This window comes from Chroicocephalus ridibundus, chromosome 9 (genome assembly GCF_963924245.1).
Source record: "Chroicocephalus ridibundus chromosome 9, bChrRid1.1, whole genome shotgun sequence".
In the NCBI taxonomy this organism is placed as follows: Eukaryota; Metazoa; Chordata; class Aves; order Charadriiformes; family Laridae; genus Chroicocephalus; species Chroicocephalus ridibundus.
Window position 1 is genome coordinate 1,470,534 of NC_086292.1, and position 140,028 is coordinate 1,610,561.

The window sequence follows — 140,028 nt, forward strand, 5'->3', positions numbered from 1 at the left end:
CTGGGAGGTGCAGGCCAGGCACGTGCAGCTGGTACAAGGGCCAGAGCAAAGCCTTGTTGCTGCCTCATGGGAAAACAGGGCAACCAGGCTGGGGTGCAAGGGCCAGACGATGTTTCCTGCCTGATGCCAGCATCTTGTTAGCACCATATTCCCCCCTCATCCCTGCATAAATCTAGGTGAATTCACTGACTTTAGACACTCTCTCCTCCATGCAGCCATCTCATCTCTGCACTTTCCCATCCCGGGTTACAGGAACCCTATGACTATTTATGCAGAGCTGAGTAGGAGGCACAGAGCTTCTGCCTCAGGAGCGCTTTCTGCGTCAGACACTGAGACCAAGTTCCCAGTTCCCAGGCAGGATTTAAACCACTGCCTTGGTGTGAGAGCCACCGGTGCTGGACAGCCTGAGTCAAGCCAAGCAGGCCAATGGAGAGGAAGGGAGACAGAAATCTTCAGCTGTGTAAATGTGACTATTAAGAGGAAAGAGGAATGACAGGTTCTTCATGTTCATAGAGGGTAGTGTAGAAATGAGGGGCTTCAACTGCAGCAAAAGGGGTGTCAGACGTTGTAGCAACAAGAGTAGTGCAGCAGCAGCAGGACGGATCTTCCAAGAAGTTCATGAAGTCTCCATTGATGGTGATTTATAAAAGTAAAATTCACACCCAGGGGTGAGAGCTGAGCAGGCTGCCTTGGGAAAGCTCCCAAGGTTCATGCAGCCCTACTTTTATGGCTGGCATTTGAGACTTGTCCTAGGTTTGCAAAATAAAAGCTTGAAGCTGAAACTGGCCATCAAAAGCCTGGCCTCTGCATCCTGTCTCCTGCTGGGACACAGAGCATGGGTTGTGGTCAGGGTTCCCCTCCATTGACTGCAGTCACCTCTGTGCTGTACCTGGAAACCTCAATCAGGTTCTCATCAGGGTCTCGAAAGTAGATGGATGTTATTGGACCCACGGCACCAGTTCTGGCCACAGGACCTTCTTCAACGATCACCCCACAGACCTGGGAATATATATAAGGGCAGGGGTTTAATGCTTACGGTAGTCTTATCAGGTCTATGTGAACTCTTCCCCCCAGCCTTGAAAACATGAGCCGTTGGATGAGACAATTCTGACATTCCCCAAGACACAGGGAGGCTCTGGCTTTGTGCCTCCCAGGGTGGCACTGCCCTGTACACGCTCTACACCTTCCTCACCTTCAGATGATCCAGCAGCTGGTCCAGGGGCACCTGTGTGATAAGGCAGATATCTGCAGAGCCGGGGACCGGGCACCGAGCCTTGGGTTCAAACTCCTTCCCAGCCTCGTGTAGGTTAAACTTCTGGTTGCCAAAACGTAAAGCTTTGCGATTCCCCTGTCCCAAGGGAAAAGAATCAAAGTGCAATGAGACTTACTGGGCTGGAAGCCTTTAGCATCCACTCGCCTGTGTAGTCCTAAAAGTCCTGGGGACCTGCTAACTCTTCGCTCTTGCTGTGGCAACCCAAGACATGAACTGGCCACTGCAAGTCTCCCATGACATCCCTGGAAATGGGGAGTGACCCAAAGAAGTCCTACAGACACATGCAGCTGCTTCCAAACCATAATGATGTACGTTTTCAGTTTGGGGCACTCTCCATCCTGCCTGTGGGACAACCACACAAATAATGAACAGGCTGACGCTGCCGTGGGAACAAAGACGAAGCAATGGGAAGAGGGTGAGGAAGGAGGTTTTGGCATCTCTTTTCCTTGCAGACCCTCAAGGAGATTTCTGCAGGCTCATGTGGCAGCTGAGTCCTGCGACCCCGTGGATATGCAGGACACTGACCTGCCATCTCTGCCCACCTGAAGAACAAACTGAGGCTCACTGTAGCCTTGAGATGTGAGTGCAATTGCTTTTAAGCCCCACTATGGGGCAGGAGAGAAGGACATAAGATCAAAATTTAAAAAGGTGCAATGTGTACATCCAAAACAGGCCATGTGGCCTGAAGCTTGGGCAGGAGAAAGTTGGGGATGTTCTGAAAACGTTATCCATCTTTTCCTCTCCTTGCCAATGGAAATATCAAAACCAGAGCCTGTCAGACATCTCTAGAGGACATGTGGGTTTGAGGGTTCGCCTCCTTCTGTCCTAGAAATTGTTTTTCAAAGAAACTCTCTTTTTCTCACTTTGACTCCTTCTGCAGCATGATTTGGATTTCCCTCTGACTCAGCTTGACTCTGTTGAAACTCAGAGCTTGATGGGCTGCCACTTATGCTGGTCGTCCCATCCCCACTCCAAGGAGATGCTCCAGAGACCCTATGAGATCCACAAGGTCCAGCCACTGTCCTAGAGCTTCAGTTCCAGATCCCCTAGACCTGAGGTGAGCCTGTCTCCCATGTTACCTTGAAAGTCACCACCTCCATGCCCAGCACTTTGGAATAAAAGGCCACAGTGTCCTCAATGCTCTTCACAGTCAACACAAGGTGGTCCAGGCGCTGGATGAAACATGGGGGTGGATTCAGACACTCCTCCTTCCAGGACATCTCAGAGCTGGGAACTAGCATGCAAAACCACAGAAGATGAAGCTTAGGAACATCCAGCTGCTCAGGGAAACAGTCCAGGCAGCTGTGAATGGAGATCAAACAGGTTTTCTTTTGGCCTGCAGGTGGCACAAGTACAGAAGCAATAAATTGTCCTCCCTGCAAGGGCCTCAGACCCCCGCTTTGCTCTGGCGGGACCCGAGCATGCCAGAGCCCCTCCCTGGGGCCAGATCTGAAGGACTACCTGGGTGACCTTGCTGAGGGCTGATGTCACCAAGATGCTGAGCTCCCAATGCACTAAAACCTGTGTGCACCAAGGATGGACCATGTGTCTGATCCTTCCCTCCAACTCCCTCTGGTGTCCTTCCAACCTTCTTCATGTCCAGGTGCGGACACTCATCCAGATGGAGCAAAGAAAGAGAGTGAATATGAGCTGCGCCCTGGCAGTGCAGTAGGAAACGTCTCTGGGGGAAGAATATATCCATGAGAAGAGGACACCAGGGCTGAAGCAGCTGCTTGGTGTCCCCAAGGAGAAGTGTTGTGTTATTGCCTTGCAGGAAGGGGACAAAATCTCTTCTGGTGGCTATATAATGTAGCAATAAAACATGGACCATAAAATAGGGACTGTGGCCCTGATGAGTGCCAAGATCATGGGAATTTGTCACCAACATGGCTGCACTGTGGGACTCAGCCCAAGGGGCAAATGGCTGAGGGCTCTGGGACTGTGACACAGTGGCTTGGCAGGGAAAAGTCGGTTTTAGGAAAATTAAGAGTGCTGTATATATTTCAGTGACATTCTTGTCACATCTCTGCCTCGCTTCAGCCCCATCCGTATCCCCATCCCTGATGGTCCTGCTCTGACAACTCCAAGGACGCTCTGGCTATCCCTGAACCCCTGATCATCAACACATTTAACGCAGGCTCCGGCTGCTTAACTCAGTGGCCGCAGATCTTCCTGCTGTTCTCCAGAGCATGGGAGCACCTTTGCAGCAAGCTGGGCAAGGGAAATGGATTTGGTGGCCTGAGTGATACTTTTGGGAGGCTGTGAAGTTTTCATTTCATTTTGGGTTTGGTCGATTTTATCTTCATTTCTGAAGGCTGTGGAAAATTTCAAGTGGCTGTGGAAACTAGGAGGGCTGTGTCGAGCCCGCCAACAACAAATGGACTCAAGTTTCCTTCAAATCAGTAACAGCTCTCTACTTAGATACCTTTACTTCTCACTCTTAAAAAGCGCCAGATCCTGATACAGATGACAACTGACTCTTCTGAGACCCTCAACAGTTTCTCCACTGATACCCCTGTGCAAGGGAAGCCCGACAGTCCTGCTGCCTCTTGGGGAAAAAAAAAACCGCAGGTGGAAAATAAACTCCTACTAATGCAGCACAAAGTGGAACAAATCAGGAAAACAGCCCAGAACACCAAGCCTTTTTTTCTTTGTCATTTGCTTTCAAACTGCCGGATGTCATCAGCAGGCAGAGGGGGAGGCTGACGCCAGAGGTTCGAGGAGATGCAGCGTGAGGTTATGGGGGACTCAACAGCCTGGGTTTACAGTGGTTCTTGGTGTTTTCTCTTATGTTGGGTTCACATCCTCTGGCATTGTCCTTCCAGTATCCAAAGGGGCCTATGAGAAAGCTTTTTACAAGGGCATGTAGTGATAGAATGAAGGTAATGATTTCAAACTGAAAGAGGGGAGATTGAGATGAGATCTCAGGCAGAAATTGTTTGCTGTGAGGGGGGTGAGCCCCTGGCCCAGGTTGCCCAGAGAAGCTGTGGCTGCCCCATCCCTGGAGGGGTTCAAGGCCAGGTTGGACGGGGCTTGGAGCAACCTGGGCTGGTGGGAGGTGTCCCTGCCCAGGGCAGGGGGTGCCACTGGGTGGCCTTTAAGGTCCCTTCCAACACAAACCCTTCTGTGATTCCATGATTCTGCAGCAGAGTTCATGGGAAATCATTGGCAAGGAGAGATCCCAAAGTCCCGCTGCCACAGGAGCAAGCTCAGCGTAAAACCTGGACTGTGCCCAGTGATTGCACCAGTTACGGAGGGAAGCCATTATCAGAGGCAGCGTAAATTCATGGCTCCTCCTTGTCGCAGATGGCGTTTGGTGTGTAACAACCTCACCTCCGAGCTGCCCGGGCTCAGTCCCTCTGCAAAGTCCTTCCCGCCCAGGAAGTTTTCCTGGGTGCTCCCAAGTTGCAGGACCCTCGTGTCGCAGCCTGCAGCTCCCACCTCCTGCCCAGCAAACCTCACCAGCACAACCCCCCCCTCCCACGCGAACCCCTCAGTGAACAAGTGCAGGGAAATTGGACGACAAAAATAGGCTGAGTACCTACGAGAGAGGACAAAGAGCTGGGCGAGCCGTTGCCGGATGGTTCCCTTATGGCCGTCCTCTTCCTGTGCCCGGAGCCGAGCTGTGCGAGCAGCAACGTCACTGGAGAATGGGGAGGGAGGGGAAGCAACGAGACTGGAAACAGGAGCTCTGCGCCCTGCGAAGATGTACCTTGACCCGAAGGACCCGCAAGTCCAACTACACAAAGTTGCTTGAAAAACCCCGGAAAACGAGCTTGGATATTTTAGCCACCCTTTGCAAAGGAAAGATGTGTTAATGTGCTCCGTTAAAGCACACGGTTGAGGTTGGCGCTCAGCCTGGGGTGACTTGTCGTTAAGAAGAAGCAAGGGTATCCCTGGCGAAGAGGAGCTCTTGCAAGCAGCCATCACAGGCTCCCCCCCTTCCCGGCAGTGGGCAACGTGCCTCTTCCCCTCTTTGCCTCCAAGGTTATTTTTCACCGCACAACAGACCGATGTCTTATTGCCCTGCGAGGCACCTGCTGCTCCTGGGAGAGCTGCAAGCTCCCGCAAGTGAAAGATGTATGAGCTGGGGGTGCCATGCTAACAGCCAACGTGTCGCAAGGAGCAAGAGGAAAGGAGGCTCAAGGGTGATGTGAGCCTCTTTGGGCACGTTTGGACGCCCCTTCCTGCAAACAGATGTGTCCAAGGGGGGTCCTCTGTGGCCTGAGGCAGATTTAGAGATTTCCTTTTGCTTCATCTTCGAAAACAAATCTGCCCAGAATAAAAGGGAGTTTTGAAAGGTGTGAAGCTCTCCGGGCAGTTGGGTCCAAAGGAGGGAGTAGTTCAGGCTGCGGAAAAGCTGCTGGGCAAGTGGTTCAAGGCACAGCACATTCTGTGTTAAAATTGTTCTGCCTAGACCTTCTCCACCCGAGCTGCCCACGCTCCACTGGGTACAGCCACACGCCAAATAAAACCAGAATCTCTGATGTGTGGAAATAGCTGAAAATGGTTTTTTACTTCATTTCAAGGGAAAGAACATCTGTGGGTTGCTGTGGGAGTGAAACGCCTGTATCCTTTTCGGATTTTCCTCCCCTGATTGTCCAAGCTGGCCCACAGAATTTCCCCCAGAGCTACTCCATGGGTTACAATCTACTGTCAACCAGCAACGGTGAGGGTGAGTAGGTTAGACAAGCTCATTCCAGCACATGCAGCACCGCTCTCGTGCCTTCCTTGTGTTGAAGTCACTGTGGGTTTACCCCCACTGGAGGAGGCAGAGCCAAGGTGGAAATCCCGCAGCCGGAGCCCAGTGAAAGGCTGTTCTGCCCTGGGTGGCGTCCCTCAGGAGTCTTCCAGTGGGGCAACTGCCACTGGTCTCAACACAAAACAACAGAAAAAGAAGAGGAGGCCAATGTTCCGAATGGGGAAAGAGGCTCATAAATCTGCCCGGAGGGTAATTACGGAAAACAGACTGCATTTATTTTCAAAAGACAGGTGACAGCCCGCTCCTGCAGGCTCTGCAGAAGACTTGTACCAGCTGGCCTGGAGTGGGGCAAGCAGGACAGAGAGCTGCTCGGCTCATGCTGCGACCTCACTTGGAGGAGGCCGTCGACACCTCTTTTATCAGCCCAATTTCCACAAGACATGCAGGAGCTGACTGTCCTGGTGATTTCTGACATCCTGTCCACTCCAGGTGAAGAGGTTCAATAGCTACACAATGGGGCTGGCAGACAGTGGGACAAGTGGCAGGTGGACCTCCCAAACCTCATTTTCATAGGAAAAATCCTAATGTCTTTTCTTTACTAAAACTCCCAAAGCTGTTCCCACAGGTGCTAGTAACAGAACCATTAACACCTGAGAAGGCTTTGAGGGCACTAATTGGCCTTAATAGCCTTGACCAACCTCACCCGGGGCTTTCACCCACACCCATGTGTCCTGGAGCATATTTAAGCTTTTCTCGAGGGCTTTCCTCCATGCCTGAGTTTTGGTGTAGGGGTGCTGGTCCCTAGTCTAGCTCCAGATGTGCCCCTACCTGACCAATGACCCTGCTGGTCTGGGTTTCAGTTTATAGACTGACATCCTGGTCCTTGGCCCTGTACCGTCAGTATGTTGTCACGATTGTTATTTTGTACTGAACCAAGAAGTTCAAGTTCTTCAGTTTTTTAGAGAGAAAGTTATAATAGTCAGTATGTTAGCCCCATGGTTATCATCATGGGATACAGAGGCCGTATTTTCAACAACAAAAATATATTAGCAAGTTGTGACACTGCTATGGGATGCTTCATAAGACAATGGCGTAAGAACAGGCGACTCCCTGAGACACCAGTTTGGATCTCTAGAACCGTAGCATTCGCTCCACTCCACTTTGCATGTAAGTAAAGCCTTTCTCAGCTAAAAGCAATAAAACTTTTCACATCAATATCTCTGAACTTTCATCTGTCTCTACTGAAGAGCTGGTAGAGCAACGGTGCACATTCTGACACCTGGAAATAGTAACACCGCACACATCCAGGTGTCTCAGTGTGTTGTAATATTCTTGTTTAGCACGGGTTTGCTGTGAAATTTGAGAGTAGAAAAACAGGAGAGAGTTCCTGGAGAAAAGATGTCTTTCGCTACTTAGCTGCTCTGGGAAGCGGTCTACTGAAGAGGTACAGCACTCGCGTGAGGTTTGGCAGAAATCAGAGGTTTGGAAGGCTTTTTTTTTTTTTTTTTTTTTACTAGATGCATAATGGTTTCTTGAAGCTGTGGTTTGGGTTTGAGAACTTCACTTCCCCAAGGGAGATCTAGCCTAAGACCAATAAGTTGGAGGCACTTTGGCTCCAGTTCAGGATGGGACCGCATTATATCAAACTTCAGCTTGGGAAGGGTTTGGAGTTTAGCTCCTTAGAGGTGTAGCTGCAGGCAAGGGTTCCTGAGTGGCTCCCAGCAGACATCCAGAGAGGGTTCCCTCTACATGTGGGACAGAGTGATAGAGTTGAAGTAGCTCAGTAAGTCCTCCATGGTGAAGTCCATGGCAATCCCTGACCCTGCATAACAGCGTTGGATCAGATCCTCAAACTCCTGGTACTGACGTATGAACTCCTGCTCCATAGCATGCCACACCACCTAAGGGAAAACAGACCATCAGCACCTTCCAACAGCCCGTGACAGCTATACGTGCTTTGCAGTCCTGAATCCTGCAAAACATCATAACTTTACACCCAGATCACGCTCCAGTTACCGGCAAAAGGTTTTCCTCTGGGGAGAGGTACTTGTGGATTTTCCTGTAGAGGGTCTCAAGGGCTCTTTTTACTTCCTTGCCAGGGTATTTTTCAATGACCTTCCTCAGCTCTTGCTTGCTGTAGGCCAGCTGAAAGCTGACCTCTTCTTCTTTCACCCCTTGGGCCACACGGGCTTTCACCCCTTCAAAGAAGTGCTGGAAAGGCAAGGAGACATTCACTGATGAGCTGCCCTAAGGTGGACTCCTGCGTCAGGGCAGAAACCTGATTGCTTTCCTCAGTTCCCTTCCCATGTCTAATTAAATGGAAATGAAGTATGGAGATTTTTTTATCCTCCAGGAAAGCAGGGCATAGGGAATTTCATCAGTTCTCTTCCCTCCCTGCTTAGCAAACGGCATCTCTAAGGGTTGCAGTACCACGGAGCAATGGGACTGCTGGAAAAAATCACTCATGTTCCTTGGTGCTTCATACAGCTTTGCTACCTACAGAGGGTTTGGAGCCAGAGGTGGGCCTGGGGGATCCCAGAATCTGCAGAAGTGTAAAGCAAAACTCAAGTTTCCTCAGTTCTTCCAAGATTTTTTTTATGAAAGCAGAAAAGGCTGTTCCGTAGGGAGGAGTTTCAAAAGCACGTGTCCCACCCCGAGCATGGCTGTTGCTTGAAAGCTCAGGGCTATGCCAACCCCCAGAGATACAAACCTCAGCTGCTTTCAGAAAATTGCTTTCACTGCAATTTTGCTGTGGAGAAATATCCTAAATCCTAAAGATTTTCAGAGGGAAGGAGGTTCTTAAATGTATAAGCTGTTTTCAAAACCAGAAATGGGCTCCTACATTACTTAGGCCCCTTCGCAACTTCTCTTGATGTTAGTCAACCGTGCTCAAACCTGAAGAGCCATGTGGTCTGCTAGAGCAGGCCATGTCAGGACTCTGGAAATCCCCGAGCAGAATGCAACCCAAGTACCTTCATATGTTACTTGTTTTGCTTTGTTGTAAGCAATGAAATTATACTTTCCCTCACAGAGGAAGAGTTTGAAGCCATTAACATCGCAGGGCTGCAGGTAGCATGAGACACCGAGCTGATCTTCCAGTCAAACCTACAAGATGTTTGACAGCAAAGACTGGAAACGAATTGAAAGTAACAGGCCCTATGAATAATTCAAGCTGATCTCAGTCTGTGAGGCATTTTAGGCCAGTGAGAATAGAGAAGGAGCAGAGGGAGGAGGGGTCTTGGGAGCAGCCGTCGTCTCTGGGAGGAAGGGGGATGCCTGTTTGCGTTAGCAAAGCCAGATGCTCTTAGCTCAGTTAAGAAAGCAGCCGCTCGGGAAGCGAGAAGCTGTGTTAGACTTATGAGACCAGGCAGCCGTGCAAAAATAAGTCAGCATCTGCCAGATGCAGGCACGCAACCCAGAGCAGGGGTTGAACGGGTCCTCAGGCCGCCGGATGGATGCTGGGTTGCAGAGCTGGTACCAACATCTGATGCTACTGAGCCCAGCTCCTGCTGGGGCTGTGCTGCATGGTGAAACCCAGCAGCAAGTGACCAGAGCAGGTGTGAGGACACTGGGGATGTGACAACGCACTAATATAATCCCAGGCTGGATTTGGGGTGGGGTGATTTGAACACTAGTTAATTCATGATTTTGCCCTTTGAGACCCAGGGAAGGCTCAGTTTACCCTGTACTCACATTGAGCTTCTCCAGCGGCTGGCCCAGGTACTTGATGACATATTTCTCCATGTGCTCGCTATACCTTTGTTTGGCTTCTCTCTTCTTGCCCTCCAGGCAGTGGATCTTCTTTTGGCACAGGAAGCAGTGAATGTGGTGGAAATTTTCCATCATGACCATATCTGTGTTCACCTTCAGGTTTGCTGAGGACAGACTATTGACTTAAAAGAAAGGAACACATCAGGTGTGGAGAGAAGACCCTGCAGGCTGGGTCAGGAGGGAGATGAGACACAGACTCCGTCAGGCTCAGGTCACCAGCGGAGAGCATCATCACAGGTTGCTTAGCTCTTCAACCACCTTGCCTTGCAGAGCTTTGGGGTCATGACGTTTAATAACTGTTTACCCAAAAGGTTGCAGAGACATCCAAGTCCAGCCCTGTCCAAATCTGTTTCTGACCTGGGTGCCAGAGCAGCACATCGGCCTGGCACACGCTCAGCCTGCTGAGTGGAGGCATGGCTCACCATGCTGCCAGACACTCGCCAACTGGTCTGGAGAAGGCAAGAGCCTGAGAAGCTCGTTGGGCATGCAGAACAGAGGGGGCCCTTCTCACTCATGGCAGTAAAACATGTGATTAGGTTGTCTCATCAGCAGAGGTTTGAAACTAAATGATCTTTAAGGTCCCTTCCAACCCAAACCATTCCATGATTTGTCTGACTGATGCATCCAGCCATCAGCCTTTGTACTCACTGCTGCTGAAGACGCTGCCGGCCAGCTGGAGGTGTGCTTTGTCCAGCTCCCCTCTCCGCCGAGCTGTCCTGAACACCTCCTCCGAGAAGTCCACGAACTCTTCAAAGCGGCTCACAGAGGGCAGGATCCCGCCTTTCATCTTGCTGGGTATCTTTGCCTCCTCGATGTCTTTGCACAAGGTCCCCTGGCAACAACACACAAGACACAGCACTCTCAGACCTGATGTGGCCCCATCCTTATTTTATGTCACGCTGAGGCACAGGCCAGAAAACAAGCAACGTAATCAGTCGTGTGTACTACTTTCTTCATTTAGAGTATCTTCTATAGGAAGATGACACGTGAGCTTTCTTGTTTGAGGCTGGATGTGAAGCTGCGCTAGCTGCCCTCCTGGCATTGGCGTACCTGGTCTCCCCAGCCATGTGGTTCTTTGCTCAGACACAGTGCTGCAACCCCCCCACGCAGACCCCCGCAGCTCCTCGGGCAGAGGTCTTCACCACTGCCACGTCCTGCCCTTCTCAGGCTGGTTCGTGAGCAGACTTGCTGCTCCAGGTCTTGGCACGAACACAGTTTGATGTCAATATGTGGCTTCCCTCAACCTCAGGGGACTCAGAGCCAGGTTCCTTGGCCAATTCTGATGAGCTCTTGCTGCTGTTGCCCACTGGTCCCCTCCCTGCCGATTTGTCCCAGAGCATGTCCTGCTGTGCCAGTAGGAGAGCTTGGCTCCAACCATCTGACATGCTGCCATTGCACCCGCAGCCTCCCAGTACTCTGTATGGGGGAAACCCCTTTGGTTTGACCATCCTGGTAAGAGGAGGCACAGATGGCACTTAGGTGTATTGTATCCCACATCCCTCACACAGACGCAATTGTAGATGCAACAAGGGTCTAGTCCTCCCAAAACCAAAGAGCCAGATCCCTGCCTGAAGTAAACCATACTGCCTTCAATGAAGACCATGTTAGAAGTTTAGAAGATTCTGGAAGAGGTCAGACATCACCCAGGTCTGTTTGGGCTTACTCCTACTGACACTCACAATGTATTTGTTGAAGCTGCTCTTGGCCAGGAGCAGCATGTTGCCCAGGACAGCGTTGAGGAAGGACGGGGGGAGAGCTGAGGAAAAGCCCCACATCTCAAAGACGGAGTCATTCAAGGTAACCAGGACCTGCAAGCAGCCGAATGGGTGGACCTTATTGCAGACATCTAGAAATCCTCTCAGCTCCGGTTCCAGGCAACTGAAGATCTCACTCAGCAGCCGGGTCGTAGGTTCTTCTAGTCTTAAAAACAAAACAAAACAAGTAAGTAGTAAAATGGGGAGGGGCACTGGCCCTGTGGCCAGCTGCAGAGGCAAGCGCAAAGCTAAAGAAAGGATCAAAGCCGCCTATATCGCAGTGGAGCCTGTTTTTGCTTGGGTCATCTTTCAACTTTTCACCATCTCTGCGCGTGGGAGGGCATTGAAGTGTCCTGTTCTGCCAGCCAAATGAAAAATTTCAGTGTTTTCATGCTGACGTTTTTTGTAAGATTTCTGTTCCGTAGACATGAAACTTTATGACATTGCTCATAAGAAAATAAAACTGCTCAAAACATAGGGTTTTGCATGAAACATAAACCTTGCTTTCTGCTCCACCCTAAAGCAGGGACGCTGTGCTGGGGAGAGGCACAACCAGTAGGTTCTGCTCAGCCTCTCTGCATGCCCAGCTACGATGTCGCCTGTTTTTTTGCTGTGCAGGGTGCAAACCTGAGACCACTTAGTAGACATCAGAATGGTCAAGAGTGAATAAAAATGTCTCCATCTGTTGCTCGGGCAGTTCCTGTAGGACACTCTAGACCATGTCCCCATCAGAGCAGCCAGCTGTATCTCATCACCCACGTACTGGCTCCGAGGCTTGGTGCAAGGAGGGTCCTCTGGAGGTGCCGTACTCTCTCCTCCCCCAGTGGCAGATGCCTGCAAGAAAGAATGGGATGGAAATTATGACCTGTTTGCCCTCCCTCAGAGAAGAAAACTTGACATCTGGGTTTCATTTCTGCTGCCTCGTACTGGAGTCCTGTGTTTAATGCTTAGAGATCCAGTGATTTTGCTGGAGCTATCAATTCAATTCTCCTCTGCCACCAGGAGGTCTTGAGCTTCCCCGCCACTGCCAGCTGATAGAGGACCAGACCCCAGGAGAGCTCAGGTATCTGATAGAGGTAAGCAGCCACTCCACTGGGCCTGCTGAGGTGTGTATCAAGCTGGAAGGAGGACTGGCTAATGGGACTGGAGGGAACATAGTCCTCACACTTACCTCCAGCACCTGCAGGTTTGCAGGGTCCTGGCTTAACTGGAAGAATTTCTCAATGAATTGCTGCTCCGCGGTGCAAAGGGGCTGCAGCTCTCTCAGCACCTGCTCCAACATCTGCTTAGAAACCATCCGACATGTTAGAAAACCCTTCTAGCACATGCTGAGGACACCGGAGTAGATGTCCATGTCCACCTGAAGTGACGTCTAAGCCAGGTCAGCAGCGCAGAACATCTCTGCTTCTCCTCCAGGTACCCAGAACCAGAGGAAGGTCCACAGGATGGGTTGCAGCACTGGCACAGCCCCCCTGGGACATGTGAGCCCTTTGGGAGACCTCAGCTGCTTACCTTGATAACGTTGCCTTTGTCCGGTGTGTCCTCCTGACCTTCTCTGCTCCCAGGGAGACTCCATCGATACTGCTGCCTGCTCCCCATCGCCATCGGCTTCTCTAAGCTTTCCTGAAGACCTGCACGCACGGTATGTTGGTAGGTGGTTAGACGTCTCCATCCCACTTGTCCTCTCCAGCTCCTTTGATCATTTTAACAGATTTAAATGTCTCTTTTTACGCCTGATCTTATGTGTGAATTGGCCTTTTCCTGTTGGAGTCAGATATAGAGGGGATGCAGGGTTTGTTCTCATTTTTTTTGTCTGCCTTCTCATCCATCTCTCTCTCTTTTTCATCACCCTTTTTTTATTTCAGCGTCTGTGATGTTTACCCCTGTGCTATTTAGTGCTTAGTACTAACTCTTGAGGACTGGGGAGTGAAAAATCCTAGGTGAAAAGAGCATAAATCGGCAGAAACATTTCAGGAAAGATGTTTCTTGCTTAGTTTTGATGGTAAACAGCCATAAAACAATATCCATACAGGGGAGAGGGTTGGCTTTTTTCAAAAACTAGCCGCCTAAAATGATAAACGTTCGCCTGGAAATTAGTATACTTCTGAAACATTAGCAGTTTTTGCCACAGTGTTTTCACTGGGTGCTTGGCTTTTGTGGAAAAGTTGAAAAATTTCTTTGAAATGTGCATTGCAAAAACACTATTATACTCACTGAAAGAAACCAGTGGGGAAACATCCATATTATTTCCTAATTAATTCTAAAAGTTGGTATCATTCCATTAACCCCAGAGGCCCGGGGTGAGTCAGGACAGCTCTCCAGTTCCCATAACATCCGAAATAGTCTTATTCGAGCCACTACCTGCAGGGCTTTTACCTTTGGAAAGGATTTGTCAGATGTCCTACGCGCTGTCAGATGTCCTACACGCTGAGCAGGGATGAGAGATGACAGACAGCCCTGCTCGCAACCTCAGCCTTGCTAAAACCATGGAGAAAATTAATAAGCTGCTTCATAATCTTTTTCCCAGCCTTATGCAATGGGCGATGATAATTTCATTTGCTGGGAAGTGGCAAAACCAGGAAAAAATATCTCCCCATAGCAAGCAGGAAAGAATTTAACAAGCCTGTAAATTTTAGTGTGGAAAAGGGAACGGGAAAATGAGGAGAAAAGACTTAATTATTGGCTCACAATTAATTGTAAACCACTTGGGTTTTGCCTTCTGAACTCTCCCATAACGCTGAAACACGGCAATAAATCACCAGGTGGTATATTTAGAAGCGATCAACATAAATAATCCTTTGTGAGGGCAGGGACTCAACCCTAAAAATTCACTGCCAGGGTAATCAGTAGAAAGAAAGAGGCACGGCGAGCTAGCGCGAGCCTGCGACACTTTAAAGGCGGGATGAGGGATGTTATCAGGCAAGTGTCCTTGCAGCCTGGGCTTTCATCCACGCAGCGGCTCACGCCGGGGAGCACTGAGCGGGTGAAACATCAGGGAAGACCTTGGATGAGGCTCCCGCAGAACTTCATCAAAGCCAAACCTTCCCCGCGAAACAGCCGGAGACCAACCGATTTTGCAGAAAACATTTCAGCAGGGGTCTGCAGAGGTTCCCCGGCAGCTGGGAGAGGCCGTGCTCCCTTTCAGGGCCCATTGCTGCCAGGCTCCTTCGGCAGAAGGACCCGTGCGTGCGTTGCTGGGGTGCTGCTGACTCTGCTGAGCCAAGAGGTCACCCTCACCCCCGGAGGGACGTCATGCTCTCCCTCCTGCTTTGTCCCAGGTTCTTCAGGGGCAGGAAGGTGAATCTCAGTTGGTGGCACCCCAAGCTCCAGGGAAGGCACCTTTCTGCAGCTGGCAGAAGCTCCATGGGTACAATTTTCTAAAAATTCCCTCTATTAGTAATGGCACTCTACAGCGATGTGGTTGGTGGCTGTAATTTTAGCATCCTGCTCACCATAATGATGGGCTGAGCATCCCCAACCGAGCCTGAGGCTTCCTAACTGTCCCAGACCTCTTCTCACGCCCGGGAGCAAAGCGCGGTGCCAGCACACCTCAGCACCGGCAAAACTCATCACATCTCATCCTGGCCACGGGAGCGACACCAGCACCAGGCTGGTGGTTTATAACGGTGCAGCAACGGCCTTGTAGACATCAAGGTGTCCTTCTATTGCTGCAGTGGGTTTCACAGACACTGGATTTTCTCCTGGGATTTTAATTACTCCCATTTTATGGGACTCACATAGGCGTTAGCGACAGACAAAGTTCATTTCCAAAAGGGGATCAGGCAGACTGGCTGCAACACATGCCCTACACTATCTTTTTTTTTAAATTGTTTTATTTAACAAGTCCCTTTTCATAAAAGGCTTCTTAAATAGCCATCTCTGCCCCTGCAATGTCCCCCATTTTAATGGCTTTCTGAGACGAGCCGGCTGTTCTCTGGGAGGAGACAAAACTTGTGTGTTTTTATTTTCTATTGCCCAGCAGAATTAAAGTCCCTTGCTCAGAGCCCATCAATCACTTTGGAAATAGGAACCGGGGCCTCTTTATCCTCTACACAATCTTTGTTATTTCCTTCTGTTTAAATAAAAAGCAATCACCCGTCTTCGGGAAATGGGGCTTGATCACTTTATCTTATAAACCACAGATCAGAGTTTGCATCCCCGCCGCTAACTCCCCAGGCTTGCCTGCTGCCGGTACGTTCATTACCTCTTATCAGGAATTCCTATTTTTAAGCGAGAAAGAGCACGTTTCCCCAGGAAACGCCGTGTCCAGGCGCGGAGGAGAGCAGTGTATGAGAGGAACGTTATCCTTTTTTTAGCTGTTAGTTTTACCCGCCGCGGCAGGCGAGGGAAGCCGTGTGCCCTCTCTGCTGGGCTGGGTGCAGGAGCTGCCTGGTGAGCCGGTCCCCGGGTGAGTGAGGCATAAAACACCTGGAAGCTGGGAGCAAATTGGTCCTGACCAGAACATCTCATGACAATGACGGCTTTATGGGTGCGCACACCCCTTCTCCTAAGTAGGGTGGGCAGTGGTGGGCATCCACAAGGACGAGCCCCAGCGCCGGCTGCGTAGCAGCTCAGCGATGGCAAAAGCAAGCGAGCCCTGGAGAGACATGTGAACTGGCCGCGTCCTGTCCCAATACACCACTGCCATAATCACACGGGAGAGCTTTCCCCAGGCCCCGCATCTCTGACGAGCTGGAAAGGAGGCACAGGAGCGGTGCTCTGTTCTGCTCGGGGCCCTCCACCGGGGCCATTCCATCCTCACGAGGGGTGGTCACCAGCCCATCCCCGTCTGCTTGGTGTCCTTCCCGGTGTCCAGATGGCAGCAGTGGGGACTGCCAAAGCCTTCAAAGGGTGGATAGCCCAGATCCAACGAGCGATGCACCAAGTGCCCCGGCACTGCTGGGTCCCTGGCAGCTCCAAGGAGGGAGGAGGACATTCCGGGTGGCAACGTGTGTTGTAACAGCCCCATGGGAGAAGTGTCTTCCTTTACAGCTTTTATGAAATGCTATCCTTTTTCAGAAAGTCCATATTTCAGCATTATCCTGGGACTATTATTACCGCCTCACTTTATTTTCCTGTTATCTTCTTGCTAGAGGCCTTCCTGAGTCCTCCAGCGTCAGTGACAGCTTGTAGCAACAAGTACGACAGGTTAATGGCATTACACACAAATAATTTCCTATCATCTCTTTTCAGCATGTCCCTCTGATTTAATTGCCTGTTACCTTGTTTTTAAATTACAAGAGAGTAACAATGTCCTATGGACTTTCCCCATACAACTCAATTTTTCACCCTTTTTATCATGTCACTACTTTTTCTGCTGGAAGTAGCAGGGAGGTTCTGATCCCTGTTTTTCCCTCTCTTGGCCTCATGCTGTGGCAAATCATTCTGGCACGGAAAAATACGTTTCCGATGAAGATTTTTCCTGGAGGTGTTTGCTATCTCCATTTCTAGCAAAATTTCAAAAAGGAACATTTTAATTAAGGATTAGTATCTGAGCTTCTACTGTCTCTTTCTTTCTTCAAAGGGGATACAGTTTTGAAAATGACGAGTAGTGGGGAGAAAAAGCCTGAGTGTTTTTCCTTTTTCCCTCCTCTTCTTTCCAGTGGCAAAAGACGATTTATGTGAAATTTTCCTTCTTTCTTTTCAGGATTGTGTGCTCCGTTGCAGGTACCGGGACACTGCCAGCACTGCCCATCATGGTTTGGTCTCGTGGTCCCACGCCATTTTCCCGGTACGTGTGACTGGTGTCTGTCCCAGGGGAGCTGGCACTGGGCAGGAGGAGCTGGGAGGGGTGGTGGATGTGTTCATATGGCCGTGATGCCCACACAAAAACGGGAGCTGAGAAGTGCTTCTGTGTCCTTCTCTTCAGACACAGCCACCAGCATCTGGGCGCTGCCGTCTGCTGCTGTTGGCCCAGCCTGGACTGGGACAGACTGGGGCAGTACTGGGAGTGCAGCGACGGGGTGGGAGGACCCAGCACTGGGCTCCACTCATGCTTCTCCGTGCTGTTCCCCTTCACCTCAGCCAGGCGGGAGCTGCTGCAGCTGCCATGATGCAGAACAAAGCGATAGCGAGAGCTCCCACCCGGAGGGATGCAGGGCCAGCCCGCAGCCGCAGAGCTTGGGATGTGGAGGAACCTTCTTCTGTCACCTCCAGCAGGGGAAAAGCTGCCAGCAGAGGCACCGTCCTGCTCCCACCCTTGTGCAAGTCGCTGCCAGCACAGGCTCTCTCTGTCCCTGCTTGAGACTCCCCAGCTTCTTCACAGCTCCGCAGAGCAGGGAGGGGGTTAAAGCAAAACACCCCGATATGAGCTCTGCCCTTTATGGCCAGTTCAGAAACGGAGAGAAAGGGGCCCTGGAGGGCTACAGAAGTGGAAATCACGTGCAGTGGCCTGATCCTGCAGCCTGGTGAGCTTCAGGGTAGCTCCCTGCAGCTGCCCACGGCCCAGGCTCCCTAAGCATCCCCGGTACCCCGCAAGGATGGCATGGGCTTCACCCCAGAAGGGATGGGCAGATATCAGGGCAGCCGGGTAGGACAGGGGCTATTGCTATGATGGCTGCTGTGGGGCCAGCAGAGCCTCTGCAGGGAGGCAGAGCCCTTCGCCGGGATCCTGCAGCCACCAGACCCATTTCTTCTCCTCGGCTTCATCCTCCGGCTCCGGGATGTGGACACAAGTGATGAAGTAGGTGCAGAGCTGGAAGGAGCCGCGCTAGCATTCTGATAGACTAAACACACCATGAGAAGTGGTTTTTGACATTCAGGCAGGGCCAGGCTGGCATGGAACTTTCCATTACAGTGCTTTGTTTTGCTGAAGGAAAATGTGACTTCTGCGCAATCAAAAACTTCCAGAGGAGACAGATCAGTTTCTCTTTTTATCTTCAGAAACACCCGGCTGGAATATTTTTGAGTCAGATGCAGCGATTTCTGTTGAAATTATCACCTTGGGACAACACAGCCCCACAGTCAGCTCGCTATGAAATCATTCTGCTCTCACAAATATTGCTATGAATACGCTCGTGTCTGCAGGGACAGGCTTGGCGCCATCTCTTTACAGGGAAAAGAGTGTCTGAGGAGTCTGTCACCAGCTCTGCTTGTAGGAAATAGGGACCAAGCATCAGCCAGGCAGTCCCACGTCCCCCTCTCTTATGGCTCCTCGGGACACGATCCCAGCCACCCGTGCATCATTTCCGAGCCCTGCGAAGGGAAGGTGCACAAAAGCTACAGCTCTGAGAAGCAGCTAAACAAAACTGGATCGTACAGGGAGCCACAGCTCACGCAAACGCCGCCTGGTGTGAGGCAGAGTCAGCTTTGTCACGTACAGACGCGCGCAGCTGCAGACCCAGGCCGTGGAGGAGAAAGTAAATTCACGGCATGAAATCTGGGGAAGACGCCCGGGGAAGACACCCACTTGCAACTAAATCACTGCTCAGCAGCCCGAAAGTCATATTCGCAAATCACTCACTTCCTTTTCTTCTTCCTAACAAGGAGGTTTTGGCTTGTTCAAAAAAGGCTTTGATTTCCCGGTCATAGAGTCTGCTGAGGTTCTGGGCATAGACCTGCAAAGACAAGACAGGCACAGAAGTTCCTGGTGTATCTCATCTCTCTCTGAACTGCGCCCATTTCATAGCTTTTTCTGCAGCTGCCCACTTAAAATGAAAGTCAGTAGATGGCAACTGAAGCAGACCTATTGGTTTTGGTGTGTAAGACCTTCGGAAAGGCAAAAACCAGCATCAAAAATAGAAACCAAGCCTCAGTGATATAAAAAGAACCAGCTCGCTCACTTAACGACGTCCCTAGTAAGAGAAGAGGCCAAGGACTTTAGGATGCCCCTTCCCTAGAACCTTTTAAATAAAGCAATGTTGAATAAAGTAGATGATGAACCACATTCATTTAATGCTTATCACTCTCATTCAGTAGAGAAGTGGCCAGATGAAAGCAAAAAGACCAAATTTTAGCATTTCAGACCTTTTCCTTCAACACAATGTCCACCACCAAGCCCCAGACTGCTTATTGTCAAGTACAGAGGTTCAACATCCTGTGGCCAAGTTGGCCAGACACTCTCCGAGAAGGGCCAAAAGCTGGAAGCTCGTGGGTGGTAGGGGTGTGGTGAAACCAAGCTCTCACCACGAATTGGCCAGTTTGACTAATCTGTTCCTGGTGGATGGTTTGCAATATTTGCTCAGGATTTCAGCCGTACCTTGGGGAGATCACAGAACAGAACCGGGTTGGCGTTCCTCAGCCAGGCCATGAGCGGGGCGTAGGGTGCCAGTTCCTCATGGTGGAGTCCGTGGCTTGGTGCAGAGAGCTTGTCAACAGGCTGACCAAGAGCAGGGACCTGAGCGCTGCCCTAAAGCCACAGAAATGGCAGAAAGAGTCAAATAAAACAGTCTTGAAAAGCTCTGGAAAATAATTGCTTCATAACTGGCCTTGAATTTCCAGTTGTGAACATGTTTTGAGAAGCAAATTTAAAGGGTGAAGCAGAGCACGCGTGATCACTTTGAACTCTAGTTTTAATCCCGTGTCGTGGGAACAATTCTGAGCCCAGAGGAGTGAGCTGGCCCACCAGTAATATATGGGATGCTCCAGCTAAGCACAGCGGTGAGGAGAAGACACAGAAGAAAAGCTCATTGTTCAGGACCATGCTGGAAACTGTCCCTGCTCAGGGATGTGTCCAGCCAAGGTCTGAAATACTCCAAGGATGGAGATCCCCCAGTTCCCTCAGTTCCCTGACAGATACTTCCCTTCCCACAGCCAATGCTTGAAAGTAAATGCTAAAGATTTAAGGATTTAATGCTAAAGATTTGGGAGTCACTCCTTTTTGCTTCATGAAATGAAATCTGGAAGAGTAACGTTTTTTTTTTCAGATTTCTCCCCACAGAGATATTTCCACCGCAACTTTTAAGCTGCAAGAGGAGCGCTTGAAAATGTTAGTCAAAGGATCAAGGGATTGGCTTTTATCCTGGGATTTTGTGTTACAAACAGATGAACGACACCACTACTCCCGAAGTAAAACAAGAAAATCTAAAGCAAAAATCTTCATGGCCAGAGGATTAATGACCATTGCGGGAAGGAACCTGATAGCCTGATGGATGCTGAATTCCGCTGGATTTCTTCTGTGTGCCTGCGAGACAAGCCAGAGGGCTGGGAGGGGAACAGCGGGGTAAAGGCATGGGAAAAGACCTCTTCGGGGAGACACTTTTGGAGAATCCTCTTGCGGTGGCATCCCCTACATTGCTGGTATTATTTTACCAGAATATTCAAATCTCCCAGGATTTTGAGCTGCCGCATGAAGAGCGAAGCCCACCTGCAGCTCGAAGATGGCCGTAATGTGACTGATGAAAGAGTTCTCAAAGTTCTGCTTGAGTGTTTCAAACATGATCAGCTGCTCAGCCACAGACTGCAGTTTCCGGTAACCTGGAGGAAAAAAAGAGAGAATATCGCGGTACGGAGCGGCACGGGCTGTCGTGGCTGCAGACAAACATCACTCAGCACACTGGCAAATAAAACAGGTCTTCAAGGAGCAAGTTCTGGGATAAATGCTACCACCTAAAAGCCAACAAAGGGAGGAGGATTTGCTGCGGTACCAAGCAAATACAGAGAGGGAGGGAGTCTAAATTAAAAGAAAAAATAATTGCAAAGCATCCATGTGTCCAACGATGGCCGAGGGCAAACGCCCAGTCTCTTCACAAGGAAAGCAAGGGGTTTCATGCCAGGATCAAGTCCCTGTACGCCGGCAGGTCTCCAACAACGCCCACAGTGGATGCTGCTACAACGAATTATCTTTTTTCCATGCTCAAGTACAGGCAACTGGGTTGCCCCAAGGGACCACAATTTCCAAACTTGTCTTTCCACCAGTTCCTTTCTGAACTACGAGAGGTGCTGTACACAGATGGCAGGCAACGGTGCCTTGTGTCAGGTATCTAGAGGGATTGTATAGATACTTGCCATAAGTTTGCCTCAACTTTAATGTAAACCGGACCAGCCAGTGCCTGGTCCAGAGGGAGGTGCCTGCAGACCTGCTGGGGGAGTGTGGGTGCCTCAGCTCGGCCCTTTGCAATGGATTCGATTTCTCCAGGAACGGAGCAACCCCCCCGCCAGGCATTTTTCTCCACGGATGTTCCGAGGTAACGTTACATTGGCTTTCCCAGCCCTGCTTAACTGTGAGTCTAGGCGAAGCTGCTGAAGACTTTGAAAGCTTCAGCAATATTTCCAGAAGAAAACTGACCCTTCAAGCCTGTTTCCCCAGCTCCCAGCTCCGTGTGCGCTGCAGGGAAATAGTGTTTGTAGCTCTGCACCTTACACCCCAGCTCAGTGCTGCTGCCGCCGAGCTTCACAAAGACGTGCCTGCCTTCTATTTCTTTTCCCCTTTGCCCAGGCAGCCTTCAGGGCTGCCCAGCAAGGGTGAGAGCTAACTCCTGGGAACACCTTCAGGGGTTCGGGGGCACCTGCGGAGGCTGGACAGCACGGAATGGTGCTGGGCGAGCAGCACAGGTCATGGATGAGCCGGTGGCTCTGCTGTCTGCAGGCATAAATCTCTGCTCTCTACTCACCGGGCTGGACTTGGATGTTCATGCAGCCAGATAAAGCCTCTGCTGCAGCAATGCAGGCTTTCACTCTGCTGGGGCTGGAAAGATCCGCCCGGCTCAAGGCATCACAGTGTTCCCTGCTGAGGTCGAGGCGGGTCTGCAAACAAAGCCAGAAAAGCGCAGGTACAAGCCCGTCCAGCTTCTCATCCTTTCTCACCCCATCCAGAAGGGTGCTGGCTTGAAATAGCCAAGCGCTACCTTCAGGCTGCATGTGTCCATCAAGAGGACCATGCTGCTCTATCCCCACCATAAACAAAGGTCTGCAGAGTAACTACCGCAGCAGTCCCAGAGGAAGCCCTGGCAAACCTCGGTACGAGTTTCCAAAGGACCAGCACCTCTGGGATCACTGCTGGCAGCAAAGCGATGGAGAGGAGAAAGGAAAAGCTAAGGAAACTGCAGCTTGAGCTACTCAGAAATGAAAAGGTCAATGGCGTAGAGGTCACCATAAGCAGTGGAAGGGAGGATTAGCTGTGCTATTACAGCACAGCTCTCGCTTTTATGCTATCCTATGTTTGTAAATAATTTCCCATATTCCCAGAGCTCATCAAGAGTCTTTCCACTGGCTGTGCTGTCCCCTGCCCCGGTGTCTCTGTGGCTGTGAGGTACTGCAGAAAAAACTCCTTATTCCACCATGGATGCGGAGAGAGGCTGATATGCACAAAGCACACAGCTGATGGCAGCCACGGACATAAAAGTTAAGTTACTTTCAAGGGCGGGGAAAAAAGAATAAAAAAAAAATAAAGCAAAGGAGAGAAAATGGGGAAACTTCCATCTGTGGAAAGTAGGAAGAGAAACAAGAGATCCCCTGGACAAACAGCGTTTCCAGGACAACAGGGAGTGCCCAGAACGCTTCTCCCATGGTGGATGTGTAGTTTGCCCCAGGACCCACTCCGAGTCCCCAGCGGCTTCTCTTTGTGTCAGGTTATCAGTGCTGAGGGCAGTTGCTTTGACCAGGGGCCGGTGTTGTGTGCTCCGGCTCTAATTGCTCGTTAAGTACTGTGCTTTCGTATTCCTGGGTAATGATTATTGGCTATTGAAATGGCAATTACCTACTAATGAGAGCTGGTTTTCCCTAGTACAAAAATACAAACTGAAAGCTACCGCCTGGAGGGATGAAGAAAGCAGCTATCCTCCGTGGCAATTGCTTCTCACAAGAAATCCCACAACTCAGACATAGGGATGCCTGGAAGGCACAAGGTTGGGAGGATCTCAGTGCTCCGGGTGCAAGGGTAAAAGCACTGCCCCACCGGCCTCGGAGGGAGTAAGAAGAAGGTCCCAAAGCTGCTAGTGAAAGGCAGACCACAGCATCCCAAGGGAAAGGCGGCAGAGCTGCGTTTGGAAGGCGTTACGTTATCTGAGGCTCATCTTGCCCACGGAAAGGACCTTCGGGGACCCCTCTTACAGCCCTGGACCGCAGCGAGGGTACCGCACACCGTGGCTGCTGCTGGTCCACCAGCAGTCCATCCCAGCCATGTGGTTGTCCTTATATTATCAAGGCAACAAAGTCTCTCATTTCCAGGCCAGAAAAGCTCTGTAGCCTTTGCAGCCAGATAACAGTTTTCGGAGTGTTTGGGCTCACTGAAAGTTTTTTTTTCTGACAGATTCAACAGGCTGAAGATTTATGTCTTTGCAAATTCATGTACCGTGAGGAAGAGGATCTCATCCATCAGCCTTGTCTTGTTGGAAACAATGCGATCTAGCAAGGAGTTTTCCTGGTGGATGTGGTCCATCTGCTGCTTTATGCTTCCCAGTAACTCATCACAGATCTCCAAGGTCTCCTCCACTCTGGCCACCTCTGCTAAGGCCTCGTCAATGGAGCTCATCAGCTGTGTCATCTGCTTCTCAGAAGAGATCATGGCTCTAAGGTTGGCCTGTGAAATGGAGAAACAGGGGGTTTCAGCACTGCCGCAGGGACTGATCACCACCCTCTCAGAGTCAAATATCCTGACCTTCACCCTCCCAAGTCAAATATCCTGACCTTCACCCTTCCATGTCAAAGCAGAGCCCCTGTCATTATAACAAGCAAGATGCCATTATAATTGCAGCTGTCCTGCATGACTACGTGGTGAATGTCATATCTTTGCACTTGGCTGAACTCTGTATCAGTAACCATCTGCAAGTCGCAGGTGCCAGGGCAGAACAAACCCCTTCCCTGAGCAAGGTGTACGCTCAGACAACTTCCATTTTCCACAGCAAAGAGGTTCCTATGGGGTCGCCGGGCAAATCTGACCATGAGCAGAATACAGCCTTTGGAGAGGGTACTGAGCCCTGCTGGCTTCTGCACCGCGCTTTTCCCTCTGTGCGCTAGGAAAGTCCCGGGTGGACACTGCACAGAGCCTCCAACCCCCAGCCCCCACAACCGGTGAAGCCCCCTGAGGGCCCGGGTGTCCGTCCCACCCTATTTGTAAGGGAACACGCCGGCTTTGAGGCACTGGCCATTTCTTCCTGGCTCTAACGCATTTATGCAGACCGTGGCCATGCCAAGCGCCTGTCGCAGCACGTTTAGCAGAGCTCCGGGCACGGCCACTGCTGCCAGGGTGTCACCCAGCTGAGCTGCTCTGGCAGTGGAATCAATAACCAGTTAAATCATGCATGAGACACGCACGTATATATGGCTCTAATATGGAAACTGAAGGCACAATTTGCCCAGGGGGATCTCAGGCGTTTGTTTTGACGGGCGGTAGAGACACAACGGCATGCTAATTGCTGCCGACAAGCTCCGCTAGAGATTAACTGCTTCCAAATGTTAATTGTATCATTTTCAGGGCCTATGTACCACGCGGAATATCAAAGAAAACAATCAATAGGCACGGGCCTGGGAGGCATAAGGCTTCCAGACTGCTATTTTTCTCTCCGTTTATAAAGCTTTTAAAGAAGTTTTTCTTTGCTGATATTTCAATTATCTGAGGTCTTTTTCATTAAATGAAGAAGAACAGAAGGACCCGCACCCCCCAGGACACCCTGTGCTCTGCTCGTCGGTGGGAAACGACAGGAGGGAGAGAAGCAAAGTCTTCTCAACCCAAGTCAGGTTACGGTGGCTCGGACCTACCCCGTGGTCTGAATTAGGAATGTGTCTGAAAGCACAGCAGATGCTGGGCATCCACGGTCACTGTATTAGGGACTTTCTCTTCTCCAAGCTCCACCTGCATTGCCATTGGGATGAAGATGAGCCAGCAGCTCCACTCTAGGGGGGGTCCATGCAGGACAAGGTGCTGGAGCAACGTGGAGAAGCTCCTGAAATGTGTGAGAGCCACCCTGCAGCCCACACCCGGACACCAAGGCTTCGGTCTCCTTAAAAAAGCATGGATTGCACTCTCCTGTGACAAAGGTAGTGTTGTTCTGGGAAAGAAAGGACTGCGGGGAATGGCTTCGGATGTAGGCAGATTCACAAGGGGTGTGGAAAGGTGAGAGGGATTCTGTGGAAAAGCAAAGCGCGATGTCACAGCCAGCACAGCAAAGCATCTCTGTCAAAGGCTGGAGGTGAAGCTACCCCAGTGCAAAGTGATGCGGCTTTCCCAGGGAAGGCAGAGGTTTCACTTGGCAGCGGGATTTTGAAGCAGGGCTTGCTAATGCAGGCAGATCTGCACCTTCAAAAGCACCGACGATGCCAAGCCAGTGCTCCTTTTGCCCGTTGCCCAACCACCCTACGCAGTCCAGTGCGAGGGGGCAAACAGCCCCGCTCCCGGACTGCTGCTTTCCAGCCGCACACCGGGGACCCTGCCCGGAGCTTCGCATTTTATTCGAAGTTCCTAAATTACAGCCATAAACCTCCTGCAAGCCTGTCACCGCTGCGCCTCCGGATTGTCTGATTAGGGCTTAACAGACCCAGGGGGGTTTGCCTGGAGCAAAGCATCCCCGGTGCCAGCGGCAGGACGGAAAGGGCTCTCCGGAGAACCGCCGCTCGCTCGCTCACTCGGGTGAGGGTAATAACTCTCCCGCTGGAAGCGGCACAAAGCTGCCGGGAGCTGCCTGCCTTTCAGCGGGTGCTGGGATGCTGCGAGGACGCAGGAATACCAATGTAAAAATCAGAGCTCGCCGCCTCCCGCACGCCCCGGCCGTGCCTTCCTTCCCTCCGAAGCGGATAAGCGCGTCCTTGCTGTCGGTGCGGTGCTCCGCGATCCCCAGAAGAGACGGGTTAGCGGAGGGCGATTAGTTTTGTTAAGAGGAGGACAAGGTGTTATCGCCAGGGCGTGGGGAAAAAAACGTTTAAATATATGCATGTGCTAGTCTAACTTGCTGGTATTAATAACACTTAATGTCATAGATTAAACCTTAGAAATAGAAACATCTCATCAATTAATTTGTGTTAGCAGTAAGTGACATTTACTCATTAGAAGGCATTAAAACAATGTATTCGACGGCGCCTTTCACCTCAAAGAACTTAATAGAGATGTATTAGTTGCTCTCCCAGGGTATTTTACAGCTGGGAAACAGTCGCAAAGTGCCTGTAGGACTTGCTGAGAGCAGAGCAGACCTCAGGAGTCTGGTCTTCCAGATTAACTACTAAGTTTCCAAGTGTAATAAGTCATATATAAATACAAATTGGAAATACAGCGAATACTGGAGCTAAAGGAGGTTGGATTTAGGGTTTGTGGTTCCTCATATGTTGTAGGATATTTCCTTTGCTTATTTTTTTCCCTTTGTTCTTCAGTTACCTACCAACAAAGCCCTAGCACCAGATATACTAGCATAAAACAAATGCTCGAAGCAGCTATCTCATTATTTTGCTCCAGCTCTCAGAGAAAAAAGTTATCCTTTGCAGAAAGGCAATAAAATACAGCAACTCTAATCAAGTAAATAAAGCTCACTAGTCTGAAAATAATGTGCGCCTTATTCATTGGCCCTTTCTACTACCGTTTGTCATTTACTTTTTATCTCCTTCCAGCTCTGTTTCATTTTTTCCCCTCTTTTCTTTTTCCCTGGCTGCCACTTTTCCTTCTGTAGGGATCGTTGTTGGCCCTTTCCTTTTCTTCCAGGCGTCCCTGTCTGCCAGACCACCCTTTCTGCTCTTCATCACCCCCTGCTTTTCACATGCGCTTTCATCCTCCCCCTCCCTACTCAGCAGCCTTTATCCTTCCTACCCCGCCTTTCCCTGCTCTCCCCTTCCCAAGGTAACTAAAGCACTCAAGTTAAAAAAAAAAAAAAAAAAAAAAAACCAAAAAAACCCCAAAACAACAGACTGAAATAACAGGAATTTTTGATGTATCTGTGATAGCCCTCGTGGCAACCTGGCAGGACCCGTCCCTGTTGCTTCTGCATGTCCTGCGTGTGGATGGTGGTGCCGGCCCAGGCGCTCCATGGGCTGCAGACCTGGCTGTGGACTCGGCAGGAGCCTGGGGAGCTCTCGGTGCCCCGAGGTGCCTGGCAGGCCAACCCTCCCCGTGGGACACCCCCCCAGGGAGGGGAAGACGCACAGCGTGGGCATCATCACCACGTTTTCCCCTTGGGACAGTTCCTATAAATCATTTCCAGACGTGGTTAAGGCTGTGGGACTGCTCAAGGTGGCTGCTGCCCGCTGACCCGGCTGGAGGCAGGGCTCGTAGAGCAGTAAGGGCCAGAGGCAATGCCCCAACACAAATGCATTCTGCACCGGTGGCTACAGAAATGATGGTCCTAATTCACACTGCGTGGGACACAGAGACCTTCTGCGCAAAGTGAAGGAGATCCCGGAGATCCCCAGTCTCACCCACCTCCCTCAGCCAGCCCCAGAGCTCCCCACTTCACTTTGCCCCCAGTTAGACCCTTACCCATCCCTGCGCTGTCCCCAGGAATCATAATCCCTCACAGCTGCATGTCCACGGGCTCCACATCCTTCCCTGCCGCCGGGCCTGTGCCACTGTTCTGTTTTACTCCTCTGCAAAACTGAGGGTGGGCTTCATCGGTTGGTCCCCACACGCATCGGAGGCACACCACGCAAGCCACCATCTAAGGGCGGTTAAGCTCAGCGGAGACAGACATTTGGTGCCTGGCTGCCGGTAGAGCACACAGTGGGACAAACCCTGACCCTCCAGAAGGGAGCAGCAGCGTCCTCCTGACGTGCACCATGCCTTTTGAGCTGAAGTAGCACAACACCGAGATGATTTTCTCTCAGGCCAAGTGCCCACCGTGAACGAAAGAGCTGCCGATGCCCAGAGATTCCACTCAGGCACCTTCTTTTTGGTTGAGTCACAGCCCGTGGCCCCCTTACCTCATCCAGCACATAGAGGTCGTTGCTCAGCTGCTCTGCAAAGGCCACAGAGTTGTTCACAAGGGGCTCGTACTCCTCCATCAGCTTCAACACATCGGCAGCTTCCTTTGGTGTCATCTCCTGGTACACACTGAGCTCCTCCTGGCTCTCCGTCTCCACAGTGTCCTTCCTGTCTTCTTGGGGCCTTTGTCTCCCTGCATGGACAGGAAGAGGCGCAGAGGTGGGCAAAGCCTTCTCGTTATGTCATATTAGCTAATATTAGCCCAGGGGACCCACTGAGTCCAAGTGACAGGAGTCCAGTGGTCTCAGTCTGCTGGTGGGTCAGAATGGAGCAAAGAAAGATGTGGGTAGGATAAAGGGTCGGCTTTGTAAGAGGGACAAAATGGACTTTTGAAACTTAATTTGAGCTCGGGTTGTGTTTTTACTTGCTCGCCTCTCTAGGATTGCGTGTTGGGGCAGGTTGATATGTTTGTTATACAAAGCTGAGACAAATTTCAGAGACAAACAGGCTTCTTCTGATCAAATATACTGATAATCATGTGTTGTAGAGTAAAATATATTTTTATATCCGTATATATATCTGTATTTCTTGATATAGTGCTGGGGAATGTTCCCAGGCAGGCAGCCAGTCTCCCCTGGCCTGACATTACCAACACTTTACTGCTCACCCCCCCAACCCAGAGTGCAGATAGCATCTCTGCAGATAAGATAAACTGTCCACCTATTTTTCTTCCCAGCCGAGCACTGTGTCTCCATGGCAAGGGTCGGTGGATAAATCAGACGGCTGTGCCTCCAGATACACAAAACACGGATCCTCCTGCTCCCCTCTCGCCGGTGCCCACCTCGGCATCTCCCGTCATCCGCACTCACTCTTTGAAATTTATTCCCCTCCCGCCCCCAAAAGCGATGATAGTGATGATGCAAAACACCCAAACCACGCTGAGTGAGACAAGGAAACTAATTACCTTCCGCTGCACAGGAGGGGACATTCACAAATGTGACCGAGCTGGCGAGGAATCGGTGGTTCAGCTTCCACAAGCATCTGATAAAGGTTTTCTTCTCATCAAAGCTGCTAGCGGTCCACTTGTAAACCTTATCGAAGTGCAGATCAAAATCCAGGCTTGCCTAGATGTCGAGGGTTAATTAGCACATCAATTAGATGCCACTCCACGCAGCACAGGTTTGCAGCACGCTTTAAGGGCCGGCGCTGATGTTGTGAAAACACCTTGTGCACCGGGAGGAAAAACACCTCCTGGTTGCAGGAGGGAGGGAGACTCACCTCTGCGCGGCTGTTTCAAGCTTTGGGGTCTTCGGTGGCCCCAGGAAGCCCCATGGAGACTAGCACAGGGCTCAGATGTTGGAGGAGAGAGCTCTGTCTGCAGGGGCAGCTCAGCCCCTTCAAGCAGGGGGATGATCCTGACATCTCCCTGACACCACCTGGCAAAGCACCAGCTGGACGTGCTGAAGGTGACCCCAGGGAGACCGGTGCTACCAGCCACACCATGCCGATGACTGGACTGGTTTTGGTGGAGCTGCACAGGTATAGTCAGACTCAGATATAAAAAATGTCTAAAATGGGCTATCGTCCCCACCACCCCCACACCACCTGATGGGATGGACACCGCCTGTTCCATGCCCAGGGTTAAATGCTGTCGGAAGTTTGATTTGAAGTCTCTCAATCAATGAATTCCCTGACAGGCTCTGCATTTCCAGGCTGACAGCAGGCAATTCCTCTAGTTAACTGCAAATCCTCCTTCGTGTTTCTCTCCTGCGGATATAGACATCTTTCCCTGGACTTCTGCTGCTACCTCCGAGCAACTGGGTAGGATTCCAGTGGTGTGTTCATGCCACTTGGCAAATAATCATGGGCATGATAAAAGCACTGAAAATAAAAGGATGTAAAGCAATTCTGACCCTAGAAGTGGACACCGGGACGCTCGTACTGGGTCAGGCTAAGCAATCGACCAGTGCCAGTGCCCTGATCCAGCACGCTGATCTCTTTTCAGATTACATAAACCCCTCACCTTTTACTGCGGGCTGTGGGAGCTGATGAGAATGCTGATGAATTTTGACAGTGGCCAGTGGCAGACACTTGGGAGAAAAGGCAATCAAAGGGCAAGTCCAGAGTTATATTGCCTTCCGGATCCCCTGCCAGCCTCCAGCAGCCTGTCACCCAGCAGCTCGCTGAGCCAGAGGTTGTATCCCCAGCCCGGTGTTTAACAGCCCTTGAAGGACCTACTGTCCCTGATTTCCTCTGATGGCTTTTTGAACTTATTCATAGCGTTGACATCTACAGCATCCCATGGCAATAAGCTCTGCAGCGTGATGATGTGCTGAATGAGAAAGCTCGAATCAACCGGAGTTAGGGATTCAGGGTAAGCCCAGCACCCACCCGGCCCCCCACGGCAGATATTCCCCTCTGCAATCCCCATCCAACCTGAGATTCCAAACCTCTCCTCACTCCAGAACTGGGGACACCCAGAGAAAACCCAGAAACAGGCTTCCACAAGCGCGGTCCTGAGTTCCCCCCAGCAGCACCGTGGTATCACGCATCTTCACTCGGCATCTGCTGGCGCCCCATTTCCTGGCAGGGGAAGGTCACCCAAGACAACAGGAGCATGGACTGGAAAAGGAGCACCCTTGGCATTTCCCCAGGTTGTTTCCACCCGTATAAGTGTCAATATCTCTGCATCTATCTATGCCCGAGGATGTAGTCTCGTGGAGGGGGAACTCCAGCCACAGGAGACTTAGTATTTGCCACTAAGGGGTATACAGGTGGAGAGGATAAGGGAGGTGGCAGGACTAGGAACATCCCACAGAAAGAAACTCCTTCCTGCACCATCTCATTAGCTCTGCGGCACAGCCTGACCTCATCTTCTGGAGAGCTTAGAAGCCGCACTTCTAATTATTGATGCTAATCATCGTAACAGGCACAGAGTTTATGAGGATTGATGCAGTCCTGCGACGCTTTAAGCTTTGTTTTCTAAACACCTCGAAGCAATACATCACGCCCCCGCGTTGCTTTGCAGGCTCGGCAGCAGCCCCTGCGACGGCGCGGCGCGGTGATGGCTGGGGGAGGAATTTGCAATGCTCCTGGTTTATAGCGCGCCTTACGAGGAGCTATTAAAGCAGGGAGGCATCCGTTAATCGCTTCATAAATATTAATACTGTTTTGGTCAAGGGAGCTGTAGGTTTAAGCACCGCTGGACTCGCAGTGTCAGGACTTTGCTGGTGCCAGAGGGCTTCCCAGCACAACGGAGCAGACCTGACGACCAAAGCCCTTGCTGCGTGTACTGCACGTCGACCCATGAGCTGGGGTTTGGCTGTAGTCGATACTACCTGCTAAGAAACAGAGAGGAGCTCTTGTTTCGATTGCCGTGGACCTGCCAAGCCATGCAACAGGGAGGCACTGTGCTGACGTGAGCACTGGGCTGCACTGGGGAGCTTGCCTCTGTGGTGGGACCCTGAGAGATGTCAACACGTCCTGGCCTCAGCCTTCTGCTTCAGCCCGGGGAGCTTGTGCAGCAGCTTCACCTGGTGAGCAGATCCCATTTTTGGAATGGTACGGACAATACTGGCTGCCTGCGTTCAAGAAAGATCAATTCAGCCTGGAAGAGGCAAGGAAGAGGGGATGATAAAGGGAAGAGAGAAGTCAACGCAGAAGAGGACACTAATGGGTCAGTTTGCTCAGCCTGCCAGAAGGAAGGTTAATAGGGCAGGTGACTGCCGTCTAAAAATACTTCTGCAAAGGAAAAGAGCTGTCTAACCTAAAGGACAGCCATGGCACAAGCGCAAACAGGGATGACGTGGGCAGGAACACAGGCTGGGAGGGTTAAGAAGGCTTTAGCCATTGGGACAACCGAGTTCGCCATTTGCCTCCCAGTAGGAGGGGGTTCAAAAATATGCCAACACCTCAAGATAGAGTATGACCAGTTTTTCTCATTGGGATGGTAAATGAGAGTGACGGGACTGGAAATCCTGGAGGTATTTTGTAATCCTAATTCCTCAGGAACTAAAGCAGTTTAGAAGACTTGGTGGAGCCAGGCTCATCTGCTAGAGGAAAGCTCAGGCAGGATGAAAGCATGCGTTCCCCTTGTGCGTGGGAAAATGTAAGACAATGAGATATCAGTTCAGTTCTACCCATAGGATCAAGCTGCTCTGCAAAGCTGCAAACGTGATTTTTCCTTTCAGACACGCTGTGCAGATGTACTTTATTTGTCCTGGATGTAGAACTGGAAAGCTGTTCTTTTTCTCATTTATTTCTGTGCTTGTGAAAACCCAGGCACCTTGCCAAAGCCCCTGGAACATTCACATTAATAAAAAACTAATTATAACAACTTTAATGACGCTCTGCCAGCCCCAGCAGCAGAACGGGAATATCTTGTCCATGCTTTCTTTCCCAAAAACCTTAACATCACGCTAAAAGCACAGACTCACACTGACTCCGGCTCTCTATAGTCCTCCTTTCAGTAAATGCCTCTGTTTAATCTCTAAATACCCTACGCAAATGTCTGTCAAGAAGCTTTGTCAACGTGGATCGACAGATGGGCCTGACAGTGTGTTCTGCAAATGCTGGAGACCTGACAAGGGCAGTGCTTTGCCGTCCATCTCTCCGGCCTCTGAGGGATGCTGCAAAGAGCGTCAGGAGGTTCCTCTGCCTGAGGGATAAGGGGAGTTTGCCCACTGATCTTGATGGAAGCTGCGCCCATGCAGCGGTCACCCGCTCACTGCTCACCCTGGTCAGGTGTTTGGCCAGCCTGACGTTTCCTAACTTAGAGAGGGATGTCTCAGGAGGGAGGAAATCATTCCAGCTCAGCATCCTGGGCACAGGGAAATGAGAAGTCCAAAAGCACTGATGGAGGATGGAGGAACCATCAAGGGAGGGCCCTCAGTTCACCATACTGTAGGGAACAGCTCTGCGGGAAGGCGGAGGGCTTTTAAATTTTTTTAATGATGGTTGTTTCCTCAAAATTAGCATCATTCAGGCTGGTTCAGTCCTATGTTAGAAATCACTGCTCTTCCCACCATCTAAACACAAGGGCTGAGCTCCAGAAGACCCAAATCCCCTTATGGATCCTGGCCTGTGTCTCTCTAGATTCGTATTCATCTCTCTCCCCCATCACCAGTTCTGCCCTTTGCCACCGAAGGAAAATCAGTCCTACCTGATTGAGAGTCTTGCCGTCTACCAGCTTCAGCTCTGCTAAAGGCCACCTGTAGGCCACCTTGTACTGCTCCCCTCGCTCTACCTTGACCTTCACCAGAAACAGCTGCATCGGCCTAAAAGTGTCCACTGAGGGTGAGGGACAGGAAAAAAAAAACCAAACAAAAAAACCACAGTATTATTTTTAGCCCAGTACACAACAGTTCAGTGTGAGTGGTCAGGTACAGATGGACACACAGACACTGGTTTTGCATTGTGGCTGTATGGAGAGACACTACTCGGTTTCCACCGGTTTTTCTTTTCATTCAGTATTTAGGTATGGAAAGTGCGCTCTGGGGTCTAATCCAGTGTACTTTGAAGTCTATGGAAGGATTCCCAGTAATTTCAATGAGTTTTAAACCAGGCCATTGTGCTCTACACAAGACACAAGTAATATTTCAGCAAGACCCAAGTGTGATGGGAAAGGGGCACCCTCGTGCAATAGGATTTACGGTCGTTACGTGCCATATTGCTGGCCCTTCCCCCAACAGGGTCCAAAAGCACTGCATCGTCTGACCGATACCCACACTAATACATTCCACCAAAAATCACTTCCAGTGCCAATTAGCTTACAGGCACCTCTTGGTTCGTCTGGGAGGTGCCCACTGTACATCATTCATGCGATTATAATCCAGATCTCCCATATGAGCTAGATACCTCCAGAAAGCTGGCATGGAGGCTTCCAGGGGTAACTCATGTAATTTAGATGCTACTTTTAGGGTGGCTACAACATCCCTTGGAGACATTCTTCCTGGCCTCCCCTGACTGCAGAGCCAGTTGGAGCACATCTTTTAGGTCAAACACTATGGCTCAGGCTGTCAGAAATTCATCCTTCGGTAGGTGACTATGCTGTCTAGAAGCCCATTGGCAAGAAAGTCTCTTCCCAGTAAATTTGTCAAAAAAATCTATACTAACAATTTCTCAGGGGTGCTGGAGCAACTGGAAAAGCATAGACCAAAGGAGATGGAAAATTTCCCAAAGCATTTGCACCTTTGCATCCTAATCAGATAGTTGTGGGCTCCTGAAGTGTCTTGGTACGGTTAACACCTTCACCAAAACTATGGAGAGACACAACAAGGCTGTAACGCTGTGTTGTGTTAGAATGGGTTGTTGCTGACCTCTAATGACAGATTTGATGCAAATGGTAAAAAAAAAATAATATCTTAGATTGGTGGAGGGAGCAATCCTGCAGACCCCAGCTCCCTCTAACCAGCTAAAGATCATCCGACATTCGAGAGGGAACTTGTGCTTTTGTTGCCAGTTCTTGACATGCTACACTGACATGGCACGGCTCCTGTCTTTGGATTAAGATTTCTTTCATTTAATCTTAAAATACAGCATACCAATTCGTGGTCATATCTCTTCTCCCAGATCAGGAAAAGAGCCATCAGAGACCAAATTCTCTGACTGGACCTGCAAGAAACCTCACTGGGTTTGAAACTCAACCTGTCTCCCAGTCCCCCAGGGTTCTCACCCACAACACAGAGAATGGACATCTTCTTCTTCTTCCCCGTCTTCCAGACACGAACGGTTTCCAGCAGCCTCTTTTTCTGCGGGTTGAACACATCTTTTTCCAGCGAGCTCCAAAGAGAAGCCATGGTGATGCCCGAACAGGGCAGCAAGTGGGAGCTGCGTGTGCCTCCCGCTGACGCTCGTGGTCACCGCAGGCTGCACAGCACCTCCTGTGGAACACAAACAGGCTGTGGAGAAGCTGGGCATGGACCTGTTGGAGCGGGGCCGGAGGAGGCCTCGGAGCTGCTGGAGGGCTGGAGCCCCTCTGCTGTGGGGACAGGCTGAGAGAGCTGGGGGGGTTCAGCCTGGAGAAGAGAAGGCTCCGCGGAGACCTTCCAGCCCCTGCCAGTCCCTCAAGGGGCTCCAGGAAAGCTGGGGAGGGACTCTGGAGCAGGGAGGGGAGCCATGGGACGAGGGGGAAGGGGTTTACACTGGAAGAGGGGAGATTTATATTAGATATTGGGAAGAAATTCTTTACTGTGAGGGTGGTGAGCTGCTCCTCCTTCTTTATCAGCTGACCACTCTGGGATACCCCACTGTCTCCTCAGTCCCCTAAAATACTCGTTTTTTGGAGAAATAGCAGGTGAGGAGAAGCCTCAGGCCACCACTGCTTCCCCTTCTGTCCCCAGTTCCCCTCCCATGGATCCCCCTCTGCTCTCCTGTAGCCATGCAGACCAGGGCAGAGGCTCCCCAGGAAGGGCTGGATTGCCTTCCCGAGCCCCCTGCCTCGGTCCCTGGGCCTTGAACCCACGGCCAGCAGAGGGAAAGCACCCTGTGCAGAGCGTGAAAGTGCTCCCACGTTTCTAACCTTGATGTGCCTCATTAGCACATCAATATTAAGAGCCAACAGCTCCTAAACTCCCAAGGAGGTCCCTGCTCTCCTGCCCTTTTGAGCTTCCCTGGCTCCAAGCTAATCAGCTAATTAACCTGAAAGGAGAAGCGGGTAACGCAGGGGGAATGGGAAGCCCAAGCGTGGTCTCGGTTCCCGGGGCTGGGTCCCTCCTGGGGACACCAGGTCTGTGCTCCCCGGCTGCGTGCTCTTAGCGAGCGCGTCGGGGACGTGCGCGGGCGCCCACGCCGGGGCTCTGCAGCCAGCTGAACAAGTGCAAATTTGTTTGGTTTCACAGCCTAAGAGGAAACAAACCCCAGCTTCTTCTCCCCCTCGTTTTGCTTGCGTAGCTGAACGTGCTTCTCCACGGCCCGAGAACGGCTACGATGGGTATGACTAAAAGTCACCTAAGGAAATCGCAGCTTTAAACCATCGCAGCACCTCAGGACATTTTGCAAGGGTAACACAACCATTGCTTTACAGACCAGGGAAGTGCAGTAAGAAAGCCACCTAATCAAGAGGATCTCTCCTGGCTGCCTCCTTAACAGCAATGCTCAAAGCACCAGGGGTCTCGGGGCCGCAGGAGGGTCCCGCCTCCCAGTCCAGCCCGTGGAGAGCACGGGAGATGGAGACCGCAAGCCCTGGAGAGCTCAGGCAAGCCCGGCTCCGTGCTGCCCTGGAACCAGGCGGCTTGATTCAGCTTGAGGTATTGAAATACACTGATTCCGGTCAACCCCACGCAAGAAGGAAAAGGTTTGTTTAAATCGTCTTAGAAGAAATGTTTTTAGCAAGAACACATTGCTTGTTCGCAAACTGCTTTTTTTTTTTTTTATAATCATAGAATCGTCTAGGTGGGAAAGGACCTTTAAGATCATCGAATCCAACCATTAACCCAACACTGCCAAACCCACCACCACCCCGTGTCCCTCAGCACCACGTCTGCCTGGCTTTTAAATCCCTCCAGGGATGGCGACTCCACCACTGCCCTGGGCAGCCTGGGCCAACACTTGACAACCCTTTCAATGAAGACATTTTTCCTAATATCCATCCTAACCCTCCCCCCTCCCCAGCACAGGCCGTTTCCCTTGTGCTATCGCCTGTTCCTTGGGAGAAGGGACCCACCCCTACCTGGCTACAACCTCCTTTTTATAGTCCACAATATTAATGGAAGGTTCTCACACAACTTCCCGGTCAGAGCTAAGACTCGTGGAGATGCATTTCCATCGTAAGTCAAACCCAGCGCCGCCAGGGAGGAGCGGGCGGTTCCTGTCCTGTGTGTCACGTATGAACGCTCAGAACCCACCAGCGGTTCTTGCAGCCTTTGATCCAGGCGGTGAGGGACTGAGCAAAGCGGATGCCACTAAAAAGTTACATTCAACACAAATATTTTAGTCAGAATTAGGGATAAATAAAAATATAGACTGTAGGAAAATAATAATATTTAGATCACGCACTTTGAATGTTTTTCTAAGGGAAATTAATTGTGACTGAAATTTACGGGTTGCTCTGCAACGGACTGAAACAAGTGAAACCTTCAGCAGCTCCCTCCCCACGGTGATGGGGCTTTCAGCTCAGCCGCACGGTTAACGAGCTTGCGATCACATCCGCAGTTATTTAAGCATTTTTCCACCGTGGCTGTGACCAAAAAAAAAAATAAAAGAAAAAAAAAGAAATTTACTGCTAAAATGATTCTGTCAACATAGCATCTCTTTGAATGCAGCCCCTCGCCGGGTTATCTTGTTTCTCCATCCCTGCCAGGTTGTCGGTCTCTCCGCTGGCGTTCACCTGCCGAGGCAGGCAGGGTGGCAGGGTGGCAGCCCACAGCCCGAGCATCTGTACCCACTATTGCCTTCGAGCCCACTAATTCGTTTATAATAACACTTGAGCAACAGCTACAGGGAAACGATTGAAAGCCAAAGTAATAGAGGGCTCCCGGCTCCCTGATAAGTTAATGCAGAGAGCACAATACTTTCCACGAATGCAATGGAAAAGCTGTCTGTAGCGGAGCCGGTTAACCCCCCCCTTTTCTAGAGACGACCTGTAAGGCTTAAAGATCTCAGTGAAACCTTCCTGAATTTTTCCCAGAGGTGCCCATCGCCCGTCCAGGCCGCTGGCAGCAGGGAAGAGAGCGTTAGCGAAAGGAAGAGCGTTCAAAGACTTTACCAGCCACGTCTTGCTGAGGATCAATTGCGGGATTTCAGTCGCAAGAAGCCTTAAGAACAGGAAACGGTTTGCTGGTAAAATGAAAGCTTTAAGCGAAAAACAGGAAGCCCGAAGAACCTGAGCGAAGCCGCCGGCTTGAGGTCAGGGCAGGAAACCCCCGGTGCGAACGCGGCAGAGCCCAGGTGCGGCCGCCGCGAACACAGCCTGGAACGTGGGGGTGGAGAGGGGGGTTCGACTAAAAGCAAAGCAAGGTGAAATCGCCCTCCTCTTCCTCTCTGTTTCCTTAACGAGAGTCAAAGTGCTGAACGGGAGCAGCTGTGGTTTAACCTCTGTCTGCCTCCTCCTCCTCCTCCTCCTTTGACAAAGGGTCTCGGAAACCTCCAAGAGATTTTGGAGTCAGACAGGATGCTACTGGCCCTCATTAAGCAAGAGGTGTAATCATGATGCACAATTTAGCTTTAAGCATAAAGGAATCCTCAGTGCTGTTTCCTTGTAGCACCTTGGGATGCACTTTAGTGTTAACCAAAAGCCGGGTCCTGTTGAAGCCCAAGGACCACAGGCATTTGGGGACAGACATTGGTGTAAGTGCTGTCCCACAAGTAACTGAGGTCCGTGCTGGAGCCAAAAGCAATAATCCAGAGAGGAGCCAGGGTCAGGAGCTAGGAGTGAGGATTTGGAGGGTGGTGTGGAGAGCAGCCTCAAGGTCTAGCTGTGGGGCAACAGGGCAGCGGCTGTAATTGATGCCTTAAGGATCACTCTCATGGCCCAGGGGTGGAAGGATTGTTTCTTCCATCCATCCTTTGTGGTCCTCAGCTGGGGAGGAAGCCTGATACACTCTTTTGGTGGAAATATTTTAGGGGGAACGGGAGCTCTAAATTTGCCTAATCTCTAGAAGTTTCATGGCCATAACCCGAGGAGGGAACGCTCCGGTCCCAGCTCACGTGGGCTTCAGCCTTGGCTTCAGAAACTCTGCCAGCACAGAAATCTCAGTCTTGGATGTGTCTGGGGCTTGAACCATTGACACCTTTGAAGGGTAACGAAGGGAATCCGGCTTTCAGCTGGTGCCAGGCACTGCCTGGGAACCACAAGCCTGGAGCTGGATTGTGTGGGGTGACCTTAGCCCAGAAGAAGGCAGACAGACCCATCTCTGGTGCAGCCTGCACGTGGCCTTCATGTTTAGCTTCAGAATCGGGGTTTGCAGCCCTGAATGTGATCTGTTCCCATTGAGCAACGCTGATCACTCACTGAGAAGCTCTTTCCCAAACCTCTGCACCAGCTGACGTGTCTTGATGTCACTGACATGTACCCATGCCATCCTCTGCCTCAGCATGGATCTAAACTGGCAGAACAAGGGCTTATAAAGAAAGAATCACTGGGAAGTGGCAACGGTTTAATTGAACTATTCATTTACCAGGTAGAATCATAGATAGAATCACCTGTTCTACCATAGGTAGAATTTACAGGTAGAATCATAGAATGGTTTGGGTGGGAAGGGACCTTAAAGGCCACCCAGTGGCACCCCCTGCCCTGGGCAGGGACACCTCCCACCAGCCCAGGTTGCTCCAAGCCCCGTCCAACCTGGCCTTGAACCCCTCCAGGGATGGGGCAGCCACAGCTTCTCTGGGCAACCTGGGCCAGGGGCTCACCACCCTCACAGCAAAGAGTTTCTTCCCCAGATCTCATCTCATTCTCCCCTCTTTCAGTGGAAAACCCTTCCCCCTCGTCCCTTGGCTCCCCTCCCTGCTCCAGAGTCCCTCCCCAGCTTTCCTGGAGCCCCTTTAGGGACTGGCAGGGGCTGGAAGGTCTCCGCGGAGCCTTCTCTTCTCCAGGCTGAACCCCCCCAGCTCTCCCAGCCTGTCCCCACAGCAGAGGGGCTCCAGCCCTCCCAGCAGCTCCGGGGCCTCCTCTGGCCCCGCTCCAGCAGCTCCGTGTCCTTCAGCATACAGGGGACACTGCGAGTCGCAGCCTGCAGTGAGCTGTGGTCACTTCTCCTTCTCCAGCATGTTACAGCGGGGCCATGACCGAACACTGCTGAGGTGAGTGAGGTTGGGTAGACTCCGAGTTAATGCCCAGGTGTCGTGTCCGGGTGCCAAACATGGCCAAGCAGAGCTGGATCCACACTCCTGCTGTGTTCGGTGCCTTGGAAAAACGACCTATTCAATTTGCGAGCTTCAAGGACATTATGTGCCCTCTGGAGGGTGAATTAGATGGGGCAAGTGTTACGGAAGGGAGAAAAGCACGATGGCACCGCACAGCAGGACTGTATTAACACGGTATCATTTACTGCGAGATGGTAAAGATGCTCTGCCAGGGCTTCCATTCGTGATTTCATATTATTTTCATAAACCCAGTCTTCTTAACCTCTTCTTGCTCACGGAGGGGATTTTCTTCTCTTCCAGCCGTCTGCGCACACCTTCATTATCGTCCGTGGGAGCGCAAGGCGGGAAACGCCTCCCTTGCACAAACCGGGCTGAGGAGAATAACTCCTCTGCTGGGAGCAGAGAGGGGTTTTTAAGACCACCTTGAAAATTTTAGGTTTAAAAGAGGAAAGGAGGTGTTACTATGGGATTTCTGTCTCTACTCGGCGGGTCCCGGGAGCTGGCAGAAAGCGGCTCCGTAGCCCCGCAGTCTCAGGCACCAGCGCCCAGACAGGTCGTTCCCCGGGATTATTTCCCTGGAGTCTCGTGGCTGCTGTAGATGGTGAGGAATCAAAGTTGGGTTTTTTTGTTGTTTTTTTTTTTTTTAAGCAGACGGTGCACGTCGAGCCTTCTGAAGGCTGGGGAAGAAAAAAAACCAAACAAACCTTGAAAAAGGCAGCGGTTGCCGGCACCGCTTCCCTGCCCGCATCTGCAAACAGGATGAGGCAGCTGTAAGAGTGATGCAAACGACCAATTAGTCTCAATTGCTGCAAACTCGCAATCCTAATGAATCACTTTTAAAAATACAGCGGTGTTTGTTAACAGTTTTCATGCGAAGAGAAATTAGGAAATGGCACGTACAAACGAGCTAATTAAAAAAAAAAAGGGAAATACAAGTGTGGAAATACAGTGTGCCTTGCATTAATTTTTCCACCCAATTCCAAATGCAGTGATAACTTGATTGTTTCAACGTCCATGCTGAAGGAATCAAAACCATACACCACTTGGAGTGTCTGATTGCCGTTCCCTGACCGAGATTAGCAATCTGCAGTAGTTTGCTCTTCTCTTTCTTCCCAAAACAGGGAACAGAAAGCTGTTTTTGCCTCAGGGCGCAGCAGAGAATTTAAGCTATTTAATTTTCCGCTGCCGGGACTTGTAGTCATCATTTGTTGTCAAATTTTATTTTTGGTGCTTAAACAGCCTGCATTCCCAGAATACCCAACAGTTTCAATGTTTAATGGATGGCTTCTGCCATTGCCCCTAAAAAAGAGGTGGCAACCAGGACTTCTCAGGAAGGACTTGCTCTGGACCATCAGATGGCCAGATATGCATGGACTCTGCTGCTCCAAAAATTAACAAAGGTCCCAAATCTTCTCCTTGCTCCTACTTTGGATTCTTTTCAGCCTCCTTGCTCTGCACGTGAAGAAAACAACCCCCTTTGCCTTGCACTGGCAGCAGGGCGGGATGTATCCACTTGGCACACGGCTGCTGCCTCCTGTCAGGAGAGGCGGCTGGTGCCCAGTTACACCACAGAAGAATCGGGGATGGCTTAGGACGGGCAAATTGGAAGGGAATTGGAAGGAACCTTAAAGGCCACCCAGTGGCACCCCCTGCCCTGGGCAGGGACACCTCCCACCAGCCCAGGTTGCTCCAAGCCCCGTCCAACCTGGCCTTGAACCCCTCCAGGGATGGGGCAGCCACAGCTTCTCTGGGCAACCTGGGCCAGGGGCTCACCACCCTCACAGCAAAGAGTTTCTTCCCCAGTTCTCATCTCAATCTCCCCTCTTTCAGTGGAAAACCCTTCCCCCTCATCCCATGGCTCCCCTCCCTGCTCCAGAGTCCCTCCCCAGCTTTCCTGGAGCCCCTTTAGGGACTGGAAGGTCTCCGCGGAGCCTTCTCTTCTCCAGGCTGAACCCCCCCAGCTCTCTCAGCCTGTCCCCACAGCAGAGGGGCTCCAGCCCTCCCAGCAGCTCCGGGGCCTCCTCCGGCCCCGCTCCAACAGCTCCGTGTCCTTCTGCTGTTGGTGCCCCAGGGCTGGAGGCAGCGCTGCAGGGGGGTCTCCCAGAGCGGAGCAGAGGGGCAGAATCCCCCCCTCGCCCTGCTGCCCACGCTGCTGGGGATGAGCCCAGGCCGCGGGGGGTTTTTGGGCTGTGAGAGCACATTGCCGGCTCATGTGGAACTTCTCATCCACCAGCACCCCCAAGTCCTTCTCCTCAGGGCTGCTCTCAACCCATAAGCATTTCAAGCGATTCACATCCTTAATTTCCTCAGTAAGTCTTTCGCAGTTGTGGACGATCAGCAGTGCAGGGCTGCTCCTGTCTCCCATCAGCGCTCCAGCATGTCGTGAATGTGCCTCAGGCCATGTCTGGCTGAGGCTCTGCAAGGTGCCACGTGTCAAAGGTAAAGCACCAAACAAAGATACTCTCAAAGCCTCTGTCACAACACATACATGGGGCAGGAGGAGTTAAAATTGCAGAGGCAGCTGCAGAGCTGGACTTTCTTAGCTTTGCAGCACTCTGTAAACTCAGTGGCTGTCTTGCTTCTCTATGGATTTGGAAGTGGGAGGGAGAGGATGGGAGGAACAAATGAGCCAAAGGGTGCCCCGCAAGACCACGAAGCTTCAGCTTCCCTGGCTCCCCTCGCTGAGCCAGGAGGGACCTGCCCTGCTACGCAGGAGGGTGAACTTGGGATGTTAATATGCCCTGGACCTCCCAGGTGAATTTGGACAAGATTTTTCATTGCTTCCCTGTGCCATGAAGCCGTAACCTGCTGGGGATGGTGCGTGGATGTGTGTATGGTTTTTAGGTATATGGACGAGACCCAGCACAGGGAAATCTCCATGGCCTGAGCCGAGCTGTTGGTCACCTGCTGGCCTGCACTGCTGACCTGCCGGACTGCCGTGACTTCGGCGACCACATCGTACAGACACAGGCATGTGTCTACCCGTCGCCTTAGTAAGACGATGCTATTTAAACATAAAACAGTACGATTAATAAAACATAACGCCTTGTTTTCCCCCACAGTTTTCACCTCCTGTGCTCTCTTCTCACATTTTTGCTGGGCTGATGGTTTTTCTTACATGCCCTAGATAACTCATTGAGTTTCATCCTCAGTGCTCCTTCCACCCGCCTGCTCTTCTTTCATTTTTTATGAAGACTCTTTCTTGCTCTGCTAACATGTTCTTAATCTCACTGGTAAATCAAGGTGGCTGTTTGTCTTTAGTTCTCTATTTGCTTTCCTGAACACCAAGATAAATCTACGCACTGGGCCCGAGCTAGACCCACGAGAAAGCTGCTTTCTGCCCTCTTCCCTCCCCGTTCACCGTTGTGCACAGCTGGCAACAAGCTGCGTTTGGGATCTAAGGATGCTTCCTCTCCGTTTTCTGGGGTGAAACTGGTAAAACAAATAGAACGACTGAGAAATGACCTCTCTCAGGCTCTTCTGGGTGAAACCGGGCTGCAGAAAGCTCTGAGATAAACTGTTACTCCACGAACCCAGAACTGGGGTCAGTGCAAAGGCTCCCATTAACTTCATCCGACGGCCTCAGATTTACAAACCCTGTAACATTTCCGCAACTTTCTGCTGATCTCTCCGGCCACTGGGTCAGGACCCGGATTGTAAGGAGGCCCCCGCTCGCGGTGGCTTCCCCGCGGACGGCAGCACGCTGTGCGGTGGTAGCCTGCAGCCTGCTGGAAATGGGAAATCGGGTCATGAACCAGTTTCACACTCAGTCCAGCATCAGAAGAGGAGGAATGAGGCATGGCATGTCTCCCTCTTATTCTCTCTCTGCTCCCTGCGATGATGGGGTTGGACGCAGGTAGCAGTGCGCGAGTGGGATACGGGTGTTCAGACCCAGCTGCTCCGCAGGGACGACCCCGCAAACACGCCGCGCGCCTGGTGCAGCTTTGCCCTGCCATCTTTCCCACAGAGGAATTACATGTGGGGTTAAATTAGGAAAAAAAAAAACCCAAACCAAACACCAAACCAGCATTTTTAGCCGGGTTCAAAGCAGTTTCATATGTCTGGAAAGGATATAGCAGCATAACCACGATTCACGAAAGAAAGAAAATATTTTAGGAGAGGCCATTTGTTCTGTTCTATATCCCATAAAGTCTCCAGAAGTTATTTGTTGGTCGATGTGGCAGCAACACTCAGCACTGCGGCTTGGGAACAAAAGGCCACTCTGCGGACGAAGAGGCAAAGCATCAAAAGACACAAAGCAACATCTTTTTAGGCCACATATAATTGCCCCGGGGAACTCGCTGCCTCAGGATTCGAGTCAGACAAATGGCTCTGTGGTTTACGAAAAGCGATGTGAGGGTACCTGAAGACAACCCAGGAGGGCTGGAATCGGTGGCCGCGATCCAGGCACGGCAGCTGCTTCTCCGGGAGATCACATCAATGTACGCACTGGTCTAGCGCAGGAGAACGGAGTACTGTGGTGGCAGTAGCAGCACCCAGCATCTGCTGCCCATGGAGAAAATAAATCAGTCCCAGCGAGGCACTGGTTTGCGAGGGGGAGGAGTGGGGAGGTATTTTGCCCCATCTTCTTTAATGGGAAATTCCTGTAGGATGATTTTTGACTCCTCCAGGTCTCTCGCTTTGCAGCCAGAAAGGAAACACGCACAGGGATGGGGGGAAGCTACAGAATTTGGGACCTTCCATCCTGGAGGCAACGTGGCCAACCCCCTGCTTGGCCCGGAGGATTAGCCCGGGCCCCATTCCAGGTGCTCAGGGGGATCTTTCACCCCCAGAGCAGTCCCAGGGTGCTCTGAACTGGTCTCTGCCTCCATTTACCATCTCAGGAAGAGCAAAGGCACAGGAGGGCTGAGGGACTCGGCGGGGGCAGTGTGGGCAACTTATTACCTAAGTGTGGGCACCACTTACCTAAGAGGGGAGACTGAGATGAGATCTGGGGAAGAAACTCTTGGCTGTGAGGGGGGTGAGCCCCTGGCCCAGGTTGCCCAGAGAAGCTGTGGCTGCCCCATCCCTGGAGGGGTTCAAGGCCAGGTTGGACGGGGCTTGGAGCAACCTGGGCTGGTGGGAGGTGTCCCTGCCCAGGGCAGGGGGTGCCACTGGGTGGCCTTTAAGGTCCCTTCCAACCCAAAGCATTCTATGACCCCATGGGGTTTTTTTTTGCTCTGTGATCCACAGACCAGCCCATTTGGCATCTCCACCGCTGTCCCTCACCTCTCTGGATGAGGTCCTGATGTTGCAGGGACCTTCGCCTTCGTGCGTGAGCAGACTTTGGTGAGTTCTTGAGTGGACCCTCAAGTCACTAGTGGGTGAACATCCTCATTGTCCCTTGGCGAGAGTGTTTTTAGGGGATGCTTGTGGAGAGCCGGCCCCGGTGGAGATCCCACTAGAGGGTGCCCAACACTGCTGGGAAACACCAAAAAGCTCTGCCTGCTCCTGGGCCTCCAAACATCCCTGTTAACTCTTGGTGCCTTATTTCCCTGCAATCCCGTGCTGTCTTCCCTTTCCTCCTGATTTACCTCCAGCACAGTGAGCGCTGTATCCCTGCTATACATGGCAGCAGGACACATAAGCCCATCTGTAGTTTATGGACCCACTTTTTCGTTTTCCATTTTTTTTCCTTTCGAGTAAACACGAACAATAAACGGAGTGAGTCTGAGCAGGGAACGGAGATTACAGGGCAACCTTGTGCTCCACTCACTTTGCATCCAGCAAAACGAGAGGCAGCAGCACAGTGACAGTGAGAGGTTTCTTCCCCACCTCAGTGATGTGTAGCAGTACCAGGGAGGCATTTACCCATCCCTGGACCACCTTAGAAGACACATTCAATGCCTCCCATGACCTCCAAGACCTACATGGATGTTCTCAAGGGAACTGGGGGGACTCTGCCTTGTGTCTCTTTTCCTCCCAACCCACAGCACTTTTCTTCTCGTCCCTGAGGCAGCACCGGGCACTCGATGGCAGACGATGTCCTGACTGGGTGCCTGGGTGCATGGCCGGCCAGAGTCCAGGGTTGCACGCAGAGTGGGATGCCCACATCCGACTTGTGCAGTATCTCTTTGGAAGATTAACTGCGCAGCGGCACTAAATTTTCATCTACAGCAACAGAGAGTGAAGCATATATACCAGTCCTTTGACAGGAATGCCCTTTTAAAACCCTGTTCCAAGCAAGCTGGATTTAAAGCTGAACTTTCTATCCCTCCAGGCATCTTCTGCCTCGGGGATGCTTCCGTCAGCGGGCTTCAAGCAGGCGTCACCTTACCCACGCAGCGGCGGCCGTCTTCTGCAGGGAAAACCGGCCAGTTCTTAACCTGTCGTTAATGTAACATGGATGGAGCCAAACACGCCGCTGGGAGCCGGTGCCAGCAGTGTGGAGGTGTGACCGCTCCTCGACAGCTCCTCGCCCCACCTCTTCTGGGAGCTGCTGCCCCTTGCCTGGGTGCTCGGAGCCTGCACCGACCCCGAGTATTTTATTCAGCTCTGGAGCAGGGAGGACACACGTACCAGGCTACTGCCACGACAGCGGCAGATACGTCGCCCCACAGGAGTTTGAACTGGAGCCAGAATGGCTCGGGGATGCCAGTCCCACCATCCCATCCCAGGTGACACTCTTTTCCCTCAAAAGGCAGAGATCTCAGCTCTGAAGGAGTCTCAAAATCCCCAGCCCAGTAGCCTGTCTCCAACACGGGTCAGGGCTATGTGCCCAAAAAAAAAGGCAAAAGAACAGGGCAAGTATGTAGTGATTTCTCTACCCACCCAAAGAAAATCCCTGGTGGGCTCCAGTTTGAGGATTTCCAGAGCAGGTGACAGCCTCCTCTCCTGTCTTAGCTGTGATGGATCCTTCTCCCATGAACACCTCACGTCACTCTCCGAAAACAAATGCATTTTTAGCCTCCACCCTACCCTCTAGTAAGAGTCCCGTAGTTTGAAGACTCCCTCTCAATACCTAACCTGTTTTGTGTGGCTTGACGCTGCCACCTGCCACATTTCCTCTAGAGATGGAGTTTTTATCCTTGCCTTTGCTCTGGAGTGCCAGATGTGGTGGGGACCACACACCTGGGCTTCTCCAGGGCTTTTGGAGACAGCAGGTTGGGCCAAGGCTGTACTAGGAGACCACGCTGCCAACCTCCACTCCAAAACACGGCTGTGCTTGAAGGGACCACGGCAGTCCCTGAGTGCCTTCCTGCAATTAAAACCCCACTTCTAATCCATGCAGGTGAAGTATTCTGCAATGCCTTCATCTCAGTGGTGCCTTCAGGACCATCTCTGCATGATGGAGGACACCAGCCCCACTGACTGCCCAACTTCCCAACTCCACACGGACGTTCCTGCCCCACGCTGAGGGCTGCCTGCTCCAGCCTGATGCCACCTTAATGACAACAGCAGCGTTGTGGATCCCAGGGACCGCTCCGGACCTGCGGGACGTACATGTCCTAACACATGTCCTTCACTGCTGGCTGCTTTTTCAAACCCCCTTCATATTCCTGCTGCATTTCAGAGGCGGCTGTTTCTCTTCTTCACACGGCAAGGGGGGAGCATGGGCGTGCAGCGGCTGATGCACATACTCCAGCCGGGACCCAAGACAAGCAATCGCTCCTTTTGCGCAGCAGCTGCACTTAAAAGATAACATCTACCTTAAAACTACTTAATGGGAAAATGAGTTTCGTTGCTTACCATTTGCATGAAATATTCAGCATCTCACCCATGGAGTTTTTCTTCTGCTCATTAAGCCGGCATTAGACTTTGACAGAAGCTGGTTTGCCGCTTGCTGACAGTAGGTTCGTGCAATGCCAGAGGGCAATAAACTGTCTCACTCTGCAGCGGGATGGCCCCTCTGTCCTTGCTGTCTAAATCCAGTCGCTGCCATCGGCATTGCCGGGGGTCGGATGCGATGCCAAGCCTTTATTGGCAGCAAGGGACGAGCTTTATGAGAGAAGAGGTAATGAAGGGTAAAGGATAAGGGGAGGAGGAGAGTCCTCTGGCTCAGGTGATGGCCCCTGTCCATATTCTGAGGTGGCTGGGAGTTTTCCAAGAAAATGGAAATACTGAGTCACAGACACCAAAACTTTTTGCTCGGAGTTTTGAGGGACATGTCCCTGGTGAAGCTGTCTTGGGCTTAAAGTGGAAGAACTGCTCAAAATCAGCACCTCCCACCCTTACACAGCCGGTGCCTTGGCAGTTTGGATGTGCCAGAGGCAGGTACCCGCGGAAGGGCCAGGCACAGGTCCTTACCAGGCCCGGTTCACGTCAAGGACTGAAACGTGCCGGCTGGGGACGTCTCCTATTTTGTGCATGGAAGAACTCCAAAACGTCGTGGCTTCTGCTCAGTGCTGAGCTGCAACATTTCTGAATCCTCAGTCACAAACGTCCTTTGCAAGACGTCTTCTTCCTCGTCATTGTCACCCCTCGTGTGACCGTGGGGAAATCACTCACCCCTCTGTGACCTGGATCCCCGTTTCTAGGATGAGGACAGGGATCCTCGTGGTCCATTTCGCTCGTAGACGCCCTGTAGCAGGGTTATGGTTATGGTTATGAGGAAGGTGAGCGCCGCTTTGAGATGGGGGAGAGGAGACAAGAGTCCACCGAACGGGGACAGGGCGAGGGGACGTCAGGAGTCAGACCACTAGCAAAACGGAGGGCAAAGCCATATCATACAGCCAGATGTGTTGCAGGGCAATGACAGCGAGCTTCTTTAAATTCCTGCCTCTGATTTTATGTCTATTCAGCATCTTTTCATGCTTCCTTAGCCACAGCTTTGTGGCCTTAACAGCTGTTGTGCTTTTGGCCCCGGCGCCTGACGCGTTCCTCTGGAGGGGGATGCGATCAAGAGTGTTTCTCCTCAAACTCCCTTAAATAGTGAGAGCGTCAACTTGCTTCTGCTTCAGTGACACTTTTGATGCTCAGGAGGAGGGAAGTAATAAGAAAAAGACAAAATATTCTTTTCGGCCAGGACCATGGAGCGGGCACGTTGCAGATGCAGGAGAGATGCTGGTAGCTTTGGTGTCCACGTCCTGCGTCCTCTCCCCTGTCCTGCAGGCTGCCTGGGGGACCTTCAAGAAGTTGCTTGGTCTGCAAACGGTGACCCCACTTTCTTGTTTGCGAGGGCAAAAGAGGTCACTGACCTGTGCCTGGAAAACGCCTTGGCATTTTTCTGATGGAAAATGATGAACGCTGTCATTATTTGTCGCGGATTTTTCCAGCGCTGCCAGCATGCAGGTTGCCTAGCATTGCCATGGCACCATTTCTGGCAATAATTTAAGCTAAACACATGGCAGGGCTGACAGCTGAGCATTTCAAGCAGGTGAAGTGAGGGCAAAGTCTGAGTCACCTATTCCAGCGGCAGCAGGACCATTGCTGTCACTGCGCTCTCTATGGAAACACAATGGCAAGTAGTCAGGAGATGCCGGGGAACAAATGCTTTCATGCTTTCAGTGGATCGCTTTGGGTTTTTTTTCAGTTCTAGTGAAATCCACTTGTATAAGAGCTTTTAAATGAAGGGGGGTAAGCTGATGTTTGGATGGGAAAAGGGTGAATTAAAACAGAGATCGGGCTTGGGTGAGGTGAGGCTCTATGTTCTTTACCATCTCCTGTAGCCAGGCTTGCAGAGAGGATCCCTGCTATGGAAAACAAGGCACCTAGATTCATCCACTGAGGCATGCTATGAGGTGTCAGGGTGGAAACCACCTTTGGGACAGAGCTGTGACCCCACATCCCCCTTTGGTCTCTGCTCGTGCTCAGGGTGGGAAGGCAGGAGAGCAATCACAGCTCCTCCATGGTTCAGCTCCGCAGGGGAGGGAAGCTGATGTTTTGGCCCCGTCCTGGCTCTCTTCAGAGCTTTGCCAGTGGTGAACTGCACATCTGGAGGATTCACAGGGGACAGCATGTCTCACTCTGATGGCAGAGCCTGCGTGCATGGGCTGGTGGATGAAACATCTGGGTGGTGAGCCCCTGGCCCAGGTTGCCCAGAGAAGCTGTGGCTGCCCCATCCCTGGAGGGGTTCAAGGCCAGGTTGGACGGGGCTTGGAGCAACCTGGGCTGGTGGGAGGTGTCCCTGCCCAGGGCAGGGGGTGCCACTGGGTGGCCTTTAAGGTCCCTTCCAACCCAAACCCTTCTGTGATTCTATGATCTGCCATCAGTGGGGATGCAGGATTGTCCTGTGGGTGAGTCCTGCTGTCTTGGACACCCATCTCAATTAGAAAGAGCTGCCACTAGATTAAAAAAGGCAATAATCCCCGTCTCATTCCTTGCAATGTTTCAGTAGATAGTCACTCCAGAGATGATAAACACTCCCAAAGCGGCTGGTGAATGAAATGTCACCATCGTCCCCAGAGCCCAGCCCCTGCCCAGCCCCAGCTCCCAAAACCACGAACCACCTAAAGGCAAAACGCTGCCAAATGAGAAGCTGATGCCAGACAATACAGTGACCCTCTCGGCTGGCTCTAAATTCTGGAGAGCGCAGGGCAGGGCTCATCCACTTCTGGGGCCACCTTTGGGAGTATTTAGCCAAGCTCTGTCCGTCGTTATTTATTTCCTCATAACCACAACCCCAGTGTAACTGTGCTATGATGGACGGTGTTGTCAAAGTTGCATTAAGTTTATCCTTTTCCTTGACCTTTAGGGCACTATACGAACAGGCTCCGACTGCAGAAGGCTGTGCTATGCTGTGCTGCAAGCGGCGCCGTATCTCCAACGCTGAAGATGAAGACAACAGCCTACAGGAGGAAGCATTGTCCAGGGGTTGAAGCACAGGAGTGGAAGGGCTGGGAGATGTGAGGTTTTTCTTCTGTCTTTGGCTGTATGGTATTGGGAGAATAATTTAAAAAGGGGGGATAAAGAAGAAAATAAAGAAAAAACCCCAACCAGATTCCCACCTTGTCCTGCAATTCAGTGTTTAGTGCCCAGCAAGTGACCTCAGATATAGAATCACAGAATCACAGAATGGTTTGGGCTGGAAGGGACCTTAAAGGCCACCCAGTGCCACCCCCTGCCCTGGGCAGGGACACCTCCCACCAGCCCAGGTTGCTCCAAGCCCTGTCCAACCTGGCCTTGAACCCCTCCAGGGATGGGGCAGCCACAGCTTCTCTGGGCAACCTGGGCCAGGGGCTCACCCCGCTCACAGCCAAGAATTTCTTCCCCAGATCTCATCTAAACCTCCCCTCTTTCAGTTTAAAACTACTACCCCTTCAAAGTCAAAATCAAAAACTACAACAACCCATGTTTGTAAAAGTTCTTCCTTTCAGTGCTTCTGCTGAAGACCCTGCACGGTGCAAACAGGTTGGGCAGTCGTGGTCCCAGCTGGCTCCGGTGAGCACAGAACATCTGTCTAAAAGCTTCTCGCAAGCTGTTTATGGTCTTTTTTGTGTGTGTGTGCCCCCACCGGGATGTCATAGCGGCTGGAGCTGTGTATGACACATGCAGAGATGAGATAAAGGTTGGATCCAACATGAGTTATAAACTGGGAAGAGGGTTATCACTCTTTTCCCCTATGTTTTCATCATTCCAGCAGAGAGAGACAGCGATAAATATAATGAATACTTAAAAATATCTATTAGTTCAGCACATTTAGCTAGCTCTTAAGATTTCTTTTTCTGATAGAATGTACAGATAATCAGATTGATTAGATTAAATGATATCTAGGAGCGGGGGGAGAGAGAGAGATTTGCCGCATAGGCTAAACTGGGAATATAAGAATTGACTTTTACTGTCAGCTGGGAACCACAGCGGAACCGTGAGAGATCCCACCTACAAGGGGAGCGCGGCAGGTTCAGATCAGACAGCTGAAGCCCAGGCTGAAGTTGGAGGAAGGTGGAGGGGAATCAGCCAGAGACAGATTTTCTGCTTAAAAGCAACTCCTTGAGAGACTCCAATCAGTTCCCATCCCTCGCACTCAATCAGCAGTGCATGAACATGCTCGGAAATGGCGAGCGCTTGGAAAATGCCATTTCGTCACTCAGGGCAGGGTCTGCATGCATGGGCTTCTCCTGGCACTTGCGCTTTGAACTAGTCAAGTACAGCACTGCACGGTGATCACCGTCATCTTCAGATCCTTCCTCTGTCCTGACAACTTTTAAAAGCCAAATTGACTATTCAAAAAAGCTTCCCCCTTCTCCCGGCAGTTTCCATAGCCCTGTCCCCATGCTGCAGTCCCTTGGAGAGTCCTTGGGAGTCCTGCGTGCCATCCTCCAAGTCCCCAGCAGGGCTCTGGTCTTCAAAACCAGCCTCACGGGAAGAGCTTTCCGAACTGGAGTCGGATCTGAGGAGCTGAGCTGGAGAAGTCAGGGCTGTGCCACAAACACTCTTTTAAGCAGGAGGAAATGTCTCTTCCGAGTCTGTCTCTCTCCGCTGAGCCTTGGCACTGCCAGTGTGCTCAAAGTCATGAGGCACGCAGGGCACGCCGCCAGAGAAATAGGCCAACAAGTTTCCTCGGCATAATGCTTGACTAAGACCGTGCTTTCCAAAACTGGTCCTTGGCTCCCATAGTTGGCAAAGTCACATCGATGCTCTGGTGCCTCGGTCTCTCCATCTGCAGAACGGAGGCAGTAAATCCCCTCTGCATTGCCAAGAGGGCTGGAACTGAGCCCCCTGATGTTTCTAACACACCTGGAGCTCCTGCTTGTGCCAGCCCACGGCTGGCAGGTTGCTTTGGGTCTCAGCCCTGCCTTGCCTTTGACCTGCCACGACAGCGGTAAATCAGGTGGATCTCTCTCCCGCTCTGTGTTTCAGGCCACTGTGAAGGGGCAGAAGGGACAAGACCTGTCTGAGCTAAAGGATGATGGTGGCATGAGAAGAAGTGGAAAGAACAAGCTGTGCACCCATTTAGGCTGGAGATGGGAAAGCTCTCAGCTTGAGCTCTTTTAGTAAGAGTTGCGGCAGTAAAAATCCTGGCCACTTTCTAGGTGGAATTTGATACATTCGGGAGACGGTTTGTAGGATGAGGCTGGTGTGGTAGCACAGGTTGGGACTGGATGACCTTGGAGGCTTCATCTAACCTACATTCCTGGCAGCTTTACAACACTGCATTGCTGTTGGCATGTGAGAGACGTTGTTTCTAGCAGCAACAGACCAACGCTATGGAGTTTGGTGCTACAGCCCAGTTTCCAAGGTGCTGTAGCACATAGGTAAAGTTTTTCAGGCTCTCCCATGCGTATCTCAGAAACAGTTTGGTCACCCCTTCTCCTGAGTCAGGAGTGTCTGAGCCATTTCCTTTGCACCCCAGGTTGAAACTCCCTGAAAGGGGGCTGTGGAGAGGTGGGTGTTGGCCTCCTCTCCCAGGTGAATAATGACAGGACCAGAGGAAATGGTCTGAAGCTGCGGCAGGGGAGGTTTAGGTTAGATATTAGGAAGAATTACTTTACTGAAAGGGTGGTCAGGCACTGGAACAGCCTGCCCAGGGAGGGGGTTGAGTCACCATCCCTGGAGGCGTTTAAGAAACGTGTAGATTTGGCACTTCAGGGCATGCTCTAGTGGCAGAGATTGTAGGGGTTTTTTTGTGTGTGTGTATGGTTGGGCTCGATCATCTCAAAGGTCCTTTCCAACCATGAGGATTCTATGATTCTATGAAAGCAAGATTTCTGGTATGCTGAAAATGCTCCTCTTGTCCTTTTGTGATTTGCAGGGTGTCCTCATACCGTGTTGAGCATATAGGATTTTTTTCTCATCATTAATACAGTACCAGAAACTTGTCTAAGCTGGGAGCCATGGAAGCCTTGGAGGTGAAAAGCCCTCCCGGTTGTGGGAGAGTATGGGGAGGGCAGAGACAAGAGCTTGCTTTGGGGTACCCTGGATTTATTGCTGCAACTTGCTCAGCGCACAGGGCCAGCAGGCTTCTCCGACGGTCCAGGGGGATTCACAACAGCTCACTCCCTTCAAGGGCAACACCGGGGTGCTTCCAGACCCAAGGTTTCAGAGGGCAGATGGGCTCACGTGCCTTGTTTCACCCCATGTTTCCCCACCCTGGTTCAGCCCCAAGCCCAAGCTGGGATGCAAAGTCTGCCAGTCAGGTTGGCAGAAAGGCTGGCTTTAAAACAGGCATGTGCTGAAGCAGATCCTCCTACCCCTCTCCGCTTGCACCAGCACCGTTCCTCAGGCTGGCTGCTCTGCCGAGCCAGATGGCATCTTCACCCCGGGCCACCGCGTTGGCAGAGCCCAAGGAACAGACCGTCTGCAACCGGGCTGACATGGGTTCCTCCTGCAACCCGCCTGCTGTCTACCTCGGGTTAGGCTCGAGGTCCTCTTCTTCTTATCACCTCTCTCTGTTGTCTGATGCAAGCTTGGGTCTTACTGGAGAGCACCTAAATATATCCTCTGTGCATGAAACTCTGGGTGTACGTGGAGAGTTTTATAGCCGGGGTTGTTTCCAGCTCACCGTCTGAATGATCCGCATCCTAGAAACACAGTGGGCAGGATGTTTGCTTTTGCAGAGTGTACCCAGGTACCCAGAGGAGAGGGACATGGTGATAAGGCCAAAGCCACGGTAGCTGCTTCAGCAGAGGGTCAAACTGGCTGGGTTAGCGGCCGGTACCGCGGGCAGAATTTGGTCTGGAGAATTCACTCAGAGGTGAAAAGTCTTCAGGAGTGATCACAGTGCGTGCAAGGCAGAGAAACATTGGGAGTGCTTAGTGTACCCACGTCCCACCTGGTCTGAGGTGCTCTGCTGCCTTTCAGAAGATGCTTCTGCTACGGCCAGGCCATTCCTAACCACCCTTCCCTCTGAGAACCACAGACACGGTGAAATATTTCCCAACCTGCTCCGGCATCCTTCCCCGCTGGGCTTTGCTGTGACAGTGCTTGACTGAAGTGCAGTGGCGTTTGCGTGTCCTGCGTCACGATTTTAGTTTGCCAGCTGGAAAGAGGTCATGAAGAAAAGGCTGCGTGGGACATCTCTGCTTTAGGGATGAGTAGTTTCAAAGTGGCCATCCAGTTCCTGACTCCAGATGGTGAAATGAGATCAGTGGCTATGCATGTTCCTGTTACTGTTAGCAAATACTGCACAGGATGGAAACGGATCTCCGATACGGTACTTCCATCATCCCTGAAGTCAGTGGTGATGATGCCGGTTTCATCACTGCCCAAGAGGATCCCAGAAAACCCTCCATCCCTAGCGATGACACTGAATTTAAACTTTGATCCTCAGCAAATCCCAAGTTTTGGGAGACGTTTGCAGCCTAGTCCTCATCCTGCTACTGATTTCTAACAGCGCTTTGCTGCAGAGACATGAAAGCTTTCATAACGAAAAGCCAATTACAGCGCACCATTAGGCATAGCCTTTTTCCTCCTGTGTCCAAACCTATCTGTCACAGAAAGGACACATCACCAGTAGCGCAAGTTGGCAGATGCTGCTAAAAATGGGAAAGATAAGATGCATAAGCAAATTATTGAAGTGCCAGCCTGAGGTCTCAAAGGGGACTACGACAGTCGGGGTCAGTGGTAAAGGGGCCACTGGCCCTCTCCGTTCCCAGCAAAGCCACCTGAGCTCCTCGCCCAGCAGAAGCAGATTAACCACTTTTTATAGAAGCTGGCAGCGGCTGAAGTTTCCAGGCTGCTCCTTCGGCCACGGCAAGTCCTCAGCAGGGAGAGCAGAGCCACGAAAGGGTCGTCACTTCTATTTAACTTCAGGTGTGCGTGCGGCCTTGTGCCTGCCAGCAGACCTGTAGGGCTCCTGGAGAAGGAAGAGAGCCGGAGATATGTCCCAGTGACGCCAGGGCTGCTGATTTACGGGCATGTAGGAGCCTGCCTGGGATCGGTGGCTCAGGGGTGAGAACCCCTTTGACCCTCCACTATTCTCACTGACGCTTGAAACCCCCTTGGTGGGATTTTCATTAGCACGTAGAGAGGGAACGGCAAGAGGAGAGCGGGAAGAAACACCGCACCGAGGAAGACGAGAGGAGAAATGCAGATGGGGAAGAGGGAGACAGAGCTGCAAGTACAGGGGCGGAACAGAGACGTTGAAAAGGGTAATTTTCCCACTGTCTGAGGGTGATGCAGCCATAAGGACCCCAACGCATCAAAAATAATGCAGTGCCCCATAAGAGTCTTGCACTCAGGGCTTCTGCTGCCTTTTTAGGACTAGCTCCACTTTGTTTAAGGATGAAAGATTCCTGCGTTTAGCCCTCATTCGTGAATCATAACAGTGGCACGGTGGAATTTGAACCTCTGTGTGCTGGACCCTTTTGACGTACAAGAAATATGGGATATTTCCTCTAATAAATATTCCTCCCTCAACACGCGTTTCTCCTTGTTATCTCCAGATAAGAAACTGATCAAGCAGATGTAGCGGCATCGGCTCTCTGTGACAACATCCTTGCAACGTGATGTATCACCAGATCATCATCGGAGCAGGGTGCATAACTGATTTATTGGGTTTTTATTCTTCTTTAGCTAAGAAAAAAATCAGGCAATGGAAAAATTTGTGTCTTATTTTCAGTTTACGGTCCCTTCAGCCCTTAAAAATACATATTTAAAGACCTTTCAGAGAGTTTTGGAGCAGCGCAGTGGGGCTTTTCGCAATGCCCGCGGTGACTGGGGAGCGGGCATGACCCTCCCAGCCTGAGGATGAGGAGGTCGAGGCACTATGAGGTGAAGTGAATTGTCTCCAAGCTCAGAAAAGATGAAGAGCTGGAAATAGCAGCCAGGGAGCCATGCCAGCGCCTTCCTTGCAATCACCAGACCACACTCTGTGTAATAACAGAGCGGACACAAACAAACACACATTAAGCCCATTCCTTCCTTCCCTTGGGACGTGGATGAATCATGTTCCACTGTTGCGGTTGATAAAAGTCTTCAGAAGTCAGAGAGGGACCCAAATTCTTGTTGCCTTCTTTTTTGGAAGAACTTGTAAAGGGTGGTTTATAAAACCTCTTGGCAGCTTCTGCTGAGTTTCCAGACCCCCTCATCGCTTCTGCGGTGACAAACATCTTCCCCTGCCCTGGAGATCACGCTTCAAGTTGCCTCAAGACATGTCAGCAGTGGCCTGGATGCCTTCCATTTCAGGTCATGAAATGTTTGCACCAGCTTGAGTCTTGATAATGTGGAGGACGAAGCGCTGAAGCAGCACCGTGCATTTTCACTGGGACGGGAAGGTCTGCTGAAGACAGCGGTGTTTCGTGGCACGAGGCGAGCCCAGGGGTTGGCGTGAGAATGGCAGAGGGCTGAGCTGTTGCTCAGGTGATGGTGGCCAGGAATTTGCAGGAAAAATGAGCCTGACCCATCTGAACACCAACAGGAGTGGAAAGTGCCATCTAATATCCATCGCTCTGGCCCAAGGGAGGCTGGAGGAGATCAACTGAACTTGGTCTTCCAGGACATAGTGCCACAGAGGAAAGTGCCGTCTAGTACTTACCTCTCCAGTCCAAAGGGAGGCCAGAGGAGATCAACTGAACTCGGTGTTCCAGGACGTAGAGGCACAGACACGGGGTAAACACACACCTTGACGTATTTGCTTCATGCCTGGAGCCCTGCATGGAGCAGCTGGAGCAAAGGACGTTTTCTCCACAGCTTCCCAAGACCTCATCCTCCCCATCGTCCTCCTCTTACCATGCCTGTCCTGGGCTCCCACCCTGACTCTCTCAGCACGACAGTGCACAACCTCCAGGATAACTCTGCTGACCCCAAAATAAGGTCCCCGTCCCTCCAGCCTCCCAGCTCCTGCACCGGGCAGGGATGCCACCTTGCCGAGGGCACCGGGCAGAGGATTTTCTATGGGGACCCTCCAACTAATTCCCCTGGGGGCAGCCTTGCTTTTGTAGCCTTCCAAATGCATTATCAAATTCAGGTTATTTTTAGGCTTGTTTCCTAAGGAAACAAGATGAACACGATGGCAGCGCAGGCGCGCCTGCGAGCGTGCTGTGTGTGAGACGGTGTGCCTCTGCGTCTGCCCTCCCCCGTGTATTTTGAATTCTTTGGGCAATTTCAACTAAGTTTGATGGAGCACTATAAGGCCTCAAAGAGAGCAGTTGCTGACAGAGTTGGGGAAAATAGTGGACTGGACAGAGGAGAAACTCAGCGCAAGTGCTTCCAGCAAATAAAGGCTAATATACCCGCCAGACCGACCCTCCAGCTTGCCCTTCCCGCACATCCAGAGCCTTTGCCCTGCTTGCACCGGTGCTGGGAGGGAAACAAAAGCCACGGGGACTCCTTCAGGCAAAACCCACAGCCCCCCAGTCCTTGTGGCTTGGGGGATGTTGCGTGGGCACCGCCTCCCACTGGGCACCCCGGGGTGTTTTATGGAGCGACAGCCCATGGTGGAGGTTTTAATGCAAAGTACAGCTGCCCGCACACAGCCTGTCTGTTGGTTGCATCTGGCTGCTCCCATTTGCACGTGTCCAAACCCCTTTTTAATAAGGCTCTTCATTCCATGTCTGCCGTGTGTTGGCACCAGATAGGGTTTTGTAAGAGTGCCACCGGGATTTTGGCAGAGAGAAGCACAGACATTGGTACAGAGAGTTTTTTTCTGTGTCCTTTGCTTCTCTGCAAGTCCCTCGTGAGCCAGGATGGGTGAGAGGGGGAGGATGGTGTGAAACGCTGAGCCATTAACTTTGGATGTGGTTGGGGTCACACCATCTTCTGGAGATGGACAGTTGTATCCCGACAGAGTGGAAACTTCACTGGGAATTATTCCACGAAGCTGTAGTCACATTGGATCAGGCATCCAGAAGACAGAGACAGAAATACACTGGATTTCATCCTGACCCAACCCTGTCAATCAAACAGGCTCACGGTGACTAAATTTCCCCACAGGCTATATTCAAAGAGGATCCCTCAGCTATCTCTTGAGCAAAGCAATCTCCATCATCCATCCATCCATCCATCCATCCATCCATCCATCCATCCATCCATCCATCCATCCACCCACCCATCCACCCATCCACCCATCCACCCATCCACCCATCCATCCATCCATCCATCCATCCACCCATCCATCCATCCATCCATCCATCCATCCATCCACCCATCCCAGCCTGAATTTCGGTTAGGTCCGATACCCAGCTGTAATCACTTCACACAACAGTCTGGTGAGGAGGAATTTGGGTCTCCAAGTTTTCAGCGTCTTTTTCTCATAAGTTACAGCATTTGCAGGTGAAACAAAATTTTGAGGTAAAAAAAGAGTTACGATGTTAAAAACATTCCCTGTTTCCCCTTTCTTTCTTTTTTTCCTATTTTTTAGGTTGGGGATTTTTTTGCTGTTCATTTCGCATAATCGCAAAACGCTTTATCCCATTTTTAACTTTCCCCCATCTATAAATATATTCCACAAAATATGCACATGGGAAAGCTCCTGGTTTAATGTGTGAAAAGTCAGCCCTCGCAGCCCTGATCCATGTCGCTAATAACCACAAACCCTGGATCCGCAGGGTGCTGCCGATTTCAAGACACCTCCACTAACGCGGGATTTTTCAGGGAGCGCTCCCACCCCCTTACCTGCAAACAGAGCTGCTGGCCCCAAACCCTGCGATTCATAGAAAAATAAGCAAACAGCCCTGCCGGGACAAATGCAAAAGCTCATTTTAATACGAAGGCCGTCCCCACTTTGCATAGCCATGCCGCGTTTGCTTTTCCATGTCAGGGCACTCTTCAGGAAGCCTTTGACTCGCTACAGAAAGGCGGATACCTACGGATTTATTCTTTCAAAATACTGTCAGACCCAGGGAACAGCAGCGTTGTTCATTCACATCCCACCTCCAACCGCACTTTTGGTGACCATATCACACATCGGTGCCATGACACGGCTGGGATACAAGAAAACAGCCATGAGAAACCCAAACAGAAAAATTCCTTGGGCTAGAGTTCCCAGACTCAGTGTGGGATGCGACCCTTAGGTGGGGCAGAAATTACGTCTTCTGCCCATATAGAATTTGACAGGTACATGTAAATAAACTCATAGACAAACACAGCTAGACAGCTGCACTGTCACAGAAAGTTGGATTTTAGCCTGCCTTCATCAGACTTTTGGGAAACAGGCAAATACTGAGAGGTTGTTTGGAGTTGTTGTATTTTTCTGCCTTTACAGAAGACTGGCCTTTTGAAAAAAAAACCAAAAAAACAAACAACAAAACCACAGAAGGGAGAGGGATTCTCTCTTCTCACTCCTGGCTTTACCAGCGCTAACAAACAGGCTATCACAACAGGCCCAGCTCTTTACGATCCCACCAGGTGTTACTTGTACCTTGGGAAACATATACCTACAGAATACATACTCAAGAATTATATATATATAAAAAATTATCCCGGGAACAGCAATATGGACCAAACAAGTGAGAGTTTTCAACAGACCCTGAGCAAATTGTCTGGGGCAGAAAAGTGACCTTGTTTCCATCCCTAATTCCCTGTCTCAGCACAGCCTTGGCTCTGTGGCTACACATTGCTACATGGACCTTGAGGTGTCCCCAGGCCAGCCCTGACGCAGCTGCTAATATGGGTGAAGAAAGAGCAAAGAGGGCTCCCACAGGCTGTGGCTTTCTGGACAAGGACCTGCTGCCCTTGGGCATCCTGCCCTGCATCTTTACCCCCCCCAGGTACCTGAGCCACCAAACGAGAGGTGACACGTGCTCGTTGGAGCTGTGCTGTCCCCTCCGAGCAGAGTGGAGACGCACCTCCCCATGGCAACGGAGATTGGGATGAGTGGCATCCAACAGCAGAAGGACATGGAGCTGTTGGAGCGGGGCCAGAGGAGGCCCTGGAGCTGCTGGGAGGGCTGGAGCCCCTCTGCTGTGGGGACAGGCTGAGAGAGCTGGGGGGGTTCAGCCTGGAGAAGAGAAGGCTCCGGGGAGACCTTCCAGCCCCTGCCAGTCCCTAAAGGGGCTCCAGGAAAGCTGGGGAGGGACTCTGGAGCAGGGAGGGGAGCCATGGGACGAGGGGGAAGGGGTGTAAACTGAAAGAGGGGAGATTGAGATGAGATCTGGGGAAGAAACTCTTTGCTGTGAGGGTGGTGAGCCCCTGGCCCAGGTTGCCCAGAGAAGCTGTGGCTGCCCCATCCCTGGAGGGGTTCAAGGCCAGGTTGGATGGGGCTTGGAGCAACCTGGGCTGGTGGGAGGTGTCCCTGCCCAGGGCAGGGGGTGCCACTGGGTGGCCTTTAAGGTCCCTTCCCACCCAACCCCTTCTATGGTCCTGTGATTAGAGCCAAATCCTGCTTTGACGGGGGATGCAGGGGGACCCCTCCTGGACCCCCCCGGCCCCGGCACGGACCTTCCCGAGGGGGGCCGGGTGCGGGGCCGGGGGCGCGGCGGGGGAGGCGGGGAGCGGGGGCGGGGGCGAGGCGGGCCCGGGGCCGGCGGGGGATGGCGCTCGCCGCCTTCGCGGCCATAAAACGGCAGGGCCAGTGCCGGGCGGGCAGAGCGGAGCGGAGCGGGGCGGCGGCGCGGCGGGGACCGGCGCGGACGGGACCGGCAGCGGCGCGGAGCGGCTCGGCTCGGCCGCCTGCGGAGGTACCGGGGGCGGCGGGGTCCCAGCCCCCCGGGATGGGTCGGCATGCGGGGCAGGAGGGTCCCTCCGGGGCGGTGCGAGGCTGGGGACGGCAGGGTCGTCCCCGACCCCCGTCCGTCCGTTCCGGCCCGGGGACGGCTCCGGCTCCTGCAGCCGGGGTGTCCCCGTCGGTGGCTTTTTGCCGGGTCCGGGGATGCGGCAGGCGGGAGGAAGAAGGGGGGCGGCTGTCCTTGTGTTCCCCCCCCTCCCCAGCCCTGCGCGGTCCCAGCCCAGCTGCAGCCCTCAGCCCCCCCCAGCCCTGAAAAAGGGCTCTGGCTCCAGGCACGGGCAGCCTCCCGCCTGGTCGCCTGTAGCAGGGGAAGAGCGTATCGCCGGAGAAAGGGACCCAAAGCCAGCGCGGGAGGGGATTTGGGAAGCTGGAAGCCGGGTGAACCTCCCCGATCCTCTTCCCGATCTTTGCAGTCTCTTCCTTGGGAGGTTTGAGCCGCTCCTTGTTCCAAGCCCATTCTCCCCGGGCATCCCTGCGAGCTGGGAGGAGGTGCGGGGCCGTGAAACGCAGGCTCAGCTCTCCCCACCACCCAAAAGTGCCCCCAGAGTTTTATTTTTGCCCTTTATCTTCTCTGAAATCCGCGTTAGGATCCTTCTGTGCTGTTGATCCTTTGCTGTTGTTTCTTGGCTGCGGGACCCGTCCCCGGGGGGGGGGTGCTGTGTGTGACAGGCAGCTGGTGACAACTTCAGCGGGTCCCAGGGCTGCAGGAACATCACCCGGGGGTGGGCAGAGCTTCAGGCCAACCCTGGCAGGCAGCTGGGGACAGCGCAGGAAAACCCCTTTTCTCTCTGGTCTCCCAAATCCCTGTGGGAAGCACGGTTTGGCCAGGCTGGATCAGGAGTCTGCCTGCTGAGCCAGGTTTATGTAAGCGCTGATTTGCGGTGTCGAGAGATGCCTAAGAATCAGCTTGCCTTTGGAAAATGTATAAATACATGGCATCTGGCCCAAGGCTGTACCACTAGCCCAGTATTTGTCTTGGTCCCAGACCCTTGGAGAGATTCTGCCATCTCTCACCTGCTCTCAGCTTGGCCTCGAGTCTCTATCGAGTACTTTCCAGGAGCAGGAGTGCCAAAAGGCACTGTCACTCTGTCCTTTACAGTGGCATCTAGCGCTGCTTTTCTGCCAGACTTGTGGGCGCTCCTTGCGTGGGACGATAAAGTCCCCTCCAGCTCGGCAGGAGACACTGCGCCGTAATGCGGTCCTGCCTTGGCACGCTCGGCACCTCCTCCTGACCGGCAGGATGCTGGGCCAGGCGGGTCGCCGGCCAGAGCCAGGGTGGGACGGTTCTGTCTTTCCTGTTGTTAACATCAGCACGGCATCACTGCCTCTTCCTGGGCAAAGGTGCTGAGCCCCAGCCCCAGGACCTGACTGTCGGGAGGGCTGCAGGTGGAGGTGGCGTGTTCAGACCACGGGTAATGCTCTTGTGGCGTGGAAGGGAAGGCGGCATTAGCTAATGCTACTTATTCCAAGAGCCAGGGATTAGGGAACAGAGCTGACTTCTAGACCCCTGGAGAGACCGGGGCCTGATCCTGCACTGCTTGCTGACGCAAAGCAAGTGCGATCTGGCTTGGGATCGGTGGGACGATGAGCTGCGTTTGCTGGCAGGCTTAACATTGGCACGTTGCTGCTTTTTGTTGCAGGTGGGAAGGCAGCGGTAGCTCACTATGGCCCTGGCAGACAATGCGGGCTGTGCCAAACCCAGCGAGGACTTCCCTTTCCCTGAGATCATTGAGCTCAACGTGGGTGGGCAAGTCTACATCACCCGCCACCCCACCCTGGTCAGCGTGCCTGGCTCGCTCCTCTGGGAGATGTTCACCCAGAAGAACATCCGATCCCTGGCCCGTGACAGCAAGGGACGGTTCTTTGTGGATCGGGATGGTTTCCTCTTCCGTTACATCTTGGATTACATGAGGGACCAGCAGCTGGTGCTGCCCGACCACTTCCCGGAGAGGAGCCGGCTGCAGCGAGAGGCCGAGTACTTCATGCTGCCGGAGCTGGTGAAGATGCTGGCCCCCAAGCTCAGCAAGCAGAACTCGCTGGGAGACGACCCATGCCAAAGCGACCCGGAGGAGCTCTCCCCCAACGCGGATGCCACCCGCAACCTGACCTCTGCCAGTGCCACGCTCCCCAGCGCCGTGGCTGGTGGCCCCGGGGGAGCCGTCACCACCAGCGTGGGTGCTGCCAGCACTGACGTCCGCAGGGCAGGTTTCATCACCATCGGCTACCGAGGGTCCTACACCCTGGGCAGGGACAGCCAGACAGATGCCAAGTTCCGCAGGGTGGCACGGATCATGGTCTGCGGCAAGACGTCGCTGGCCAAGGAGGTCTTTGGTGATACCTTGAACGAGAGCAGGGACCCGGACAGGCCCCCGGAGAGGTACACCTCCAGGTACTACCTCAAATTCACCTTCCTGGAGCAAGCCTTTGATAAACTGGCCGATGCCGGCTTCCACATGGTGGCTTGCAACTCCACAGGCACCTGTGCCTTCGCCCACGACCAGACAGATGACAGGATCTGGACCTCTTACACCGAATATGTTTTCTATCGTGAGTGACACCAAAAAAAACCAAACCCAACCCCACAAACCAAACACCAACTCTCCCTTTCCTCTCCTGTGCTGGCCGTTGCCTAGAAGGTAGACCTCCAACCCCCGAATCCCAGCGTCCTCCCTTTGCCTCCTTTTGAGTTTGTTCTTGGGTTTTTTCCTCCTTCCTTCCTCCACGTTGAACCTGTTCAGCTCTTCTTTGTAGCAACCAGTGACCACCAACCTTCTTCCCTCTCTCCGACTTCTGCAGTAGCCGCCCGTAGCTCCCAACCCTCCCTGGATGTGTGGACTTGGACACTCTCGTGTACGTGTTTTGGGGTGGGAGGGAGGGGGGGGGATGCACCGGACTCTGCTCTGGGCTGGGATTCCTGCAGCTGGATGAGCTTGTCCGTGTCGGACACTGAACTCGGCTCTCACGCCCCGTACGCCGTGCAGCTCCCCGAGAACCTGCTGCATACGCTGTATTTGAGGGGTTCAAGTGGGAAAGCGTTGGTTTAAGGACATGGAGAAAGGTGGGAAGCGGAGAGGAGGGTGGGTGGGCGGGGGGGTGGAAAGATGAAGCCTCGCAGCGCGGATATATTGCCATTAGCCATGTAAGCAGCTTAGCGTTTAGACTGTCAGTGCTTGGGAAGGTTAGATAAAGACGCACCCTGTGTTTGCAGTTCTGATTCAAAGCATCGCTGCTGCTCTGGGATGCCTTGCGGGGGGGTGGGGGGGGGTTTGGGAGGGGGCAGATGCACACATGGAGGGAGGTGGGGGGGAGCGGGGAAGGCTTTACACGCTGTAGGGCGTAAAATGCTTATACATCTCTCAAACTAACTGGAGGTCTGTCAGAAAAAAAGTACCTTCATCTTTCCTTTGGAGTGTGATAGCGACGGGGGCTTCCGAGGGATGGGGCTGGGTTGCTCCGGCGAGCGGCAGTCGGGCTCTTTCACAGGTTAAAGGGAATCTTTGCCCGACATGAAAATCTTTGCCATTTCGGCAATCTCTTGCAAAGGGCTCTCCAGGGCCTGCATTCGGTCCTGGGGGTGGCTGCTGCTGCTGTGCCACGCCTGGGCCATGTGTAATAAAGGAACAAAACCCACTCGCCTCCGTCGTGGTGTGCCAGGGCGCAAAGGAGGCGGTGCTGGCTGCACCCAGAGGTGTTGCTCGAGCCGCACACAGGCAGGGAGCAACGTGCTTTAGCGTAAGGATTCAAATAAAGAGAAGGAAGGAGGACAAACTTCTTGGAGGCTTCTTGCCTCTGACCCCCCTCCTCCTCTTCGAACCCAGCTGGGACGACCTGCAGCGCATCCCTGCAGGGATGCTGATGCCGGCGGTGGGGTCCAGGATTACCCGCCCGCCTGCCGAGCATCCCCGGGTGATGCCTTCATCCCCAGCGCTCACGTGGGGGCTCGCAAGCTCCGGCAGGAGGGGTCAGCCTGCCCGTCTCGCTGCCGGCGCCTGCGGGAGCTGTCGCAGTTGTCCCCGCTGCCCTGATGTCCCCAACCCCGCCTGCTCCTCTGCCGGCTCTGGGCTCCCTTCCAGCCACCATCTGCCCCTGCTCCTCCACCTCTGGCTGCTTCTCCTGAAGCTCTTGGTGCGGGGAGATAAAGGATCGTCTCGCCAGCCAAAGGGGCGTTTCTCTTTGGGGTTCATTCGGGATAAAGGTTTGCAGCTGGTTTCCGAGGAGGCAGGAGGGCTGGAGTCTCCTGGGCGAGCAGAAGCTCTGCGGCGAGGCAGTCCCTCTCTGCTGGAGAAGGGGAAGGAGAAAATGGTATTTTTATAACGGCCCGTTCCTCATTGCAACAGCGTTTTGAAGAGGAAATGACAACCAGCTTTAAAAAAAAAAAAAAGAAAAGAAAAAGGAACTTGAGTTCTGTGTGGAGAGAGAGGCTGAAGAAGGATGAAAACCTTTTAAATAAAGGGGGAGGGGACAGGCACTCCGTGTTTGCTTGTTTGGGTTTGTTGTTTTTTTTTTTTAACTAAAGATTTTTCTAATCATTATTAATTGGGACTGATTGGGAAAAGAAATTGCTGCCTTGTGAGAAACGCTGGTGTTTTGAAGTTTGCTTTTCCCCTCTGGAACTGGGCTGAAAAATTGATCTCACAGGAGGAAGCATTTTTCCCGAGGGAGAGAGCAGAACGGCAGAGTCAACGCTGAGTTGGTTTTGATCTGCCAGGTTATGTGATCTGGGCTGTTAAAGCCAATACCCCGGGTGAAATACGATCAGAGCGGAAGAGTTTTACTTTTGAATCATTTTAGAGTCTGACGGTTTTCTTGAAAACCGATACTTTGTGAAAAAAATACGTTCGTTGACATCTAGCTCAACAAAAATCCATCAAATTTGGGTTTCTTTCTTTTCTTGGCATATATCTAGTAATAGAAAGAGTGTCCTTTTACTGCTGCCCCTGGCTGGGGGGAGAACCTGGTTCATTTGGTCATTAGGAGAGACTATTTGTGGAGAAACGGTGGCATGGAAAAACATCTATTTGAGGTCCTCATCCTCTGAACAAGCCTGGCAAGTCACTCCAGCTGGGCAAATGGAACCAGGGGATGGTTGTCAGTCTCCAGAGCTTCGAGGAGACAGTGCAGAAGGTGTTTTCCTGCTGTTATCTGTTTTGCTGGCTTTGCCTGGGAATGTGCCTGGGTTTTTCCAGATCGCGAGCTGCCTGCCAAACCACGGGGGGGGGGTCTGTCTCTGGGCTTGTTCAAAGCACCTACACCTACTTAGCTGTCCTTGAGGTCTCCCTCCAGCATCTCCCACCACCCAGGACGTCCATAGGGACTCAAGGGAAGAATCAAGCCTTGTTCAGTTTCCTTCCCTCCTGGATGTTGGGCTCGGAGGTGATGTTTTTCTTCCGAGAAGGTGGGCTGCTCTTCAGGCACTGATTTCTGCCAGTGCCCAACTGGATGAAGTTGACGTCCCCCAGCTAGCACCGGAGCACAGCACCAGATGCCGTTGGAGGCGCTGGTGGCAGCAGCCTGCTCCTATCTAGGAGATACAAACGAAGATCCTCCACATGCATTGCACATCCGGGGCTTTGGAGAGGATCTGGCTGCCCCCAGCTCTGCCGTGGGTGGCTCTGCTCCGGCGTAGGATGGCTGGTGCCTCGGAGGAAGGGCACCCGGGCTGTGCGTGGGCGGGCAGACGGCGGCGCACACCTGTAGTAAAAATGGGTTGCATGTGCCTTGGGGGATTAGCCACGTTGGCTGCAAAAGCCCAGGGCCAGGAGGGATCCCCGTGGTTATTTTAATCCAGCCTGCACTGAGCAGTCATCGGCTTTTCTGCAGGGACTCCTGCCGTGAATGAGAGGTGGGGACTGTCTAAGCTAGGGCTGGTCCATCCTCAGATGCCAGACCACCCACCACCTTGACCTTGAGGGTGGTTTTTAGGACAGCATAAGAACCCCACGCCCCCCCCCCCCCAGGGGGTCTCCATCTGGCAGCAGGTCCCTTGTGGAAGAGCGTGGACCACGGTGGGGGACGGTGTCCTTTGGGAAGGCGCCCGGTCTCACTGCAAAGCTCAGCAGCTCCTGAGCTCACCAGAAACCAAGGAATGTTTTCATAAAGGGCTTTAAGCTTTCAAAGCTTGTTTTCCCTCTGAGGGGTAAAGTAGCTCACCCTTTCATTTAGAGATCCCCAGAAAATCATCCGTCCCAAAATAATACCCCTCGCTCAAAGGAGGCAGAACACGAACTCGGGCTGGGTCTGTGTTCCCACCCTGCCCACAAATTGCGGGTTACTCGCTCGGCGCGTCATTCTGCACAAAAACTGCAGGAACATAAGGAGAAGCCAAATCCCATCTGTCTCCATCAGGCACTTCTCCCACCCCGAGAGAACATCTGAAAGCATTTTATCTCCTGGGTCTGTCTTCAGCCCCTCCGTAAGGGGACCCCCTTTGGTGGCAGAAAAGCCCTGCCCAGAAGCTGAGCTCCCCCCATCCTGCCAGTGGCCAGGAGGCAAGGAGGATGGAGCGGATCCATACTGGGGGACAAGCAGGGTCCTGTGGAGTCCAGACGACAGGAGATGCTAGAGGGGAGACACCAAAAACCCCGTCCCCAGGCTAGAAATCCCACCTGAGAAGCCCAGGCTGCTCAGCGCGCCACAAAGATCGAACCTGACTTGGTTGTTGAAATAGTGAAGCGCTTATTGATCAAGAATCACAAAAAGGGTAGAAGCAGCAGTAGCTGGAAGCTGGGACCAACCTCTTCTAATTTGAAAAATAAACCCCCCCCAAAACCGCCTTTAGCAGCACGGGTATTCGCCACTGAGAAAATCTATTGGAGAGACGGGGGTTCTCCAATTCCGGGTGCAGAAACTGCAGCCGGGACACTTTCTGTAGGAAGGGGTTTAGCAAAGCAAGCTTTTAGGCTCACTTCAGCAGCCGACGCCAGTTGGCCGCGACGTGCCGGGGGTGAGATGATATCCAGAGCATCGCTCTGCTCTGCCCAGCCCTGGAGGGGCCTCTGGGCCCCCTTCCTGGGGCGGGGGGAGAGGCGGGAGGGGGAACGCAGCCCAGGCGCCGGCGTTTGCGTGCGCTGCAAGCCCTGAGAGCCAAAAAGATGCTTTGGGTCGGGTAAGCCGCTCCGGCAGCTGGCGGGGAGCTGCGGGAGCGCTTTGCCAAATGAAGCTTGTTCAACCTGCGCTGACAGCTCGTTCTGAGCTAGAGCAGGTTAGACTTTGGGGCTTCGTGGCGTGCAGATGGCTTTCTTCAAAGGCGCGCTCGCAGTTAAAAAAGCTTTGCTCCGTTCTAGGTGGCTGGGAATTATCACCCCCCGCCCCCCCTCCTCCGGGAGAGCTGTGCGGTGTCTGACTGAAAGGTGTTCTTGCAAATAGACTAAACCAGATTTCATCTAAATCAAACCCGAGTCCACAGCGCACCACGAAGATCGAGACTGACCTGATTGTTGAAATAGTGAAGGACTTACTGACAAAGAAACACAAAAAGGGTAGAAGCAGCAGTAGCTGGAAGCTGGAATTTGGGAAGCCTGCATCCCAGATGCCTGTTCCCCCTCCCTCCTTCCCCATCTCCAGGCTCTGTGATGCAGAGTCCACTTTGCCAACAGCATCCTTAAAGTGACCCCAAAGGGTGCATTAGCCCCCGAACAGCCCAGGGCCGCGGGACAAATCTGCCGTCAGAAAGAAATTTTCTCCCTGTTCACAGAGCACGGAAAACTTAACTCGGCCCCGCGGTTTCCCAGACTCAGCCCGAAATTGGATGCTGTGGTTCAGCAGGAGGCAGGGGAGCATGCAGCAATTACAGAGGATAAACACAGCTCTTTAGAGCACGCTGTCAAGTGCCGTCCTCTCTTGCAATTCTAATCAGGGGCACAAAAAGCCTCTCCTGCCAGCAGCTCCGAGAAGAGCATTTGCATGGAAAGCACAAATCACCTGGCTGGTGTTGCCGGAGGAGCCATACAAGCCCAGCCTTCCTGGATTAATTTAGGAAATCTGGCAAAGGCTGGTCGGGGCTGGCAGACAGGGATGACCTGATGTTCCTGATCATTGGAGTGAGTGAGGAGGAGCCTGGCCGCATCGTGGTCCTCTCCCATCGTTGTTTAGAGGACCTCTGTGGGAAGGCAGGGAGGAGGAGCGCGTTGCATCCTCTTTCTCTAGACCTGAGGTCCTTGGCATGTTCATCCCCAGCTGATGCCACAGCTGAGTCCAGGCCGCCCATGGGAGGGGACCACGATGGGAGGAACCATATCAAAGCCACCACAGCAGAGAATAGAGACTGGCACAGCCTGCGCAGGCCACAGCAGCTCAGCTCAGTCCCCTGCCTTTTGGAGAGCTTGATGGTGGATACCTTGGTGCCCACCCCAGGGACCGTGGCTGGGAAGAACAGCCCCCTCCCACCACAAGGGTGCTGTAGATTTTGGGCCGTTTCACAAGTGGAAGCCAAGTTTGAGATGCCACTTGGGATGCACAGTTTGCAGGCTGCTCAGCCCTTTCTAAAGGCGCAGATCCCTTCAGCGTTGAGGAAGCTGCCCCCAGTGCCTAGATGGTTTTAGCTCAATGTCTTAAGGAGAAAAGTTTGTGTAACCTCACACAGCATGTTCCTTCCCTTTTCTTACAGGACCTGAATCTGTGGGTTACTTTCAGTCCAACCTGGCAGTGTTTCAACTACTAGGAGCCTGCCAGTCGCGTGAAAGCATGTTTTGGGGTATAGCAGATCTCCTCAAATCCCCCTCCCCCTGCCCAGAGCATGGGCTCAACCTTTAAGAAGCAAAACCACACAAAAAACCCCAGAGTTTGAGGGCTCCCTGCCCTCTGCAAGCTCCGCAGGGAAGCAGCCTGCCGAGGCCGCGCAGGAGCTGGCGAGCCCTGGAGTGCACCGGAGTCGGGATTGAGTTCAATTGACAGGTCCTCCGTGGGGGCAGCTCGAGGTACTGAGCAGAGCTGGAAGATCAAGGATGCTCAGGTGCTTAAGGCTTATGCCTTGAGCCTGTAGGGCCTTCGTCGCACCTCTGCCTTGGGTGGCAGCTTGCCTGTACCAGCTTCTCCTTCATCCCTGCACACTTTGACCAAGTCAAAGTCTCAGGGTCAAACAGCCCCCGAGATTAGAGAGGTGAAGGGCAATCCCTGGGGCCTGGCAAGGCACCTGAGCCGGAGACGCACCTGGAGACAGGCAGCGGTCTGGCAGACGTGAGCGTGTGGTGGTAACGGAGAATAGCCAGCCCGAGACCTGCAAAAGAGCTGCTTCATCCACCAAATTCTGCGGCAAGTCTCTGCCTTTCCCTTGGATCTGGGGGGAGGCAGCGGTACCTTTGACAGAAGGAAAAGTCCCTCTCTACAACTACTTGAAAGGCCATTGTAGAGAGGCTGGTGCTGGTCTCTTCTCACAGGTAATTAGTGATAGAACAAGAGGGGATGGGTTCAAGCTGCAGCAGGGTAGGTTTAGGCTGGACATTAGGAGAAAACTCTTCCCGGAAAGAGTGGCCAGACACTGGAACAGGCTGCCCAGGGAGGTGGTGGAGTCACCATCCCTGGGTGTGTTTAAGACTCGTTTAGATGTGGTGTTAAGGGATATGGCGTAGGGGAGAACTTTGTAGAGTGGGGTTGATGGTTGGACTCGATGATCCCAAGGGTTTTTTCCAACCTAAATGATTCTATGATTCTGTGATTCTAATGGAGAGGCAGCAGGGGAATTACTGGGACAAATGAGTGGGTTTCTAAAAACAAAATCTTTTTCTTTATTTGAGGAAAGGGAACATAAAATCCAGAGTAAAGCTCAATGGGAGGGCACGGGAGTCTTGCGAGCAGCCTTGGGGACTTCTGCATGTCCCATTGCTGCAGAGCCATCCCAAGAGTCATCCCCGGGGCACGCAGACGCAGAGCCACCACGCAGCCCGGCCACGAGGGCCACCAGGGTGGGAGACGAAGGAGGGATGGGCAGGAACAGCCCTGGGAGCTCCCAGCGCAGGACGAGGGAACATTGCCATATAAAGAAGCAATAAAAACAACTGGCTTGAGGCTTTGCTGTTCCCCCTCCGCACTCCCCAGCGTCAGCTCCTGGCTACAGCCCGTGCGCCGGAGCAGGACGGTGGGGGCTCGGCGTGGCTGGGCTATGGCTGAGGTCCTTCCTCCGGAGGGGCGGGGGAACATCTCTGCCACGCTTTCAGCCCCAGCGTTTTACAATTTCTCCATCCCCACTCAAAACCAGGGCTGGGCACGTGGCAGGGAGCAGTTTTGGGCGCTGCGGGGCTGGTTATAGCCTTCGGGGACAGAAGGAATGTCCCTGTCCCCGGGAAGAGCTGCCTGCCGGCACTAGCGGTGGCCACCACCACCCTCCCCTGGCTGCACCCTGCGAACAAGCACTGAGGGCAGGGAAACCACCGCCTCCCCAAAAAGTCCCTCGCAGCTGGCTTCCCCGCACCGGCACAGACTCGCACCCTCCGTTCTCCGGCTCCCAGGGCCCCTGGAGAGGGGTGGCTGCCCCTCCTCGAGGGACAGGGACAAGGCAGAGGTGGCACTGCAGGGTTCTCTTTCCCTGCCAGTGTACCAAAAGACAGAGACCCCCTAAACGGGAGATGGTGCCCGGGGGTGCCGCTCAGCCCCCTGGGGAGGTTGGGGGTGTGGGGGGGTCCTGCTTTCTAGCGTCTGCAAAGACGGCGCTGCTGCTGTGCCCCAGCCCGGGACCCCTCTGCACTGGTACAGGAGCGTTATCCCACCCCACCGCCCCCGACATGCATGCACATGTGCGCAGGTCTGCTAGAGCCGGCGCGCTGCCCACCCCTGAGGCCATGCTCGGGGACCTCCACTAGCCCCTGCGTGGCCACCTCAGCCCTCCTGGCTTTGCTGGGAGCTGCGATTTCACTAGACCTTCAGCTTTCCAGTGTGTTTGGTTTTCAGTCGGGGGCCCTTTTCCGTGACAAGGGAGGGCTCAGAACCAAAAAACCAAACAAAGGCATAAATGTTTAAGGCTCAAAGACAAAAAAAAAGTAAATAAAGGAAACGGTAAAAAAAAAAAATAATAATCTCAAGTTTTCCTTAACCTGGTCTTGTGCTTCGGGGTTGGCCAGACAGACGGTGTTTATCGGTACAAGATTAGCAGACACTTGTAGACGGAGAAGCTGATGGCTTTCATAGCTCAAAGAGACGAGGTCTAGCGAACCCAACGCAGGGCTTCTGCCAGCTCTGCACTCATCCACGGGGCATATTGCAGAGGAAAAAGCAACAGGAGCAAGGGAAAAGAGCGAGGATCCTCTTTGCATGTCCCTGCACAGCCAGGTGTGTCTGTGCTTTGCTGGATACCCCGGGCTCTGCTTCTCCGGTGCCTTAGGGACGCGGCTGAGGTGGCGATGGGTCCCTCCCAGCACGGGAGCAGCAGCGTGGTGGGTGCTGGAGGCTCATCCTGACGTGGAACGGGGATGCTGCAGGGCCGGGCACAAGCCCTGGGTCCAGCCCTACCCCGCGCTGCTGCGGCCTCACCCTGCTCACCCTGCCTCAGTTTCCCCAACCTACAGCCTGCAGCAAGCCAGTCCCTTTTGCTCCTGATGGGGAGGCTCCGCAGAGCCCAGTTCTTCTGGGGGCGATGAAATGGAAACTCCAGCACTTCCCTCCCCACTGACCCCTCACAAAACGCCTGCTCCTGTGCAAGGCAGGCACAGCCTGTCCACGGCCGCTCTCCGCCGAGGAACCCCCAGCCAGCGAGCAGGGAGAGGGCGCTTCACCCTTGTGAGCCGACCCGGTTTAAAATAGCCTCCAGGCCCCGCGGTATAAATAAGAAACCCACGGAGTTACACTGTTTTGCCCCAGCCGGGGATCACTTCCTCAGAGCTGAGGCTTTCAACCAAAAAAAAAAAAAATAATGCTCTAATCCTTCCCCTCTCCAGCAGAACAAGGGATTACAGCTCATTTAGCCAAGTCCCACTCGCCCTGCAATTACGCCCTGTGTATAGCTATTATTCCCATTATGCCCCAAGTCTTCTGGTTAATATACTATTTTAATCAATTCAAAGGATTAAATGCCATTAAGGACCCAGGAGGATGGTCTTTTCCAGCTGCGAGTGGCCGGTGCAGGGACACTGAGGGTGGGCGCGTGCGTGCCACCGTCCCCTCTCAGGGCTGGGCTGGTTCAGGGGAAGAGCAACGCGGGTAACGGGGTGCACTGCTGGTAAAAGCAACAGTCGAGTAGGTAGAGACTGTAGTTAACCGAGAAAAAAAGTAAGAGACAAGTAAACAGGAAACTGTTTCGCAACCCTGCAGTCACCAAAGCTTCCCCCGGCTCCGCTCCCCAGCCCTCTGCCACCGACGCCGCCTGGCCCCACGTCTCCCCAGGGATGGGGTGTCTGCTCCCATGGGATCTGTTTTGCATGTGCTGTTCACGCAGCAGCGAGTTTGGCACCCCAAAAAGCCCGGCGACACCTCGGCCGGCCGCCCGCTGCTGGGGGGGGGGGAGCCAGCTCACTCCCCGAGAATTCCCAGCAGGCTTCCCATGGGAACGGGGGCTGCCTAGGGCTTCCCAGGTGATCCAAAAGCTCCTGCCTTTACCAGGGATTTTGGAGTAGGCAGAGAGACAAGTCACCCTGGAACTTTTTTTTCTTTTTTTCTGTAGAACTCGCATTTTTTACATTCGCGTACAAAGCAGCCGGGTTTCCAGCTTTTCATCTGTGCAAGTGGAAACATCTCGCTTGACTTCAGTCGCTTTAATGGAGCAACTCCAAACCTGAAGAAACCGAGGGTACAGCCAATGTTTCCCGATGGGCGTTCCCAAAATATTATTGTTCTTTGCGTGCCTGGAGAGGATTTAACACAAGACCCCAGGGGAACAACAACAACAACAACAAAAAAATGTCACTGAGACGCCCCACGCTGCAGCCTCTTGACTGTCATTTTGCTGCAGGGGAACCGAAGTCCCCAGGTCCGAGCTTGGAAGGTTTCCCAGTCTTCTAGAAGTCACACTAGTAACATCGGCCAGGAAAGTACTTCTCAGCAGGCTGGAAAGCTGACCGCGTACCGAGCTCGTCGGCGTTATGATAAGGGCTTGGTGCCTTATGCCAAATGCCTCCACGCTCGTGTCCCTCCCGCCCCCCACCCCCTCAATTTGGCGTTGTTGTTAACTCCACCTTCCAGCAAACCGGGCTTTTGCAGACTCTGGGAAGCAGAGATGTTTCCTTGTGACGGGATATATTTGTATTTGCCAGGAGTGGTGAGGTCTTGGCACCAGGGACCTTGCCCGTAGGCAGTTCTCCTCCCTCCCTGCCTCCCTCCCTCTGCAGAAGCTGAGGTCATCCCTCAGTGTCATGGAAATGAAGGACAAACCGCCCTGTCTCCTGTCAAGGAGAGGGCTGGCAGGAGTCAGGAAACCTTCCCTTGGTCTTAGGTGTCCTGGCAGACACCCCAGCGGTGCTGGTTCCTCCAGGGAGAGGGCAGTTTTCTGGCTGGGCACCCCCTGCTCCCCGCGCCGGGGTCTGCTGCCCCCCGGGAGGGCTGACCCCCACCTCCCTGGCTCTTTCTGGCCCTGCTCCCCGCAGTCGCTGAGTCCTGCAGCAGCGTTGTCTTCTGCTTGGAAGCTCCTTCAGAAGTCCCCAGAGGGCTCCCGTGGTGCATGGGCACACGCAGTCTCTAACCAACGGCTGCTGTCCTGTCTCACAGGTTAAGCAGTGGGTACCGGGATCCAGAAATCCCAGCCCTGGCCCTCTGTAATGCTGGGTCTTGCTGGAAGCAAGGCTCTATGGGGGCTTCAGGTGACTCGAGGAAGCAGGCAGAGCCTGCAGCAGATGCAGAAATGCTAGAAGTCTCCATAAACTACAAAGCTTTGATCTACTTGCCATCAGCTCTAGCTAGGAATGCCCCTTCCCGCCCCTTCCCGCCCCTTCCCGCCCCTTCCCTTCCCTTTTCCCCTTCCCTTCCCTTCCCTTCCCTTCCCTTCCCTTCCCTTTTCCCCTTCCCTTCCCTTCCCTTCCCTTTTCCCCTTCCCTTCCCCTTCCCTTTTCAAGCCTGACCACTTCATTCCAAAAACTTCGGGTTTCTTTGTGTAGTCAGTCACTAAAAATCCACTAAAAATTCCACTGAAAGAAATTTTTTTTCCCCAAAAAAATTTATCTTTTGATAAAAAGGCAGGAGGGAACGTTATAACATGAAGAAAGGAGTATTTTTTGTACAAGTGCCCAGGGAGGGGCTGCAGGTTTCCTGGAGGAGGCGCACAGGGCTCCCCAGCCCACCCAGGGCAACGGAGGCTTCCCCGCGTGCTCCTGGCCAAAATCACAGCTATCCCCCGGCCAGCAGTGGTCACTGCGACCTTCTGCGCAGATGTACGTCCCGCCAACGATAAGATCAGCAGCTCTCTGTACTCTCAGATAATTATCGAGATCTCGGACGGAAAACTTGGAGGTGGCTCAGAACAGCTGTACCGTAACACGTCTGCTCAGGCTGAGCTCTTGGCCTGCCGTGCCAAAGCGTGGACCACCTCCTTGGAAGCTGGCGGCTGGCCTGGGGAGGTGGGGAAGCAGCAGGAGACAGTGTCCCCCAGGATCTCGGTCACCCCCTTCTCTGTACATCACGGCTCCAGCAGGAAGGGGACTGTCGATGCGAGGCCAGCATCGGTAGGGAGGCTGGTTACAGCTGAGGTTGCAGCTTCAACACAGACCCCTTGCCAAAAGTGATTATTCAGTTGCCTGAAGCTGGCAGTTCGTGTAATCAAGGAGATCGATCTGCTAACTTCAACGTCTTCGAGTTGGGTGTGAAAGTCTGAGCTGGTTGTCTCCAGCACCTTTGTTGGTGGTGGTGGTTGTCCAGCAGGAGAAGCAAGCAGTGCTGGAGGGTCAGACGCCTGGCTGGAGATGACACCTAGACACCTCGCAGAGGGGCACAGAGGTGCAGATGTCTCTCCACGGACTCCAACAGGAGCCCCCCGAGACGCCTAAGTTGTAGCGTCAAGGTACCCCTGCTGACACTCACCCCCATCAGGGGTACGAGCAGTGCAATAAGCCAATCAGTCCCAAAGAAGCTTCTCTGCTCGACATCCACCACTGTCCCGGACACTTCCGTACCCACCAGCTGGACCCAGACTGCGCCAGGGAAGCCTCAACAGAAAACTGACCCGGTGTTGAGAGGGCCATTGAGCAAACACACGCTCCCGGCACCAAACCAAGAGACCAAAGCTGTCCCGTGGGAGGCCTGACTACACATGGTAAAATAATGGTGTGCTGGAGCGACCCGTGTGCGAGGTTTCCCATGTAACAGTAACAGATGGTCCTTCTGGTAGCCGAACCGATTGGGAAATTCGAGTTAATGACCCGATGGATGCCTTTGTCAGCCGCTGAACGAGACAAGGCAGCGAGCAGAGCCCTGATGCTCCGTGCTGACGGCTGCTGAACGACCGTGTCAAACAGTGAGGTCTCCTCATCCTGCCCCAGCACCCGGAGCAGGCGATTATTTACTTCTAAAGCTGTTTCTGACAAGGCAATTGCTCACTGTACATTTCTAGAGACGCTCCATGTTTGACTCTTCTCCCTTTTTGGCAGCCTGGGCTGGCACCCATCAGTTCTGTGGCTGATGGGGCAAGTCCAGCCACAGCCACCCAGGGTGGCTTTTCTAAAGGACATTTGTCAAAAACAGGTGAATGCTGGGACCCTGTGATGCAGCTGGGGATGGACTGTCGGGGAAGGGTTGATGCTGAGCAGGACTGAGGCGTGGGGCAAGGGGAGGCTGCGCTGTGGGAAGCGATAGGACGAGGGGGAAGGGTTTTCCACTGAAAGAGGGGAGACTGAGATGACATCTGAGGAAGAAACTCTTTGCTGTGAGGGGGGTGAGCCCCTGGCCCAGGTTGCCCAGAGAAGCTGTGGCTGCCCCATCCCTGGAGGGGTTCAAGGCCAGGTTGGACGGGGCTTGGAGCAACCTGGGCTGGTGGGAGGTGTCCCTGCCCAGGGCAGGGGGTGCCACTGGGTGGCCTTTAACTTTCCAACCCAAACCCTTCTGTGATTCTATGATAAAATCCACAGCTTCCTGCTGTGCTGCCCCCCACCAGCAGTCCCAGCTTTAATTACCAGCACAGGCCGGCTTTTTTTGGGGGGTGGGAGGAGTTAATTCCATTCATCGGCAGTTGTGTTTGTGCTCCACGTCTGGAATAGCTCAGCACCACCTGCAAAACAGCCCCTTTTCCACTCCCCCGTGCGTAATTTGTCCAAAGCCCGACGCCGTCGTCGCGGGGGGAGGACGTGGCCTGGAGCCCAGCCCGGCACTGCATCTGCACAAACAGCGCTGGGGACGTCTCTGTGCGTCGGGAGGTTTGAAGGGGCTGAGCCGTTCACTAAAATAACATCCCTACCCTGTGTTTTAACCTTTTGGAAAACACAGCCCCGGCCCTTTCCAGCCAGCAAGGAAGAAATTGCAGACTTGGGTCTTTTTCTGTGGCTTGGGGGAGTTTATTTTCTCTCGGGCTGCGTTTTCCAGGACGGCACTTCCTGAGAAAGCCGCTTGTCTGGGAGCTTTCGGCATTAGCTCAGCCCTGGGTAATCTGGAGACCCGGGGTCAGCGGGTGAGCCACTCGTGAAATGAGTTTGTGGGGCCCGTCCCCACGGTGGAGGACACAGGGACTTTGTGTCTAACTGAGTCCGAGCCTTGCTGGCGGGGGAGCAAACCTGGGAAACACAGGGGAGACGAAGGGAAAACAAAAAATAATCCGGAATAAATGATTTTGGATTTAAGACTGGGCCTGCAGCTCTAATCTCTGTATGGCTGGGGCTGGCACTAACACTTCTGAGCTGACAGGTCTGGGTCCACCTGACGTAGCCCCATGCAGCATCCAGGGGCCGGATCCTCAACGGGCTCCGGTCCTCTATGCTGGGTGCCACCAGGGTTTGGCTACTGGGATTCATTCGGGTCTGGTTTGTAACCACAAATATCTGAGATTCATGCAACTTCATGGATTTATTAAGTTCTTTTTGTTGTGAGGACAGCAGAAGCACCCTGGGTTTGCTCCGTGCCCGTTACCAACCCTGGAACTCACATGGGAAGGTCAATCCCCGTGGCCACGTGGAGGCTTGGGGCTGGCAGCACCCTATGGGGTGAGTGTCAAGCACCCCGATGGGCGTGGGAAGCAGCTTCCTTACCCATGGCAGCCCAAACCCTGCACACCTCAAGGTTAGACTTCTTTAGGACAAGAGGAAATGGCCTCCAGTTGTGCCAGGAGAGGTTTAGGATGGGAAAAAATTCTTCACAGAAAGGTTTATCAAACATTGGAAGAGGCTGCCCAGGGCAGTGGTGGAGTGGCCATCCCTGGAGGTGTTTAAAAGCCGGGCAGACGTGGTGCTGAGGGACATGGGGTAGCGGTGGGTTTGGCAGTGTTAGGTTTGAGGTTGGACTCAATGATCTTAAAGGTCCTGTCCAACGTAGATGATTCTATGATTCTCTCCTAACCTGGAGCCTCCCAGAAGCCCTTTTTCTTTTGGAAAAGATGCTTTCCTGTTCTCTCGCCATGGGCAGGGTTGTCAGAGGGCCACCTCCTCATCCTGTCCCTCTGCCACCTCTACTGCCCCATGTCCCCTCAACACATCCAAGGGCTTGGGCAGCAGGATGGCGTGGGAGGAAAGCAGAAAGGCACAGCCACATTCCAAGCAGAAATGGGAGCAGGTGGTCTCCCCTGGACATCCCAACCCGTCTGGAGCAGGGTTGTGCTTCCCTGTGTCCCCAGCACGTGAGCTTCCTCGAGCTCAGAGCCAAGCTTGCAGAGCCATAGTGTTGCTGGTTCCTTCCTCCCCATCAAGAAGGAGGAAGGGATGGGATGGGATGGGATGGGATGGGATGGGATGGGATGGGATGGGATGGGATGGGATGGGATGGGATGGGATGGGATGGGATGGGACGGGATGGGATGGGATGGGGTGGGGGGGGATGGAGTGGGGTGGGATGGGACGGGGTGGGGTGGGATGGGATGGAATGGGACAGGATAGAGTCGGGTGGGATGGGATGGGGTGGCGTGGGGTGGGGTGGGGTGGCGTGGGGTGGGGTGGGATGGCTGCTCCAGACGTGCCGTCTGCCCAAGGTGTTTCTCATCGCACAGCGTGTGCGGTTCACAAGGCCCGGGCAGCCTGCCAGCCTGCTGCCAGCCAAACGGAATTACACAAGAGGCAAAGCAGAGCTAAATTTATACATTAAACACAAAATCTTGCGGAGAGGGGGCCGGCTCCCCAGTGCAATCTGGCAGAAGCCACCGCCACCCCCCCATCCCCGTGGCTGCCCCCGCAGCCTGGAGCCGTCCTGGACCGCACATACCAATTACAGACTGTTGGTTTGGAGCAGTGCAGATGCCCACACAACTATTTGGCAGAGAGGTTTTAAAACTTGTGACCGCTAGCTAAGTGTACGATGTGCTGCCCGGTTTGGGCAGTTTTTATTAGTAAAAATAGGGCCAGTGGCTCTTTGTCCAGCCATCCCAAGCTGCAGAGGACACAGGAGACTGTCAGTGTACAGCTCCTGCAAAATTAAAGTATTTGTTAATACCCCCCTGCTCCCCATTCACCAGAGACCTGTTGGACTCTGGTTTAACTCGGGTAAGAGGAACGCGCTGCAAGTAAGAGCATCCTCAACCCCCCCCGGCGTTGGGTGTGATTTTTAATTCCCCAAAACCCCGCGGCTGTGACAGGATGCCACCACAAGCCAGGTCCAGAGCTGGAGCGGGCTCTGCCTCTCTGAGTCCAGGGTACGGGTTTTGCCTTGTCCCTGCGCTGCTCCCTCCTCCTCCTCACCAGGGTTATCAGCCTCCGGAGCGTGCCAGCCAAAAACACAGTGTTTTCAGCCCCGCAGGTGGCATTTCAGCCAAGGCATGCCAGCGGGGAGCTGGGAACAGCCCGGGCTCGGGAGCGCATGCAGCAAATAGCTGGATAAAAACCTCAAGTGATAACAGGAGCCCATGAGCCCGAGAGCGTGACACCAGCTCTTGCAGCCTTCTTCACGCAAATATTCCCTGGCTGCTCGCTTTACACCACTTCTCCCCGGCGGCCTCCCTGCTGTTCCGAGGTTTTCTGCCCCAAAGCGCCCCTGTGATGGCTAACGGGGCTGGGTGGGCAGCCAGGGGTTCCCGCAGCGGGACAGCACGGCACAACCACACGATTTTGCAGCCTTACACTGAGAAACGTCCCTTAGATGAATTCAGGGGAAAGCAAATTGCACAGCCAGCTCCGAAAGCGGGAGCCGTGATCACCAGTTGGCTATCGGAGCAGGAAAATACAGCACGCGGGCGCCGCAGGAGCCTCTCCGCCGCGGTCGATATTCTCATTTACAGCTCTGCTGGTGGAAGAGACGGCCCCCGTGTGAAACACGCGGCTGGCTCCGAGCTGGGAAGGGCTTCTCAGGGAGCAAGTTGGAAAGGGTGGGAGCCTTGGCAAAAAGCCGTGTGTCGGGTAGCGATGTGTGTGCGGGAGCCTGAGCCGCGGGAGACGCTGGGGACATTGTTCTCCTCAGCCTGACGCCGGGATGGAACACCCTGCCCGCTTCGGGCCAGCGGGGTAAGAAAGGTATTGATGGACTGGAGGAAGTCCACAGGAGAAGCAGAAATAATAAGATGAGGTTCAGTAACCGTCGCTTATTAGGAAATGTTAAATAAGTGGGGTTTGTTTAGTCTGGAAAGCAGAAGACGTGAAAACAGTCCATCATCAGGCGAAGTCTAATTATAAAGTGGATGGTAATCAATTACACTGGAGAAAGGATGAGAACAGAACTGCTTAATGCACTGTAGCGCAGGTTGGGGTTGGACATCACTAAGAGCTTTCTATCAGCGACAGCAGTGACGTGCAGCACCAGTGAGGCAGGTCTCCGGGGGAGGACTGGTACCTCCTCCCTGGAAGATTTAAGGTTAGACAAACATCCGTCAGAGATGATCCCTGAGGATCCCGCGTCTGTGAGATGAGAAAGGGAGGATTAATACATCCGTCCTCTCCCATTGCCTGGGCAGGCCCCTGAAATCATTGGCTATAAAACTTTGTGTCCCGAGGCAAGAAGCATCACCAATATTTTAACAAGGGATGCCACCGAACCCGGCCCTAGCCTGGAATAAATATCCTGCTGTGCATAAGTCCTGACAGCAGTAGGTCCAGCAGTTTATATGCAGATGTTTTCTCCCCAGCCCCAGCGCTGACGGCTCCGCAGGGATGCTCTTTGCCCGCATCCGCCACCCTGCTGGGTGAGACCACCTTGGAGCCTCCCGAGTGTGACCGAGGAGAGGATGCTGCTCTCTCGTTTCCGTCTCAGCCTTATCTCTGATCTTGCTCTTTCGCATTACCTTCTCTTCCTCTTCTCTGCCAGCGCCTACCTGCACCCCCCCCACCGCCGCCGCTGCCTCGGAGGTCTCCTCATCAGCCCGCGCCTCCACCCACAGCCCTATCTGAACTGGCATCTCTTCTGGCTTGCTGCAGGAAACGAGCTGCTGGGGGGGCATGTGCACAGCACCTAAATTTAAACACCTTGCCGTATAATAAACAGAGGGCGGAGGACTTTAGCGAGCAACCGAGAGCCCCCAGCTGAGGCTCTTGGTGCCTGTGGGTGAACTTGCCCAACTCAGTAGCTTGCAGGGTTGCCTCTGCTCACGAGCTCGTCAAGGAGTCCCAGAGCATCCTTCCCAGCCCCCAGGACCCTCAGCCTGGTCTGGAAGCGCTGGCCTGTGTGTGACAGGGGTGGTGTCACCTCCACAAAGCATCTTCTGCAACCCCCCCCGCCGCCCACCACCAGGCAGCCGCAGCCACAGCCACATCCCATCTCTCTGCCCGTGGGATGCGGGTGGGAAAAGCAGTGAAGGAGGAGTCCTGACAGGCGCTTTCTCCTTCACGTCTTCACAAAATACTGTTGGTTTTCTCCCCCTGGACCCTTATTTCTAAGGAGAAGCTGTGGCTCACCATAGGGCCACCAAAACCAGAGCATCTGAAGGCACCCCTCTACAGCCAGCGGTGTCTTTTTGCCCTTCACCCGCCACAACAAGACTGAAATCAGCCTTGATGTGAGTTTTAACAGGGAAGAGATAGTGACAGGCTTGTCTTCCTCCCTCGTCTTTCCTCCTGGCGGTCCCACGTGTGTTTTCCAGGCTGGCTTTTCCCGGCACGCAGGGCAGTGCCTGCCCTCACCTGCCTGCGTCGCTGGCACGGAGACGTAAACCAGCAAAGCTGTGGTTTATGTTTCATGCCATTTTTACTTCTGATCTGAAACAAAATCCAGGGCTTTTTTTTTTTCTTCTGAAGACTAGAACCAAATAAAATAAAAAAATCAAGCCATTATTTAAATAATCGGTGGATGGGAGCTCAGTGACACCGATTTAAAGGGATTTAGCTCCAACCTTAAAGCCTGGTGGGCTGCAATTTTCTGATTAATTCTTCCACAAATGGCAGGGGTAAAAAGCATCCCGGCCCTGACCCTGCTCCTGCTAAAGATGCTTTGCAGAGAGTGAGCCTCCGAGGGTGGGCAGAGGCAGGAGGGGCTGGACCACGGCGTTCCAGGAGCTTTTCCGCCCATCACTCGCCCTTTCTCTTCCCCAGGCGTCTCCTCTTGCTGGTCTCCCTCCGGGCTGCGTGACCGTCATCTAATTATCACCCCTTTCTCAGAAATATGAAGTCAGCACGGAATGTATTCTGTAATCGAATCAGACCCCAGTGATGTTAAAGGAAAACCGAGAAGCTTTCTAATAATGAATAAACCGAGGGGGATTAAGTGCCCTGGCCATCTAGAAATGATACATGGGCGGACTGCAAAATGCAAACTCTTGCATTAGAAAACAAGACCAGGAGGAGAGGATTTGTCAGGCAGGAGCGGGCAGAGCGTGTGCCCGGCTCCGTGTCTGCCTTTGACAGTTCCTGGCAGAGAGACTTCGGACCAGGGTTGGAAGAAACCCCTGCTCTGGTTCGCTTTACCCCCGCTCCGGGAGAATTCCTCCCTAACCCCAGCTTGCGGGCGATGCCCAGTACCCTGCAGCATCACGGCTTCTCTCTCTTACCGTGTTCAACCTTCTCTAAACTAATTTTGGAAGGGGCGCTTACTTAGAGGGGGTTTTCCATTAAAAACATGTGGTTTTATGATTATGGCAATGCTCCCGTCAGCCTTCTCCTTCTTTCTTTCCTCTTCAGCCTTGACTATCCTGATCTCACCCTCTTCGTTGTAAAACGCCCTTCATGCCTTTTGCCATGGCCAGGACTAAACGTAGAGCCCTGCTCTACTCCCCAAAGATATTTTTTTCTATTTTCCGTGGTTTCTTATCCCCCTGCCCCACGCAGCCTCGCGCCTGCGCCGCCCCTGACTGCTGAGCCAGCGTTTCTTCCTCCGCTCATCATCACACCGGGGTCTTCTCTTTGTTTTCCCCCCTCTCTCCTGAGTCACTAAAGCTGATCGAGAACCCACCAAGGTGCGCGAAAAGTTCAAGCGACGTTCTCTCACGTGCGCTGCTTTTCACTGCTTGCCGTTTCGTTTCGCCCGCGCGCAGGCTCCGTGTCGTCGGACCTTCGCAGGGTCCCCGTGCAGCTTTTTACTGGCCTCGGCCAGCTGATGTTATTTTCTATTCCCTGCAAAACTTTTTCCGCTTGACTCTTCGCCGTTTTCCCCTCGCATCCTTAATAAAATACTTTCATCCTAAGACAGACTCTCGGGGATGTCTTGTTATTATATTATTTATATGTTGAGAATGAACTCTTGATTCCATTTCTTCTTTTCTCTGTCTTAATAAGCTTTTAATACACTGTGGAAGTTGACAATCCCCCTTTGGCTATTGAGTTTCCTTAAAAGCCTCTTTGATGGCCTTTATCAAAAAGCACTCAGGAAAATGTATTAACTGTTCTCCATTATCCACTATTTTGTTGACTTAACGTAAGACGAACGGATTTTTTTTGCCCTGGGTATTAGAAGCACACGGGCGGTTTTTAATTCTGCCTTTAATTATTATTTCAATTTGCTTGCTACGTACAGAAGCGGTTGCAGTTCCTAAATGGATCTTTGCAAACATGCTCCGGTGAACCATTCATTTGCTGAAAACCGCAGGTTTGGGGTTAATTAAGACTAGTTGCAAATTCATCGAAAAGTACAGGAAATAGTGCTGAAAACCCCTTTTTTGGCATGTGAAAAATGCGTTTCCGTCTGCAGCTTTTAAATGAAGCATTCTAATTTCCCCTTTTCAAACAATATTTCAAGATTAAGTGTAATTTTAACCTGCCTCTCCGCATTGGATTAATGGGTTTCTAGGGGAAATTTCTTTTCAGTAGCAAGCGGCTAAAACCAGAGAGGGAGAGCTGGCTTGTTTCAGCCCGCTATTCTTCCGCAACGAAACCAGATGAATTAATAAACCATTTGGGCCTGTCCTCCAGACCTTCCCCTCCTCCCCTGCAAGCAGAAAACAGGTTGGTTATACCTTTCTACAGCTCAGGCTTTCGGGGATGAAAACCAGGGGCTGTTCTGCAGGCTTTCAAGGAGCAAAAGGGCAGCTCCTTCGCTCCTCCGGGTGGAAAAAGCATGAGCAGGGCCATGGCTGTTGGGATGCCCAGGCTTGTGACCCCCCTCAAGAGTACCAAGGGAGACCTTCAGACCCAAGGGGACTCAGATGGTCTGCTCAAAAGCCTTCCTCATCCTGGGGGAAGGGCTGCACTAGCCCATTGCCTTGTCCCTGCACCTATGGGCGTCTTTGGAAAAAATCTTCCCTTCAAAAAATTGCTGGTTTCTGCTAGTGGAAGGGCTTCTCTTAAACTGAAATAGTAAGATGGGTTTGAGCTGGTGAACTTTTTCCTGGATTATGAGGGGGTGTCGGCTTACCTTCTTCAAAAAGGCATGAAATGCTCTGGAGGGGTGCAGCAGGGCACTGCCAGAGACATTTTGGAAGAAGGCCCTGTGTCCTGCACTGTAAAACCTGGCTGGGTTCATGGTGATCCATTCCCTTCATCCAAGGGAAAATCCCTGGAAATAATTTTTCATGGGACGGTACCGCGGCACTCCTTTTCCTTCCTTGTATCCCTCCCAAATGGGTGTGTTCATGTGAAGAGAGGTCACCAGAAAGGCGTCACGGTGGAGCGGAGAGCCAGACCCACACCTTCTCCTTTGTTTCTAGGTCCTGCTGTGCGAGGCCAGCTCTCCAGGCAGCTCTCCAGGCACTGCAGCCTTCCAGGTAAAAACACCGCAAGGGATGTCCTAGGGCACACCTGGGAGCGGGTGAGGGTGCCGGTGAAGATGGGGCAAGGAGGCATCTAGAGGATCTGAGATTCAGTACTGGCTTTGTGCTACTCGTGATTGCCAGGTGGTCCAATGCTTGGTCTCACTGGCCATGGGAGCCCCCTGGGCGGCTTCAGTCCCTTCACCCCGCTCTTAGGATGTTGTCTAAGCTGTTATGTTTGTTGGACAAACAGGGCTGGGGATCAGAAGTGGAGATGAACCAACACATTTCAGTGGGGACTTTGAAGTCTTCCCAAATCCTGGGTTTTAGTCTCTTCAAAAGGTGGTCGGAGCTGGGTTAGCTGGAGAGGAGGCGTGAGGGGCAGCCAGCCACCTCTCATCCAAGCCTTGAACATTTGAGTGGGGACATTTAATAACACGTTCCAGTGAGCATCTGGGTGCGTGGAGATGCTGGCCACCGGGGCGGTCTGAACGCCGCCGTACCTCACTTGAAAGCACGGCCTCCCTCTTGCACGGCTCAGCCTGCGCTTGGCTCCCGGCGCTACGCAGCGAGATTTTATTCTGCACATTCCTCAGCTTTTGGGAAAGGCCGTAGTCCAGAACCACAAATCGTCATTGCCCAAAGGACTTCACACTCCAAAAAGGAAATGGAAAGGGGGAAACTGCAGCTGTAACATGGAAGGGAGGCTTCCCAGGCCTGGATTAGACTCTGGCGGATTTTCCAATGAGTGATGTCTTGGCCTTGAACTCTGAGTAGGAAAAGACGCAAAGAGCGGGAGAGAGGTGAAGTGGGAGGAAGACTTTGCAGGCCGTAGGCTTTGTCGCTCTCTTTTTGGGGTGAGGTGGGTTTAGTTCTCTGCAAATTGCTTCATGTCTCTATGGCTCACTGCTGGAAAGAGATAATGATGCTTCTGCTGCCCGCTCTGGCTGGAGGAGTATTTGTTTGCACATGCGGGCTGGACCCCTGGCATAGGATGGGGTGCTCAGTTGGACCCAAAGGTCTACCTAGTGCATCTCTACGTACAGGGACAGGCTTCAGCTCGTGTAATTGATGCAGCGGCAGTGATTTTGTCAGACCTCAGCTCCCCAAACCGACACCAAAAGAGAAGGGATATCCATGAAGTCTGGTGTGAGTCTCCAAGAGGAAGAGGCTCACCAGGAGCACCAACACATGGAGTACACCAGGCCACGTCGCTGTGTTGTCTTGACCCCAACGTACTCACAGATCTGGGACAAGCTGGACAGAGTTTCTGCAAAATAGAACAAGAATTTCTGGAAGGAGGAGAAAGAGGCCATTTCCCCCTTTCTTCTCACCCAGAAGTTGAGACTCTGGATGAAGGAAATGTGGGTCCATGCTACATGTACAGATATCCCCTGCTCTGTAAGGTGATCCCCTTCCTGGGGAGACTCCTTGCTTTGGGGAATTTAAGCCCTTTGCTTTTCTTAACCAAATGCAAAATGCAACTATTCCTTTTGGCGTTGATCAAAAAAAACCCCTTGGTTTGGCATGAAGAAAAGATTCCAGTTTTCTGGAGTTGCAATGATTCCGACCTTTCCCTTTTGCCTTCCTGCCACTGACACCCCCAGCTTGGCCAGCAAACTGAGCAGTCTCCCAGTCCTGCCTGGGATCTCGAGGCCATTAGTTTGTGGAATTTCTGCTTGGCAAAAATAGCTAGATAGGAAGCGAGTGCAGTTACGTCTGCACGGAAACCGCTGATGAGGCTGCTTTCTGAAAGCGACTCCTGGAAAATTCAGAGAAAACCAGATTCCTCTGTAGAGAATGACAGCTGGAGCCATTTTTGTGCAGCAGACGCTGCCAAGGAGCGGTCACTGGGAACAGCATGTTCATGTGTATGGTCCTCCTGGAAATGATGACACCTTCCTGACCTTTCCTCATCGACTCCCATGTGAGTGCTGCCTTGAGGCTCTTGAAGGCTCTTCCACTTTGCGCACTGGGGATGTGGACAGGAATTAGTTGGTTTTTTGCAAACTGATGATCCCAAAGAACAAGAAGCACTTGGGTGAGGCACTGTCTTCCATGCAAAAGGGCAAAGTACGGCTGGGTTTCAGCAGAAAACAGCAAGGTCAGACAAGCTGAGCAGCTTTCCCTACAGATAGAAAGGAGCCTGGATAGGTGAAAATGTCCTTTCTGCCATCTCCTCATTGCTGTAATGGACTTATCAGGTATTATGGCTGAAGCTGTGCCTTGATGAAGGAAAACAGCTCAGGGAAGTGGCCTGTGTGGCCCCAGAAGGGTGGGATATAAAGATTTAGCTGAGGTAAAGGGATTCCCTCTCAACTCTGGACAGGTCTTGGTGTCTGCTGACCTCCGCTTCCCTGCTTGTGGGGTGGGGGAAGCATTGACCCTCTCACTGTGGGATGGACAGACCCAAGGCTTTTGGCAGCAGCAGGCACAGGTGGCCCTGCTCTGATGGCCTTGTTCCTCACATGCTGTCAGTGAAACCAGGGGGCTTCTGGTTTATTTGCTGGAGTCGTTTGCCTCCTCGTGGAAAGAGATTGGCAAGTGACCAACAAAAATCCATATTTCTTTAATAACTGCCTCCTCATGATTCAGTCCTGCAGATGGACAAGCCAGGGTCTGGATTTCCTCAAGCCCGGCTCTGGCTGACTCCAATGGAGAGTTCGTTTCCTGACTTTCTTCCCCATCCCATCCCATCCCATCCCATCCCATCCCATCCCATCCCTTCTCCTCTCCTCTCCTCTCCTCTCCTCTCCTCTCCTCTCCTCTCCTCTCCTCTCCTCTCCTCTCCTCCCCTCTCCTCTCTTGCTTTGCCCATCACCAAAGAAGGATTCAACCCAGGACTAAGACCAAGACCGCCAGCCAGTTGCAATGTCCTGAGTTTAGGAGGCAAAAGACAGCAAAAGAATTACGATGACTTTAACGACCGTTTTGTGGTTTCGAGGCCGACATGTCCAATCAAACCATCCACTGGATGTGATATACAGCCTGCCTATGCGTTGCACATATGGCACCGATTAAAGACCAAGATGAGCTAATGGCATTGAAGTCATTAATGTGAACACATGCTATCCCTCCTACGCCTGGAGCACTCCCGAGACACTGTTGTATGGTGTCTTTACAAGGTTGGGGTTTTTTTTCTATCATGAGATCTGAGTTCATTCCTAACTCTGCTTCTGCATCCCTGTGTGACCATGGGCACTATGGGCATTTAGTTCTCCCCCACCATCAATGGGTGAAGTCCTGCATGCTGCGAATTGGGCAGTAATTCCTCATCCAGGCCAACACAGCGGGGAATTCACCCCGCTGAGCTGATCCCACGGATGCTCTTGGTAGCTCCTGCTGGGCAGCTGTGGCAGGTCCTGGTGCATGCGGTCTTCAGAGTGACCGTGGAAATGAGAGAAATCCTGGAAATCAGGAGGAGGATGCAGAGAGCAGAGGAATCCCCTGAAGGACAGAGGCTGACTCCAGGGACACGGGGTTGGGGGTTTGCCAGTTATCCTCCCTGCTGACTCCTTGCAAAAAAAACCCCAACCAACCCTATTTGTGAAGAAGACGTGGAGTTTGCTAACTCACCTTTGGCTCCAGGCAATTAAGTAAAACTATTTGTACTATGTCCTTCAACATCAATTGATCGGAGTGATTCACAAACTTAATTAATTTAACCAAAGGGGAGAACGAGAGAGTGAAATATTAAGTAGAACTGGAAAGGAAAACTGGGATGAACAGGCCTCTATTGCCATAGATTAAACCTTAACTGTATCCTGAAATTGGTCTGGTTTTGCTCAAATTTAGAAGGAAATCGCACATTCAAGCAGCTTACATCATGTCAAAATGTCTTTTGAATTTTTTTTATAAGGTGCACCACTAAAAAGGAAAGTTGAAAAGCTCAAGAAGCGGTGCTGGCATGGATTTTGATTTTAGCATCTTCCTTTGCAGAGAAGGCTGAAGCTCTTTGTGTTTGTTCCAGCCTGGTCCAAATCCAGGCTTCCGATCCCATTCAAAAATGGAAACTCCAGCCATTGCCCAGCTGTAATTTTAAACAAAACAGGGATTAATGCAGTTCTTCCAGCAGAGGATGTGGAGCAGAGCACAGACCTCTCGGAGGCAGGGGGACATTTCATTTTGCCTTGGCGGAGGTGTCGGGAGGAGGCGCAGCCAGGAGACGCGGTTCCTCCTCTGTGCCTCTGCCCCCCGGCTGCACCACCTCCCCTTGCAGAGCCTGAGGGATTGACCCAAAACCCCAGAGAACCAACGAGGGATGCTGGAAGACGAGCAAACTGCTGGGAAGACCCCCCTGCAAGGTGTACCAAGCCTCTGCAAGGAAAAAACACTCACCCCCAGCTGGTTGGCATACCGCCGCTGCTCCTCCTCCTTCGGATCCTATTAGTATTAGGGAGGGATAGAGCTATAAGAGGAAAAGCACATCTTTAGCAGCGCTGCTGACAGCTTGCCTTTTAAATCTTTAATAAGCACTGGCTTGCACGGCCACTCTCATCTGCTGCACGACACCATGTGGAAGAAGAAACCCAGTGGCCTGACCCCCGCTGAGGGTCTGCTGGGTGCCGGGCGGGCGTCTGGGAGGGACCTGGCGAACCTCAGCCATTAAAATGCAGTGACGGAGCCTCAGCCTGGCAGTTCTCACTCCATCAAAAACTCTTTCCTCCTCCGCTTGTGCGCCAGGACCTCAATGCAAGACCATGTCCCCTTGTCCCCTGTGGAGGTGATGGCTGCTGGTCCCCGTGCCCTGCGGTCAAGGGTACCTGTAACCTCAGGAGAGAGGGGACAGGTCTGCCCGCGGAGGGGATCGCTCCCCAGGGCTGCCGGGTGCCTGAGTACTGCCCTCTCCATCCCACGCAGCTCCCAAAAGGAGACCCGTGGCATTGGATTTGGCTCAGGCTTCCCCCCGCCAGCTCTCAGTTTGGGGCTGCAGACAGCCCCTCTGCTTGACTGGGTGCAAAAATAGCGACTCCGGGGCATTAATTAGAAACCTTTAGAGACGCACTGACAGACGCTGACCACAAAGGCTTTGCCAGAGTCTCTGCAGGAAGATTATTGCTATGGGAAGTAGAAGGCCATGTTTACAGCTTAGGAAAGAGTCAGGAACTGACCCTGGGGAACCGACTAATGATGGTGGCAATAGGCACGGAGCGTGCTGGGGTGCTGCTGCCCTCTCCTGGATGCAGCATCTGGATGGGTGCTGGGCTGTGGAGGTCGAGCACGGCCAGGTTGTCTGCAAGGCAGGTCCCTGACGCCTTGGCTTCTGCCAACCACAAGCCATAGAAAGCTGCTCAGGTGTCGGTCTTTTGGAGGCTGGGGCACCCACTTCCACCCCTTGCTTCCCATGGGGAGGTGGAGCACGTCTTGGGTGCACACCAAACCGGGGTGACCTTGGCCAAAGGCTTCTTCCCCCTCTGCAAGAGCAGAGGTGGCTGCAGTGCAGGGTGGCTCGTGGAGGGCTTTGGGCATGAAGAGACCCAGCAGTTGTCCACTGAGGAAGGTCCACTTCGCTGCCGTGTCCGTGGGGCAAGCAGTGATCCAGCTTTTGGAAAGGGAGATTTCTAGAAAATCTGGATGGGGGGGGATTTCTAGCAGATCATCCCCACACAAGCATGTCCCGCAGAGGCAGCAGCCACTGGTGTGGGCACAGCAAGTGGAAATGAAGCAGCCTGGGTTTACTGCACCACATGCCAACGGGATGATCCAGCCCCGAGGCTCAGTCATGGAGAGGAAAATCCCTCACGTGGGGCAGGAATTGCAGTTGGGTCCAAAGCTATGTCTGTGCTATACGGCAAATTTAGGTGTCTGCATAGAAATGTCAGGAAAGAAGAAGACAGAAGAGCTGGAGCACTAATCTTAGTTTAGGACAAACACTTTGCGGTTTCCTCACTGTTTGCAAGTTCAGTGTAAATGAACCAATATCTGGGAAGTCAGTGATACAAAGGTTCAGGAAAAAGGGAGAAGAAGAGCTTCAAAGAAGGAGGAAGAACAACAGTACATGCTGGGAGCTGTGGGAGGTGGCTACAGGCACTGAACTACCACCCTAAGAAGGGGTCTGGGAGGCACTGGGGAGGACCACAGCCAATGCTGTCCAGATCACCCCCCACCCTGGCACCCAGCGTGGTGCTCTGGGAGGTGTTTTAGACTCTGCAGACAACCAGATGTGGAGCATGGCCACCACACACACCACCCTGGCCCCTTCTCACACTCCCTGTGCATCACTTGCCTTCTAAGATTTTCTTCTCTGGGTCTTGATTTTTTCAGGTAGCTCCTGGCTTAGCCTGCCTATTCCCCAGCCTTCAGAAATGGAGCAAAGCCCCAAAAAACACATGTCGTCTTCTGAGCCCATCCTGGATCTCAAGACAGACACGGCAGAAGCACTTCCAGGTGAGAAACTTGTCAGTTTGCTGCCCCTGGTCAACTTGATGGACCTGCACTTAGCAACAGGCCCTCGACAGGGATGCGTGTTCCCGCCAGCCCTGTGTCACGGTCTCTCACTCTTCCTGCTGTAACCCGTTCCTTCACCTTAAATGGCCCGATTTTCTCCCGATTCCAGTTATGCCAATGCCGAGTTGGGCTCAGGCTTGGAGTCAAAGGCACGTTGGCTTGCACTCGGTTCAGGGAGGACACCCCAGACTGGAGAACTGGTTGGTGAGAGGCAGATGGCACAGTAAGGGCTGTCTCTTCTGGGGAGGAACTCGTTGCACTAGATGATCTTTAAGGTCCCTTCCAACCCAAACCATTCCATGATTCTAGGACAAATTCCGGCCAAGAAATAGGCAGGTCTTACCCAACTTGATCGGCTTGACAAGAGGTGCCCAGTGAAAGCTGCTTTTGCTTCACATGGTAATGAAAGCCCTACCCTGGGCCAGATGTTTTGCTGATGTAAATGAGTGTGGCTCCACTGGCTCCAGTTACAGCAGTTTACAGCATCTGAAGGCCTGGCTCTGCACCGTCAACGGAATTTGACCTCTCGTGTCTGAATCCGTCCTGCTTTGCCAAAACAAAATGTGTTATAATTCCCGACCCTGCCATAAAGCTGGAGTCATTGCACTCAAAAAGCATGATCAAATGAAGCAATCATGTCCTGGTCCAGCAGAACTGCTGTCCATCACGTACGTAGCCACCACTCCTCAGCTGGCCGTACTTTCGGAGGCATTTCACAGCTGCTCCAAAGCAGCTCCTCCAGCAGATTGCGTGCGTACGCCATTCTCAGAAAGGACTGAAGCACAAGGACACAGAGCTGTTGGAGCGGGGCCGGAGGAGGCCCCAGAGCTGCTGGGAGGGCTGGAGCCCCTCTGCTGTGGGGACAGGCTGAGAGAGCTGGGGGGGTTCAGCCTGGAGAAGAGAAGGCTCCGCGGAGACCTTCCAGCCCCTGCCAGTCCCTAAAGGGGCTCCAGGAAAGCTGGGGAGGGACTCTGGAGCAGGGAGGGGAGCCATGGGACGAGGGGGAAGGGGTTTAAACTGAAACTGAAAGAGGGGAGATTGAGATGAGATCTCAGGCAGAAATTGTTTGCTGTGAGGGTGGTGAGCCCCTGGCCCAGGTTGCCCAGAGAAGCTGTGGCTGCCCCATCCCTGGAGGGGTTCAAGGCCAGGTTGGACGGGGCTTGGAGCAACCTGGGCTGGTGGGAGGTGTCCCTGCCCAGGGCAGGGGGTGCCACTGGGTGGCCTTTAAGGTCCCTTCCAACCCAAAGCATTCCATGATTCTATGATTCCATGACTTTGCGAGTACCTGGGACATCCCAGCATCGGGGAAAGCACAACTTCTGCCTCCCCGCACCAGAGAAGGCAGCGAGGGTTGGGAGACAAGTGCGGGAGGTTGGAATTTGCTTCTTCTTCCCCCCACCCTTCTCCGGGAGTGCCAGAACCGAGGCAGATTAGCACAGATGCTAAATTTACCAGTGACATTATCACTTGGGCAAATATCCACTGCTTATGAGTAAGGGGGAAAGAATATTTGGACTGCACAGATCCACACTGAGCAGGAAACCGAGTCTAAAACTGACAGCAGAGTTTGTACCCTTCCAGAACAACAACAAAAAAAGATGCGTTTGGGAAAGATAAATGATTTCACAGGGCTGGGTGTGAATCGTGGCAATAAGCCGTGTGATGAAGGCGGCCCAGGAGCACACGGTGACGGCCACGGGCTGCGGGCAGCAGCCTCCAGCCCTGGCCCCTCGCGCGGGGCCAGCTCCTGCAACGCCGGCGAGGAGAGGAGATAAGGGGGAAGTTAGAGATTAAAACCACCATGGGATGAGCTCAGAACAGCAATTAGCCTGCTGGTGGATATCGTGGCAGCGCACACTGAGGGGTTTAAGGAGTGGCGAGCGCTGATTTAAATCATGGCAGGGGGTTTAGCCCCGAATGAACTGCAGAAACACATCCTTTGTGGTGTTTGTTCCATCTCCAAACAGACCCTGGGTACTGACAGAAGTCATATAGCCCAAAAAGTGGCTTGAGTTAGATACCTGCCCGTCACTTGTGTCAGACACACGGATTTAAATGCAAAAAAGGTCCAAATATCACAGCATTCGTACGCTGCATTTCTCCCCTGCACTCGTTTGCGGGACGGAGACATTCCCACATTGCACCCGTTCCTGCAGCGTGTGTATATATTCACAAGAACTCAGCAAATACTTCTTTTATTTAGAGGAAAGCTCTTGAGGCTATTTTGTTTTCTGCAGCCACACTGCCCGGTACCATGATCCTGCAAGCTAAGCATCCTTACGAGAAGTGAAGTTGTGACCTTCATACCCACAGGAGGCGCAAAGGGTGATATTTCTGAGCCCATCTCCATCATTTATACACTTCCTAAGCTCTTCTTAATGTCTTTATCACAGAGGGCCTGGGAGGAATGGGGGAACGGAGCTACTGCCCACCCAGGGCTGCTGCTGGGCATTGAGCATCCATGGGACACGTGGTACCAACTCCAGCAGATACCACTGACCAGCTTTCCTCCACCTTTGACAGCCGGACCTTCCCTCCAGCCAGCCCTCAGAAACAAACCTGAAATCCCCGATTCCTGAACCCACCTTGCCTCCTCCCGACAGCAAAGGACAACCTGAACGACAGAGGAAAATCTGGATTTTTTTTTTCAGGCTGCAAGGTTGGGTCTTTCAAGAGGCGCACTTTGCTGTTTAGATTTTTTTTTTTCTGATTCTTGCTGAGACGTCGCGACAGCAGGAATTGATTATAAAAATAGCAGCAAGGGAGAGTCAAGCGAGGTTTTCTGCTACCCATGCAATGAGTTTTGGGCTCAAGCCACTCTCGGCACCTGCACAACACAGATAACCAGCCTAGCCTGTGCTTTCTGCTGAGCCCGGTACCTCCTGCCAAGGGATCCAGCCTTCCCCGGAGAGCCGGCTCGGTGCTAACGGGCATTACCAGCGCCGCGAGGGTCTGGGTACCAGCCTGAGAGCAAAGCCCATGGGCACGACTGCGTGTGGAGCTCCCAGTGCCACTCGCCAGGTGGATTAAGGCATTAAACAGACACTTTTAGAATATGCAAAGCAAAAGCAGCGCCCGTGCTGATAAATACGTCTGTATATATATATATATATTGCTCCACAGGGCATAGAAAGGACCTTGGGTTTTAGCAAGGAAGTTTAAAACCAGCGGCTGGTTGTCTGTCCTGGTCCTGGCACCCCGGGTCCTGCCGGGGTTGCCATAGCAGTTAATCCGTCCACAACAGCCCCCAACGCTGCAGATTTAGCAACAACCTTCTCTGGCACAACCGGTGTTACTGCGGCTCTTGGGAATGCAGAGGCTACTGTCGCGCGCTGATAGGGTCAGAGACATTTATTTATGCCGAGTCTTGTCCTTCTTTGATAAATAAGGGGGGATTGGAGCCAACTGGGAGACCAGGCACCAGTTTTCGGGCTCAGACTGACTTTTCAATAAGTAATGGAGGCGGAGGCAAGACCTGAGATTGGTGAGGTCTAGGAGCTTGCACGGCAGCGGCCGCTTTGCATCGGGCGTGGGAAGTTGTGGATGCACCCTCTGCATCCCGGTGAACATCCAGCCCATCCTGGTCACCGCCGGCCATCGGCGAACTCCAGGCAGACACAGGCTGGCGCTTCCCAGGGGAAGCTGCTCTTACACATAAAATCTGCACTCGTTTCCATCCCCACCTGCTTTCTGGGCACCGTCCAAGCTCCCCACCACTACCAGCCTCTCAAGCAAGAGTTCATGAGAAACGTGTTGGACAAAGGGTAAATCTGTTTTCCGAAGGCATTTTTAGGGCAAGCAAAACTTTGGGTGAAGTGAACTGTTTAGGTCCACGAACACAAACTAAACGTGCCCTTCCAGCTCTTGTTTTGAAACTTTTTTCCATCTTTGTGCCGCAACACCCTAAGTTTAAGAGGCTAGAAAGGAGTTTAATAAGCTTGTAAAGGAACTGAGATTGTTTGACCCCAAGCGATGTGTTGTTGCTGCTTTTTTCATTTAAAAACTGGAAGGAAAAGAGCTGTTGAATTAAAGCCATGGAATAGAAACTGTCTGAGAGGCACGAAACCCTGTTCCTACCCATGGTGGGGTTTTCCCTCGGATGCCCCGCTCTCTGCTTGGCTGCCTGGTACGGGCGCTTTTGTTTGGGACGAAAAAGAAGAGAAGAAACTCCTTTTCTATTTTGGGGAAAATTGGGTCTCTGCAGCAAATGGTGGGAAAGGAAGAGCCGTCTCTGAGGCCAAGGGAGTCTGAGCTGAAGGAGCCCCGTTTGGCTGGGAAGCAGCCCAGGAAGGAATCATGTGTTGGGACCTTACGACAACTCCCTTCAGCTGGAAGCGCTGGCACAGGGAAGCAAACCCAGCAGTGCCAGCCTGGGCCCTGGGCTCATCCCCCCGTCAGGCGCTCCGGAAAAATAAAATGCTCTCCAGAAAAGCAGCAAGGGGCTGGGACAGCGTGTGCTTCCCCCTGCAAAGCACCGGCTCACCGCCTGCAGGAGCCCGTTAATTGCACTCCGCAGGACTTCTATCAGCACCGTGGGGCTGCGTCGGAAGTGTCGCTTCTGCACTCTAATTGATGCTCTGAAGCAGACAAAAGCGTCACATAGGAAGCAAAGTCTAAGAAAATTAAAAAAAATTATGAGAAAAATCATAACGGATCTCTCGTCCCAGTTCAGTAGCTGAGATGCACTCAGAAGAAGAGCTGTAAGGTGTCCTGGGATCATCTGAGGAGCTATACCCCCATATTGCCAGGCACAGGCCGGCCCCACAGAGGCTCTCACTGACAGGACACACAAATGAGAGGGAAACAGCCCAGGGAAAAATGACATTATTCGTCCAAAGCTGCAGAGAAAATCAGTGGCAAGGAAATACCCTGGAAGACCTGGACTGCCTCAGAGTTCCAGGGCATTCAGCATCAGGTATGCTCAAGGTCAAACTCCAGCCAAAGTGATCCCCACACTCTTGAAATCACAAGCACACAGAAAAAAAAACCCCACACACTCGTCCTAATAGCATAGCCCAGCCTTCCAGCTGGGGTCAGAAAAACCCGGTCTCATAGACAGCGTTAAACACAGAATCCTAGACCTGGGTGTCTTGTACCAGCCATGAGATATCTACTGCTGGTAGACGAGTGGCCCAGATGAACATCCACCCCCTTGACATCTTCCTGTTGTTGCATCCTGCAAATTCCAGCCTGGAGCTGACTTTCCTCGGAAAACTTCTGCAAATCCGCATGGCTTTTTGGCTCCCCTCCAGCCCTTGGCTGTTTGGAACCACGTGTGCCCGCGCAGGTGAACGCCTGGGCTGTGATGCTTGGCCAGGACGCTTGGCCAGGAGCAAGCTCGAGTTTCAGCACCGTATGGGGAGAAAATAAAAACCTGCTGAGGTCTGCATCTCTCGGTGAGTGCAAGATCATTGCTCCAGACGTTAGCGTGAGAACCAGCCAGAGCAGGCTGTGCGATACAATGCCCTTGGCGAATGAGATAGCACAAAGGTGAGTAAATTGTTATGGGCAATTAATGAGCATTTCCAAAGACAAGTCACTAAGAGTCACTAGCTCCTTTATGCAGAGTCCCTTGGCTACCTAGAGATGGCCTAAACTACCTCATCATACCTAAATTAGCAGAATTACTCCGCTGGTACCTGCAAAACGCCCGGACCACGCTGTGCACGGCCACGGGGGGCTGTGCACTGGAGAGGCACAGGAGTGGCCTGAAGATCACCTTCTGGGCAGTTTCAAAGCAAAGAAATGATGCCTTAGCAAACCTACGCTCTAGCAAGGGATTTTCCAGGGCGGCTCCACACCGTTGTGCCGCTCTCCCCAAGCTCGGCAGCCCACGGTGCGCCTCAGGCTGTGCCAGATACGGCGGGAAGAGGGCAAGAGCAGCGAGATTGCGGGAGCGTGGAGCTTGCGGGCTCGTAGCCTTGCCAGACCCTGCGGAGGAAAGCAGGGTGGGCTGGCATGGAGAGGGGGCAGGAGCAGGACCCAGGAGACTGGGGTTTTGTCCCCAGCCCGGTGACCTTAACAAGCTATTTCCCTTCTCTGTGCCTCAAATGGAAACAATGTGATGTCAAATGTGTTGAAAGCTTTAGAAAAAAAAAAAAAAGCAACACCAAGCCAGCGACAGTCACTGGATGGTCTAGGAGCTAAGATGCTGGAGAAGAACTGGAGAGATTTGAATTCCGTCTCCAGCTAAGCCACAGGCTCCTTGTACGTATTTGGGTGCACCAGCTTATGTTCCCTCTGCCTCAGCTCCCCGTTTCACACACACCATGAGCTGTGAGGCTCACGGATAAGATGATTAAAGCAGTATAAGAACTTAGAGACTTTATTCCATCACTCAAAGAATTTGGGGTGAAGATACATCCTTGTAACTTCCTGGAGAGATTTGCCAAAGAAAATCCAGCCTTCAAGGTTTCTGCTCAGTGATGGATGACATTTCTGCTTTCCACCTCGAGTAATTCCAGTGCTGGAGCTGTTCAAGCAAATGTCAAATAAAAAAAAAAGAAGATGAAGGAAGCGGGGCGGGGGGGAAACAAACAACAATACTCTGTCCTTACAAAAAGTTTTCAAGGAAAAAGAAAATCCACCTTGATATTTTCTGCTTCCATGGGGGGCAAACTGTAGGATAAGGAATTTAAAATAGAAATACTTTATATCCTGCTTTATATCCCTGCTAGCAGATCTACTTAAAAAAAAAAAAAAAAACAAAAAAAAAAACCAAAAAACAACAACAACAAACCCTGTCAGTTCAGGAATTTAGGCATTTTAGAGAAATATCTTTGTTTTGTTTTCAGAGCTCTTTGGTTCTGAGGAACAAGGCAGTGGCTTTCCAGGGGGCTTTGGTGGGTCCACCCTGAAGCTGCTCTGGGGTCCTCCCTGCACCAGCTCCCCCCCCCAGACCTCCCGCACAGGGACCTGCTCCTGGAGCCACCGCCGAGGGCATCCCTCAGCTCTGACAGTGAAAAGTGCCTTAAGGGATAAGGAAAGGAGAAGAACAAACCAAGAGAGAAAAGGGGAATCCCCCAGGAGAAGCAAGGAGGGTCTCACCAGGACGGCCTCTCCTCTTCCTACAGCAGATCTATACATTTGACCACGACTCAAACTCCCTTTTGATCGCTTGCACGTGTTAATAGCAAAGATTGGAGCACATCTGGCCAGGGCAGATGTTGCAGCACTAATTGCAGGTGCGTTACCGGGTAATGCTCACCGACTGCCTAAAGGCTCCCTGGAATGAAGTCCTATATGGAAAACCACAACGTGAGGAGGGGAAAAGGGTGAGGAGAATTCACGCCCCGGTGGCAATCTCTTCCTATAGACCCCCCCCCCCCAACAGTATTTTCATAATCTACTTTTGCTGCGACGGCCAGAGCATTTGTCATGCGAGGGTAAACGCACCGCCCCAGCAGTCCGTCGGTGGGTGTAGGTGGAGGGCTGGGGACTGGAGGGCGGACGGGGAAACTGCCAGTGAAAACCTCGAGAGCAGCAAAAGGGAGGCACTACTGGGGTTAGAGCTGTACAACGGCAGGGTTTTTTGAAGTGCTTTGGGAGGAAGCATTGAAAACCGCTGCCAGGCTGATACCACTGCTCAAAAAAACCAAACCTTGTTATTGCGAGGGGAAGAAAGTCTCCACATGCCTGATCCAAGCAAAAAAACAGCCGTGGAAACAAAAACAATGACAAGAAACACCCCCATCCCCGTCCCAGAGCTTTCAAAGAGCAGGAAGGCTCGTGTTTCTGCCAAACATATTTAGAAAAACAGGAACTGCAGGGGAAAACAAAACAAAACAGAACAAAACAAAACAAACAACTTTCGAAACAAATCTCTGCTAAAACAGCAACATTTTGAGAACGTCTCTGCCAGCTGTGGAGCCGGGTCTGGCCCTAGGCAGGCACAGACCTGACCCCACCATGTGCTCAGAACCCACCTGAGGACACGTCTGGTGTCCCACCACCGAGTCTGTCACATGCCCACGGCACCTCCAGAGCCCCACGAGCCCATCTCCAGCATCCTCCGCATCCCCCGGGTGTTTCCTCCTGGCAGTCACTTTTGGGAGAGGATGGCGTGCCTTGGCTGGCATCGGGGATGAGGAAGGCTGTGTGGGAAAGGTCTGCTGGACTGGGTGAAGACTCCTCTCACCTCCTCGTTCACACTGGTCACGGGTGTCAGCAAACGCTCCCCGAGGTCCAGCTGTAAATGCACACGCTGCTCTTCGCACACCTGAGGAGGGGGAGCCGGGACGCCCTCTGCAAAATGCTTTCTTAGCCGTTTCCAGTAACTTTTCTCCCCGACTGATTTTCCCTGGCGGCTGGTAATTGGCACAGAGTGGCTGTTTCCCGTGCAGACCCACTGCTTGTTTTCCACCGTTGTTAACAAACAAAAGGGTGTGCGAGCCCTGCCCGGGGTCTGCGGGAGGCTGTGCGATTTCTTCTTCCATTTCAGACCTCCTTGCGCCTCAGTTTTCTGGTTCGGACCATTCCTGCTCTCAGCATCCCCCGGCGCCACTGCAGACCCAACCACAGACCACAGGCAGCCCACAACCTTTCCAGGACCACCCAAGCGCACCTGGGGCTGGCCAGACCCAGGGCTCAGCCAACCCAAGGCTTGGGGAAGGGCTCACCAACGGGGTGGCTTGGCTTGGGCACCCCACAGGGACCCAGCTGTAGTTGCCCCATGCCCAGCTGAGCTGAGCTACCCTCACCCCCAGCCTGTCACCAGGGTCTATGGAGGCTCCCACTCCTCACACAGCTCTCTGCTTTCCTTCCCCAGACCACGGCAACCCGGAGGAACCGAAGCAAAGCCACGAGACGAGGCAGGACCCAGCTAGCCCCGGCGGTGGAGACGACCTTGCAATCTCCAGCATGAGCAGCCATGGAGAGCCCAACCCAGCTCCGGCCGTGGATGAGACCCTCCCGAGCAGAGAACCCCAGGCAGAGGTGAAGGATCCCAGCCCCACCAACTCCTCGCCGTGGCCAGAAGCCCCCGAGGAGTGTCCAGCCCGCCCCAACACCCTGGACTTCTCCAAGTCCCTGAAGAAGCTGGAGGAGGTGAAGCAGACGGGGCAGAGGCGAAACAGCGACCATGCGGCGGTGAAGGAGAACGGGGTGGAGGTCAGCCCCGCGGCGGTGGCGGCGGTGAGCGAGGAGAGGCGGGCGCTGGAGTCTGAGCTGGGGAAGTGCATCGAGGACTTCCGTAAGATCAAGATCCCCGTCGCCTTTCCCAACAAGAAGCGGCAGTGGCAGAGCGAGCTGCTGAAGAAATACCAGTTGTGAGGGAAGACTTCATCCCTTGTCCGAGGGGAGGATGTCCTCCGGTATGTTGAGTGTCTCCACTGATGTAGCAGGTGGCAGAGGCTGTCCACGCTCCCAAAATGAGGAGTGTAGGTTGCTCGTTAAGCCCATCCAGCATTCGAAAGGGTTACCTTTTGGTATAAACCCGCGGCAGAGTACTCCTTACCATGGAAATCAGGAGGGATGCATGATATCCCAAGTGGCATATGCACAGGTGGAGGGGCACAGAAAAAGGAAGGAGGCCCAGGGTGAATGTTCAGGGCCAGAGCTACCATCCAGCAGAAGTTCCCACATTTCTGAGAATGAATTTTCCTGGCATTTCAAATAATAAAATATAGTTGCTGTTCAAAATGAATTCCAGTCTCCTCATCCCTTTGGTACAGATGTTTGAACTTAGCTGTTGCAAACTGTACGAGTGGTTTAGACATTTAGTTTTCCTGCAATTAATTGAAGTTGTATATCTGACTCCTCCGCATTCTTGCCAAAACTTTTCAGTCTGTAATGTTTGCAACGGGATTCAGCAAAACCTTCTTTTCAGGAGAGGTCACGATGTTTTGCAGAAATCTTCCTTTTCTTACACAGACACTTGAACACTGCCCAGCTCTGCGCAGAAATGAGCCAGTGAGAGGGAGGGTCCTGCCCCAGAAAGCCATGGCGGAGCCGGCCACCATCACCCCCAATGACCAAGGAGCCCCACCTTGAAAGGAGAATGGGAGCAGCTCAGACCTATGGGGATCCTCCACAGGACGGGTGACCATCTGGATGAGCACCTGAGGGTCAGCATCAGCGAAGGGAATGGGGAAGGTGATTTTGGGGTGGAGGCATGTAACAGACCACCCCATCAGGTTGAGGAAGGGCACAAAGCCTTTAAAGAACTCAGGGAAGCCTCTGAGTGGCAAACCCTGCTCTCATGGGAGATTTCAACCTCCCTGATATCTGCCGGAAGGACAACGGGTCGGGATGCAAGCGGTCCCAGAGATTTCTGGAAGGTTTTGTGGATGACTTCATGATAGAGGTGCTGGATGGGCCAGCTGGGGGACGCACAGCTGGATAATGGAGAAGACTTAGTTGGGTCTGTGATAGTCCATGGCAGCTTTGGTCCCAGCAACGAGAAACAGTGGTTTTCAAGGTCCTGGGAGGAGCAGGGAAGGTGAGTCGCAGAGTACAGACCTTGGCTGACCCAAGTGGTGACCACGCTCCTAAGTCTGTTCCCTGTCACCCATGGGAGCTCCATGGACAGTCCCACCCCATCCTTCATCCCACCACCTCCGGCACCTGCCTTGTCCCCCAGCAGGTCAGACAAGTCCATTGCTCTGCAGACAGCAACCTTCCTCACCCCCAGTTCCTGGCTGTGGCTCCTGGGATGCTTCAGAGAAATCCCTGCCTGCTGCGGAGAAACCACCTTGTGTTTTGACTGTGATCTCCAAGCAGCTCCTCAGACGGCAAATAATCTTTTTTCATATTAAATGAAAGTGAATTAAACAAAAAAACCGCCGAGTGTTTGCTGTGGTGAGGCTCTGCCAGGAGCGAGGGATTGCTTGGCCCCTCGGGGAGCAGATGGGGAGACCGGATCCGCATTCTTCTTCCTTTTATATGCAGCCACGCTAGGAAAGTGTTTACAAGAACGTGGAGAGCCGGAGCAGTGTGAGATAACGCCGGGGCAGAGCTGGAAGCCAGCAAAGGGCTCCATAAAGGAGGGCACCGTATCATCCCCTGCACGCGACCTTCAGCTCCCAGGAGCTTATAAGAGCAAAAGTGTCACAGGAGGGGGCCAAGCCAGAGGCCCATCAGATCTGGAGCCTGTCCACGGCTGCGCTGGAGGCGCTTCAGTAGAAAGAGCTGCAGAACACGATGTTGGTGCTAAAACCAGCTGCCAAACATCGCTGCAGCTGATCTGGCAATGGAAGGCAGCTCCACCTCAGTCTGTCTTCCCCAAGACTTGCGCCCTGGGGTTCACAGCTTCTCCCACCCAAAGGCAGGCTCCAGCCAGGCTCCTCCACACGCTTTGATCAGCCTCCAGCTACAAGAAGTGCCAGCTGATTCCTCACTGGCAGGGGCAGACTGGCTTTTGGGAAGGAAGGGGAGGGTTCTTCCTGGCAGAAGCCCTTGGAGGTCCTTCTGCATCCTTCCTGGTGCTCTTTGGTGGCACCCATCACGCCTGTGGGTCGTTCTTCTGATTGCAAATGCTAAGCAGTGCAAGAATTTGCCCATCTTCGAGCCAGGCAGTTCTGCCCGCACGCAAGAGATAGATGAACTGCACTTAAACTGGGCACCGGCCAAGGCGAACGACCTTCAGAGAGGAGCTGTGGAGTGGTCCACCAGGCTGCCGCACACAGCAACGAAGAACCACCAGCACTGCTTGAATCCCGGGAGCGAAGGGCTGTGTCCTCAGCCCCGAGGTGGGATTTCCTTTTCAGGGTAATTGGTTTTTTTAAGGATTTTGGGATCTCCAGGCTTGCAAGTGGTGTCCAGGTACCCACCAGTGAGATTTCTGCTTCCTGCATGGGGTGAGATGGGACGTTTAGGGAGCTCCTTCCCCAGGGACGGAGCAGGGGATAAACCCCAGCCCGGCATGAGGATGCCCGTGGGGGTGAAGAGTGGCTCACAGCAGGAGAAGGAGCCATTTCTGAACCGTTTTGCTCTGCCTGTTTTCAAAAATTGCACCTGGAGCATTTTCACCCCCAATCAGACATCGGCAGGGATCATTCATTGTCCTGGGTCTTGTGTAACCAGGTAGGCCAGGGCTTTTGAGGTATATTTTATATAACCTGCTCTATTTTTAACTTAATCTGCAATTAATTAGAAACCAGAGCTGACTGGAGCTGTAATTGGAGTTTACATTTCCACATTACCTTCCCTCCCAAAGGTCTCAGGAAACCGTATGTATCCCACCGTGTCCATTCCGTACGTCGCACCAGCAAAAAACCAGGGATCACCTGCAAAGTGACGGGAGGAGCTTTGAGACATCAGCGGCTGCAGATAACATCTCACGCACCTGTACTCAGAAACACACTCAGAATAACAAGCGGTTAACGTTGGTGTTTCCTGGGCTGTAACTTCGCTATGGAAATTTCCTTCACCTTCCTCCACCCAGGAGTTTCCTTCCATCTTTGTCCTCTTGCATAAAACCACTGGAGAAGACGGGGCGGGGGTCACTAAAGCGCTTTTTTGCTCAGCAACCTCAGCCCTCCCCTGGGAAAGCTGCCGCTCGCGGACGTGCACTTGGAAAGGACCCGTCACGGTCTACCTCTGCTCTAGGAACGGAGGTGCCGGCCAGTGACAGCTTTCTGTATTTTACATATCATGCTAATTCTACCCGAAGTTAAGCTGAAATATGAGAAGGAATTAGGCAGGAAAAATTGTTTATACAGGAGTGATGGAAAATAATGAAAATTCAATGCGTTCAAGGAGCCAGTGTAAAGTGTAAGGAACAGTAAATTATTCATAGCATCATTAAATTCTTGGGCTAAATAATTAGATCCAGCAAGCAGTTCCTTCAGAGGAAGCATCAGCAATCAAACTAGGAAAGGCCAATTTGCATTCCCCCCCCCCCCCCTTTAATTGTTTCGCAGTACTCAGCTGGAAGTACAATTTTGGAACAAAAACGGCTGAGGGCTTTTTAGGGAAAACCTCTTGCAAGCTGCTGGGGAACAAAAGCACCGCAGTCTTTGGCAATTTTGACGTTGCACCTCATTGAATAACACTGAAGCGTTCTCCATCCAGGCGCTGGGTGCTCCAGCCCAGCTTTGGTCCTCTCTACGTCCCCAAAGGTGGACCGAGGCGTGCACAAATTGATGGGGAGATGCCCTGACACACTGGCTGCCCTCAGCTGCGGTCGGGGTCCTTATCGCTCCATCGCTTACGTGCTGGAAAGGCAGAAGCTTGAGCCCCAAACCAACATCAGAAATGCTCCAGTGTGGACTTCGGGGTCAAAACTCACTGGTAAAGAAAGAAATTAGCTGCCTCCAGCAGCATCGCCTTAAATACCATGCGTCGCAATTTGCCTGTGCTTCTTTCCTAGGCTGCAATAACTCCTTCTCTTGAGTCTGGTGGGATTCAGAATGAAAAGCATACGCTAATGCAGGCCACGCAAATGTCCTCGCCGAGATGTGCTTTCTGCGCGTGTATGATGGGGGGAGTGGAGCCTCCTACATTATTAATGCCCCCGGCCGGCTGCTGGCAGAGCCCCCGGGGAAAGCATGGCTGGATTTGCCGTGGCGCAGGAGGAAACCAGGAGCTTTGAAGCACATCCGCTCTGAGGGGGTTGCGTTGAGTTGGTTGTCCCCACCACAGCTCTGGAAGAGGAAACCAAGAGGTCTTCAGTGCCCAGGGACCGTTCTCCTAGAAATATGGCAAAGCAGGGGGCGCGAGCTGAGCGGCACGTGTTGGGAAGGGTGGCTGGGCAAGGCAGGAAGACCAGGAGACACAGTGGCAGGGGTGGTTATCACCCTTCTTGGATGGTCCTCTGCTCTCCGGTAGCAGCAGGAGTCCCTGCCTCGGGCGGCCCCGCACAGGGCGCTGTGCCAGCAAGGACCAGAGGGGCTCAAACCCTCCGAGTCCTGCCAGAGGTGCCCGAAATATTCATACCCATCACACACAGGGCGCGTTCAACACCACAGAACGTTTCTAGCCAGCCAGGAACAGCTGGCAAAGCCACCCATTCCCGTTTGTCCCTCAATATTTGTCCTTCTTTACTCAAAACGGTGCTCTGTTCCGTTTGATTCGGGGAATTTATTTTCATTTCTCTTCACGCCCCAGGAAACCCGCCTTTTTTCGTGCGCTCTCCTCCAAAGTCGATAAGACGCAAGGCCCATTTTCTCCCAGGTGCTTTGGTCCTTGACATCAGCGAGAGCAATCCCCAGTTCACTCACGGCAGGGGCAGAGCCTGACTCGCCCTGAGCGGAGCCCTGGGCGCGGGGTCTGGAACTCAGCTCTTGTTTCTGCCGCTGCCCCGCTGCGTGACGCTGGAAACAGCAGATGCTGGCTGTTTGCGCGGTTTTCCTCCTTCCCAGCGATTGCACATCACGTCTTCTGCCGGGGGAAAGCGTGCGAAGGGGTGCCCGAGTGCCGCCAGGTCCTGCAACGCTTCTTCCCGCGGCCGCGAACCCTCTCCCCGTCGCGGTGACGGCGCAGGCGGATCGGAGATCACTGGGACACAAGGCTCTCCCCTGCCAAGGGAATAAACATCTCGGCTTCTCCTCTCTATTTATTTTCCACAAATGCCTCAGCTTTGCTTGAGCAGCAGGAAGCCATTCATTACCCGGTGACAGTGTTCCACAAGCATTCCTTAATTGAATGCCATTATCCCTTAATTAATTAAATACCAATTAATTACCAGGAACATTGCCTGACATGTAACAAATGCCATCAGCTACTTGAGACAGAATAATTTAAAACCTGGTGAGCACGGCCCAAATAATAACGATCAGGAATTGTCCAGGAATTATCCAGGATGGGAACGATCTGAGTGTCATTTCCCTGCAGACAGGTTGGGATGTGCCTTTGGGGAAAGCCCCCCCTTCAGACTCGCATCCCTCCAGGAAAGCTGGAGGCACTTTTGCTTTTCAAGCAGGCAGAAGCCCCGGCAGGCACGGCCTCAGCTGATTTCCTCTGGCACCACCCGTGGGTTCCAAGCTGGTCCAAAACGTGCCGGTAGCTCGGCTCTCCTGCCACCGATGCTGAGCCAAAGGAACTGAAATGTTCCATGGGCACACAATGGTGAAATAAGTGGTTGCCTCACTCGGTTGTGCTTAGTGGAATTTTCGTACGCAGGAAAATGCAAGATTTTGATTTTTCTTGCCAATCTGGAGCAAAAAGACATATTATTTTTCGTCCCGTGGAGGAGAACCATTGGATTTCCAGCAGTAGCCTTGCGGGACGGGTTTCTGCACACAGCAGCGCCGGGGATGGCCCTGCCCCAGAGCCCTCCCTGAGCATGGGGACACAGGGCACAGGGTGCGGGACACGGGTTATTGCCATTTCCAGGGTGAAGCCCCCAAGGTTACGCTCCTTGCCCCAACCCACGCGGGGCAGGAGCAGATCTGAGCCTCGGGCTCTGCCACCCAGGGCACGACACCCCCAACCACCCCAGGCTGGGTCCTCTGCTCCCTTCAGCAGCCCTGCTTCTATGGCTGGAGACGTGCCCCGTGCGAGGAAACCCACTTCTTGGCTTCTTTCTTGGCCATGCAGGGACAAAACCTCCCCGCTGCTGGAAGGCATGGAGCCCCCATGGTATTTGTCCCGGGGGCACTGCAGATTTGCAGCCCTTCCCCTGGTGGCAGCAATGGGACAAAGCCTGGAAGAGGGGATGGGAGAGGTCCCCGAGGTCTCACAGCTCTTGACCATGTAGGAGGGCAGCAAAGCCAGGCAGGTGCCAGCGTCCCCCTGCCCCAGCAGCGGGACGCTCCTGCTGCACAGCCACGCAGGAGTTAAAGCCTTACGTGGCTCTGAATCCTCTGCCAGCCAAGCGGAGATAATAGCCTTTCTCAGACGAGCGCTTAATGGCCGTAAGGGAGGATTGTAAATGGATTATATTTTTATTTTAAACTAGCAGTAAAGCCAGGAGCAGATCCAGAGAGGGGAAACGAAGGCAGGCACACACATGGATGCAAGAGGCAGAAAATGGAATAACTAGCCCTCCAGAAGTACCCCCCTGGATAAATATCTCCATTTCTAAAGGTTCTGTTTCTAATCAGACACCTTTCATCTGACCCGAGTGCCTGCGCTCTTATCTTGCAAGGAGATCTTGGTTGTAGGGCTGCGTATGAACTCACTCTGCCTCTTTCTTCAGGTATCAGAAAGCTCCCGCTGCCAGCAGAAAAATCAACCCTCTTCAATAAAAGGTTGGGGATGGGACTCCGGGAGAGCTCTTTCTAGTTTGCAGCGATTTATCCACCTCGGGCACCTCCTCACGGAGGCTTTTCCCGAGCATTAGCCCAAGGCAGTGGTGCCCTCCCAGGTTTGGGAAGGGAATTCAGTGCACGAGAGAATCACAAGTAAGAATTAGGTTCGTTTTCACACGGCAGCCTCGGGAACGCCCTTCAGAAGACGTTGCAGTGAACCGCTTGGCTTTGCAAAAGCGATGCAGAGGTTTTCCAGGCTGTTTCAGAAATTTAGGCACGTCTTTCACCATTTTTCACAGCAGTCGGGCATGGGAGTCTCCCCAGGCTTCCCAAAAAGCCTCGTACACGCCGAGGATGTAATAAATTGTATGTATTGCCCACAGAGATGGGTATAACGAAACGAGCTGCTGAGCACGGCCCACACTTGATGGGCAAATGTGGTTGCAAACACTTGTATAATGGTACAATAAGTTCACATCAGCATCTTCCCGGATCTTCTTCCCATCCCAAGGCTACCGAAAAGCCACCACCGATGCTCTCCCCGGCTCTCAGCCACAACCACAGCATCTTTTAACGGGAGCCGGGGTGGAACCGGGGGGGGGGCTGAAATGTTTAGGACTCGGGAAACTCAAAACTGCATATTTTAATTTCAAAAAACAGAGTGCCTGATCAAAAGAGCCCATTGTGCAGGCAGCGAGGAGAAAAGAAGCCTGCTCTGGTTTAACGCATACAGCGATTTAATTGATATAATGATCCTAATTTTCTACTAAAGGCACGTTGCAGCCTGAGTTACGTCAGATAAGCTCGTTTTTCCCTCTTCTGCAATTAATGTGATCTACGCCTATTTTCCAAGCACTGGGAGATTAAAATCGGGATCAATGAATTTTCAGGAAACTATAAATCAGTCAGAGAAGAGTCTTGTGTTAGAAGAAAAAGCCCAGATTTGACCCACTGGTGGGTGCCGTGGGCTGCAGAGGCTGCTGAAGCTGCAACAGAAGGTCTTCAAGAGGAGTGCAGAAGAGCTCGGTGGGGACCCAGGGCTTGGCCAAAGTGGGCCAAGGAGGTGGAAGGGGGGCGGAAGGGTCTTTCCCTCCCCGTGCATGAAGTTTCCCCGTGTCGTGGCTGCCAGCTGGGGACACCTTGCAGGCGGGAGGGGGAAGCCCCAGCGGGAACGGGGGCTGCGGGCAGCCTGCCTTCAGGAGTGAGGGATGGGCCTCATAAGTAGAGAGGAAAGAGAGAGATCGTCTGCTGCTTGGAAGAGACTAAATCACTTCATTCCTACTATATTAACACCCAGAAAACCCAATGGGAATTTCCCTACATAAGGAAAACTTATTATAGCCTATAACTAACCACCATTAGTTACAGGCAGCGCCAGGCTAAACACTGCAGGGAAATTAAGCTGTTTGTTTAATGCTTTTTCCATGCTCTCTTATTAGAGATAAACAGCTTTGATCTCCCGGGACTCGCCTCACCAGGCCAAGGCCAACGCTTTTATCTATTTCTACGGAGGGTTTTATCCTCATCTCTTAATCTTGCTGTTCCCCCCTCTCACCATTCCCCCACGGAACAAGCACCACCGGAGCGTGATGCGCTGGTGCAAGGTGGAGGAACTGCTGGTCCTCAGCCTTGGAGCCTCATCCCAAAGTTTCCCCTGAGGATGTTGCCTGTGGCAGGTCCTCGGGAGTCCCCTTCCCACCTCTGCAGGAAAAAGACCTGCAGAGGTAGGAGCCGGCTTGGCCGCAGACCTCATGGGTCGTGGACACATCGCTGAGCACCGACAAAGGTCCTGGCTCCAAGTTAAATCTCATTATTTTACTAGCTAATGCTATGTAATTTCGCAGCAATTATATATTACCCACAGGAAAAAAAAGAAAAAGGCACAAATTACGATGAGGAGGTGCAGTGGGACCCACTTGCCACTTAAAATGCAGGAACAGTCACACGCTGTAGCTGCTGTGTAATTAAATAAAACTTGCTCGGTAGATGAGAAAGCATTTATTGAGCAGCTATGCGGTCCTCGGAAAAACTTGCCAAGAAGTTTTCGGTGGAAGAGTTTTCCACTGGAGAGGCAGAAAGGCACGAAAAACTAAAAAATCCTACAGAAATCCACTGAGAGAGACGAAAAATCAAAGCAAGTCTTCCCACACTCCCACTCCGGATGGCTGGCGCCAAATACAGCTTCCAACACATAAAATCTACTAATTTTGCTTTGACCTTATTGTTTCGTTTCATTTACTTGAAGTTTTCCGTTGCAGTGAATCGTGAAGTTTAGTATTTATTGGCTAGGTGTTAACATACATACAGCTTAATGCGACATTGACGTATGGATGCAGCAATACGTAACACAGCTGCTTTGCAGGTTTCATCAAGCTTCACCCTTCCTGGAGCGAAGCGTTTTTACCTTATTGAAACAAAGTAGTTGGCATTATCAAAAGGAAGGAATTTGGGGGTTTTGAGCTGACCAGCACACCTCCTATCCTTTTTTATTCTGATAAGAAAACTCTCCTGCTGCTGATGTCTTCATTGCTATTTAGTGCCTCGTGCCTTGGCGTCGGAGCGATGCTTTAGAAACGCTGGTGTGCGGGTGGTGCTGGTCACCCGCGTCTGATACTTGCCACCAAGGGGACTTCAAAGACGTTCCGGAGACTTCTGATTTCACCTTGGACTTTGCTCCCGTTCTACAACAGCATAACCTGAAGTGCCAAACGTCACCCTGCAAGTCACTTTGGTGCCAAGAAGCTGGGCATGGCGAGGAGCTTCGTGGGGGAGCAGGTTTGGTGCTGGGCGAGCTCCTGCCCCAGCCTTGCTGATGAGCTTCTCCAGCAGCTGGCAAACGCTCCCATCCCTCTGCCAGCGCATCCTCTGGCTTTCCATGAAGGACTTCGTGTCTCCTTTGTTCCTCTGGTCGATCTTCTGAGCTTCCCAGGCACCTTAATGCCAGCAGCACTGCGAGATGTGCAGAGCGAAGCAGCAGGAACGTGAAGTCAAGCAGAGGCAGGAGAAGAAATCTCCCTTGGGCAGGCAGATCATGGAATTATGGAATGATTTGGGTTGGAAGGGATGTTTAAAGGCCACCCAGTGGCACCCCCTGCCCTGGGCAGGGACACCTCCCACCAGCCCAGGTTGCTCCAAGCCCCGTCCAACCTGGCCTTGAACCCCTCCAGGGATGGGGCAGCCACAGCTTCTCTGGGCAACCTGGGCCAGGGGCTCACCCCCCTCACAGCAAAGAGTTTCTTCCTCAGATCTCACCTAAATCTCCCCTCTTTCAGTGTAAACCCCTTCCCCCTCGTCCCATGGCTCCCCTCCCTGCTCCAGAGTCCCTCCCCAGCTTTCCTGGAGCCCCTTTAGGGACTGGCAGGGGCTGGAAGGTCTCCGCGGAGCCTTCTCTTCTCCAGGCTGAACCCCCCCAGCTCTCTCAGCCTGATGCTCTCACAGGCGGGGACCAGCTGTAAAGAGAAGGACAAGAGGAAGAGGACCTAGGCTGAAGACCAGTGGGAAAAGTGGTCTGGGAGCTGCCGTCCCCCTCCCCAGCTCCAATCCCCGGCAGCTGTTGTGGCGAATCAAAGGTAAAATCACAGGGAGTGAAGCTGGAATCTGCGTCTGGAGCATCACAGCGAGGGGGGAAAACGCAACAGCCCGAAACTCCTTGGACAAAGTCAAGGCTGGCAGCAGCGCGGGGACTCTCCAAGCATCCCAGAGAAAGATTGATGAATAAAATTTACTGCATATTTCTCACATGCTGGTGATGGTTCCTATAAAAGCCAGGCACAGCCTTGCTGGCAGGTATTACGGGCGCAGAGTTTAATGCACATAAAAAGCAGATGTGTGGAGGTGGGGCCGCAGCGGGGAAGGGCTCCCAGCAACGTTTGGTGCTTTTCCTCCGGTGACAAGAGCTCTTCCAAAACAGATAAAAGGATTTTGGGTGGTTTTCTGGAATTGCTTTAAGCTGAGAAAACCACAGACAAGTTGGGAAGTCAAGAAGAATTTTTTGGGTGGCCAATATGAAAGAGATTTAAAATGAAATACCCTTTTAGGGGTGGGTGTCTGCTTGAGTGCTTCAGTCCCTCTCTGGACAACAGGCTTCTTCCAGACGCCTCCTGCCCAGGGAGGGAAGATGACCCTACAACGGGTGTTGCGATGAGGTTCCCACACACCGGGGAGTGGTTGTCCTCCAGGGACACCCTCCTCACCCACACCATGATGGCACCTACCATAGTTTCATAAATAATCACGCACCGGAGGATTTACGGGAGCGAAATCCCCTTTCCCTTAGGGGTTTGTCTGTAGTATTGCAGTAAAAATGCCTCCCCTCCTCTGTAGAGCAGATGAACCTGCACAGGTAGCTCCACACCACCTAGAGACACACATCTCCTCCCACCACTGCTCTCCTCTAACCTGTGCCTGGGGCTTTATGCTTCCACTTTACGGTCCCTGCCTGCACCCACTGTGTCCCATGGGCTTGATCCCAGGTTCTCGGAAGAAGAAAGATGAGTGAAAAGCAGCAAAGCCTTTGGCTTTGTCCATCAAAGTGTCTCCGTGCCGCCCTGGCAGTGGTCATTAGAGCTTGGAAGGGGCTGGCGGGGGGAGGCGGAGGGGGGAATGTGTTAAAAATTTATTGTGCAGGCATTTTCTTCGCTGAGCAGCCAGGAGAAAGTCAGGATCTTGTAAATCTCGGCAGACCAACCAGCCTGTAAAATCAGATTAAAAAGGCAGAGCCCGGCAAAGGAGGGAGGGAGGAGGTAGCTGGTATGTGCAGAAGGGCTGGCAGGGGTCCTGCGGCAACTCAGACCCTCTTGCCTCACCTGCTTCACAAATCCATCAAATACTGCGAAATCAAACAATCCCTCTTGAAAGCAGGCTTAAAAAAAAAAGGGATCCCATCAATCCAAAGAGCATTGTCCCTTTAACGTTTTAACCACTGGCCCAGAGAAGCAAAATGCGTAAGAGGCATTAAATGTCTCCCTTGTTAGTAAAGAATGTTTACGGGAATACTTTTATTGCCAGTTGACATTTCGGAACTGAGCACAATGGGGTGGTTGTCACTGAACAGCACTTTTTTCCCCCCCTTTTTTTTTTTTGCATCGGGAATGTTAACTTGATTTTCTCAAGTAAGCGACAGGGATCAAGGGACAATTCAAGGACTGCAAGGAAAAGCCATCTTGGGAGGTGGGGAGCTGGCCTGGTTTCTTCTCTTCTGCGAGAGGAGTGGGGCGGCGGGGGGTTCTGCAGCAGGACGTGGATAGCTGAGGTGTAGAGCAGGACATGAGGTCTCACTTAGCAACCAACACCCCCATCCTGACATCACCCACCTTCAGCCTGGTGCTAGGTACTCTTCTAGACCCCCCAAAAAAAGAAAAACCTTAACACCTTATGGTTGTCAAGGTTTCCAGGCTTTGGCTGGGTCAGACATGGGCAGGCTGAACGTCCTCCAGCCCAGGCCACAGTGAGGTGTCCTTCCTGGCTTTGAGCCTGGTCAACGGGCAGAGAAACACCCAGTGCACGAACAAAAAGGTGGTGAACCAAGGGCTCCGAGTGCTCCCTTGTGCCCTGGAGTCTGCTCAACAGCCCACCGCGGCGACGTGACTGCCACTGGCAGCACAGAGAGGGGGTCACCCTTTCGACCTTTCTTCTGGGGAAGGATCATACCCTAAACCCAGCCCAAGACCAATGAACCACAGCTCTCAGTTCCTCCTCCTCCAGATGCCAGCAGCAGCCCTTGCCCCAGAGTTGGAGTGTCATGATCCACCCAAAACCTTATTACGGTCAGAAGCTGGGCTGAAATGGGTGTCCTGGACATGACAGCTTGATTCTCGCAGGAAACAAGGGTATGATGAGAAACAACAGCATCTCCTGTGCCAAGTGCACATTTGGTCTCAAATATCTCCGGGGTCACTGAGTGGATTTCCCAGGCAGAGGATTACTGCAGTCAGATGGATTTGGGGTTTTATCTTCCCTGCACGTTTTCCGCCTTGGCACTCCTTCTTATAGATTTTCAAACACCGTTCTTTGAAAGCACTACCAGGCAAGAGATGCAGAGAGAAAAGAGGCTGAGATGTACAGACTGACCATCAATCTCACGAGTGAGGAGAGCATCTGCTCACCCCAGGGCTCTGTGCATCCTGACACGAGCTGGTGGTGGCCCTTGATTTACTGAAGCAGCCGTGGCCAGCTGAAGCACCGGAGATGTGAACAGACCCACGAAATCGGCTCCGCTGGCCACCAGCGCCTCAGATTCAAGAGACGGTTTATGGACTCACCTCCCAGCAGCCAGCCACAGTGCAACCATCCAGAAGAGGGAGGCACAGAGAAATTAAGCAGATGGTGGGAAAAGCTCTGCCGAGTTCAAGCCTGCATCAGCAGAGATGGATTTGGTGATCTGGAAAGGCTCTTCCACATCTGCCTGCTGGCCTCAAGCCAGGTCTCAAGCCAGGGCAGGATGTGCTGGTCGGGCAGCAGGTCACAGACCATGTGTATATCAACTTCTTGTTTGCCACAAACAAATTTATTTTTCTTACAAGTAAATATTGGCCATGGTTTCACCTCAATCAATATTTACTCTGTGGGTCAGTAGATCATGATAATTACTTCAAGCAAAGGCAGGGTTGTTTGGCTTATCTTTCTGTATATACGTCCTTCTTTTTTCTTGGGGAAGAAGTTCCTAGATCCAGTGAGTTGTAAGGTGGTGAGTTAACAGAGCCTCAAAATCTTCCTGAAATGCCTTCAAAGGACACTCTCAAATACTAATATCCAAATTTTATAAAAATGCAGGATGCATGCATATATTCTCTTGAATTTTTTTTTTTTTTTGACATTTCATGTCCAGAATGTTTTGCTTCAAGCCCACTGTTTGCTGGAGAGCGAGGGACAACGCTAGTTTCCAGAGATGAATGACTTGCAAAAATTACGAGAGAACTTAGACCTATACAAAGGGTTTGCTTTTAGTCATTTTAAGTGATACAAGACTTTATTATAACTATTTATTTATGAAGAACGGCAGGATTTTATTCTTGTTTTCAATCACCTGGGCACAAGCCTGGGGTCTCTGCTTTGGCTTTGATCTCCAGCTCTACACAGATGTTAATGGGAGAAGAACCCATGAAGTAACTCAGGCCTCGGTGGCAACCTCCCAAGGTGACAGCTCGCCCCATCACCCAGAGAAACCAAAACGCAGACAAAAGCGATAAAGAACCGCCTGCTTGGCAGAAAAACAGAGACTGGGAGACAAGCGTTTCCCGAAATAAACCCACCAAGCTCTGCACTATCCCTGAAACCACTGGACTCAAAGACGGGTACAAAGATGGAATTTCTGTATCCTGGGAAATGGTGATATTTTTGTTTGTTTGTTGGGGGAGGGGGGTTTAAGACAAAAGAGGAATTATCAAAACTTTTTGCAAAAAAAATAATCTCTTAACCTCTTAGGAAATGCTGAAACAGAGAATCTCTCCAGTCCTGAACAAAGGCTGTGCTAAGAGGGACCCGGCGTGTGCCAGGGAGGGAGTCGGGAGCCAAAAGCCCTGGGTCTGCTTTCAGCTTTCTGGCGGGAAGATGCGATGGCAAAGGGACAGAGCAGATGGTGGAAGCAGGAACAAAAGAGGAGCCCCACAGAGAAACCTTTGGGCAGACGGGAAAAAGACACAGAGGGGGTTTTGTAGAAGAGAGGTGTTTTTTTCTGCAGGAGTGACCCAGACAGAGAAAAAGGTGATCAGGGTGGGGACAAACTTGAGCTTCGGGAGGACGGATGTGGACGATCTCGGCAGATGCAGTCACAGACTCCCACCGATGGCCAACAGGCACCGTGGGGAGCAGAGCTGGGGAGGAGGGGTTCCTGGAGAGGATGGGGCTGGAGGCATGGGGCGGCCATGGGGCAGACTGGACCATACCATCATCCAGCGCAGCAGAGCCAGCGCACAGCAGGAATTTGGGCTGAAAGAGCCGAGGATCCCACCACCGAGGGGTCTTGGGCAAAGCCGCAGTGTGGGAAGGACACAATGCACAGCCAGGCAAGGGGGACGTCCAGCCCAGCGGGAAACTTCATCAGGAGGGACGTAACTCCTCCCATTGAACTCTCTTCACCAGCTCAGGCCACGGGTGGCCTCCAGCAACGCTCACGCAGGGCAGGCAAACATCGGTGTCATCCATCTTCACAAACCACACGTGGGAAATCATTCGCCGCAAACATTACTGATCTCCTCAGCGTGCCTTGGAACCTGCTCGGGTCCGCAACGCTGAGGACAGCGGAAGGACCTGCACAAGGCGCTGGGGAATACTGGGGCTCCAACGGACAGGAGCAGCTTCCCCACAGGGCAGGTGTGAGATGTCAGAGTCTTATTTAAGAGAGGATGGGTAGGACCTGGCTGAGGAGAGAGATAAGGCTGTTTCCCGTATGGAAAAGGCTATGGGGGTATGGGCTGGAGTGAATGAAGCCATGCAACCCAGGAGAGCACCAAGCAAGCAGCATCAGGAGCCCACACACACAGCACGGTGCCTTCTCCTGCGTGGCCCAGTCACACACAGCTTCTTGTGGGCAGTGGGCTGAGATCATGGGCCAAGAAACGTCCTCTCCTCTCCTCTCCTCTCCTCTCCTCTCCTCTCCTCTCCACTAGACCCCATCTGCAAAGAGAAGGGCAAGCAGGGATGAGGGAATGATACAGGAGAGAGACTTTCAGGCCTCCTGGACTAGCACAGCAGCTTTGATCAGGCTGGGACATTAAGCGCCGATGTAGCACCCCAGGGTGCAGCAGCAGCAGCAGCAGCCGGGCCACGGTGGGACAGTGTGCGAGACGAGACGTCTGGAAGCGAGGGACCTGCTGCTCATCACGTAGGCACCTGGAGGTAAGGCTTGCGCGCTCCCCTGGGACTCCTTCAGCTCAGCATTTCAGACGGGATTTAACTCTTAAGTGCACACGAGCGAGCGAGGAAGCAAAACCCCGGCAACGCTCAGCACAGCGCTGCAGCACGACACGATGCACACAGAGCCAGAAGCCCCACGCGGCGCTAGCGAAACTCAGGAGGAGAGGCATTAAAAACACCCCCAAAATGCTGAAAAAACAACGCCGCTGTTGGGGCTGCGTCTGTCGGAGCCGCTTGCTGCTCTCTCTTCATGTTCCCACCAACTCCCCGGAGACCTCGCGACGAGGGAGGCACAGAGGCTGGCAAACGAGGCGCAACTGGTCACAAACCAGACACGTCTCCTCTATTTTTATAGTATTTCTTCTGACCGCAGAGGAATGCGTTTGAAACCAAAACCTCCGGAAAAGGCAGCACTTGGGAAATTGTGTTGATATTGTGTTTTTGAACTCGAGCGTTCCTGCTAATTGATGCCCTGCTGAGCGGTTGCAGCGCGGAGCACGGGGCGGTGGAAGGTCTCGCCTTTCTGGCCTTTTAGAGACTGGCCACGACCCGTGGGAGAAAGGAAAACGAGGAAAAAGATGGCTTTGAGCAAATCGTGATCTCAGCCCCAAATAAAGATGACAAGTATAATCAAAGGAGACAACCTCCTACTTCAGCTGTGAGCAGGAGCAGCAGGGGAAAACATGAAAAGGAAAGGAGCGGTGCAACTCGTCACCGGATTAATATATGCAAACAGAAACGAGCAGTTTCCCGCCTCGCAGCCACGCGGTAGGACCCATAAGACGCCACGCTCAGGCAGAGCCTGTCCCCCCACCCTGGAGCCATTCCCCTGCCCCGGGGGACGCAGGTGCTGTGGGGGTGGAAGGAGGGCCTGGCCCCAGGCAAAGTACAGGACCGTGATTTTCAGGTGGGCTGGGCCTTTCCAGAGCTGCGTTTTCAGCAAACCCAACTTAGAGGTCTTTGATTTTCAGAAAATGTCGAGACCTTGCTTTCTGGTGAACAAGAGAAAAAAAAAAAAACAAACAAAACCCTTGTGTGAGGACACTTTAGAAAAGCTGTTGAGCATCACCCAGGTGCTGCTGTGCCCGGGCCCAGGACAACGTCTGTACCCCAAGAGACCAGTGCACTTGCTAAGACACAAACCCTTCCAACTTCTTCCGTGGGAGCTGCAAAGGGTCCTGGCACCCCCAAGAAAGAGGGGCTGTGCTGACCCAGGACGGTGTGCTGGCCCTTGGGCACGCTCCGCACGGAATTCCCGCTCCCCACGCATTTTGGCCAAGGAACAAAAAGCCACCAGCAGCCGGGGTGAAAAAAAAAACAAACAAATGGCTGATGCTTTGCAGCCCCAGCTTCCTAAATAGTGTATGAAGAAGAGAGAGGCTTTCACGGCACATTTCTTCTGTCGGTTTAATCCAGCCGCTCCTGAAGATATAAATAGCACCGTCGTGCTCCTCCGCTCCCTCCCACCCAGCAGGGACAGGAGCTGATCCCACGGGCAGAGGCAGAATGAAACTGTCCTGAGTCTTTTGATTGCTGGTCCCGGCCAAACTTTCCCCTGAAAGTCTGCTCCGAGGAGCAGCTGAGATGGGCAACGTCTCCCTGCTCCAGAGGCCCTCAGGAAGCTGGACTAGGACATCTTCTGCCACTTACCACACCTACAGCTCCTGTGTGGTGTCACCTCTGGCCACAATATTGCTGTCGCGCCCTGTTCCAGAGATGTGTGAATTTCCATGACGTTTCTTGGAAAAATCCATTTCTGGAGAGAACAGGCAATTATTGCCAAATAACAGCAAGACCTCGGGGCTCTTTGAGGCAAACAACATCTTGGAAAATCAAGCGCTGGTTGTGTTTTGAAAGAGCTCCAGCCACAGATGACCAGATCTCCTTGGGCTGGACCCAGGTCAGGACTTTGATATCCCACGGCAGGGGCTACAGTGAGAGGTTCTGAAGGCTAATATTTGGGTTTGGGCCAGTAGAAGTCACCGACTTAGGGCGCTTACAGGCATGAGCAGAAGGACCAGAGGCATGGCTGCAATGGCTCTGCAGGCCTCCTGGAAGAGAGGACAGGCAGAAGGAGGGAGGGAGGGAGGTTTTTCCCTCCTGCTGCTGCATGTCAAGCTGCCACCTTGGATTTCACGCTTGTAAAAGCATGAGAGAAGCAGCTCCCCGGCAGTGGCTGAGGATGGGCACCGCACATCCCTGTGTGGAGGAGGAGGAGGAGGAGGAAGAGCATCCTCCACTCTGCGGTGGCCGGAGAGGACAGGAAGGCAGGTGTCACAGGAGCATCCCTCGCTCCCTGCTCCATCTCAGTCCAGGGACTGGTCCAAGTCCCGCAGCAGCGGCCAAAGGATGGGGAGAAGATGAGTGCGTGAACACCTCTTCCATCCCAAGGGAGGACCTCTGAGCACGTGTGAATGAATTAACGTTCATAGAAGCAGCCTCTAAACTCCACCTCTTATTAATAAACATCAGTAATGAGGTGTCGGTATGATCCCACATCCTGTGGCGATCTGTGCCTGCCTCCCAGCCTGCGAACCAGCCCCCACAGTCATGCCGTAGGCAAAATTCCCATTCCAGTCAGCAGGACGGAGGCTCTGGGCTTTGCTCATGAATAACTCAGCTATCCCCCGGCTGCGCCAGAAACCTCTTATTCCAGCCCCTGCCTCCGCAGGGATTTCTGTGCCAGCCACAAGCGCTGGGAGCAGAAGAAGGACTCGCTCGGGCTCTGCTGGAGATGTTTGCTGGGATGGTCTGGGGCGTGTGTCTGTCTGACCTCTGGGTCCCTTCAGACCCTGCCCACATGGGTAGCTCTGCATGGCCGACCCCATCCACGCCAGAAGATGCTCCCCAGAGGGGTTTCCTCAGAGGCAGAGTTGGGGTTACCGTTGGTCTACACACTGCTGTCCTGATTTAGCTGCTCTGGGGACTGAGCCTCTGACAGGAGCCAGGAGCTGCTGAGACCACCCGAAATGGGCATTGCCTGAGCTGCGGTGGGGCTGCAGACCAGCCCCAGCCACCGAGGTTTGGGCACGGGTCCTCTCTGCTCAGCCAGGTCACACCATTTCTCTAGGGCAGGTGAAGACTGGTGGTCCTGAAGCCACCCTTGGTAACGATGGCAAAGGCACTCACCCTGTTTGACCTCCTCATGGCTGGGAGGAGAATCCCAGCCTCTACCTGGTTGGGGTCTCCTTGCTCCCTGGGGCTTACAGCAATCATTAGGCAAATAATCATTATTTTCTCATGAGTGAGGAGCCTGTAGCCAAGTGGCAGCCCTGCAACACGAGCCGCAGGACAGACCCCCAAAGCGGGGGGTGGTCTCGTCCCCAGGCAGGCAGCTCCCCAGGCATCGGGAGGCTTGACCATTCACAGCCTCCTGGCTTCCCGGTTTCTTAACTCATTTGGATTTTTTCTCGCGTTTCCGCTATATCAAGGACTTGCCAAGTCAGAAGGAAGATGGGGTTTGGGTTTTACACACACACACACACACACTCATACGGAGGTGTTGGGAGATGACTCCGCTTGTCACCTTGGCTGGTTAGTTCGTGCCTTACTAACTGAGACAACCAGCGAAGCAGCACTGCAAACGCTGCTGTCAAACGTCACAGCCCTGAGGACACCAACAAGCCTTAATGGCCCTGAGCAGCCTCACCTGGGGCCTCCACCCACACCCATGGGCCCAGGAGAGCTATTTAAGCTCGGCCACAGGCTTTTTCCTCCTTCCCCGAGCTGTGCTGGAGGAGTGCTGGTCCCCATCTCAGCCCCAGCTTGTGCCTGGCTATGGACCCCCTTGATGTGGACCTTGATCTGCAGCTGATCTCCTGGATTGACCTTATCTCTGCCTTATCACCATGGTCCTTGCCTGATGCTCTTGACTTATCATCTTGACTTTAGACCTCTTGCCTTACGGTTTGGGCTCTTGGTTGGACCTGGCCGCCATCTCTGTGTCTGTCCTGCGTGGGTAACGTGGGACTAGGTCCCGTCTGGCCCTGCCCTGATGGCTGTGTGATCCACCTGGGCTCTCGGCTCACCTTCCCGAAGGCAGCAGCCCTGCTTTCGCTGCTCCATGGTGACTGGGAGCGAGGGGGTGGTTGCAAAACTTCGACTGCCCGTGGCTGTTACTGTGTACGAGTCCTCCGGTAGCGGCACAAAACAAGAAGGAAAACCTGAAAAAAAAAAAAAAAGGTAGGTTTATGCGTGGAGTGTGTTCTTTCTTGAAAGTGCTTCACATCTTTTGTAAAGACAAAAAGTGTTTTGATGAGTGAAATGAGGTTTTTGTCCGGAGTAAGGCAGGAAAAAAAATGCAAGCAGCCACACCTCCTAATTTCTCATTAACTTTCCAGCTTCATGGCAGCTCTCCCTCCTGGGCTAGGTGCTTACCCATTAGTATGATTAGCTGGGTGGAAGTAACAGTTTGCAGTCACTACACAAGGAAATCTGCTTTGAGATATTATAAACGCTGTTCTCTTTCAGCCACGTGCTAAAATGCTTTGATTTCTAAATGGCTGAAGTCCTCTTTTTGCTGCAGAATAAATAGGATACGGCTTATCGTATTTATCAGCCCCACTGTGGCAGGGGCCTCCTCTCTCATGAGAAGGCCTCCTATGGACCATCTAGACTCCTGTCTCTCACAGGAAGGATGTTTTTTATGAACAGGTAACAACAGACAAAGCATTTCATGGTATCCTCTCCGCTGCCAGCCATTGCTGACATAGTGGAGGAACCGAAGACTTCAGAGTCCTTGCCAAATCCCTTGAGCTCCCTTCAGCAACCAGGGCATACCAACCAATTAATGAATATAGACAGATTTTTATGAAAAATGCATGATGAATGTACATCTTATCTCAGAAAAGGAAATGTACATCTATTTCAAGCCTGGAAACGCACCAGAACCTTGAGGAAGGTACCTGGAGTTCACCTGAATGACCTTGTAAATGTGGAGAAATTATTCTGCCCGCACCGGGAAGGATTTGAGTGCTCTTCGCCACGTCTGGCTCGCACAGACAAGAAGTAAAAATGCATCGTGTTCTCTTGCTAACATCCCTAATGTCAGGGGCACATCTGAGCCCTGCTATAATGAACACGGTGGTGGGAAAGGCAGAGTCCCTTCCGTTCGAGGGGGGAGTCACACTCTTGGCATCTCACTGTCTCCTCAGGGGACAGAGCCTCTGCCCTTATGGGGAGGGACTCCTGGACATGAGCTTGAGAAACCAGACTCTACCTGGAGACCAGCAGCAAGTGGCGTATTTCAAGGGTCTGTCCTGGGACTTGACCTGTTTAATGCCTTTAATGACCTGGAGAGGATGGAATACTTGCTCAAGGTTTGCAGATGACATCAAATAGGGGGGAGCAGTCAATGTGCTTGAGGGCAGCATTATAGTGAGTGAACATCTCAATCGATTCCTTTCTTGGGAAGTTCCAGAGCCCTGGAAATTAAAATAATCAGCAAAGCCTATCCTGCAACCACAGACTCTATAATAAAATCCTGTCGACATCCTGAGATGTGCACAAGTAGGCATTTTTTCCTTTTTTCTTATTCTTCAGAAAGCATCAGGATCCTGGTTTCTGGGGGAGAAGCGGCCGAGGCAGCTTGCAGTACTGGTGGGGGGAGAGCAGGAGGCAGTTTTTGTCATGAACCAGCAGCACACGCTGGGGAGATGGCACATCCAGGGCTGCAAACATCACGCCGGCTTCCTCTATTACATGGTTGTCGATGGCTTATTGCTTCATCGACCAAGACTGTGACCGGGTGTGAATCACAAAGCCAAGCAGGCAGGGACAAGTCAATGTGCTGTAATTCCTCCCTGTCTCTCCGGAGAGCACGCACCGACGTTGTGGGGTTGGTACTGGTGCTGACAGTGAGGGAAATAAGGGAAAGGGACGCTTGCTCGCTTGGAGGTCTCTGGCTGCAGGACTGTGGTGCCTCCACATCCGTGTCATTGCTTACTTGACTGGGCCAAGAGCTACATACTGCTTTAACCCCTAGAGAATTTAATGCTACTGAGCTTGGTCTTGATCGCTTACTGCTTTAAGGCGAACCTTCAGCAGTTTATTCTATGCAGATTGCTTAAATGTTCCCACAGTTGATACCAACCTACAATCAGCACTAGCTGGGGGCTGACCGTAGCTTCCACGGCACGTTTGGTCGGTCCTCCCCGTGCTCCGGAATACGCAGTTCATCCCTGCATGGAGTGACGAGGCTTTGGAGATTTAATTCCCTGAATTTCTTAATGTAATCATACTTCAGGTATTGATTCGCTTCAGGAATGGAGCACTTAGATGTGCGGAAGACGATTGTCTTTTTGTCACAGGAGGATCTTCAGGCCATCCTGCCTTCCCTGGCGCCGGCGAGGCACTGACGGACCCTCTGTCCTACATCTACACTGAGGCCAAACGCTCATCTCTGCTGCCCAGAGCTGCTAAAGACCCCCATCCTGCAGCGGAATTGATTTACAATGCATCTAAACAAACTGTAGGAGGCATTGTTTACTGAGAATCCCACATATTACTCCTGGTCTCCTCTCCATCCTGAATTTGAATAGAGTACTTATCTGTCATGCTCGCTGTGATCCCAGATGGCCTCAGATGAAGTCCATCTGTCTGGAAGAGACTCTTCCCCATGGATCTTCCCAGCACGGAAGCATCTGCACACCTTCCCAACATCCCCAGTTCAGAGCTGGGCTGTTCTCATCCCATCACATCTTTTTGCACTTCCCCGAGGAGTGAGAATTGTCCTGCAGAGGATTATTTGAGCAGCCGATTGCTTAAATACTTTTGTTACCTCGATATGGGCATCAAGAATGGTCCTGGCTTCCTGTTGCCACTTATCTCATGAAAGATAACAGGCAAGTCCCTTCCCATATTCGTATTGACGCTTTTATTTGGTCTCGAGACAGCTTTGTGTATGTGCTCCTGCACAGGGCACGAGGTCACCAGAAGGAAGTCATTCAAGCTTTTTTTTTTATTGGCAAATAAATATAAAAATTTCTCACTTTTCAAAAGATCAAAAAGAAAAACTCAAGAAAATGAACTCTTCCCTCCCCCCCTCTGCCTGGCTAATTCAACAAAACTTGTCACTGCACCAGCCGTCTCTCTGTTAATCCTTCCCTGCCTCAAACAGCATCTAAACCAAATGCCGGCTTTCCCCCGGTTTGAAGAGAGGTGCAGAGGACTTAGGGACAGTCAGGCTCTTACTGGCCTCACGAAAAACAGTAGGTCAGAGTGCTTTTTCCACCTGGTTGTCTTATTACGTGTTTTCCCCTCCAGATTTTATTGCTGGGGGGGTGTCCTATAGCCAAAAATGTCATATGTTGGTTTGTTTTTCTGCGAAAGTTGAAGACCAATTTTCCATTTCTGCCCCCAGCTCTAATAAATAACAAAGGCATAAAGCCTCAGACTTAGCTAGGAGCGTTATTAATAACTGGGAAATCTCGGGGTTTTTCCTGCTCGCTCTTGCTGAGAGATGAACTTCCTAATCTCCGATGGAAAAGCAGCAAAGCTAAGGTACATCTCTTGCCAGCCCAGGTTAGAAGGGTAATTTTTTTGGCCGCGAGGTGTTGGATGAAGGTGTCGCTGTGGTTCCTGTCTTTGTGGGAGGTGAGTTGCATTCGGAGCCTTCTGTCTGCTCCGTTTCTTGGCTCGGTGTTGTTGACCCTGAGAGCTGGAGCAGGTCTATACTGCCAGAGATAAGGCAGGGTGTTTTAATAATTTCTAACAGTTTGTGCAGCCTGGGAGCCCAGAACAGGGAATTTATTACTTTACTGTCACAAATTCAATACCACAAAACCAGCAATACTACTGCTGACATCCTGAGATGTGTGCGGGCAGGGGGGGTGTCTTCATGACGTGCATTTCAGGCTGTGTCAGATGCTGAACGTAGGGTGCTGCGACACGCTCTTGGCTGAGAGCACCATCTTTCTGCATGACCTTCACGGTGGCTTTGGCTGCCTGATTTGTGGGACGATGTGGATTTTTGGTATTTCGCTGCTTTGGGGTGATGGCGGGGGTCCCGCTGGCAGCCCCACCGCTGCTGGGGCTGTTGTGAGGACAGGGGGTACCATCTCAGAAGTGCTGTTGCCCTGCGATGGCACTAAGGGCTGCACTCGATCATCTGAAAGGTCCCTTCCAACCCAGGCAAGTCTGTGATTCTATGCCCTCTGCAGCTCCAGCTGTATTTCAACTTGCTCTGGAAGGGGAGGTTTTTTTCCAAGCAGCTTTCATGCCAAATCACCGTTTTCCACTTCCACGGCTGCAAGAGGAGATGAGGTTTCACCCCTGATCTGGACCTGAACAGGGGAATCCCTCTCCAGAGGAACTGGCTGCTGAGGAAATAAAACTCTCAGCTGACACTTCCATCCCTCCATTCATCCCTCACGGTCTTCAAGGTGGATTGTGTTAAATTCCAGGCTGATATGGATTATTGCAGCCAACAGAAGTGTGCAACAAGCTCTTTGTGCACAGGATTGCTGTGCACAATAACCGCACTGATGATTTTGGGCTACGGGGAGGAAGCACAGAGTGAAGGGAGAGAGAGGAAGGACATATGGAGAACTTCGGACAGGAGATCTCTTAATGTTGTTCAACCAAGCAATATTTTGAAGGCTGGCTCTACTAACCCCGCAGAAGGGGAAACTGGCTGAGATTTAAGGACTCTTCCCGTGCTGATGCAGTCAAAACAGCCTTCACCCTTCTGGGGGCAGCAGCCCTTTCTGTACTTCCAGGGGCGCTGCTTTGGACCCTGCCAGAACAACCCAGTGACTGTCTCTGGACAAATTGTGAGCCAAATGGGAAGGGCCAAGCTGAAAGCTGCAGGTCCACAAGTCAGCTTCAGTGGGATGGTTTTGCTGTTGGGCAGGAAAATAGGGCAAAACCACAGCAAAACAGTAAGGAAAAGAAAAAGCTCCATCTTTGTGGGGTAGGCTATGAAGATCAACAGGCTTCAAAGGTCTGGTTTCTTCCACCTACTTGTAAATCAGCAGCACTAAAGTCAGCAGCCACCTCCGGCAGAGAAACTGGGAGGTGACTTTATGAAATCAGGGCTTTGAGAGCCCCTCATTTGAGTCGAGAAGTCTGCTCCCCGCCTGCTGCGCGCATTAGCATTGAAAACGCTCCCACTAAAGCACAGAGCAACCTTTGCAGCCACTGATTGTGCTTGTAATTCACCAGGGCTGCAAAAACCAGCCTTTTTCATCTATGGCAGTGAGGCACAGCTCTGGCAAGGCAGTGCCCTGTCTGGACCAAGCCTCCACCTTGCTGCTGGCGTCCATCCCTGTTGGTGTCTTCAGGCCATGTGTCCTGGGAGCCAAAGGCACAGTACGCTCACGTGAGCCATCTCCCCCGGCTGCGGGACCAATGTACAAAACCTAAAGGCCTTTTTTTAGGTGTATGTAATTTTAATATATCCATTTTACCATCTCCATGCACTCAGATACTATGCAACTTAACTTTGTCAGTCTCTTCTCCCAAGTAACAGGCGATAGGACAAGAGGAAACGGCCTCAGGTTGCACCAGGGGAGGTTTAGATTGGAGATTAGGAAAACTTTTTACACTGAAAGGGTTGTCAAGCATTGGGAAAGGCTGCCCAGGGAAGTGGTGGAATCGTCATCCCTGGAGGCATTTAAAAGATGGGTAAATGTAGTGCTTAGCGATATGGTTTAGTGGTGGTTTTTGTCAGTGTTAGGTTGGTGGTTGGACTCAATGATCTGAAAGGTCCCTTCCAACCTGGGCAATTCTATGATTCTGTGATTAACTCTCTTGCTACTCCATGGACACACAGGTTAGAATGTGCGTGTCTGGGTTTGGATTCTGAGTTTCAGTCATTTTGAGGGGAAGCTGGTGAATGTATGTGCCGAGTGAACATGATCACTGGTGATGCGGCTGGCTCAGGGCCCAGAGTTCCGAAGATGCTCTGGAAAAATCACCATTAGGATGAGGGTTAACGAGGGAGGAGAAGGCAGGTTGGAGCAGACCCTGGTGCATGTGCTCCCTCTGCAAGGGAGTTCTTGGCTGCTAATTTGTTTCACAGTCCATTGAAGGACCTTGTGCCAAGCAGCTGTAACCCAGGGCCAGATCTGCTTTCATTTGTTTTGTTCTGCTCCAGAGGAAGAGTTGGGTGGTAACTTGCTGTTCACCACTGCATTAAATGACCGTTCCTCCTGCAGAATGTGTAGTTACAAATCAAGATAGTCTGTGGAATGAAGTTGTTGAAACACTGGAAGTCCTCACACAATTCCTGATGACCCAGGGAGGCCGGAGAAGGATCTGAGCTGGGGTGGCAAGAGCTGGGATGTGGCTGATGGACCTGGATATGTCAGAGAAGCAGGAGATACAGCTTGTCGGGCCTAAAGAAGGTCTAAAGAGAAACTGGAAAGGCCTGGAAATGTGGAGGAAAAAAGTGAATAGATGAGTAGAAACACTTGGGGTGAGGTGTTGGCTTCTCCTGCTTCAAAGAAACCTTGCATCCAGTCACCTAGAGCCTCCAACCGCTGTTGTTTAATGTCAGGGCAGAGCAACCCATCCCTTCCACAAGCCCTGGGAGAGAGGATGAAGGCAGAGGGCACTTGGGAGACTGCTGCAGAAGAGGCATCTGCTCCCACCAGCAGCTCTGGGTGTGGTGGGACTGTGGTCTCTACTAGTACCTTTCACCATAAAAAAAAAAAAAGGAGCTAAACAAATCATTATTGAACCCTTGTAACTGATAGCCAGTGACCTGGTTTTCCATAAAATGAGCATACGTGGCAAAGATTTAACTTGATATTTGCAAAAGCACCGCTAGAAGTACCAGTAGCCCAGCCAGGGCCAGCAGACTGGGCACATCAACCTGGAGAACGTGAGAATGGATCTGAAGACTCAGCATTGCCATCGACAACCTTGGAGGGGCAGGGGACCACAGCGCTGGGGTGAGACGAAAAGCGTCACTGAGAGTGACCTCAGCTTACACAACGTACTGACATGTCTTCTCCTTTCTTCCAAAGACTTCGCTCATGCATAAAACAAGAAGCTGGCCAAGATGCTTTTATGCTTATGAGGCTCTCAGGAGGGAAGACGGGAACCTGAGGTTGGGGATGAGAGAGGAAGGACGTGACCTGGGCTGGCAGCAGAGGTGGAAGAGTGGTGACAAGTCACAGCTCTGCAAGATGGGTCTCTGCCAGGGGTAAGAGTCACAGGGAAAAACGTCTAGGAGTTTTTCTTGAAGGGTCATATAGCTTGTGTTAGTCTCTTCTGTTTCTGTTTCAGTTAGTTTTGATTTTCTTTTCACTTCGACAATTGACTCTCCCCACCCTCGACTGCCCTGCTCGGGCATTTGTCCCCTAGAACGCCGAGGAAAATGGGTAAAAGTAAGCATTGAAATTTCAGCTGTGCTTTCATACCCAAGCAATGCAGGCACCACTGGGACCGGGGGCAGCAGCGCTGGCTTGGAAAATCCCAGCCGAGTCTCAGAGCAGTTAAAAACAGTTAAAAACACCCTTCAGAAAACACTGCTTCCTTCTCCTTTTCTGGCGGCAGCAGGAGGATGGGTGCTCCTTCTCCTCCCAGCTCACTTGGGCTCAGATTTAAGTCTGTGTCCTCATTCGTAGCCCCTTGCTGCTTGCTGTGAGTCTTACAGCCCACCCTATCTTAAAAAGTTGAGAAATAAATTCAACCCGCAAGGAGTTTCTTTGCCGCTTTTTTTTTTTTTTTTAATCCCTGCAAAACTCCCCAGCTTGGTTGGTCTTGAGCTTCATTATGTCATTTTTGGCTTACTGAAAAATGAAAATAATGGAGAGATAAATCCCCCTGAGGAGACAAGAAGGCAGTGTGCTCCCACCTTCATAATGCCACATCCAGTCTTAGCTTGGGGGGATGACACTAAGAGGAAGATTGCCCCTGGGGCTTCCCGGGAACATCTCTTCCGTGTTATCCTGCTGGTCAAAGAGGTTGTCAGACACCAGGAATAATGTGTGTTTGTGGGGAGAGGTACCTCTTGCAAGGCTTTCCTGCCTGTTGATGCCTCGGAGACCATCCTGTGCGCGCCATCAGGCCAAGCTCTGAAAGCCTCCCTGTCTTCCCCGGGCTTTGCCCAAGAGGATGGAGAGTGTTAATGCGGCGCTGGAAACCTCATGTTCTTGTCAAACCCCCAGTGATTAGTGTTCCCAGATTAATAGATACAGCTCTACTTAAAACCAGATCAATAGTTTTCACTCACTTTTTTGGGCCCGTTCCCTGGAGCTGAGGCATTAAGCGATCGCTCCTGGAGATATATTGCACGAGGTGCAGTTCTGTATGGAAATGAGCTTCCCGAGGAGAGCGAATGTTCGGATAATAGCTCATGCCTTTGACCATGCCTTTATGGATGGCGACTGCCTGATCAGGGGTATGTATTATTTCAGGGCTGTGAATAATTACTAACCTCATTCGGTGACTGATGTAACGGGAAAAGTTTCTTTCTGGGGACTCAACCAAGTGTTAGTGAATAAAGGAACGCGTATCCCTGGCTCTTCACAAATGCAGGGAGTTTAATCATCCCGCCCAGGGATAAGCCTGGTGAACGTCAGGTGCGATCAGGGGTGTTCTGCTGTCGCCCATCCCCTCACAGCCCTTTGGGACTTAGATTTGTCTCCCCGAGACCCCCTTTGCCCAGACACCAGCTCACCGCAGCAGGCTCGGGGCAGAGACGTCTGGCTTGTCCTGCAGTTTGGTGATAAACCGCTGGGCCACGGGGCACCCCGTACGCCTGAAATTCAAAGATTAAATACTCATGGCGCAAGCACATCTGGGTAGCAAAGAGGGTTCTTGTGTTTCTGTTTTTCTCCAGGCAGGAATGATGCCAGGCAGAGGCCGTTGTCACAGGGTAATGGGTCCCCCGCTGATGCATCAGCACCAAGGCGAAGCTGAGACGCTTATTTTCCAAGCAGGAGATGCTCATCTTGTGACAGAGCTTCTTGTCTAATGACACTAAATGATTGATGCCGCAGACGCAATCATTTGCTTCGTCGGACATTGCGGGAGCTGTGGTGATACGCCGTAAAACCCATTACTGAACCGCGCCGTCCTCATTGTCTCCCTCACGCTGCAGGACTCGCGTCTTCAGCAGGCACCAGCCCATCTATAAAACAACTCCTCATCCAAAATGCATCTTGACTCAGTTATCAACAGGGTCCCTGACTGACTAAGCTTTATTTTATCTTTTTAAATGTTTTCCTGTCTGCTTCTCTTCTTTTTGCAGGGTGACAATGTGTCCCTGGGAAGATATTGCACTCAAAGCAAGACGGTGGGAACTCCGAAACGACGGGTTTGTGTGTGGGGACTGTTGCTTGTGCAGAGGCATTGCACGAAACAATAAAAACTTCCTGCCCTGGGGGAGCAAAAAGCCCCCGAAAAACATCTTCAGCTATGTAAATGTTGACAGACTATTTTTCCTCTGTCTGGCTGTGATGATCTCTTTTTGGAGGATGTAAACTTTGAATCTGAGTAGATTTGCATATGTTGAAGGGCTGTTTCTATAGGAAATGACTTGGTCCTGACTGGACCCCAGACCTGCCCTGTCCCCACAGAGGTGCCTGATGCCCTTGGCTGGGGGCTGCCTACCCCGCAGAGAGTCCACGGGGTGTAAAAATACTTAAAAAGCAGCAAGGGGCTGGTTATGAATCTGTTGTGACGCATCGCAGCAGGGCAGGGTTTTTAGATTTGCTTAAGCATTGTGTGTTGGGGAGCAGGCAGGAGCTGTGGCAAATGGTGGCTTTTGGAGTCTCTCCTCCCCATGGGCGCTGCTGTGATGGGAGACACATAGGTGGGTAGTGGCGTGCAAGGTGCTCCACACCTCCCCGGGTGCAGCCTCGGGGACGCTGGGCTCAGCCCTATAAGATCTCTTCCTTCCCCATGAACGTCTCTGCAGGCAATACACCCGCCACGGAATAAGGACGGGCAACCAGGACAACTTCCATCCAAACCCGTGTGCCCAAGCCTTGCCAAGAGGCTGCACAGCCCTTCCCCTTGTCCTGAGGAGGTCTCTGCACCCACAGAAAGAGACACAGACCGATGCCCAAAACCTGGCACCCCTTCCTCTGGATGGACCCTTCTCCTGGTGATGGCGGATCATACTCTACGGCACAGGTATGAGCAAACAGCTGAGGCGACCCCTGGTCAAGGCTCAAAGCTCTGAGTTCCTTGAGGGCAGCAAGGTGACAGACCATCCATCCCTCTGTTGCCCCCGTTCTTCTCCCTTCTCAGCACCCAGAGACATCCGCGGCTCTAATTCCCCAGCAGCTGAATGTCCTGCCCTCCGGAGCTGTACAACCTTGTGTCTGGCTTCCTTCATCCCTAATTTGGCAGCCCCAGCCACGAGGTGACGCTGGGTGTGCTGAGCCTGCAGGAAGGAATGGGCTCGTGGGGGTGTCTGAGCTCACAGAAATATGAAAGAGAACGGAATATTTTCCCCTGAGCTAGTGTTCCTTTGCATCGAGGCACGTCGGGCTATTTGGTGTCCGCCCAGGGTCAGAGGTTGAACCAGTCTGAGAGCTGAGCATGGACCTCAGAGGCTTTGGCTTGGTCTGCAGCCCACAGCCGCTCAGGATGAGCTACGGTTTGTCCATGCGATCCCCCCCAAGCCCCTCTGACGGTATTCCAGAGCTAGAGCAGAGGCGGGCAATAAGTCACATGTTTCACACACGCCTGGCCCTGCTCTGGGGTCCGTAAAAACCTCTGTTCAGTTCTCGCTTTCTGCACGCTCCTCCTCCCGTTTCTGCTGCCCGGTCTGGGGAAGCATTAAACCACCGCAAGGAGAGGTGCGAGGGAGTTACTGCCAGCCGGGAAGCTGCCCTGGCAGGGGCAGGGCTGTGGCTTCGTTCAGACGAGCATCACCTGCCACACGGAGCACAGAAGGGTCGAGATGAGCCGATGGATTTGCTGGTGGCAGCAGAGCTCCTGGAGCTTTGTCTGCCGGAGGGAGCATGGGCAGTGGGGCGCCGGGGGCTGTGACACCCTCGCTTCACCTCCTCCCTTAGCCAGAGCCACTGGGAGTGCAGGCATCCCATTTTCTGCGAAAAAGCCCTTGGAATCTACTGCATTTCCACTGAGTATTTATGGAATTGCCTTTTATTGTTTCCAGTAAGCACAAATTATATTTTTAATATAACTCAAGCCACACGCTGTCGTCAGCACAGCGCTGCGCTCCCGTCAATACGAGCTAATTGGGGAAGAGACTTCCCCCGGTAAAACAGGGCCGTGGAGACACGCTGCAGTCCTTACGCAACCGGCCAAACTTTTTACATCGCCGTTTAAAGTGATCAATGAGCCTGGCACATCCTTGTAATTAGATTTTGCTGCTGATATCTAAGCTCCTGCTAAATTAGACTAATCTCTTGCTCTCAGAAGCAGATGCGAGTTATCTGCCACTGACACGCTCCAAGCGCAGAAGCAACCGACGGCTCCCAAAATGTGGGTCTTGTGTTTTGATGGAGTGATTCCCTGCAGGGAGCCACCTCTCCGGGGTCTCGCAGTGTTTCTCCTTCCCCTGAAAACTCACGGATTTACAATTCGCTGGGGTTCAGGGTGAAGTGCCAAGTACTCTGGGTAGGTTGCCAGTGGACCTGGCCAGAGGTGGCACGACACAATGTTCTTCCCCTCCAGCCGTCTCAGCTGGGATCAAGCCCTTGTGTGTCCGGGGCTCGGGAAATTGCGTTTTTGCTGTGGCTGCAGGTGCAGCATCCTGGAGGCGCAGGTCAGTGATAAGGAGGGTTAAGGATTGCTGAGTGGCCTTGGCATTGAGTTATTCTGAGAGTATCAAGTTTTATCTCTCCCTACTTTGGGCCTTAGCCCTGCACCAGTGTTACCACCCGCCACCCTCACCCGTGTGCTTTCTGCTCTGTAGGAGATGCGATGCTCTATTCTCTGAGGTTTTTGCTGGCTGGTTGCTCTTTTTTGTTTCTCTCTCTGCTCCAGCCACTTCTTTACAGCAGGCTCCGAGAAACTGGGAGCTCCAGGGAACAAGAAACTCCACCAGAGGCAGGAGAACCTGCGGCCAGCGATGGCAAAGGCACAAGAAAAATAGTCTTCCAGGGTGGAGCTCAGGGTGATGGGTGGGAAGGACCCCCCATGGAGGCGGGGCTCACAGTCTGCACCTCTGCTTGGAAGTAAATATCAGCCAGGGTTTGTCCCCAGGCCCCGGGGTCCTTCGTCATGACAGCGTTCACCTCCCCTCTGCCAGCTTCCCCCAGCCAGGGCGTCCTCAGCCACGCTGGCTTTTGGGAAGACACCCTGTCGGGATATGGGCTATCCTTTGGGAGTGTATCCTGTTGGGATATGGGCTGTCCCGTTGGAAGGTATCCTGTTGGGATACCCTTTTGGGAAGCAGTCCCCAGAAAGGCAGCACGCTCTGCTCTGCCCAAGGGCAAACAAAACCAGCTCAGCCTCGGATGCGGCCGGGAAGGGATGGCCAGCAGCAGCAGCAGCACTCATCGCGGTGCGTTTCACGGAGTGTTAAGCGATTTCCACAGCCAAAAGCAGAACCAGGAACAGTTTAGAGAACAAAATAACACCTCGTTAGAGCAATCTGAATTTCCCCTGCTGCGCTGCGAAGCAAACAACGTTTGGGTGGCAGCATTCCTTCTCCTCTTGCTTCACCTCTCAAAGGAAGCATCTTTTCTGAGCCGAAGGCAATAACAAAAGGAAAAAGCCTTGGGGAGAGTTTACAAAGTGTTTTCCAGTAGTAGGAGAACGGGCTGAGCTGGAAGTCCTGCCCAAGCCCTGGCAGCTCCATCTGGGGGTGGGAGCCTGGGGAAGGGGGCCAAAAGCTGGGCCAGAAGCTCCTACCCCAGGACCAGGAGACACACAGCTGAGCCCCCAGCTGGCTTGGCTGGTCCTCAGGGGACGGTGACATCTCCGGCTGCTGGGAATTTTGCCCAGAAAGGGGAAGGGAGGGCAGCGAGACCTCAGCAACTGCAACCTGAGGCCAAACCTGACAAATAGCTTTAGTCTAAAACACGAGGGGAACCTTTTTGCAAGTGTCAGGACATCTTTTGTTGACATTTCCTTAAGTGTTTCCATTTGATCTTCTCTTACGGTATTTCAGGACTTCCTGGCTTCAGGGCAACATTTTCTTCCTTTAAAATGACATCTGCTCTTTTTGTCATTGTAAAGGGCGCCATAAAGTGCAGAACTCCAGTGAGCTCCACACGACGCTTCGCTTCGGGCCATGCGAAGGGCTCTGGGATGACGCAGTGGTTTCCTCCTCCTGCAGTTTCCAAACTATGCCAGCCCCTAAATTCTGCTTGATCAGCCCAAACCTTCTCTCTCTTCTTGAGTGCCTTGGCTGAGGAGCTCACGCTACTGCAAGCTGGGGCTTCCCAGGGGGTGGGCGGTGCTGTGAGAAGCTGGACCACCTTCCCTCTGAAGTGATGCACTGCTTCCCACCAGCATCATCGGGGGCTTCCCAGGCAGCTTGCCCTTGCCCTGCTTTGCCAAGCCTGGGAATTTAATTATGGACCAAGCACAGCTGGAGGCTTGTCTGATCCCAGCAGCTTGTCACCGTTTGCATGGCCCATGGATCCAAATGAGCCCAGGAATCCCCTAACCTGGCAGCTCCTCCTCTCCTCTGGCAGAGTATCACCTGCTCCCAGTGTGGAGCCGGAGGAAAAAAAGGAGAGGGGGGGATGTGAACTGTGGGATCCTGGAAAGGCAGGATCATCCCAGCCTCAGGAGAAGCCGCAAACCATCTCGGTGTTTGCAATAAGGAGAATGGGAGAAGAGGGGTTACCCCAGATGATGTTGCTTCCCCGGATACGTCATCCTCCCGGCACAGAGGGGTGTAGGTGCAGGGCAGGAGAGGTGAAACCCCACCACAGGGACACATCCCACGCTCCCACCCATGGGCGCTGGGTTGCTCCCCGCGTGTCTCTCTCCCTTTCTGCTTGTTACCTGTTCAATTGAAAACAGAGGGCCAAATTTGACCCAAATCTTCCTTCTCGGGCGTGCAGGAGTTTGTGCCTGGAAGCACTTTTCCCTCCTCGCTCCCTTCCACAGCCCCATCCTGCCTCTCCGTCTGCGGTGAGCGCTCATTGACCCCGGGATGTGCTGACCCACCTTCCCTGTGCGCAGAGACCTCGGGAAGTGCTGTGTTAATGATGCTGCTCCCACTTTCCCCAGGGACCTCCCGCCAGCGGGGTTAATTGCAGCAGGAGCTTTCCAAGGAGGCTTTTCCAGCTGGGTGCCAGCATAGTGGAAATCAAAACCTTTCCCTGCCCTGGTTGCTCTCCATCGAGCTAATTACACACAGGACGGCTGCCCTGCTGCTCCTGCAGCACGGATGGATGAGGGGTCGTGCAGCAGAAGCTGCTGCAAAAAATCACAGTTTATTGTTTAACTGAATTTAGCATTTCCAGCCTGCGAAAAGCTCTGTTTCACAGCGTGCGTTTGTAGAAAGGAGTGCAGGACAGGATGGGTGACCCGGGCAGAGAGCACCCGCGTGCTGCTGCTCTCGATGCGCTCACGGCGGGGCGGTCGGATGGAAAAATCACATCCAAGATACTGCAGTTCTTTCCAGCACCGATGCTATGGAACGTCCTAGCAGGGAGAAGTATTTCATATACTTGGATGATGCCAAGGGACCAGAACAGGGGACAGCCTTTTCTCCTGCCTCCATTAGACCGTTCAGGTCACAGAAAACTGGCTCCTTCCAGGACATGCTACGTGGATGCTCTTGGTCCTCAGAGAACATGCCCACCCTCCCCAGCTCAGCACAACTGCATCAAACTGGGGGCAGAGGGTCTCCTAAACCCGAGCAGCCGGACCTCTCTGCTTGAGCATTTCAGCCTCCAGGACATCTGCAGAGATACCCGGAGTTTGCCCAGATCTCTTGTCCTAAATTCCTCTCTTGTGACCAGACATTCCCAGAGCAGCTGACACCCCCCCTCACCCAGCTCTGTCTGAACGACGGGAAGAGCGCTGTTATTTTAGCAGAACATAGGGGATTATCACGATAAGTTAGGAAAAATATTGGCCGAGGGAAAGGCTTGCAAGGTGTCCAATGCTGTCAAAGATCTAGGAAAGATATGGCCACCACAGGTGTGGCCGGGGGTTAACCGGTATTTCTGGAAGTTATTAAATCTGAAAAAATACCTGTCGGGTGGCGTGCTGTGATTAGAGCTCTGCCCTCTTTGGGAGATAAGGATCTATCTGCTTATAGACTTGTCAATTCAAGAGCTGCTTCTGCTTCGGTTTAAAGCAGCCACGTACAGATTCACCTGCAGGAGCCGTCTCCATCAGAAGTGGAGGTGAGCGGGGAAAGGGTGCTGGGCTCGACTCCCTGGGCCGGGCAGAAGGTGAGGGCACAGCACAAGGTGGCATTTCCCAGTCGAGAAATTGAGGTTTTGGATGAATAGCGGCAGCAGGTAGGGGACGGGAGGTGCCAAAATGCTCTGGGAGCAGAGCCGAGCTCTGCATCATTCCCCGGCAGCGCACCGGTGCTGGGGGAGCCGTAAATGCCACTGGTGCGATCCGCAGTCCCTGATTTATGAACCTGGCCTGCCTTCTTCCAGGCGACTTTCCTTTCTGCTCACGGAAGCGGCCGCCCGGGAAGGCAGTGCCTGGGTGCCACCGCGCCCACCGGCTCCGATCCGGGGACCCTCGCCCGGAGCGTCCCCCAGCAGGGTCCCGCCTGCCCCTCGCTTCTCCAGGGTCCCCGAGCTCTGCTCTGGCTCTGTGCTGTGTCCCGGACACACCGTCTGGCCACGGGGGCCAAGCAGAGTCGCTCCAGTGGGTACCCAGCCCACGAAGCTGACCACCCCCCCACCTCATCCCCAGCGAGGACGAGCCCTAATTACTGCTTGTACCGAATCATTTATTATTTACTACACTAGCAGCATCCTAAAATGCAGGAGCAACACCTTGCGGCTCTGTTCTGGACCGAAAGCCAGCTGAGACTGCGCCGCAAAGCTCTGTTTTCTATAGAAATCTCAGGCGTGTTTATTCAATGAGGCTGAATGGTGTCTGCTCCCCGGGCGTTTAATTTGTCCCCGTTTAATAGCGATCATCCCGGGCTGTTCCTTGCTGCCGGGGCCGTTCCTGCCGTGCAGCCCTGCCCTGAGCTCCATGAACGCCGTCCTGCCCCGGCAGATCCCGAGCGAGCGCGGAGCGACGCCACAGCGAGCTGCAGTGCAGATAAGAGCGAGCAACCCGCGAGCTGGCGCAGAGGACTCTGCCCTTTATTTCCCACAGGCCAGCAAGCAGACACGCACTTTTTTTTCCCTTTTTTTTTTTTTTTTTTTTTTTAAAATATGCAGCCTGCAAGTTACGCCTTGATAAATACCAGGAAAGTGACAGTGGCTGTGATTCAGCTTAAAGAGAGGGAAGGCTTCTCACTACCGTAGGGACGCAACTGCTCTGCGGGGAGATGCCCGGGTCCCGATGCGATGCCAGCAGCCCCCCAGGACAGACGCCGTACAGCCTGGGGTCAGCAGGTCGAGGGGAGGAGGGAGCTGGAGCTGGTGCAGGTGAAATAGCGGGATGAAGCAGCGAAGCGTATTCCCAAGATTGCAGTCCCATTCGACCCAGAGAAGCGGCGTTCCCTTTCCCCGGCGCACGGGAAGAGAAACACGTGGTTTCGTCCCCCAGCGTGAGAAGACTTGGATGCGCCACGTGGGGAGAATTCAGAAGAAAACCTGCACACCAGCCCAAGGTAAGGCTCCTTTGGAAGCAGCACCCGCACCTTCACCCTGCTCCAGCTAGCCGAGGAGGAGACCATCTCGTCAGGCTTCCCATAGAGTTAAACCCCCCTGGGCTCTTGTAGCCGCTCTGCAGGGGAAGATGCCGGGCTGCATCGGGGCCGTGCATTGACCGGGGTGTGGGTGAATGGTTGCAGACGCTGGGTCACAGACACACAGACCCCAGAAGTAACGTCACTTCTCAGCTGCCTCGGGAGAGCCCTAGCACGTCCCTGCAGCCAGCACCACGGCAAGGCAGGCCGTGGTGGTAACCCTTCGTGTCCTGGGGGCGGCTTCTTGCCAGGTCCCACCGACAGCTTAGACCCGCTGCAGGGAGACCAGCCCGTCTCCTCCCGCTGCGCACAGCAGCAGCCAGGCAGAAGGAGGTACGAAGAGACGTGGAGAACCTGCGGAGATGCGGTGTGGCCTGGAAAATGAAGCTTTTCACTTGCAATATCAGCGCCACGAAGAGGAACCGTGCAGTCCCAGTGCCTCGGCTCCACTTACGCTCCTCGCTGTAGCTGTCGCAGGGGCCGGGACAGCAGCAACACGCTGCCGGCAGAGGCGGGACCCCTGGCCAGCATCGGAGGAGATACCCGCATGGTGCAGCTCATGATGCAGCCTGTCTTTCACAGGCTTACAGTAAAAATATCTCTTGCCAGCGAGGCTTGGTTGCATCTCTCCCATCATCCCACGCACACGCTTCTCCTCGCCGGGCAATCACACGAAGGTCAGGTCTTCTTGGGGCCACCACAAGCAGCTGCCCGTCCCTCCACCCCGCTGCCGTGCGGTTCTTGGGCTGTAGGAACGGGCAGGATGGGGGATAGCCAGGGGGAACACGTGGACACTTTGCCCACCCCACCTCAACCAGCAGGTCCTCCGTGCGAGCTGCTTTCTGAAGCACCCTCCATGAAACAGGGTTCCCCACCCCGCACGGCTGCCAAACCCAAGGGTGTCCGAGTCCAGCAGGACAAGGCGAAGCAGGGGGGTGGCCACTGACCCCACGGACCTTCTGTTCCGAAGGCTGAGCGCAGCAAGTGGCCAACGGGCTGCTGGGGAGGAAGGGTGGAGAGGATTTCCATCACCCTGCAGAGCCGGCAGTCTGCAAAAGAGCTCGCCGGGATCGGAGATGTTGGGGGTGGGGATGGGAGGTTATCCATTTATTTATTTATTTATTATTGCTTTCTTCCCCTCCACAAATCTAAAAATAAATCAATTGAAACAAATAGCAGGAGCAGATCAAGGCCAGCGCGGGCTCCCAGCACCTCTGAAGAGCAGCAGGAGCGGGCGGCAGATTTGGATGCAAAGCAGCCTGATGGGGCTGGCATTTTACTTCCAACTTCTTTTCGCCTGGGACGCAAAGGTCACCGCATCTGCTGCCGCTTTGTCTGCCCACCCCTCTTCCCCCTGCCTGCTGCGATGAAGGCTTGCCGGCAGGCTTTGATCTTTAAACATCGCAAGCTGAAACCTCAAGCGTCTCCTCTGGGATGTGATCCCCCCCTCTGGGAGAAAGAGCTGCCGCGGGCACCCTTGTGCAGGAGATCGCAGCATCCCAAAGCTGCCGTCGGCTCCCCTGAAAGTGTCCCAGCACTGCCCCAGGCATGGCAAGGAGCCCACATCATTCCCTGGACCTTCCCAAACCCCCTCACCCGTTCCTGGTGCTGTGGCCACCCCAGGAGCTGCAGCACTTGCTGCTCCCATCGCTTCCCAGCCAGGTCCTCAGGGAAAGCCCCCAGAAATAGTGTCACCCATGAGTCATGGCCCCTTTCAGCAAAGGCTTGTGATGGATCTGGGGCCCGCGGAAAGGAGAAAATGAGGATGTTGTCTTTTCCCCTTGCATTTTGCACTGTTGCCTGAAAGATGAACTTTTATGGGACTTTGGTGAAGAATTTGCACTTGGGGGTTTGAAGGGACAACACCTCCTGGCTGGTAGATCTGGCCTTGGCTCCTCAAAGGCTTTGAGAAGTGCTTTGGCTCTACTGTCATTCCTCTTCCCCTGGTCAAACGAACCCAGGGATGTGACTCTTTGAGCACGGACCCCTGGCATGTAGCTGACTCCAGGCAGCGGTGTGACAAACCCTGGGTGGGATTCCTCCAGCAGTCAAGGAGAAGAGTGTTAGGGGCAGCACAAGCCCTTGGAGACCAAAAATCCTGGGGTTTATTCCAAGATCTGAGGCTGAACTGCTGGCAAGCGCAACTGAGTGCTTCTGCCACTTTACCACTGATAAAGGAAGAGTCTTGCTCCCTTTGTAGAAGGCCATTGCCACCTCTATAAATAGCAAAGGAT

The 140,028-nt window shown here is 52.7% G+C and overlaps 4 protein-coding genes across 8 annotated transcripts; 2 read left to right on the plus strand and 2 right to left on the minus strand.

The window, feature by feature from the left end:
- Window positions 1-522: 522 nt before the first annotated feature.
- On the minus strand, window positions 523-2,514 carry GLOD5 (glyoxalase domain containing 5). Its single transcript, XM_063347235.1, has 3 exons — window positions 2,353-2,514; window positions 1,193-1,348; window positions 523-999 (listed from the first exon to the last, which is right to left on the minus strand). The coding sequence occupies exons 1-3, from the start codon at window positions 2,512-2,514 to the stop codon at window positions 847-849; spliced, it is 471 nt and encodes a 156-aa protein (XP_063203305.1). The 3' UTR covers window positions 523-846.
- A 3,445-nt stretch (window positions 2,515-5,959) lies between these two features.
- Window positions 5,960-38,052, minus strand: LOC134521088 (exocyst complex component 1-like). Of its 5 annotated transcripts, XM_063347185.1 has the most exons (20): window positions 37,978-38,051; window positions 37,269-37,449; window positions 36,943-37,174; window positions 34,948-35,155; window positions 33,436-33,563; window positions 29,239-29,398; window positions 28,274-28,467; window positions 23,730-23,957; window positions 22,051-22,183; window positions 20,805-20,914; window positions 19,698-19,847; window positions 18,963-19,056; window positions 13,013-13,131; window positions 12,672-12,782; window positions 12,264-12,334; window positions 11,426-11,666; window positions 10,395-10,578; window positions 9,669-9,868; window positions 7,992-8,186; window positions 5,960-7,876 (listed from the first exon to the last, which is right to left on the minus strand). In XM_063347185.1, the coding sequence occupies exons 4-20, from the start codon at window positions 35,069-35,071 to the stop codon at window positions 7,721-7,723; spliced, it is 2,598 nt and encodes an 865-aa protein (XP_063203255.1). In that variant the 5' UTR covers window positions 35,072-35,155; window positions 36,943-37,174; window positions 37,269-37,449; window positions 37,978-38,051; the 3' UTR covers window positions 5,960-7,720. The 5 variants fall into 5 exon arrangements, with proteins under 5 accessions (XP_063203255.1, XP_063203258.1, XP_063203256.1 ...); XM_063347188.1 differs by lacking the exon at window positions 37,269-37,449 and having other exon boundaries at window positions 37,978-38,018; XM_063347186.1 differs by lacking the exon at window positions 37,978-38,051 and having other exon boundaries at window positions 37,269-37,810.
- A 23,358-nt stretch (window positions 38,053-61,410) lies between these two features.
- Window positions 61,411-64,622, plus strand: LOC134520750 (BTB/POZ domain-containing protein KCTD12-like). Its single transcript, XM_063346515.1, has 2 exons — window positions 61,411-61,510; window positions 63,198-64,622. Exon 2 carries the CDS (start codon window positions 63,222-63,224, stop codon window positions 64,110-64,112), a length of 891 nt encoding a protein of 296 aa, XP_063202585.1. The 5' UTR covers window positions 61,411-61,510; window positions 63,198-63,221; the 3' UTR covers window positions 64,113-64,622.
- Window positions 64,623-100,097: 35,475 nt separating this feature from the next.
- LOC134520751 (BTB/POZ domain-containing protein KCTD16-like) lies at window positions 100,098-101,615 on the plus strand. Its single transcript, XM_063346517.1, has 2 exons — window positions 100,098-100,192; window positions 100,854-101,615. Exon 2 carries the CDS (start codon window positions 100,946-100,948, stop codon window positions 101,354-101,356), a length of 411 nt encoding a protein of 136 aa, XP_063202587.1. The 5' UTR covers window positions 100,098-100,192; window positions 100,854-100,945; the 3' UTR covers window positions 101,357-101,615.
- Window positions 101,616-140,028: the final 38,413 nt, after the last annotated feature.

Bases quoted from the DNA above. Each gene is read 5' to 3' on its own strand.
- LOC134521088 (XM_063347189.1), bottom strand. From the start codon at position 35,071: ATGGCTTCTCTTTGGAGCTCGCTGGAAAAAGATGTGTTCAACCCGCAG. The intron at 28,468-29,238 runs GTAATTAGTTTC...CTGTCCATGCAG, and splicing joins CCCCTCCTGTGCAGCGGAAG to GGAGACAAAGGCCCCAAGAA. The intron at 9,869-10,394 runs GTGAGTACAAAG...CTTTCTTTTAAG, and splicing joins CGGCAGCGTCTTCAGCAGCA to TCAATAGTCTGTCCTCAGCA.
- LOC134520751 (XM_063346517.1), top strand. From the start codon at position 100,946: ATGAGCAGCCATGGAGAGCCCAACCCAGCTCCGGCCGTGGATGAGACC.
- LOC134520750 (XM_063346515.1), top strand. From the start codon at position 63,222: ATGGCCCTGGCAGACAATGCGGGCTGTGCCAAACCCAGCGAGGACTTC.
- GLOD5 (XM_063347235.1), bottom strand. From the start codon at position 2,514: ATGCTAGTTCCCAGCTCTGAGATGTCCTGGAAGGAGGAGTGTCTGAAT. The intron at 1,349-2,352 runs GTAACATGGGAG...CCCTTGGGACAG, and splicing joins TGGAGGTGGTGACTTTCAAG to GGGAATCGCAAAGCTTTACG. The intron at 1,000-1,192 runs GTGAGGAAGGTG...ATATATTCCCAG, and splicing joins AGCTGCTGGATCATCTGAAG to GTCTGTGGGGTGATCGTTGA.